At 46.4% G+C, this 101600-nt stretch overlaps 1 protein-coding gene across 1 annotated transcript; it reads right to left on the bottom strand.

The window, feature by feature from the left end:
- Positions 1–33560: 33560 nt before the first annotated feature.
- On the bottom strand, positions 33561–99501 carry Siah3 (siah E3 ubiquitin protein ligase family member 3). The gene is made up of 2 exons (XM_006991378.4): positions 99265–99501; positions 33561–37884 (listed from the first exon to the last, which is right to left on the bottom strand). The coding sequence occupies exons 1-2, from the start codon at positions 99397–99399 to the stop codon at positions 37216–37218; spliced, it is 804 nt and encodes a 267-aa protein (XP_006991440.1). The 5' UTR covers positions 99400–99501; the 3' UTR covers positions 33561–37215.
- Positions 99502–101600: the final 2099 nt, after the last annotated feature.

Below are 101600 nucleotides of genomic sequence, written 5' to 3'. Positions count from 1 at the left end.
CGAACCTTCTGGGGCAGTTGTGTGCAACAGAAATACAGTGTGAGCCACAAGCTCAAATCACAGACATGAGTGAACATTTTCTAGTCACCTTAGAAACGCAAAATGAGCTGGGCCGTGGTGGCACACACCCTTAATCCCAGCGCTCAGGAGGCAGAGGCAGGAGGATCTCTGTGAGTTTGAGGCCAGCCTGGTCTACAGAGAACCCCTGTCTTTAAAACAAAACAAAACAAGAAACAAACAAAAATCAAAAAAAGAAAGAAAAAGAAAAAAAATTAAAATGAAAATGATGAGACCAAGTTTAATAGTGTATTTTACTTTACCTATATGATTTCAACATACTGTTAATTTTTAAAGCATTAATGAGTTACAGTTGCATTTTTCAGTACCAAATCTCCATAATTCAGTGTATTTTTTACACTTAAAAGACTCTCAGTTTGGACTATGCACATATCAAGCTCTCCCAGTCACATGTGGTTAGTGGGTATCACCGATTCTGCAGCTCTGTAGCACTCCACCCAAATTCATGCTCAGCCTGCAAGTGGCACAACCTTACCTCTCCTTCCGTGACCTACTGAATAGAACATTTTTTGGAGGGTTCATCCAACTACAAGGATCTACGAGGCATACTTCTCCCTTCTGTTTTTAACACGGGAGTTGGGAAGAGTTAGGGAAAACCAGGCATGACCAGTAGGCTTTCCTTGCTCATCTGTCCTCTACTGGAACATCCCGCCAGGCAATCTCTCCTCTGCATGAAAGTCTTCCAGTCCAGTAACCTATTTTGATTGATTCCATCCTTGCTGGGTCAGGAACATTCTGTATCTCATGACCCAGAAGGGGCCAGTGCCTGGTCTAAAAAAAAAAAAAAAAAAAAAAAAAAAAAAAAAAAAAAAAAATCTGGGTGTATAAGGTAAATGCTAATAAATGGAGGTGACTGAGTAAGTGAAGGAAGCAGGAGGCAAGAGGAGAAGTTCGTGGAGAGGAAGAATTTCATCCATCCTTTACATTTGCTAATGTGGTAGATTGAATGTAATTGACCCCCATAATTTCACAGGGAGTGGCACTATTAGGAGGTGTGGTTTGTTGGAGTGTGTATAACTATGGTGGAGGAAGTGTGTCACTGTGGGGGCGGGCTTTGAGGTTTCCTTTGCTCAGTATACCACCCACTGTCTCAGTCAACTTCCTGTTGTCTGCAAGATGTAGGACTCTCAGCTATTACTCCTGTACCACATCTGCCTGCATGCTGCCATGCTCCCCACCATTATTATGATAATGGACTGAACCTCTGAAACTGTAAGCAAGCCACCCCAATGAAATCTTTTCCTCATAAGAGTTGCCATGGTCACAGTGTCTCTTCACAGCCATAGTAACACTAAGACAACTAACGTCATTTGCTTTCTTTCTGGCTGTGCATTGTTAGAGTCCTCTGAGCTCCCCTCCCCACCACTCATGGCCCCATAACCACTCAATGACTACTGTTTCACTTCAGGAACCACTGTTTCTTGGTCCTGGAAGCTCTTGGTGGTCTCAGCTATGATTCAGTGTCCATACCAGATACACAGTAAAGATCTGCAAGAACACATTTATATTAACTTTCACAAAATGATTTCTAAGCTGTTAATATTGTCAGTGACGCCATGATGGAGGGGCAGAATTGGCCCATCTGCTAGCTGCATGGCTATTACCAAAGACAGTCCATAAAGCTCCCCAAGAAGTTGTTTGGACTTGTGCTTTATACAATGCTCACAACATGTACATGTCCACTGTTGGAAAATTCGGGTATGGCAAAGCCAACAGGTAGAAGAAGATGGCTCTGACTGAAGAAGTAGTTGCCCATAGATCCCAAGAGGAGGGACAGTGCCATGCACAGCCTCCTAGGGAAGATCAGGGTCAATCAAGAGGTAGAGAGAGAGGAGAGCATGGGCCTGGGTCTTGAGTGTGTTTGCCACAAAATAGGCAAGGCAAGGCATGGTAAGTGAGCTTCCAACTGGCTAACTTCACTGATTTCAGAGGCTCTCTCTTGTCATCTGATACCTGGTCTGTGGTATTGGGGGTTGTCAGATGGTGTCTCATACTGTGGATCTCTGCTGGGACCCAGTCTCCAGACACTTCAAGAATCAGCAAATCTCCAGATATCCCAGTGCCAGAACTACAGGAAAAAAAAGGAGGGGCAGGGCTAATCTGTGCATAGCGACCCTGCTGAAGTGAAAAGGGACGTCTTGGTCTCTTGGGATTTATGGAAAACTGAGGCTTACATGGCCTTTGTTTATAAGCGTCGAAGTGGCTTTATCACATGTCTGGGGGGTGGAAGTTGAGAATACAACCCGAGCTGTATTTGGAACCCTAAGCAGTTTCCATGACATCTCCTTGAAGACCCCACAAGGACTTTCGGCATCATTAGACGCAAACAACACAGCCTTGGTGGCACAAAACTATGTACTCTGCCAAAAGATGAGAGAGCTATATGTCTACCAAGGATAAGTGTCATCATATGTACATTTGACTGCAAAAAATTAGATTTTATAAAATAAGTAACACAGATCTGTCAGAAGGGATGAAAGGGGGACAATTTTCTTCTGCTTTCACTGTCAGCTATAAAGTAGCTCACATTGCAGGGAGAGAGCAGATTGTGGGTGAGATAAGGATGTGCGATGATCAGCTGCCGCATGTCCCTGTGCAGATCCTGTGGTGGTATTGTGTTCCCCAAAATATTGTGTACTCTAATAAATTTATCTGGGGTCAGAGAACAGACAGCCACTAAATACAAAGGCTAGAAAATGGTGGCACTCACACCTTTAATCCTAGCATTCCAGAGATAGAAATCCCTCTGGATCTCTGTGAGTTCAAGGCCACATTGGAAATAGCCAAGCATGGTGACACACACCTTTAATCCCAGAAAGCCAGCCTTTAATCCCAGGGAGTGGTGGTAGAAAGCAGAAAGATATATATATAAGGCGTGAGGACCAGAAACTAGAGGCATTTGGCTGGTTAAGCATTTGGCTGGTTAAGCTTTCAGGCTATGGAGCAACACAGTTCAGCTGATATACATTCTGGATGAGGACTCAGAGGCTTCCAGTCTGAGGAAACAGGACCAGCTGAGGAACTGGTGAGGTGAGGTAGCTGTGGCTTGTTCTGTCCTTCTGACCTTCCAGTATTCACCCCAATAACCGGCCTTGGGTCTGATTTTATTAATAAGAACTTTTAAGATTCCTGCTACAAGATCCGACTCGGGGGCTCTCATGCTAAGTGCCGTGAAATGGTCCCTAGCACGTTGTGGGGAGCTGGTGGATCAGCAGGGGAAGCTTGGTGCTCTTGAAGCCTGTGGTGAGCACACCGAGCCTTGTCATAATAGATGCATTGGTGACACATTCACTAAAAGTCAAGTTCAGAGGGACCTAGTGCTCCCTGAGAAATGTGGGGGCATCAGCTGCTTGTCCTCTGGACTTTTCTATAATTCTTCAGCCTGTGGATCACTTAAAGAAAATTGAGTACTCAGGCAAAAAATGAAGCCTGTCTCAATATGCCCCACAGAACTAAGGAGCTGTGAGCAAGACACAAAGAGATCCCCTAAAATGTTGGTGTCCAGAAGGCCCTTGCATAAATTTTTCTAAATTTATCTTATTTTTTCTTTATTTCTAAGAATTTCATATAGATATACTACTAAATATCACATAGGTCCCCAATTCTCCTCTCCAACTCCCCCCATATTTCCCCTAACATGTCTCCATCTCAACTTCGTGTCTTTTTTTTTTTTTAAATAACCTATTAAGTCCAGTTAGTGATGTTCATACATATGTGAGTATATGGCCATGCACCAGCGCAATTTTATTCAGACTCTAAATCTTCAAAACATTCCAATGAGCCCTAGATTGAATAATCAAAATAAAACCACATAAAATCAATCACTGGAGTCTTTAGGACGAGATACATACATGATGATGATGATGATGATGATGATGATGTGATGGTGATGGTGATGATAGCAAAGGCAAGATTCACCAAAATTCTGGAGAATGTTTATTTCTTGGAAGTGCAAGAAACTTTCAAATGTGTTAGCAAATTCTTTCAGTCACGTGACCCAAGGGTTCTGTATGTATTAAAGAATAGTCCCTCGGGTACTTCCTGATCATGCTCCACGCGTGTACCACTGGTGGAAACACAGTGCTTTACAGTGAGGACTACCCAGCCATCTGAACGGCTAACTTTGGGATTGGAAAAATAATATTCAGAATCTCTTTTTGCTTCAAAATGTTTTGATTGTAAAAATTCTTTACGTACTCAGACTTATCAGTCTAATAACAAAAGGATGTTTATTCAATGATGGAAATAAGTGTAGCTAGTGGTAATACTATTGAGGCCGATCCAAGGCTTTCTCAGAGGCCCTGGTGAAAGGACAAAGGGGACCTAGTTATTTCTTGACCAGGGGCAGACTTGGCGGGGTCCAGTCTGGAGCTTCCGCCATTGCCTCCAAGGAGTGAAGGTTTCAGTTCCTGGAACTTGGCTTTTGCCGGGCTAGGAGACTTGGAGTTACACACCCCACGGCTGTTTTGTGCTCAGTCTCTGATACCCTCAAGAAATCCTGTGTGACATGGTTTGATTTGCTTCCTACTGACTTCACCTCATTGTGTGCTAGCTTTCTGCCGACTCCGTCCCATTCCCCACCCCCAGACAGTACATAAGATGCTGCACTTCTTAACAAGCTTGCTTGACATAGACATAGCTTGTGTAAGACCTTCGACCCTGGATTTCTATCTCCTTTATCTTCTCCTCTCCTAGCCTCCCACTAGGGACACTGTCACTGAAGACTGATCTGGTCCAGATCAACTAACAATAAGTTAGTATGAATAATTGCTGTTTATATGATGCGCAATGTGAGAAAGGCATTGGTTCAAGTTCTTTTCTTACTTTGATTTGTTTGTTCTTTTTAGTGTGCGTGTGTGCGTGCGTGTGTGTGTGTGTGCAGCAAGCGCTTCTATAACTGAGCCTCCTTCCCAGTCCCTGCCTTGTTTGATCCTCACTACTATCCCACAGAGGTAGGTAATCGTCTTGCTTCTTCACAGCTGAGAACAACTGACGTTAAGCAACTTGCCTATGTGTCCTTATGAAGCTAGTAAGTGATGGAGTTGGACTGCTACTTGTCAGTGTGGCTCCAGCACACACACTTAGGATCCCGTGCTGGTGGAAACAGGGGCGTGGTGGAAAGGCAGTGCTGTCCTTACGTGCACCTGTTACTTCTCAGTCTGCAATGATGTCTATCGGTCGTGTCTGCAGGGAGCTTTGGCGTATGGGGCATGAAAAGTCATGGACTCCAGAGTCATAGGTAGCATTTGAATTCAAGCAGGTTTGAGCAGAGCGTCTGGGTCTTCATAGGGCAGTTCTTTAGAGCTGGGTGTTATCATGGACACCAGGAATCTTTTTTAAAAATATATTTTTTTATTATTAAGAAATTTTCTATTCATTTTACATACCAACCCAAGATCCCCTCCCCTCCCTCCTCCTACCCCCGCCCCAGACACCAGAAATCTTAGGCATCTGCCACTCCTCAGAATCAGAGACCACACTGATGAAAGCGTTCTGTGGTCTCGAAACTACTGATTTCCTTGCTTGTTCCTCTCAGGATTAAAAACAGGGCTACAAAGTAAATTTGTTCAAGTGTGAGCATGTTGCAGTAAGAAAACCCCTCATAAGCCAGCGAGATGGGTATGGGTGCTTGCCACCAAGTCTGAGGACCCGAGTTCAATCCCTGGCACCCACATGATGGAAGGAGAGAACCACCTTCAGCCAGTTGTCCTCTGATCTCTAAGGCACATATGTGCCAAACATATATACACTCAGGCACACTAAATAAATAAATGTAAAAACCAAATAATTCATGAGCTCAAACCAGTACATGTCCGTATTCCACTCAAACAGGGGAGACCAGAAAGAGCTGGGACACAGCAGTGGTGACCTCTTATTTTTCAGTCTGAATGAGGATGGGGAAAAGGGTTTCAGAAAACAGTCAATGAACTAATCATTTTGGAAAAAAAATAGCTTGTTTCTCGTTGCTTGAGGAGGCTCCAGGTGACAGAGAACAGGTGGAAAAACCAGGCCTGAGCCTTGACTGTGGTTCTCAGGGGCAGTTGAGGAGAGCAGGGCAGCCGCCGGCCCTGAGGTCTTCCAGAAAGTGAACAAGGATCATTGTCAGCCAGCCTTTATTGCATCTGACTTACATACATTAGATCAGGAAGCACTCAATGGAGCTGTTCTCTTGATTTCAATGACTCCTTCATCCATTTCTTTCTCTGTATCTCTCCTCTCCTCCCCAATCTACTGAGGTCCTGGGACTGTTAACAGTGAGGCTGTTATGTTGGCAGGAGACCAGTCATTGGGAAGTGTTTATTTTCCTGTGATTTAAAAGGTTGAATGAATCCATGACGCCAAGGGATGAGGAGCAAAGATGTGTTTGCAAACATGTTGTGTTCATTTGTTGATGATGCTTTTGCAAAAGGGGGTTTCCAGGTGGTTCCTTTCTTATCTCTCAGCCATAGAGTGTTTAACCTTTGCACAGTTTCTGGTGTGTGGGGGATGGAGCTCTTCACCAGAGACTTTATGTCAAATGTGATTCTGAAGTGACCAGGAGTAGCAGCAGAGATAAAGAGATCTGCCACTTCTCCTTAGTGTGACTGATTGTGGGGAAATGCTTGTGATGGCTAATGTTATCTACTTGATGGCGTTTAGAATAAACCTCTGGGGATGTCTCTGAGGGAGTTTCTAGACCCAATCTAACTATGATCAACACCATACCACAGGTCAATATCCAGTATGGACCATGATGCAATGTGGCCTCAAGCTTCTGCCACTGTGCTTGTCCGCCATGATATACTGTACCCTGGGACTGTGAGCCAAGACAAACCTTTCTTAAGTTGCTTTTCTTGGGTATTTTGTCACAGCGGTGAGTACAATGCTGAACTGAAAATGTGGCTGATCTTGGTATGTTTTCTACAAGGAAGAAGAGGAGAAGGAATTGATTTTGGAGTCACATAGATGTGGAGTCAAATCCTACAATGTTGGACAGATCCATTTCTCCTTCCTTCATGAACTTATGGTTAACAAGTGCTCAGGAAGTTGGTCCCTTTAAGCATACATGAAATAAAGAATGCAGAGTCCTCCATGGCCTGGTCTTTCATTTTGATGATAGTAAAGTCATAGCCGCTCTGTTTGGGACACATGTGTACATGACCACCTCCTTCCCTTCAAGGAACCATAATTAACATTTCAGGATATGGGATAAACTTAGGGCTCCATAAATGCACACAGCTCACCAGAACAAAGGACTTTCAATGCAAGATAGGCCATAGTAGCCCACGGTGGGCTTCAATGTTGGAACAGCTGAATTATGTAAACTACAACTCACTGGGCTGGGCAAGTGACTCAGTGGGTTAAAGTGATTTTTTTCGAAGCCTGACAACCTGAGGTTGATCCCTGGGACCTACATAGTAGAAGAAGTCAAGCCAATACTGAAGGATGTCCTCTGACCTACACACACATACTGTGGCACTTGTACAGCCACCCCCACCCCACACACAGACACAGACAGACAGACAGACAGACACACACACACACATACACACAGATAAATAGCGTGATTTAAAAAAGAAAAAGACTTTTAAAAAACAGGGAGGGCAGAGAGTTCAACCCAAGTAAAAACTTTCATTCCATTGTTGTCGAAGAGAAACAGATATGTAAATGCTGTGTGAATATACTTGCTGCATTTTCTAGAAAAACGATTTGAGTCACATTTGTTATTAGAGTGAAAGGTGTAACAGTGACATTCGGTTGAAGCAGATACACGTGTCCTCAGTACACCAGCAAATCTCCAAGAATTAGACAGACACCAAAGTGAAAGCCCCTTAAACTCTGTTGACTGAGACCCCCTAACAAAGAGCAAATCTACTGTCCTGGTAGTCCCTCTTTTTCTCCTTGTTTACAGCTGTGAATGGGTGTCCCTCCCCTGGATAGAGAACAAAGTCTTGATATTGACATTCTATCTATCTATCTATCTATCTACCACCTATCTATATATCATCTACCTACCTATCTATCCATCTATCTATGGTCATGGTAGAGATGGCTCACATGGCTAGATACTCCTAGGATTTTCTTCCCGAAAAATCACCTGAATCAAAGTCCCTAGAGATGTCATCCAGGAGCCTAAGTTTTGACAAGTTCCAAAAGATCCTAATGTTTAAAAACCAACAACTTAGTGTTTGAAATGGTTTCTGAAGGCCATTGCCCACAGAGAGGAGCCTCATATCTTGTAAGGCTTATGAATCAGGGGTGGGTTTGTAGAACTTCTGGGAACCCAAGTAGGTGCCCAATTCCCTCAGTTTTCTACTCAATTTCCCAATAAGCCTCACAAACAAGAACATTTGCAGAGGCATCTCCTGCTTTTCTCTTTCTTTCTTGTACTTTCTGTAGGTTAACATTAAAACCTCACAGGCTGAGATCTTTCCTCTAACTAATGGTAACTCTTGACTCTCTCTGTCCTTCCTTGTGTTTAGCTATCAGAGGGCAGAGTGTGTCTACTTCACTGGGCTCTCACAGACCCTTGGAGGAGATAAGCTTGGTCAGAGTCTCCTGATCCACGCCTTATGGGTCTGCCGCCAAAGGGGAGGGGTCCTAGGTCTCGAGCTGAAAGTTAGATGTCCTTTTACCTAACTTCCTTGGTTAAAGGCTTCATCTCTTTAGGGGGAGCTGCTTGGGCTGTCAATCACCTGTAAGCTCCCAGCATCCTCCAGGAGGGCTAGCCCTAGGCTATCTCCTTAGGAGGCAGTGTCCATGCTGTTTAACTGCCCGGTGGACATATGCTCGTGGATTGTTAGCGGGTATTTCTAACTTAACAGGTCTCAGCAGTACTTCTTGTCTTCTCTCATCTATTCCAGAGCAGTCCAAAACTTTGGGGTGCCCCTTAATGCCATCCTCTCAAACACTCCATATCTAATCCACGAGTTCTCACGGCCTATCTTTGAGGCCTATCTTGAGGCTGACCACATTGCTGCATCTGTGTGAATGGTTCCCTATCCTGGCCTCCATTTCCTCTCTCCTGCCCCTCTGTAATGGCCTTATAAGTGGTCTCTTTCATCCTACTCTTCCCTCCTCTCTAGTCTGTCCCTAGTAAGGCAGACAAGGTAATTTTCTGAGAATCTGTTAGATTATGTGGTGGCTTAAAGAACAGTAACTTCATCTCCCTCTCATTTTCCAGAATAAACTTAGAACCCCAGGCCCTTTTGTGTGCTCTCTTCCATCTGCCCCAAAACACTGGTGTCTGTGTTGTTCATTCATAAAGCCAGGGACCTGTCCCAGGATGCAGCTGTGCTCAGGCTGGCACACATCTTTCCTTCAGTGGTTCTACGGGAAACTCCATTCCTTTACTTCTTCATTCATCATTTCCATCAAATTTCATCCTTCAATATTTAATTCAAACTCTACCATCACACTGGTGGGGTTTTTTTGTTTTGTTTTGGGTTTTGGGTTTTGGGTTTTTTTTTTGTTTGTTTGTTTGTTTTGTTTTGTTTTGTTTTTCGAGACAGGGCTTTTCTGTGTAGTTTTGGTGCCTGTCCTGGATCTTGCTCTGTAGACCAGGCTGGCCTTGAACTCACAGACATCCACCTGGCTCTGCCTCCCGAATGCTGGGATTAAAGGCGTGCGCCGCCGCTGCCGGTGTTTGTAATCTTCTTGCCAGCTCCAGTTTTCCCACAGCCTTTCCACATTTTACTGTTGAATACCACTTACTGTTTGTTGTTTTTTTGTTTGTTTGTTTTGTTTTGTTTTGTTTTTCTGCTGCTAGGCAGAATCAAATTGTCCATTTTGGTCATTGACGTTTCCCTAGTGCCCTTCTTCTTGTGACGCGTGGGCTGCATGCATCTCCAGGATAGCTATGAATGTGTCCCAACACATTTGAATATAACAATGTCACATCATCGTGTCAAAAGTCAGGACACCTGTGATTCAAATAACTATTGGAGAGAAGGGAGGGGGAGGGGAGTGAGGCAGAGAGGAGAGGGAGGGGTGGTCAGAGTCTTAACTATTCAAATCAATGATGTTGGAGCTGGAGAGATGGCTCAGCAGTTAACAGCACAGAGTTCAGTTCCCACCGCCACACGAAGGCTCACAATTGTCTATAATTCCAGTCGTAGGGATGCTGACACCATCTTCTAGCCTCCTCCGGCACCAGGCATGCTTGTGGTACACAGACATACATTCAGGCCAAACATCCATGCATAAAAATAAATACAAAAAAAAAAACATGAAAAGTAGAAGTTGCTAGACTTAAATCAACACAAAGCCACAGCGAGAAGAGGGAAGAAGAGCAAATGTTTGAAAATCAATACGAGAAGCATCTCAGTACACTGCGGGCTGTCGAGTGAGCTCATGCGTGGTCTGCAGAGCCTGCTTACTTTGATTGATGGTGCCCTGCCTAACCGATCCTCCATCAGTTCCTCTCTGTGTTCTCACCTGTAGGCCATATTGAATGGCGAATAGCTTCTTTCTTCTGTCAGGCTCTCAAAGTTAGGGGGCTTTAGCCACAGAATTCTGGACAGAGCAGAAGGAGACAGTCACCCAAATTTAGGTCAAGACAGCACCTAGAAGATGCTGGACCCTGGAAGTCAAGTGTTCCCAGTGAAGGAGTACCCTGGAAACCAAGGCCTTATCATGAGTACTGGGGTTGATCTGAGCCTCATGTGGAGGCTTGTATTTGTTCATTCCTGACCTAGGAGCAGCTACTGTCTCTGGTATGGAGTTAGGTACAAGAAAAATATTGGTAAGAGCTACCAGTGTAGCCTAGTGGTAGAGCATGTGCTTAGCATGCAGTAAGCCCTGAGTTCAATCTCCATTACTTTAAAACCTAAAGAAAAAAAAAAGATGCAGATTAGTTAAAGTCAATTTCTGCTTATTTTCTTTTTTTTTTTTTTTTTTGGTTTTTCGAGACAGGGTTTCTCTGTGTAGCTTTGCGCCTTTCCTGGAACTCACTTGGTAGCCTAGGCTGGCCTCGAACTCACAGAGATCCGCCTGGCTCTGCCTCCCGAGTGCTGGGATTAAAGGCGTGCGCCACCACCGCCCGGCAATTTCTGCTTATTTTCAACAGTCCTGCATGAGCATCCCACAGTGGTCTGGGTGTTACTGGGAATGAGACTGACTGTACTCAGTCCTCCTTTCAGGTGGATGAGAGGTGGGTTTGTTTTGTTGATATCTTCCAGCCTCCCAGACAGACCCATGTCGTACTGTTTGGTACTCTCATTATCTTGGGCTGAGTTTTGGAAAGGTCTCTGTTTGGTTTCAAGAGCCCAGGGTTACAAATGAGCATGACTCTTGGGTGACTTCAGTAATAGCTTTAACATGCAGTCAGAAGTCTTTTGACACATAACTACCTCATCAGAAGATAGCCTTTATGGCCTTCCTTGAATCTGAGTGTGACTTGGGATTAATGTAGTGATACTGTGTGAAACTTCAAAGGGCAGGACATTAAATGCCATGCACCTCCCACTTCTTTTGTGTGAAAACTCACTCTTGGACCCCTGAGTCATGAACATTCTGTCTGAGACAGACCTAGTAGAACGAATTCATTCTTAAGTCTTCCCAACTGAGCACCAGACTGAGAGCAGAAGCCCCTTTGGAAGCGTCTCTTCCAGGGTTAGCTGTCATGACTCCACCCCTGCCCAAGCGCTCTTACCCACCTTTGAGTCACCCCTGCAGAGACCCCAGATATCATGAATAAAGGAAGACCTCTACTCTGGTCTTTGCAAATTCCTTACCTGAAAACCTGTGGATGTAAATCGTTGTTTTATGTTGCCAAGTTTCTTGTCAATAGTTTTAGAACATTGCAAGGTGACAAAGTGAGAGAGATCCGGTTTTCTTAAAAAATAAAAGCACAAGGTTTTACAAAATGGTGTGGCCTTGGGGCCTTTCTATTATACTATGCCATTTGGGGCACGCCCCCTCAAGTTCCCAGGTTTGGAAGCACATTGCTGGTAGCTCTTGGGGTTCAAGGCCTGTGTTTCCTAGCTCAGGTGTCCTTATGAGTAAAGAGAAAGCAGTAACATTCTTGGTGTCCTGTACTGAGCCACAGAAGTGACTCTGTGTGTACCACAGGCATCTCCGTTTGTCACATGTGAGACACTTATAAATTTGCCTAGAAACCCACTAAGAAAAAAAAATACATTCCCTTTTGTAAAGCCTTAGACAGATTTGGCAACTAGCATTCTGCCGCGCTCATGCAAAAATAACCATCTTTGTCTAGTTGTGGGTTGATTTTCTTAGTTATACATGTGCTATGTATATATGTTAACTATGTGCTAACTATGTGCCTCTCCATGGTTGCCAGTTATTTAGACAGTTTTTGCAGTGAAAAGAATCACCAATTTGAAATGACTGTGGGCTGACTTCTCATTAAAATTCCATTAATGCCTTCCCTGGGGGTATTAGATATGATGCTTTAAAAACATCATTCTACTGCATTTCTACCAATGATGTTCACTATTTTAATAGCCTGGAATATTTTAATATCTCTTAAGTTAAGGCAAGAGAAAGTAATGTGGAATGACCGAACTAAGAAAAAAAACGCGACACAGTATCAGGCACTCTCCTGTCCCTTCCCCACGCTTCACTAACTGGAGATTCTATAGATACACTAGTCAGGCCCTCAGTAGATTCTGGGTAGTCTTTGGGTTCCAACGTTGTCGTTTGATTGGTAAAGGGCACCTAGGGCTGGGAATGTGTGACATGACTTTTCCTTCTTTAGTGGAGTCCTGTGGGTGGCTGGGTCTTGTAAACAGGCTGACTGGCCAACTAATTTCTGGGCCTTGTGGCCTCTTTGAACAACGGGGAGGCGGTACCTGGGGTGGTAACAGAGTCAGGCTCCACTCGTGTGTTCTGCACAGGGGAACTTCAAGCCCTACTTCTCCTGTGGACGCTACATGGCTTCCATCGCCACACACAGCCATGGCATCCCGAGACCCTGCAAATGTTAGGTGTGAACTGGCACAGAACACACAGAGAATGAAGACACATGGTGTCACCTATGCTCACACTGCCTCCTCCTGATGCTGTAGCTTAATCCCACTGTGGACAAATAAATCGGATGCCTGGATGTCCCCAAAGAGAGTCATTTAAACTTGTAAAGCCTCTATTCCAGTCCATGGGAGTCCAAGGGATTTCTGAACAAATGACCTCTCTCAACAAAGACATTACTGCTTTAACATAACAAAAAGTTTGATGACCTCAAGGCCATGTAGTAGGCCCCAATGTCCATCCTTTCAAGTCACACAGCATGTTTAGTGAAGGAAGGAACAGATGAGCGAGGGGATGTGGGACAGGCTGCTTTGTTATTCAAGTTCTTACAGAATCGTCAATGTTGACTTTCTTATGTGGTTTTCCAATTAGTGGGAGAGAAACGGCAGTCGGCTACCCTAGGGTCTCCAGGGAGATGCAGGAACATTTATATGCAACTCAGAGAAATAGAAGGAGTTATTTGAACTGCGACCCTAGCAGTTCAAAGTGATTAGGCAGAGAGCTGTGGATCTGGGATGTTAATCAAAGGAGCCCTGGAACTTAGATCACACCCTCTAAATTATGCCTGTTGCTCCTTCCATCCCTTCGAGGAGCAGGTCATTGGATCCATCTCACATGACTCAGGGCTACCAGGGACTTCTGGAATCCCTGTGTGCTCAGCACAAAATGCTTCACTGTTAGTTCAAAGAACATTTCCTTTGCTCCTGGGCTCCTCGGCCCTCCCCCGGGCTCCAGCCCACCAGGAAGCTTCCTGCCAGTCACATGATCTTAATATTGTCCAGGTATAGGGAGGGGTGTCATATAACTTCAGCAGCCTGATCAGATCAAGAAAGAAAAAGATTTCAACGTTTTCTCAAAAAATATCGCAACATGAAGTAAGTACATGTTACCCCCACTTACTTATTTATTTTTAAAAAGTCTTTTCCCACTGGAACATAAAATTATTGATAGCAGGGGCCCTGCCCACTTTGGCCAAGGCTGTTCCTCCCACTCTTTGGGAATGAGGTTTGACCTATGGTAGACAGTCAAGGCGATTTGCAGACCAACCTCGTCAGGCTTCTCCTCACAATTCAGCACACAGCCATGGACTCTCTGTTGCAGGCTCATCCATCCCTGTGTTGGAGTCTGGACACAGCATGGTGGCAGACACAGATCTGGGATGACAGGCCCCAAACCAGTTACCCCAGGAGCTTCCTGCATGGTGGGCACATCAGGTCCTGTGAAGATGATGGATACAGAGAGGGCCCTGGGTTTCCCTCACATCCTGCCCCACGCATCTTACATTTGGTGGTTGCTGAGTTCTGCACGGAAGAAACTCATGTTGAGTTTATTATCAGTGCCACTGTTTTAATTATATTTAACCAGGAATTTTTTTCTTCAACCATTGATTTCTTTCCAGGGATTGATTTCTTTCCAAATAAATTTCCTCGTTTTATATTATGCGTGAAAACTTTATATATGTTTAGGACCAAGACTATCAAAATGATTTTTAAACTTGCTGGAGGACTGGGGAAGATGTCTTAGTCTATCAAATGGTTGATGTGCAAGCATGGAAACCCAAGTTCAATTCCCAGAACCCAAGTACGAACCCGAGTGTGATGGGATCTGCTTGTAATCCCAGCTCTGGGGAGGAGGAGACAGGCAGATTCCTGGGTCTCACTGGCCAGCCAGCCTAGCCTCATCCCCAGTTGGCAAGCTCCGGGTCTCAGGGAGAGGTTTTGTCTCAAAAAAAATCAAGTGCATGGCCATCCCAAGGAATGTCAACTGAGCTTGACCTCATTCTAACTTCCACAGGCAAGTGTGTGCATCTATACCTCCTTGCACACACATGAACATGCACACAGACACACACAGTTGTTGGAGACAGAAGCAATAGCCAGGGAATCTTTACTGAGCTCATTGGATTTTTCCATGGCAGTGAAAGTGATTATAAAAAACCTAATCTGTAAATATATTTTTATGATTTTTTTCCATTCCATTTTTTTTTTGGATGTCAACCAAAGATGATTTAAACTTTACCAATGCTTTGGAATTCACTGCAGTAACAGTTTTATATTGAAAACATCATGCTAAATATAAAGTAAACTTTCTGGCTTTTTGTTGTAAATAAGATGAAAGGAAGTTACTAAAATCAAATGTGGTGGTTTGAATGACAATGCTCTACCACCCCATAGACTCATACATTTTCATGCTTAGTCCCAAACCTCCAAACTGTTAGGAAAAGATTAGAAGGTGTGGCCTTGTTGGAGGAGTTATGGCCTTGTTGGAGGAAGGGTGTCACTGGAAGTGGGCTTTGAAATTTCAAAAGCCTGTGTCAGACTGTGGTGGTTTGAAAGAAAATGGCCCCCAAAGGGAACGGCACTATTAGGAGGGTGTGTGGCCTTGTTGGAGGAAGTGTGTCACTGTGGGGATGAACTCTGAGGTCTCATATATGCTCAAGCCACATCCAGTGTCTCAGCTGACTTCCTGTTGCCTTTGGATCAATATGTAGAATTCTCTAGCACCGTGTCTGCCTGTACACCTCCATACTCCCAGCCTCCAGGCTCCCCGCCATGATGATAATAGACTAAATCTCTGAAACTATAAGCCACCGCCTCAATGAAATGTTTTCTTTTACGAGAGTTGCCACGGTCATGGTGTCTCTTCATAGGAATAGAAACCCTAAGACACAGATCGAGTGTATCTCTCTAGCTGCTTTCTGTGGATCAGGATGTAAAACTCTCAGCTCCTGCTCCAGCTCTATACCTGTTTGCTCCCCACCATGATGCACATGGACTCACCATCTGAAACTGTGGGCAAGCCTCCCCAATTAAATGCTTTCTTTTATAAAAGTTGCCTTGGTCATGGTGTCTCTTCACAGCAATAGAACAGTGACTAAGACATTAAGTCACATAATGCCGCTGGCAAGAACATGTTCAGAATCTTATATTACACCTTTTTATAAGAACAGGACACAGGCTAGAACTGCGAATAAGAACTGACCGATTAAAACTTCTGTACTATGGATCAGTTGGAATGTTAGGGGTCCAGAGGCCAATTACCTTATCTTGGACTAGTGTTAGACCCAGCCAGACATTCCTTCCCCACCCCTGTGTCAGAACTAACATCCTAGAACTATTAGATAAAAATGACTTTGGCATCCTTAACTTAGCAAACTCACCAGCTTCCACCAACCCAAACGCTAAGAACAACGTCATCAGATAACATCTTGGAGCTATAGAAAAGCCTCCCTGATCTTGCTGTACCTGCCGCTCTGATATATCCATCAATGTACTTTAAACTTGCCTTGATTTATGGCTTCCTTTGTTCTATAAAACTGTGAAACCGCTACCATGACAGAACACAGTAACCTAAATCTGTGTTCCTGGGCTGTAGTCGCTCACTCAAAATGGCCCCAGGACAAACCATCTTTTATTCCCCTTAAGATGAAAGCCATGGGTCTGTGTCGACAGAACTCATTTGTAGGTTCATCGTAACATAGAAACTCACAATCTGCACTCTAGAGATTGCAGTTACAATTAGAGGTTTACTCATTTTCAAAATAATGGCTTTAAATTCATTCTGTGTTACCACAATAAAATACTTTCAGAAAGGAAACAAGTTTGGGGCTAGAGAGACCAGCTAAGTTATTGATCAGACACAAGGACCTGAGTTTGAACCTGGGAATCTACATTCTAAAAAGCCAGACCATGTGGAGTGTGCCTGTACTCCCAGCTGTGAAGAGCAGGGAACAGGAGGATCCCTGCAACTTGCTGGCCAGCCAGTTTATCTGAACAAACTCCAGGCTTATTGACTCTGCATCAGATAAACACGGTGGAGAGAGATTGAGGAAGACAGCAGACGCCAGCCTCTGTCCAAGCACACACATGTGCATACACACAGCAAATAAGTAAACACACAAAGAGCTTTTTAAAAATTTGTGGTTCTGATACCTGCAGGCTCTAAGCAGTGCAGTGCTGGGATCCTAACATGGATTTCTGGCAGTGTTGTAAACAGGGAAAAAAAAAAAAAAAAAGGAAAAAGAAGCAGCCATATCCAGAAGGAGTCAACCATGTGGGATGGACTTGATTTCTACCAACCTGGTACGGAGGGAACTTACTCATTTGGAGAGCCCAGCAGTCCTCCTGTCCTAGGATGGTGACTCTGTGACCTAACAGGCCCCACCTCTGAAAGGTTCAAATCACAGCATCAGATAAATCTCCGATGATGTTCTGGTGTATTCATGCAGGTCAAAAATAAACACCAAGACTCCAGCTATCACAAGTATGACCAGTGCCACAGAGTGACAGGACACAGAGAAATCGCAGAAGAGGATTTTAACATGAACCTTAACCTCAGACATGTAGTATGCAAGATGGAGAACTTGAGATATAGAAGAAGAATCAAGCAGTCCAAGGTGCAATGGGGAGGTGGGATGGGACAAAGGGAAGGGTCCAAGATGCCTAGTGGTACAGACCTATAGCCACAGCACGTTTGGAACTGAGGCAGAAGGATTGCAAGATCAAGGTCAGCTGAGCTACAGAGTGATTTCAAAGCCAACTTGTACAATTTAGTGAAACACTATCTCAAAAAATAAAAAATTAACAAGTGGGCTGTGAATACAGCTCAGGCGTAAGAACATTTGCCTAATATATGTGAGGACCCAATTTCAAGTACTATGGAGGGTGGGATAACGGCTGTGTAGTTTCCATTCCTGAGAGGCAAGTACCACTATTCCAGAAGCAGGAACTCAAGAGCGAGAGGGTCAGGGGGGTGCTCCAGCGTAGCAAGAGAATGCAGGAAGGTCAGAGATGCTGAAGACAAGAGGGACCTCCTGGAGAAACCCATGAGCATCCCCAACATGGAATGTGGCACAGAATTCAATGAGTCAAATGAGAACAAAGGGGTTATGGTTTTGAAAGGGCAGAGGAAGCAGAGCTGAGCAGGCCACGGAGGGAAGACCTCAGTGGGTAGAAGCAGTAGATGCAGCAGGGCTTTCAAGTCTGGACCTCAAGGTAAAGCTCCCTTTGGCCTGTCGGTCAGGTTCCTCCTAGGCTCTTGTCAATGAGGCTTTGGAGTCATCCTTGCTCAGTCTGCATGCCTGAGTCTCAGTCAGAATCCTATGAACTCCATTTAGAGGGAGCTCCAGCCTACGCTATCTCATCTCTCTCAATATCTAGCCAATCTCCTTATTCACCAGGCCATAAAGCCAGCCTGCCTTCAGAAAAACCCTGTTAGGACAACTAATTCCCCTGCCCCGGTGTCTTCTCTTCCTAATTTTCCCGCTGCAACTCCTTCTCCAAACTGTTTCTTGGCCATAAACTACTAGTTTTCCATGAATTCTGGATTGAGCCTAGTTCTGACCTGGGGCCTTACATGTAGTAGTTTCCACGTGGATTGTGGTTTTAGCCTTTTCAACTACTGTCAGGCTTTAGTGTTCTTTATTAGTTATGAGGAGCAGGGAGTAGAAACTGGGGGCAGCTATAGTGTGAGGTGTGTGTGTGTGTGTGTGTGTGTGTGTGTGTGTGTGTGTGTGTGTTCATGTACCTACGCCTGTGTGTGGAGACATTGGTAGGGACCTAGCGGTGAGGAAGACTCATTTGACATGAGTTCCATATGCAAAGTTCGTTGACTTAAAACAAAACAAACCCAAAAAGCTCTGAAAGAGAGTTGACAGTAGCGACTCCACTCTGTGACCAGGATGCCTTCTTGTTCTGTAGGGACCACTCTGGGACCTTCTAGCTTAGGCCATGAAAAAGTATTTGCTGAGAAGGGAAGACTGTGCAACTGAACTCTGTTAGAACAATGATGTGGATGGCTGGGCTAGGCTCCACCAACAAGTGGTAGGAATAAAATTGTTCAGTCACTTAGTAGCCCTAGATGGCCTGAAACGGCTCTGTAGACCAGGCTGGCCTTGAACTCCCAGAGATCCACCTGCCTCTGCCTCTTAATGCTGTGACTAAAGGCCGGTGCCACCACATCTGTCTAGTCATCATTCTTGACACACAGACTGCGTCACCACTGTAACTGTCTCCTTGTGACCGTAAGAAGAGTCCCTAGCTTGCTCCCTAAAGGGGCATAGTGTGGTTTCTACTGGAATCTGTGATCTGTGCATTTACAATTCTAAGATCCCAAATAAAAAGCTTTATGAAAGAAAAAATCACATCAACTCAAATTCTTTCAATGACATTAAAAAAATATATGTATCTGTTTCTTAAGAAATATAAAAGGCCGTTAGCCCAGAGTCCCTGGTGTTTTATCACTGTTTCTCGAATCAAGGCATTTGTTGGCCTTTGAGGAAGCTGGGAAGTTTCTTAGAGAAGTATGTAAATGTAGCTGTGTACCCCAGGTACCCCAGGAACCAGGCCAGAGGGCTGCCTGCCCTGGCCAGAGGCTTCTCCCAAGTGGAATCTTTGGGGAGGCCAGGGGCAAATCCCAGGTTGCCATCCCTCCCCTGGCTATGGACAAAAGAAATGTGGGTTTTATTCTTTAAGTCATCAATGTAGCATCAGGATCTAAACCCCCCTGCAGGCTTGAGCTGGGAGATCAGGATGGAGACCTTCCAGGCTGGTGTCAGAACTCCCCGAGAGGGAGAGGTGGCACAACCCCTCGGCCGCCTGCTCGCTCAGCCTGCCATAGAAAAAATCCAACTGATGCCGTCTGACCTCCCCGACCTGACCTGCCGGGCTTATTGGTTTCCCTCTTCCCATCCACCGGCTTATTTAGCACAACTGAATCAAGCTGACATTTTGATAATAAACTCCAGCCTGAGCTGAGTTTTCAAATTTGGTCTCTTTTCCGTAATGCTGTTTTCATCGATTCTGAGAGCCCCTGGAACAGGGGTGACTCTTTCACAAGAATGCAGACTCCGTTGAGCATGTGGCCAAGAACACGCTGTCTCTGCACAGAGAAGGCTCGGCTGTCCCCTGTTTTCTCGACTCTGTCCACTCAGGAAGCAGAAAGAGGGCCCGAGGATGGGGCTGTGTCAAATGGAAATGTTTGGCAATTTCAGAGCTACCAAACCAGAACCTATTTTGTGTGGCGATATAGTCCTCCACGTAATATTTCCTCTTTTTCCTTCGCTTGCGTCTGTAGCCTTTTACATTACTTCGGCACTAGCAGAAAATAGGATTTCTCACCTGCAGATGGAGAAGAGAAAAGAGGCCTGCCTAAACATTAGGTAGAAATTGCTTGTCAAGTTTGATCAATTCAGAGAAAATCCAAAGCCCCTTGGAAGAGACACAGTTGATGCAGGGAGATTAGATGGGTTGTCCTTACGCAGCCATTGTGTGGCTAAATTGTCTGCATATGCAACCTGTTTGCTAAATGCACGATACATTTGCATCTAAATGGCCCATAAATAATTTGATTCTGCTCCAGAAAGTGCAACCCAGAAGCCCCCCCCCCTCCTCTTGGGCGTGGAAGTGTGTCAGCTGGTCTCTCCTCTGTTATTGCTTCTGTGGTGCTATTATCTGACAAGGCACTGGAGAAGGAGTACAGGAATCTATTAGTGAGAAGCCATCTCCATTATGAGCTGAGATTTGAGTGAGCAGGCAGAGACATCTTTCATTATGTACAGCGTTTGGCCTCCAGGTCTCAGGGCCAGACTGATAAAAGTAATAAGAAAAAAGCCGAAGCTGGTACAGGGGGGCCCATCCCCCACCCCTACGCACACAGCCACCACTCTCTCGGCAATTTTTGCTTTGCATGCTGTGGACCAGTGTGAGGTGTCAATTACCATGCCCTAGCTGCCTTCTGGGAGGACACTGACTCCCCTTCCAACACTGGGATGGGTAGTTAGAGCACACACATTCCTGCCAGGGTGATTGGATACCCCAAGGGCTTTTAGCTGCTCATTGGGCATGAGCAGGTATTAGGATCACACAGTTCACTTCCTTTACAACCACACGGCCACGTTTTAGCTGTTTGGAAGTAAGTTTCTAGCAAAAAAACAAACATTCGTGCGCATTAGACACTCTGCAAGGACTGATTAAAACTTCCGTGAGGGGCTGGAGATGGCTTAGTGGTTAAGAGATCTTGCTGCTTTTCCAGAGGGCCTGAGTACGGTTCCAGGTGGCCTGTAACTCTAGCTTCAGGAGTTCCAATGCCTTCCTCTGGCCTGTGTGGGCACCCACACACCTGTGGCACACATGCGTGTGCACACCCCCCCCACACACACACACACAGTGTAAAAAAGAAACACAGCTGTACTGACAGCAGAAAGCTAGTGTGTCGCAGGTTGGGGACCAAATCACCTCGGGCTCTTTAGCCCTCAAAATAGCCATTATCGGCACACTTCTGGGTGTGACCTGACGCCTTTGAGACTACTGGGTAAGTCTTGTTGGCCTGTATAAACAGTCACTGGCTTCCTACGACCCAGGCGAAGAGCGCAGCGATGGCATTGGTAGCGGCTCCCTCCTTCTGTCCGCACTTCTCTTGTGTCCGTCATTGTGAAGCTGGGACTTTTTATGGCCTCCTTTCACGAAATTTGCGATGCTCCATGCTTTTAAAAAGGTTCCAGGGGGATGATGTGTCTTGATTTAAGAAAGCTCAATATATTAAATCCAGTTTCACACAGAAGAAATACGGGAGGGCGGTTATTCACTTTGTGAAAGGATTCACAGTGGGATGCTGAGGGCGATAAATATTATATGTGGTACTTAGCGTGTGATTTAGTTCACTGTTTCGGGAATATGTCTGCGGGCAAAATGCTGTGTACTTACTTAAAGGGTCTTGGTGCCTTTGTCCTGGGATTATTCAGCCTTTGCTCCCCAGTTCACGGGGACACAGGGACAGTGGAGCACATGGGTGTTTATCTCCATGACAGTCTTTTTATTTTTTTTTTTCATTCTGGAACTTTGGAGTTTCATTCCTTCCTGTAGTCCCCCATTGGTTGCTTTTCTTGCCAGTGTAGACAGCACCTCTGACAGGATTTAAGGGAGGAAAGGTCGCTTTGGGCTCCCGGTTTTGGAGGATGTGGTTACCGTGGTGGCGGGAAGGTCTGGCCTCTGGGTCAGTTGCGTCCACAGTAGAGGGAGGGTGAGGAGGTGGCTCCCCACATCAGGCACATCAGGAAGCAGCGAGCTTAGGTAGCTGTAGAAGTGGATTTGACCTCCGGTGGCCCACCTCTGCTGACTAGCACACATATCCTAAAGGTTCTGTAGCCTCCCGTAACAGTGCGCCAGTTAGAGACCGAGGGTTCAAACACGGTCGCCCGTGGGGAAATGTCACACTCGGCACAGCACAGTGTGAGCCGGTCAGTCCAAACCCAGTCCCCTCTTGGTTTGGCTAGAGCTGGAAAATGTGGGCTTACATTTTCCAATTTCCCTGGCATGTCGGACTCGGGGTATTACGGGAGGGAGGACTTTTTTTTTTTTTTTTTTTTTTTTTTTTTTAATCATCAGGCATGGTGGCTGAGATAGCAGCCTCTTCTGAGGTCCCTGGAACAGAGCAGCTGGTCGACTGTCAGCTCGACTCTGCAGTGGCCAGAGAGTTTCATGACGCTTTGGCGGGGGGTGGGGGGTGGGGGTGGGGTGGGGAGCAGAGCTGGACTTTGTGAAAAGTCAAAAGAAAGCTGCTTAGAGAAAGAATAGAGAACAACAGAGGCCATGGGTGTGGCCTCCCAAGAAAAGTTCCAGACTCTTTAAAGACATTTTAAACATCGAAGTTAAGGGTTAAGGAAAGTGTGACTCTTCTGAGCCCGCCCCTTGGCAACGCCCTGCATGTAAAAGGATAAGCTCCGCCCCTTCCTCTCTTTCTTCCGCTTTCTTCCCACCAGGTGCACAGTGCACACCCCTCGCCTCTCTCTCTCTCTCTCTCTCTCTCTCTCTCTCTCTCTCTCTCTCTCTCTCTCTCTCTCTCTCTCTCTCTCTCTCTCTCTCTCTCTCTCTCTCTCTCTCTCTCTCTCTCTCTCTCTCTCTTTCCCTTTTTCTCTCTCCCCTCTCCCCCTCACCCACCACCACCACATAAAACTCTTCACTGAGCGCTGTCTGCACGGCATCCCTGTCTCTCACCCGTTGTGGGTCACCTGGGCTCTACCCGCCAGGACCTCCCATATACAATAGCATAACAGAAAGAATTATGCTCGTGGGGGAAAAAGACACACCCAAGTGTTGGTGTGGGCTTCTCACGGGAGAGGCACATCATTTCCCACGTATAGGCAGGCTTTCGGTGGCCCTCAAGACGTATCTCTTTTAATCATCATGCCTGATGATTAAAAAAAAAGTCCTCCCGTAATACCCAGCGTCCTCAAGGCATCTCAAAGGGCTGCTGAGAAATTTATTTTTTTCTTTGTCTCTTTCTTTTTGACAAGTGAGATTGTAGGGTGGCTCCAGAGGTGCCTTGGATGGAAGTATTTGGTAAAACCAGGAGCCACTACAGCTGGGTGAGGGATGTAGAAATTTTTATTATTATTTTTTTATTTTTATTTATTTATTTACTGTAAATGGGGTTTCTGGTGAGAGTCCTGAAAAATCGTAGGTTTGCAGTTGGGAAGGGAAGAAGGGCTTAAGCAAATGTTCTTATTTGAAAATACCTTCATACGAAAGGGATGCTGCCTCTGGGTAGGCGATAGGTACAATTGGTACAGCAAACACTGGCACTGTTACTGGGGTTCTTGTTTCTCAGCAGGTGAAAGACTTCAACCAGAATCCAGGTTTCCCCCTGGCCTATGTCCCTGTAATTCTCACCATCTTTTTTTCTATCCTGCCTCACCAGCCATCGTGGTATCTAGCAGAGAAAGCAATAGCCATGGTATTTCTGTTAGAGAGTTATATGCTGTAGCTGGGTGGGTTTTTTTTTTTTTTCATTCTGTTTAGTCCCTGGCAGTAACTCTCTAGTCCTATAATATCCTGTAAATATTTCCTGTGCCACCACCTCCTCTCCATCCTCCTTCTTCTTCTGCTTTGAGACAGGGCCCAGGTTGGAATTGAACTTGAAATCTTCTCCTCTCAGCTTCTTTCGTGCTAGAATCACAGGCATGCACCTGTGTACCCAGCCTTACTGTCATGTTCCGATTCAACTAGCTGGAACGGATTTTGCTGTTTGTAACCAGGAACCTTAACTAGCATATCTTCCTTTCCCTGCCTGCCCCGGGGCACACCCTTAGAATGACTGTCATCTTATGAATCTCCTTGCTCCCGACAGGCGGCCATCCCTCTCTATGCTCTCCTGTGCTCTACTGTCCTGGTTTGGGTCTCACCCCACTTGCCCAGCCAACTGTGAAGGGAGAGCTTTCCACAAAGATTACAATCCCTCCCACCGTAGGACCTTTCTACAAGAGATAAAAGCTTTTAGATTATAGTTTCATTTGTCCAGAAAATTGGGTTTTTATGGGAAGGGGTTGATTTGGTCATGTTTTATCCTTTTCTATATGTTTTGATGTGTTGACACCTGGGTCTTACAGGCCTGAGGGGCGCGCTGTCCTTCCATGATTAGATAATTACTAATCCAGAGCCCATGGCTGGTCCTTTTATCAAACTAGGACCCTGTTCTCTGCCCTGAATCACCCCCAAATCCTCTCGCCCAGGCTTTACTTCCCTCCCACCTCATTCAAGCTAGCCGACCGCATGCTTGCTCAGACACTAACTCTGCCTCCCCTGTTACTCCAGTGAACGCAACATGAAGGCACTGCCTAGGCCCCTCTCCATCCTTCCGCCTCCTGACGGACCCCGGTCTTCTCTGTGTGCCTTGGGGTGGGGCTGGGGGGGTCCTCCCCCCAAACTGAAAGTACTATGCTTTTCCCGTCAAAGCTGTGGTCTCTGTCTGATATCTTATCATTCCCAATGAAAACAAACCCTGGCTACATCTTAAAACACAGACAGCAGTGTTGTTGGAGCATGCGGCATCATTTCCCAAAGATTCCATCTCTTGCTGTAAGCTGGATTTCCCACCATACAGATGTTGTGTCTGTCTTCTCCAGGAAGTCACTCACAGGACTTCCCATCAATGGATGCCCCTCACTGTTATGACAAAGACTGGCAGTGTTAGGGACACAGGTCACCTGTCAGCAGGTTCAAGGTCCCCTTCATCAACTTAGAGCTCTTCTTCAGTGACGGGACATTCAACCATCAAGTTGCTCTTCAAGCCACACCAGTTTCTGGGCCACCGGCGGCCTCCTCTTCATTGTGTAGTGCTGCGTGATGCTGTTGGGTGGCACTTGGCCACAAATCTCTCGTATTCCTGTGTGTCTGAGTATGAGTGGCTAATCGTTCCAGAACTACCTTTGATTGTTGAAAGGAGTTTGCTTATTTATTGATATGTATGTGCTGTGTGCGTGTGTGCGTGTGGTACATTCACATGTGTACACATGTGTGTGCAGATGTGTGCACCCATACGTGCATGTGTGGAAGCCAGAAGTAGACGAAGTATATCTTTCTCTGTTGCTCTGGACCTTACCTTTCTGAGATGGGGTCTTTCACTGGGCCTCAGGTTTTGGCTGGCCTGCCCGGCTAACAAGCACCCAGGATCCACCTGTCTCTGTACCCCCAGCACTGGGGTCAAAAGTGCATGCTGCCACAACTGGCCTTTACATGGGTACTGGGGACTCAAACTCAGGTCCATGTACTTCATCCACTGAATCCTCTCTCCAGCCCCTCTAGAACTATGTTTTCAGCAATGTGTATCTAAGCCCAGTGACAATGACTCGCTCTGGATCAGATTAATTTACAAAGACAGTTGACTCCTCAGAGGGATTCGCTTATGTTCCAGAACACTCACATTTCTCTCTCTCTCTCTCTCTCTCTCTCTCTCTCTCTCTCTCTCTCTCTCTCTCTCTCTCTCTCTCTCTCTCCATGTTTGCTTATAGCCCATATATAAATAAGAGTTCTCCTAACCTCTGGGTGCTTTTTCTTTAATGCTCGGTATTGTGTGTGCACAAAGCAACACCCAGACCCTGGAGCATTACCCTACTGAATTGGGCACTCAGGGACCCTGCACCAAAATGTTACGGTTGCTGTAAACGATAAACCGTTACATTTGGGTGCATTTTCTGCTTAATTGCCAGTCTGCAGAGGTGTGCCAACCAGCCCAGCTGTGGCAATTGCTAACTGGGAACTGCTGATGGCTTTGTATGTGCGTGCTGTGTGCTGTGACCAACCTCAAAAGTTGCTGATGGCTTTGTATGTGCGTGCTGTGTCCTGTGACCAACCTCAAAGGTTGCTGATGGCTTGTATGTGCGTGCTGTGTGCTGTGACGGTTGTTGATGGCTTTGTATGTGTGTGCTGTGTGCTATGACCAACCTTGACGGTTGCTGATGGCGTGTATGTGCATGCTGTGTGCTATGATCAACCTCAAAGGTTGCTTGATTAGATGAAGGTTTCTTGGTTGCCTCAAGTACACTAAGAAATAACTGAGGGCAGGAACCACATAGTCTCTTCCCTTCTGGTCCGCCTATTTGCTACAACAGACTCAGCAATGTTTTGCTGCTCAAGCATTCCTCCTGCTCCCAAATGCTCTTCTTAGTGGACCAAGAGCATCGGAGACCACTTTCTACATTGATAGCTTCCCTCGGCTTGAATGCTTCTATTATCTGAAGCTCCAGGATTTAAAGGTACACCGGGAGCTGGGGAGATAGTCCAGTGGGCAAAAGTGCTGACTGTGCAAGCCTGACCACCTTCATCGGGACCCTGGAACCCACATAAAAGCCAGACACAGTAGCTCAAGCGTATTTTGTAATCCAAGTGCGTACAGGAACGAGGTGAGGATAGGAGACTCTCCCCAAACTCACAGGCTGGCTAGCTTGGCTTGTCAAGTGGGGAGGAGACTGTCTCTCACAAGGCAGAAAGGTGAGAACTGAGATGGGACAACTGTCCTCTGACCTCCCTGTGCACAGCATGGCATGGGTGTGTCCACACCCACACCCACACACATGCACATTCACACATCTTAAACACACACACACACACACACACACACACACACACACACACACACACATACACACACCCCAAACAAACAAATAAAGGCACGGTGGTCTTATTAAGAAGCAGAGACAAGCAGCACCCAACAGTGTTTGACTTTCTAGTTGAAGCAGGTCCGAGAGCTTACAGTCTTGCAGCCAGAGAAAAGGAGTCACCCGCTGGGCTCCCGGGAAAGGAGTGGAGTTAGCAAGAAGGACACAGATAGTGTTCCACTCTCATAATGAAGGACTTGTCTTTTCAGTATTGAGAGTCAAACCCAGGGCCTTGTTGCGCATGTTAGGTAAATGCCCTACCACGGAGCTACATCCCTGTCCTAAAAGAAGGGCTTTTATTAGACTCCTTTCTGTGTCTTCTATCCTACATTCGCCAGATTCAACAACAAAAACAAAAAACAAAACAAAAGAACAACAAAAAACATAAGACACGCAATGAAACTGGAATTTCAGGTAAACACTGAAGTGTAACTACATCCCAAATGTTGCATGAAATATGCTAAATTTATTGTTGTGTTTCTGAAATTCAGATTTAACTGGTTTTCTCTATATTGCTGAATAATCCAAGTCCCTGCCGCCTTCTAAAGATCTTTCCCCAGCTCAGCAACACCCTCAGACCGATGGCTTGTATGTGCGTGCTGAGTGCTGTGACCAACCTCAAAGGTTGCTTGATTAGATGAAGGTTTCTTGGTTGCCTCAAGTACACTAAGAAATTCCTGAGGGCGGGAACCACATGGTCTCTTCCCTTCTGGGCCTCCTATTTGCTACAACAGACTCAGCAATGTTTTGCTGCTCAAGCATTCCTCCTGCCTCCAGATGCTCTTCTTAGTGGACCAAGAGCATCGGAGACCACTTTCTACATTGATTACACCCACAGTAGGTGATGGTTTTTTTTATTCTTTTCCTTTGAGCCCCTTTTCTGAGCTGAGGGAAGGTGCAGGGCTGCTGCTCAGGGAATATAGACAGCCTTCCCATGACCTTTATTGTGTTTTCACTGTTCAAAGGAAGTCAGGTGATGAAATGGGGAATGGGTTAGCCACTGGCTGGGAAGCACTTTGAGGTCTTTGATTTCTGATTTGGCTGTGTATCATCTTTAAAATCTGTCATTCTTAGAATTACCAGTTCTGCATTCTTGGCGGCGGCTGCAACTTCCTCCCCTGAAGTTGCCAGTCGCCCAAGTCCCCCGTATGGGGAAAAATGGGCTCAACTGGCCAGAAGTTGGACTCAGGGGAGAGTAGGACTGGAACAAGAAATCTGAATGTATCTACCCTGGGTTCAACAAAAGCAGGACATAGGGAATAAAAATTTATGACTCCGTAGATACCCTGAATCCTGTTAGCCATCAGTAACCTCTTGCTTATGGTTCAGCCAGTAACTTCAAAGAACTGCCTCACCCCAGCCCCCTCGTCCAGTCCCAAGCTGCATGTAAACCTTTCCTATATGAATGTGTAGCATTTGGTGGCCGGTGATGATGTGGCCGCTGGCACTGAGTCACTGAAGGCAGGCTCGGGGAACATCTGGTTCTGGAATGTGGGTGGTTCTCGGGTTTTCCAACACTTACTCCTAGTGAGAACAAGAGGAAGACACCAGGCAGTTTAGGAACAGAGACTTGAAAACCAGTAGATCTGCCTCTTGTCCATGACAACCAATTCTGTCCTGTCCAGAAGGAGGAAATGTCTTTGGTTCTATTGGCAGTGCTGTCCTGACCAAAGTCCAAAAATACCAAAATTCCAAAGGGTGCTGGTTCAAGTTCTGTTCTTGTCTTTGTCTTTCTTCCTTTTTTAAACTTTAATGAGCACAGACATCTAGAAGCTATGGGAGACCAGATGCCCCGGAATCCATCCAAAACTCCAGTCCAGGTACCCCTTGTGGGCGGGGCAACTGAACCGAGCAACTCACCCCCTCACCTCTGCCCAATAGGGCCTTGTTAACTTCCAGCAGGCCCCTCAGCCGCAGCCCTCTCTAGGAACCCCCCTGTTCTAAAGGTACACTGTTTGCTTCCTTTCTCTTGAGCTCCTCCTGTAATAAAACTCCTTTCTGAAACTCACTCTTCCTTTGTTCACGAAATTCATTCTGTGTCTGCAAGACAAAGGCCCCAAAGTCTTTAGCCTGGTGTGACTTTGGTGGCCATTGATCTCAAGGACCTCTGCCCACTCACCTCTTATCACTCCTTTTCCAGACATAACCCTCTTCTTCTCTGGGAATCTCACAAATCAAACTATAAACTTTCATTACCCTGGGAGTCTCCTAACTTCCCTTACAATTCTGATTGTCTATGGTTTTACCTTATCTACTCTGAGCCTCTCCGGCACCTGGTGGCCCCTCTATGATCACAGCTAACCTCCTTTACAACCCTTTCAAGATAATAACTTCAAACCCCGCCAGCGTCCTTGATGTGGCCCTTATGAAGACAGTGCCCACATCCACACTTGAGTATGTCTTGGTCTCTCACAGAATGCCTCTCTTCCCATTAATTCCTGGGCTTGAATCCGTGTTAAAATTTTCTTTTAACGAAGTCCAACTCTGGTGGCTGGGGAGATGGCTCAGTAAATAACCCACTCCTTAGGTTACTGCAGGTGGGGTATGGTCTATATGTGTTAATCTTGAGATTTGTGAGAGGAAAAACCAGTTCCACAATTTTGAGTCAAATTTGAAGCAAGCTTTAATTAAATACTGGCCAGGAAGATGGACTCTGGCCAGGTCCACTCCTGGGTTCCCGGGAAAATGGCCACAAGTCATGTCTTGCAGAGGCTTTAAAAAGACAAACCACCAGGCCACTGTATTTCCCAATAGGTCCAATCAGGAGCAAGCATACATCCTGATGGATTTTCTGCCACAGACCTGTGGCCTACATCCAATCTGGGTCCAGCGTACATCCTGATGTATTTCCTGCCCACATACTTCCCACCATATCCAATCAAGCACTTCCAGTACAGTTGTGTCAAACGAACTTGGTTAGGGGAGAGAAAACATAAACAATAGCCTCCAGCATTTAACTTTGGTTCTCACTTATGCTACTATGTATCACCTTCTATGGCTGATCAAAACTACAAAGGGAGAATTAGATAAAATAGTGAAATTCATACCCATGGGTGGGCTTCCCATGCCTCTCATCAAATGTACTTAATGACTAACCAGTCAGAATGGGTTTGTGATTTAGGATGTCTGTCCAATTAGTCAAATTGCCTCCCAAAACAACTTTTGTGCAAATCTACCAAAATGAGAAATCTTCCTCTGAGCTTATTTTCTGGAACATTCTTTGTGGTTCCCTGATATGGTTATACCAGAATTACAATCCCTATTCTTCCAACTGAAGGCCATTTCCTTTGACCTCAGTGTTGGATCTAAAAGTGGAGAAATGTCCACTCCTGTCTATTAATGGAAGTTGACTTGGTACCTGGAAAGAGGCATAGAGAATGGAAGAGTCAATTACATTCTAACTGGGTGGTCGCCAAAGCTCCCAGCTTAGATACCTAATGGGTGCTTTTCCCACTGGCCCCTTTGCAGGGCAAATGCAGAGTCTCTCCTCTACCTCTAGGCTAATGGGAAGTAGTTCAGAGATTTCCTTCTCTGCTGCCTCTAGGCAAAGCTTATGTGGGGTTTAGTTCTGAGCGGTTGGAGGAAGGAGACTGATAATTTACATCACCCAGGGAAAGCCCCAGTGACAGCCCTGTTCAGGCAGCCTGGGATTTTCAGGGTAAATAACTGCATCCCCGGGGGGATTTGCTGGGAAACTTCTGCTCAGGAAGGGACAGAGATTTAAGGATGAATTTCCATCTCCACCTCCCCCAGGCAGGGATCTAAAGGATAAACCCCTTGTGCTCCGAGGAAGATTTACACAGTGGCAGTCTCTTCACTGGGGACTGTTTCTCTGTTGAACACTGGTTCATCTGTCCGTCCTGACTGATACGCTGTCACACCTCCATCAGTCCGTGCAGGCTTTCCCACACACCTCGGTCTGCTCCACCTTTCTCTGTCACAGCTCCTCCCAATGGCAAGGGCAGAGGCCTCTGTAACCCTGGATGACAGAGGACGCCAACCCCCCAGGACCCTTTGGAGCCCTGGTTATGTCTTGCTTCACCATCCGAATGCAGCCTGGGCCATCTCCAGTCATTTCTTCCCCGCCTTCCTCCTGAGTCACCCGCTGGTCTCTCCAGGGGACTTTACCTGCTTTCTTGTGCTTCTTGTGCCCCATTTTTTCTCACTGGACCCTGGCTTTGGATCTCAGAACTTGTAGGGGACAGCATTAACAATCGAGTCCTGGGCTCCACTGTGGTCCCCTGAATCAGAACTGTGGATTATGGGGCCTGGAAATTGAGTTCTCCAGGTAATTAATAGTTCAATAACCTCTAGATTCCAGGGTGCAGGTGAGACAGGCCTTTCTCCCATGGCTGACTTTTGGGAAGGCTCCCTTTCCTCCATTTAGGGGACACTTTCTCCCCAGCATTGGGTGACATTGGTGTATGCCTTTGAGGATCTGTAGAGAGACAAAACAAGTCCCTGGGCCACTGTGAGGTACAAAAGAGTCAATGACATGGCCTGAAAGGTGCCCAGCTCATGAATATTCATGTTAGCCTTCTGGTCACTTTTGATCATTCAGATCAATTCAAGGCGCAAGCTCGCTCTTTCTCTGTCTCTGTCTATCTCTGTCTCTGTCTCTGTCTCTGTCTCTGTCTCTCAGCTTTTGTGAGAGCAGGAAACAGGTTCTGGGATAAGGTGGTGGGAAGATTGAGGTTAAAATGAATTGACAGGCAATAGGATTAGAACCATGCTCGATTCTGATCTTGGGAGTAACTAACAGTGGCCTGGAATTAAAGAATTAAACCATGAAGCCTTCTTTGACAAGTGATCTGATAGACCCAGAAATAAATTTCAGAGACAGTGTTGTCAGGCAGAGGCAGGGGACAGCTGAGATAAGGGGTTCTGGGAGGCCAGGGCCAGGGGTGAAGCCCTTCTCTCTCTTTAGAATGCAGGGAGAGAGGCAGTGGTCCCCCGTCTCAGGGCAGCATGAGATGCTGAAATAGTACCGGGGACATTGGAGTTATCACAGTTTCAATTCTCCACTGGCAGCATTTTCTTCCCTCCATTCAATGATGACTTTCAATGGAGGCCCACGTGAAGGGGGAGGGAGATAATGAAACCCAGGGCAAAGATGACAGCCCGTGAATCTCTGTGTACTGCCCTCTGCCTTGTGGCTTTACATTGCTATTCCCCCATGTTGCAGGGAACAGACCAGTAATAAGAATGAGCAGATGGTGAAGGGCTCAAAGAAATGGTGTCAACTGCAGTTTAGTGGCTTTTCCACGGAGGAAGGGGTGGAGAGAAAGTAGCATTCCAGTTCACTACTGCTTCTTGTCTCTGAAGTCACTAGAAAATTCTATATATTTAACTGGAGTGAAATGTCTCTGGATGTCCATCCTCTTCCTTATCCCCATTCTCCAAACAAGGTCTTAAAAGGACAGGGGATGTTTCTGGTGCACTCAAAGTGAAATATTTTCACACAATGTTGGGGAGACCCAGGGATCCTCCTCTTTCCGTCTTCCCATTGCCAGGATTACAAGCACATACTGCATCCCCGGGCTTTTATGTGAGTGCTGGGGACAGATTCTAGTCATCATGCACACACAGTCAACATCTTATGGACTGCGTTGTCTCTCCAGCCCCTTGATTCAACAATTTACCTCAGATTATCTGCCCGTTACCAGGCACAGGACTTCCAAGGTCCTGTGACTTTTGTGACAGTGGGAACCATGCCCTCCCTGGCAGTCTCCTTGTTGGGTTATATCAAGTAAAGTAGCCAGAGCAGGAAGGAAGGTGCTGGCCTCTGTCTTTCCCATGACCCCCCCTCACCTACGCCTTCTCGGCCTCTTGATTCATAACGCACCAGGGGCTCCCTTTCCTTCCTTGGCAACACATTTTATGTGATATTCGAAACCACTACTTATGTCCTCCTCAAATGCTGGGTGTTTCCAATCTCTAGTCTCAAAGTAAAGCATTTCTTTAGAGAACATTTTGACCTATAGGTAAGGGAGAAGGAGGGAGGAGAAGCTATGAGAAAAAATGATGGAGGGGATTCCAGTTTTACAGAGCTTGGTTTTGCTTTTAGGTCAGGGTTGCCAATAGGCTGGTTTTGTGGGCCCTGGTTCCTCACGAAAGCCAACAGATAGGATTTTGCACAGCAGTACAGGCCAGGGTAGGGTGTTCTGGGCAAGAAACGCTCTTGGAAGCTACTCGGAGGCCCCAGGGTCTCTTCCGCAGTAGAGTCGCATTTCCCAGACAGCTTTCTGCTTGACTGCCATCTGTGTACCCACCAAGAACGTCTCCTTCCAAAGGCCTTTCTCCCCACCCTGTGGGCATCCGCAGGATTTTAGACTGGGCTGGGACGGTAAAGGCTTAAGAATGAACTTTCTGGTCTTATTTTGGCGTAGAGTATTTGCCAGTGGCGGCAGTGTAAATCCTTCTAGCCTAGCTGATTGCGAGCTCTCCCTGTCGGGCCCCTGGATGCTGGGTTGGGAGGGAGGTGGGCACCGGTGCAGCATTGTGAGCATGTTCCTTGCCGATGTGAGGCAAACGGCATCAGGAGCGCAGGAAATGAAAAAGGGTGAAAGAATCAGGAAGCAATGAAGTATTGTCCTTGTTTTAAATAGAATTTATTTAGTCGTAAGGTTATGTGTAAGTTAATTTTCCAATAATGGTTGTAATAACTGACCTACAAAATTCTAAAAATGGAACGATGCGGATACAAGTCAGCTATTGGGCTGGAAGAAACGGAGACAAGAGGAAGAGGAAGGGTGCATTTGGTACCGAAACACTAAAGCAGGGTTCCCATGCCGGTCAGACTTGATGACTGGAGCCTTCTGAGACTCCGGAACACACGAGTTCGTAGAGATGACATGGACGGAGGTGGGTGGAAGCCTGGCCGTGGAGCTGGCTTTGCTCTTTGCTAACTGAAGTTTCTCATCTGTCACATCACATCGCAGCAGCTTCATGTGGTGGTTTTGAGGATTATGTGGGATAATAAGTTCCAAGTACTTATCCCCCCTGGGTCATATAGGAAACTTTCAGTCAGTGGCAGCCACAGGCCTACTGTGACAGCTATCCTGATCGTTTATGAGTGTCCCCAGTGGCTGCTGGAATGTTAGAACTATCCCAGGTACAGGCTCATACGCATACTCACTGTTAGGGACAATCTTCATTGTATCGCTAAACCTCCATCTGTCATTCATTTAGGCTCAGACTCAAGGCAAGGCCTGCTTCTCTTTAAACACCTTCTGGACAAACTGCTCACAGCTGCCGGTTCAAATACAGACAGCCATGTCTCTCATGAGTGCTACTGTCTGTCTGTCTATGGATTCTATTAAAACACAAACATTCCTCAGAGAATTCCTTAAGTTGAGTGAGTGTCTTGGTATGAGGGAGGAAACCGGGTTCCAGGATCCATGAGCACGAGGCGCTGACGGTGGGCGAAGGAGGCAAAAGGACACAAGACCACAGAGACCTCCATGGGCCTCTTCCTCCCTGCCTCCCTGGGACCAGCTCGCTTCCACGATGCTAAGATGCCACTAAAAGTGGATTTCACGCCAGCCTTTCCCTCTGGATTCTCCTCATCATTCCAGGGTGAAGACCCATTCAGTTTTCAAGTCTCCAATCTCCAACTGCTGAAGCAAGACCCCGCTGAACACTAGGGGGTCGGCTTCCTATTGAGAACGTTAAGTCTGAACCAGTAGAGCTGAGTTTTACATGTGGTCTGACGTGTGACCTTGACAAGGTCATGACATGTCTCTCAACCTGCGTATTGAGGAGAGTGATGAGGATTTACTCAAGACTAAAGGAGAGAGCCTTTTGGTAGCAATAACACTCAAACACACTGCTGTTTCTCATTCCTCTCCTCTGTTTCCAATTCACCAGTATTAGCTTGCTCCTTTGTCTTCTGTTCTTCCCATGTTAGTGTGGAGAGAAAAGCCGTCTTGGGAGCACCATAGTTGGAGGAAAAGGAGACATTTCCTAACCTTTGTTCTGAAGATGTCTAGGAACCACCATTCATTCTGTGCCCGGGATCACTTACCCATAATGCAGTGTGCACTAACCACGGCCTGCAGTCCCTCGAGTTTGGCTCAGCAGCAAGGAGAAGGCAACGTTGCAGGAACTCCGAGTCCTGTAAGCACTACATGTCTTCTTCTTGAGGTGGTGTGTGTGTGTTTAGTTGGGGGCACCTGTGCGTTACAAATGACCATCAGAAGCCAGGAGAGGAACTGTGGCTTCTGACGCCTTTAGACAGCTAGGGAGGTCCCGGGTTGCAGGAAAGGAGCCACACCAGCAGGTCTCTCCTGGGCTGACACAGCAGCCTTGGGTCAGGGCCCTCTGTGGTTGGAGGCTAATGGCCTGGAGCCCACAGGACACAAGCTTCAGGATACCTCAGAGCCTCATCTTTGTGCTAATCCGTGAGTAAAGTTAGCTGTGCTCCTCAGGCCCGAGATGGATAGACGAAGCCCTAGGTCCGAGTCCCAGCGATGACTGGATGGCTGGAAAGAACTGTGTTCTCACAATTCTACAAACGTATGTTTCCAGTGTCACAACGAAAGTGGCTGGAAGATCAACCAGTTGGGGGGACGGGTAGTGTATTTTAAGATGAATTAATTTTGGTGGAGAAAAGATTGCTGATGGGCAGCAGCCAGGACAATCTGCCGGAAACTGAGTGTTTACGCGGAGGCCAGCCAGGCCCAGCTGGCGTGCCTGAGGTAAGGGAATGAGCTGGAGAAAGGCCCACACAGCCCTGTGGAGAGCTGGGCTGGTTTTGGGTGCCATGTTTTCCCCTAGCACCTGGACAGTGACCGAAAGGATGTTGTGAACACGTGGGCCCATGGGGAAGGTTTTAAGGTGTGCAACTTAGAACAGAAAGAAAGCAGAGTGAAGACACCACCACCCCCTGCCCCCCACCCCCCACCCCCATTTTCCTCCAGTACAGGAAGATCTTTCCCCAAAGGCTGATGCATTGTTCTAACAACAAAACAAGAGAGGGCAGCCTCTAGGGGGTGGGAAGATGAGGGGGGGAGGGGGAGGGGAGAGGGGGGGAGGGATGAGGCTGGAGGTGGGTAGGGAGTAAGGGTAGGGGTGGGTGGGTGTGGTGTGGGGGTGGGAGTTGGGGGCTGGGGGGTAGAGGTCGGGAGTGGAGGCTGAGGGGAGGTGGGTTCCTGAGGCTTCCTTCTGCATCTGCTGAGCTGACTCCTAAGCAGCCATGCTTATGTACTGAACAGGACGACAGAGAATGTTAGAGAGGAAGAAGAGGAAAGGGGGAGGCCTAGAGTGTGTCCGAGTCAGCTCCTCAGGCTGGAGGTGGTAGCTGCTCCTTTCTGGAGTCCCGCTGTTTGATGGTGGCTCTTATGTATAAAGCATCAAGGACAGAGTAGCTCTCTGTCTGATACAAGAAGGTATTACTCTCGTGGTGGTGGTGGGGAGTGATGGATTCATAATTTATGTATTTGAAACGTCTCGCCAAGGCAAGCACGCGCTCCCAGAGGTTAGAGGTTAATCGGATGCCTTCTTTTTTCTTGTAGCTTTTCTCCTGCCTCATACCTATCCTGCTTCTCACCCGAGGCAAAGCGATTTTCAGAAAGGCATCAAGAACATCTGGGCTTTAATGGCCAAGCCAAAGGGAATGGCATGGCCAGGGAACGAGGCCAGGAGAACTTGGAAAACAGAGGGTTTGGGATCTGACAGTTGTCCCCAGCCCTGGAACAGGTGACTGCTTCTGACACAAAGTGTGTCTCTAGGTGACTCCGCTGTGGAGGAGACGCTGTCTCTCATGCTCATGCAGCTTAGCTTTGACCCCAAGACTCCTGGGAAGGCGTCCATCACGACTGGCTGCCTCAGCCGTGACAAGTTAGGTTCTGCCTTAAACAGCCGAAAAGAAGAGGAAGGAGCTGTTTGGAAGCTGAGCCTCTGGTTAACACCAGTGCTCTGCTTCTTGGTATTTGCTCCCTTTGGGAGCCGTAGAGAAAGAGACCAGTGGTGGCAGGAAATAACTATTCTGGTAGGACCTCCCAAATGTTCTACAAAACTTGACCAACAACACAGGACAGATTTCACACCAAGATCTTGAATCACAGATGTTTACATAACATAATGCCCGTGGGCAGATGAAAACTAATACCACAAATTACCTGAGAGGAAAAAGAAAGAAAAGAAGGAAGGAAGGAAGGAAGAAGGAGGATAAGAAGGTCCTGACAGCTGGAGGTCCAAGGTGCATAGGCAGTGGGAATATCCAGCGGCTCCTGGTCTCACATCTCGGCATCCGTGGCGCCGACCTCGGTTGCGGTGATGGCGATTCCGATGGCGAGGCTGCCGTTGTCAGAGAAGAGCTGAGCCAGCGAGGTGTTGAGAACCAGGCAGTCCCCATCCGTGATGACGGAGTCCACACACTCCAGGACAGATCTCGGGGTGGCTTCCCATTTGAGCCGCCTGTGGTTTCTGTTGAGCTCCAGGCGATAGGTGAAGCAGTCGGCCTGGGTGGGGGTCCCGATCAGCATCATGGTTGCGAAGAACTGAGGGTGCCCTGCGTGCCGTTCCTGTTTCCTGAGCACCAGCAGGAAGTGGTGGCCCAGGCAAGAGTGCATGATGATCCAGTCGGCTGGCGCGGGGAGGTGCATGTCCGTGGCCAGGAAGACGATCTCGGCCCCTTGCAGGATGTCAATCCTGTGGATCTGCCGCAGGTGAGGCACCACCACCTCCAGGTGACCTTCCCACTGGCAGGAGAAGAGTGGGCATAGGCAGGCTGTCACCTGAGCGCTGTGCAGCCCTGCCTCCTGGTGGTGGAGGTGGCGCGGACGGGCATGGTGGCACAGGCGGCTGTGGTGACGGTGGTGGCGATGGTGGTGGGGAAGATGGAGAGGGTGGAAGCTACCTTGCTCTGTGGAGTTCTGAGTGATGGCCCGTCTGCCGGACACATACTGGAAAGAAAGAGAAGAGCATTAGCAGCGTGCGAGGCTTGTCTCCGGTGCCCAGTGCGGCTCTCCTGATTCCTGATGTTAGAAGTGTTAAAGGCAGACTACAGAGAAGGCATGGAATGTTTGCATGTCTGTCTGTCTGTCTGTCTGTCTGTCTGTCTCTCTCTCTCTCTCTCTCTCTCTCTCTCCCTCCCTCCTCTCTCTCTCTCTCTCTCTCTCTCTCTCTCTCTCTCTCTCTCTCTCTCTCTCTCTCCCCCTTTCTCTCTGGGATTAAGCCTGGTTGCCATCACACCCACAGGCCAGCTCTCAAACTGGCTTTGCCTGATAAATGTAACTCTCAGTTTTCATCAAAAGGCTTTTTTTTTTTTTTTTCAGACGGAGATCATTGCAGAAAATCACAACTGGTCAAAATGCGGAGAACAACTGGTCCCGGGGTGCCCAGCCCCAACAGATACATCTGCAACACGACTCCTGTACCTAAGGCTCAGGGAACATCATGGAAGAGGAGAGGAAAAGATTGTAAGATCCAGAGGACCTGGACACCTGCTGTGAGATGGTGTCCCCTGGGAATGACATGATATTGCCACAACATGGCAACCTAAACAAGACCCGAAGAGGTTCAACACCAATAGACATGCTAATATGGAGTCCCAGTATTGGACCCCAAGTGATGGCCCTTCCACCTAGTCTTTGTGGTTTCATCTTCCACCATTGCTAGCCATTTTTGTTTTTTAATTGCTGTGGTGTCACATGGAAGACAGGGGTATAATCAGAGGAGACCGGAGCAAACGGCTATGCAAATGGAGTATGGCATTATGAACTCACGGAGACCTGCGCACTCTCTGCACCCGGAGAAAGAACTAAAAATAAACGCAGCCTTAACTCTCCATTTCTCCCTGCTCCATCTTTTGATGCAAAATATGTTTCATTTAAACGATCCTGGGTGAGGGAGGTCACGGGGCTGCTGGCAGGGAGAAGGGATTTGTTTAATTGGCAAAATGCTAATCATTTTTTGGAAAATGAATCCTAATCTTCCCATCTAATACAGTGGATGTGTGAGTAATTACTTTCCTTTACTAAACTGTTAATGCAACATTAGTGATTACACTAATTAAAACTAATGGACTCTTACCACTGATAAACCCTTAGCCAGGCAGTGGATGCCGCCCTTCTATTGCCTGGGTTTAACTTCCCATTTGGAAGAGAGGTTTTGAATTAACCTTTAGAATAATGCACAAAATTGGGTTTAGAAATGTAGACTGGGTATAATTCTATCCCTAACCATTAGTGAGACTATTTCCACCGAGGGTGTAATTGAATTTTAAAACACGTTTCTTAATTTGATCAGCCACACTCCTCTGCTTGGTAATGGCTGTCCTTCTGAATCCTGGCTTCAGGAGGGGAAACCTGTCCTTGGAATTATCCGGGACCCTCTCTCCAGCTTCTGATCCCCGTGGCCAGGAGCCTCACTCAGAGGGTTGGTTTTCCTTTCCACTGGCCTCCAGGAACCGGGCCAGGCTACGTGAACAGAGAGGAGATTCTGCGAACAGCTTTCAGTGATGCACTGACGTTTGTTTGTACTAGTGAGCAAGGGTTGACTCCTGGGAGAAGGGCAGGTTCGATGTTGCCAAGGCCTTTTATCCAGACAGTGGAGGAACAATCAGGTCGAGTGGTGGAATACTGGGGGCCAGGACTGCAGGATGGGGCTTACATCAAGGCCTGATCCCAAGTAAGCAGTCAGGTCAGCCCGGAAGTGAGGATAAATGTGACTTAGTGCTTTAGTGTTTAACAGTTTTCTGTTTCTGGGAAAAAACAGTCAGAGGGAAAAGCTGAATGCTGCTTATTGGGTTTTCCTGTCTCTCCACATCTTTCTCTCAAAACCTGCAGTGACTATGAACATCACAAGCCCGGGAGGACACCGGAACACTCCACCAACGGTTAAGAAGTGAGCTAAGGCCGGGTATGGTGGCGCATGCCTTTAATTCCAGCCCTCAGGAGGCGGAGGCAAGCGGATCTCTGTGAGTTCGAGGCCAGCCTGGTCTACAAGTGAGTTCCAGGATGAGAAACCTCACAAAACAAAACAACAACAACAACAAAAAAAAAAAGTGAGCTAAGAAGTCACAATGAATCGTCGTCACTGAGACAGAGCATTCTTTCTATATAGCACATACTAGCCCCCACCCCCAAATTCAGTTCTTAGCTGAATCTCGGGGCTTAGCTGGGTGACATGTTCCTGTGGGCTGTGTGATCATGCCTGCATTCTTCTTTAAAATACTTTCTCATGGCAAGCGGGATCTAAATGCATACATTTTAACACCATGCTCCCGGGTGCTGTCAATGCTTGTTTCGGGAATTCGCACCTCAGCATGATCACCTAACGTTTTATTGGAAAAGACCATACACCAGAGATAATGAGTACAATTGCCTCAATTGGTATCTGTATTTCTGATTCACACCAGATGCTGCTAATTAACACTTATGCATGGGTTCTCATTGGGGAAATTAGTGGCTTGTCAATCAGCGTAGCAGATGCTCTGAATGGACTCTCTGTGATGTGTGAGGAGAGTCAGTCGTGAGAAGTCAGACAAACTCCCCCTTCGGCGAATGGGTCCTACAAGTTTCTTCTATAAATACTTGGTACCCAGCCTCTGAGATGGGACTTGCAGAGGCTTAAGCTTTGACTTCACTGCAGGCTGTAATTCCTGCATTTGGGAGGCTGAGGCAGGAGGATGACCATGAGTTTGAGGTCAGCCTGGGCTGTAGTGTGAGACCCTGTCTCAGAAAAAAACATTGCCAAACTACTTTTGTAAACGCTGCTCTTTATAAGCACAGATTAGTGCTATACTCAGAGAAGCTCCTAAGAGCAGGAGGGGCAGTTAATGCAGAGACTCCCAGCCTGGCACAGTGCAAAGGGTTAGTGATGGTGGAGCGCTTGGCCCTACATGGGACATCTGCATGTCTCCCTCCAAGGCTCAGGGAACAGTGCTGAAGATGGGGAAGGAAGAGTGTAAGAGCCGGAGGGCAGGGAGATAGACAGAAATACATCTTTTGGACGTGACATGACCCCTGTACTCACGGACTCACCGCAGCTGTGGTCATCCGTACAAGACCTGTACAAGACTGGTCCAGCCAACGTTTCATCATGGCTGGGGGGGGGGGGGGGGCTTGAGGTGTGTGTGTGTGTGTGGGGACTATTGGCAGTTAATGGTTGCTGGGGGAGAAAGTGCCCGTTTCCTCATTGGTGTAGCCACTGAATAGTGGCCCTTGTGACAGAAGAACAAAAACAAAACCCTAGCCATGCTCTTGGAAGCGACTCTAACAGAATGAGCGGATCACATGCAAAAGGAAGACATGGAAGGGGAAGGGAGCTTGTAGGGGAGAAGAAGGTTTCGAAGGGAGGTGAGTGAGAGAGGGCAATGAAAGTGACTGAAATCCGTTACATACATGGATGAGACTGCCAGAGAACTAACAGGAGGGAGAAAGGGAGAGGAGAGAGAGAGGAAGAGGGAGAGAGACAGAGAGAGAGACAGAGACACAGAGAGAGAGAGAGAGAGGACACACACAGAGAGAGAGAGAGAGACAGAGAGAGAGACAGAGACACACACAGAAAGACACAGAGAGAGATAGAAAGAGCGAAACAGAGGACACACACACACAGAGAGAGAGACAGAGACAGAGACAGAGAGAGACAGAGACACACAGAGAGAGAAAGACACAGAGAGAGATAGAGAGAAAGAGCGAGACAGAGGACACACACACACACACACACAGAGAGAGAGAGAGAGAGAGAGAGAGAGAGAGAGAGAGAGAGAGCCCAACTCTGCCACCAAAAAGTGAACAAAGAGAACTATTTCTGCTTGCAGTTTCTCTCCTGGTGACTAAGACCCCTGCAGTTGGGTGTGGAGGTGTTGGTGAGTCAGGATGTATCCATGCCATCAATTTACTCCATAAGAGGGTAACGGATGCTACTGCAAAAGGAAGAAAACGACAGCTTTGGTGGATAAATCTGCTTTAAACCAAGACCCAGGAGTGACACATAACTAATGTAAGAAACCCACGGAGATGACCACATAGTCACCAGTCTGTGACCTCAAAGCCTCCCAGGAGGCTGGTCCTCTTTTGAAGGAGATCCCTGGTCATGTGAGGGATCAGAAAGAAAATGGGGGTGTCACCGTGAGAACATCAGCAAAATGTACCCTTGAGTCCCTAGACTTCAGACCGCGGGGCCTTTGGCTTCTAGGTCCACTCCCTTGCTGAGCAGCATCAGTGGGTTTATCCGTGTTATCTTCTCACTAGACTCACTGTGGATGTGAGTGCAGTGCCTGGCGCACACACACGTGCTTAGCACACATTTGCAGCCCAGATGCATTTTAATCGCCTCCTCTGGGACGCGCTGGTTCACTGAGCTGTGTCAGACATGGTCTCAGCCTGATGACAGGGTTACCGCCTTGCCCCCCTGACCTGTCAAGTGGTCGGAAAGCAACTCACTTTCAACCTGCACTGAAAGCCAGTCACTGGCGACCTGCTCGCCTCAGTCCTCGGGCTGGAGTCACTGATGACAGGGGTTTTATTTAGTTTGCCCAGTGCCAGGTCCTGGGGTGGGCATAGACCAGCATTTTGCAGCTCCAGATGACTGACAGATTCCCAATGAGTATGCACTATCGGAATGAGAGAACAATCACGTGACTCATCAACTGGACCCCCTTCTTGCCCATATGCACTGGTGGCTCTCTCCTCCACCCTGGTTCCCCAGCTGCTGGAGAAACATATCCGTGTGTGTGTGTGTGTGTGTGTGTGTGTGTGTGTGTGTGTGTGTGTCCATGAATCCACAGCTGTGAGCTCATCAGGATGGAGTCCTGGAAGCTGCTCATGCTGAACCTGAGAGGAATGGGACACAGAAGCTACATTCAAGCTTGACAAGGAGGTGAGCTCCGGCCCATCTCTAGCTGTCAGGGTGGGAAGCTTTGAGGAAGGAAGGTCACGTGCCAGAGAGGCATTCCTTCTGCTTTTACCTCTTAGGGTTTACTGGAAAGCATCAGTCCTTTTCTTCTCAATTGCAAGGGACAACTAGATTGGGAAGTGCAGTCTGCTGGGTTAGCTCAGGAAATCTGTCCATCCCCTGGATAGATCTAGGCTGATTTTCTCTCACGTACCTCAACAGGATCGGTGACCTAACAAATGGCTCAAGAGCCTCCTCACACTTACCTACTATCCACACACAGGTAACTCCAGCCAAGCAAAGATTATTGTTGATCTCTAGGGCCATCCTCCCATAAGATGAGCAGCTTCCCATAAGATGGTGGCTTCAACAAGAATGGCCCCGTAGGCTCATATATGTGGAAGCTTAGTCACCAGGGAGTAGGACTATTTGAAAGGATTAGAAGGATTAAGAGGTGTGGCCTTATTGGAGGAAGAGTGTCACTAGGGGTGGGCTTTGAAGTTTCCAAAGCCCATACCAAGCCCAGAGTCTGTCCGTCCGTCTGTCCGTCCGTCTGTCCGTCTGTCTGTCCATCTGTCTGCCTGTGGATCAGGCTGTAGCTCTTGCTGCTTCTCCAGCTATGTTCCCTGCCATGATGATAATGGACTGAGCCTCTGAAACTGTAAGCAAGGCCTCAATTAAATGCTTTCTCTTATAAGAGTTGCCTTGGTCATGGTGTCTCCTCACAGCAATAGAACAGTGATTGAGATGGTAGCTAATGGGTCCACCCAGAGCCCTCCAATCTACCACATTCTATCCATATTTCCATACTCCATCCAGATGGCTGGGATGCTGGAATTCCCTCCTAATGGCTGAGACAGTTCCCTTCAGTCTATGCTATTCACAGTCCCATCAATCAGAAGGCAAATCCTTGGTCTCAAAGAGTAGCCAATGGGTGGGTGTCTGGGGGAAGGTCAGAAGAATTTGACTGTGTGAGCCAGAGTGTCTGCTCTGCTTCAGGGGAGGCCCCTCACAGTGTAGAATGAGCCAGATTTGGAAGAAAGGGGAAACAGATAGACTGTTGACTGGAATTGTGCACATAGTTTATTATGAAGGTATTAATTATTAAGTTAGAAAAATTAAACATATTTGTAGAGGCTCTCATACCTGGAGTTTTTACTTTGAAATATTTTAGGTGTGTGTGTGTGTGTGTGTGTGTGTGTGTGTGTGTGTGTGAGAGAGAGAGAGAGAGAGAGAGAGAGAGAGAGAGAGAGAGAGAGAGAGAGAGAGAGAGAGAGAGAGAAAGAGCTTTTTTGATTGTAATTTTGCCGTGAGCCCTGCAGGTGTTCAGGGCAGACCTGCAGTCAGAGCATTTGGCTGGAGAGAAGCTGCTTTCTTTCCATTTATCTCTGGCTCTGATTTTTTTATCTGTGAGACTTGGAGCATGCTAATGAGTCTTGTAGATGAGAAGATTTTTCTTAGAAGCGACTTTCTGCAGAGTTCGACTTTTGTATTGCAGCTGGAAGTGGAATCTGGGCCTACGTGAGCAGTTTAAAGGTTAAAATTTAATTACCTGGAACCCCACTAACTAAAGTCATCTGTGTGGGATGGCTTCAGGACCACGGGATGTGTCAAGCTTCACTGAGAGAGCAAGCTCAGCAGATCGGGACAGCCGGGAATTGGGAGCAGAAGTGTTGAGCCATTAACCACAGCGGCTGCTGCGGCTGACTGAGAGCCCTAACCTTAGGTAGCCTTCTAGAAACGGTTACATATGCAAGTCTAAACACGGAAAGCAGGTGTGCTGACAGATTCTGAGTGGGCGGAGGTGTGTCAAGACATCATCATGACGGAGAACTCGACAAATTCAACTTGTCCCATCCTAAGCGCCCAGCCCTCCCATCTTCTGCAGTGCTGCTGTAGATCAGCTACATTGTATCCACCCACGAGGGGTCCCTTCCTCCAGCAGGGTCTAGTCTGTTGGTTGCGTGTTCCTTCTATAAGCAATGCATTTATCCAGAGTCTTTCTTGACAGTGGCCTGAGCTCCAGAAAGGTGAGCCATGTGTCTGTCTGTCTACAAGTGGTAGTTTGTCATGGTATCCAAAAATCCCAAACTAAGACCTGGGTCTTCCTGTGTCTGTCCTTGTCCTCGGACAGGCTGGAGCATGTCTCACTGAATAGTCTAAGGGTTTTTCATCATTTATAAATGAAACCCGAACTTCCTTTCATGGTCAACAGGAACCAGCATGTCATGGCCTCCTCTCAGCTGTCTGGTCTTGAGTTCTTTTCTCTTCCATCTCACGCATTCTGCTCTGTCCACAGTGGCCTGTGCTGACTGTTGACCTTGCTGACATACACACCTGCACAGGGCCCTTGCACATACCTATGTCCTTTGACTGATACACTGTCAGAAAATCCACACTTCTGCTCTAAAGTAGCATTTGCTCTGGGGCTGTCATCCCTTAAAAGCAATGCTCAATATCTCACCCTACATCATTCCACTCCATAACGCTCAACAATACTATAAAATCATAATGCACATTAAAGTATATATCAAAAATATAGGTATTACATCTGTCTTCCTTATATCAATACAAGTTTCTTGGGGTTAGGAATTTCATTATGGACTTCTGTGTCTCTCTACCACGTTATTCGACACCTAAAAGGGCTCAATAATTTGGGACCAATCTTTCCTCAGGGTATTTGGTTGAGGGTTAGTACTATGTCAAGTATTGTTCAGAATGTTAATTTCATGTTAGATCTTTATGATCTTTATTATGACACATTTTGATGCTTTAAATGAGTACAAATGATCAGAAGTGGACCAGTTACTGCTTGAGGAGCACTGACAGAAACCTACGCCTGCGTGACTTGAGCAGGGAGTTGTCAGCCAAGAGTCTCTTCCTTGGCCTGACTGCTTTGGATTCTCTGTGGTCGCTTTGAAAGTTGACTCCAGCTGCAAGGCCCACTGCAGCCACGGCTGATGCTGAGATCATGATGCTCGCTTCAGAAAGCCTTGCTCCAGTAACACCCGTCCAGGCAACTTGCACTATTTTGAAAGATTCCACTCCAGGCAAAGCAATTCTTGGCAAACTTTAGAAGACCCTACATTTGCTACAGCTATTCTCACTCTGGCTGAGAGGGGGGCCTCCAGAGCCATTCAGCAAGAAGCCCAGAGATGGGTGTAATGTGAGGCTTGTGATTGGTGGAACTAAAGATTAGTACATACAAGGCTGTGATTGGTAGAACTGCACATGCCATACCCCTTTTCCAGCAATACAAGCCAGCTGTTTCTCAGTCTTGTTGAGTTACCCTTCATTCTGACTGTAACAGTGGGCCATGATAAAGGCTTTGTGAATTATCTTTTGTCTATTTGTGGTCTTTATCATGGATACAATAGGGTGGGCTGGATTACACACAGAGCAAACCAAACCCTAGGGTTTCTGTCCTTGGCAGTAACAGCAGCAGTGACAGCCACAGAAAAGAAGTGGCTGAGGAATTCCAGAATCACCGGGCGGTGGTGGCGCACGCCTTTAATCCCAGCACTTGGGAGGCAGAGCCGGGCGGATCTCTGTGAGTTCGAGGCCAGCCTGGTCCAAACCAGAAACACTAAGAGATGTCTGTCAGTTCCAGAGAGCTACCGAGGACTGAGGGGTTAGAAAATCAAAGCTCAGAGTCTTCACAGGAGGAAGGAACTGAAGGGTTTGAAGAGCACCAGAGGACAGAACCTATAGGAGCTACAACCACGAAGGGCAGCTTGAGTACCGAGAAAGCAAGGAACGGCCCAGACACACACACACACACACACACACACACACACACACACACACACACACGTATGCACGCACCCCATATCCCCAGTGCAGGCTTAAGTTCAAATAACCACTTTTGGCCAATTAGGCTTTCATAGAGTGTATCTTTAAAATGGGATATATATCATTTTATCAAGAGTAGATGGGAAGTCAGGGATGCTGAATAGAGAGAAAATTGAATTTTGAAGTCACACAAACATGGGTATGAACCCTGGACTCTTTAATTAGCCTCTTCATGCTTCAGTTTCTCAATGTATAAAGTGGGAATTATAAGATCTCCCAGAGCGTGGGTAAAGACTGAATAAGGTACAGAGAATGTTCGTAATACTAGAGCCCAAAGTGAGAAAGACACAGGTAGTTGATACAACATCACCATCATCAGCAAAAACTAGTTGACTGGGGTTAAGGACCCACACTTTACATAATTTCTAGAGTTTTATCTGAAGTAGACAAGATTATAAATCATGAAGGCCCTTCTAAATATTGAAAGAGTTTTGCGATGAAGGAGTATCTTGGTGATCAGGGCCAAAGGATGCCACAAAAATCACACCACGCAACAGACCTCATGCAAGAGATTTATGAGGTTGAGGGAGCACAGAATGGCTGCCTCTGAGCAGGGGATGGAAAAACAGACATTGGCAGACCAGGTCGGGATGGAGGACTTTATAGGGTGTATGGAGCATGTATATAGTGAAAATATGGCACAGTAGAAACATGCCATGATTCTGGAATGTGGGTGGTTCTTAGTTGACTAACAATCCTTTAAAGACTCCTGATAATTTCAGCTGGTATTAATATTTTCATTAGCAAAATTTTTTAACTGAATATTTCCACCTTGCCAATGAATACGGGCTACAATGCACAGAGCAAGCCTGCCTGAGTAAGTGGAATATAAATAAATGGCCATCCATAAATGATTGCCGCAGCCATCACCACCACCATAACCACCACCATCATCATCACCACCACCATCATCATCATCACCACCATCATCACCACCACCACCACCATAACCACCACCACCACCACCATCATCATCATCATGACCACCACTACCATCATCACCACCACCACCACCGCCGCCGCCATTATCATTGTGAAGCATTTGGTTAAGGCAATGATGCTTTGTGAGTTTAAGACAATCCTATGAACAGATTGAATTATAACTTATAATCTTCATCAGCAACTTCTTTCTTCCTTGAGTGTCTTTCCTTCAGGGCTCTTGGGGGTGGAGTGGGAGGAGTGTCTATGGTTCTTGTTGCTAGGTCACCGATAAATGGGACTGTCTCACAGGATTAAGAATTCAGGAGGCCCTGCCTTTCACCTTGCCATCTGCTGGGCTCATCTATTGGATGGCGTATCTGTTGCCTGTGATGCTAATAGCTAGCTGGGGAATGGGAACAAGGGCATGAGAGTCACACCTGGATCAGAACAATGGAGACCAAGAGCTTTGAGGGTGAGTTCTAGAGAGCCACAGGGTCTGGGAAACCAAGACTAGCATTGAAGAAGTCCACAGCCCTGCCTGTGGGAGTGTGTAACGTGTCCTGTGATCCTAGAGCCAGAAAGCTCCTTTCTGAGACTAAAGGGCTCAGCTCTGAAAGAAGGAAGTACCTCACTGCATACGTGGCTCCCCTCACCCCAACCTGAGGAACAGTGCAGCCTCAAACAGCTCCTGAGAGCACTCAGTATTCTTATAAGTGAGGTGGGGCAGGTGTTTTATTAAAGTCTAGATCTTTGCCAGATATGGGGTGTATATTTAATAAAAATCAGGCTTGGGGGAGGTATGAAGCAAGAAGGGAAAATTGCTGTCCTCTGGGCTTGGGAGCTTAGCTATGTATCCAGTACCAAATAATTCATTCATCTACAGTTCATCTCTGAGTTATTAAAGCTGTGGTATGTCTCTAAGGAACAAGTTTATTAGTGTTCTAGGATAATTAGTTGGTGCTACTTCAAGGCGATTTAAATTGTCCCCATGTATGCATTTCTTCCCAGAATTCATCATGGCTCCATTTCTACCTTGGTTTTTGTTCCCCTTTTCCATATTGGAGAGCATTCTCTTTCTATGAAGCTTCTAGACTCTCCAAAAGGCCTGCTCTCTCTCTCTCTCTCTCTCTCTCTCTCTCTCTCTCTCTCTCTCTCTCTCTCATTATTAAGAAGTTTTCTATTCATTTTACATATCAACCACAGATCCCCTTCTCCTCCCTCCTCCCACCCCCCATCCCCCCCCCCCCCATCCCTATCTCCTCCAAGGCGATGTCTCCCATGGGGAGTCAGCAGAGCCTGGTACATTCAGTTGAGGCAGGTCCAAGCCCCTCCTCCCTGCCCTAAGGCTGAGCAAGGTGTCCCACCATAGGCATTGGGCTCCAAAAAGTCAGCTCATGCACCAGAGACAATCCCCATCCCACTGCCTGGGGGCCCCCTAAACTAAACAACTGTCTCACCTATCCAGAGAGGCCTGGTCTCTTAATGAGAGATTAAGTCCCCAGCCTCTAGTTCAGCCTTCTCTGGACTAAAGTTCTTTATCCTGCATAACGCCTGTGGCTGGGTTCCCTGTGACCACCGGGGAGAGTGGGCTTACTTCCTTTCTCTCCTCCCCATGCCTTGGGGATCGGTAGAGGGGAGGAGGCCTCTGGAGCTCACCCTACCCCAAACCCCACACGTGTATAAATCACGTAGAATGTTCCTAGCAGTTTCACGAGCACCAGAACCCCGCTTTGACTACTCTGCCTAGTGGGCTAGACCCACAGTCCTCAGCCCCGTGCGGTGTGCACACAGATCACCTACGCAACTCGTTCACACGCAAGCGTGGCTGCAGAGCCACTGGACCGGCTCCCCGGGGAAGCTGGAGCTTTGGTCACTGGACCTTGAAGAGTGAGAGGTGCACTTCCTCTGCCTTGAGTCCTTGCATCGGACCTGGGATTCCCTACCCCCAACCCCCACAAAAATACCTGATACCCCAGTAGGAAGCAAGGAGAAGCTCCTAAATGACCTCAGCCATCACCCTCTGTCTTTGCTCTCGGTCCCACCGGACTCCGTTGTCGCCTTCACAATAGAGGTAACGGAGGCTGTACCCTGAGCTGGCTAGCTGCCTGATTTAGTAGTCAGGCTGAACCCTGCAGACAGCTGGCAGAGCAGGGCACTCACAGGGGGGCTGGGGAAGCAGAGCCTTGAGGGAATTCTTACCTGCAGAATGGAGGTACCTTAATCTTCTTCTCACGGTATTTAAATTCGTATGTTAGTAAAGAATTTAGCTTTAATTAATAAATTATCCATTTTTATAGCTGCTCATAATCTTCTACTATTTAGTTTAATGAGGTTTTTATGCGCAGGGTTCCAAAGCAGCTTCTCTCTCTCTCTCTCTCTCTCTCTCTCTCTCTCTCTCTCTCTCTCTCTCAGTTTTAAGTAATAAGACATAAACAAATGTGCTTTTTTCCAGGACCTACTGGTTTCCACAACCCTATATATAATAAATCCATCCATCCATCCATCCATCCATCCATCCATCCATCCATCCATCCGTTCACTCATCACTGTGCATTTTATGCTATGGTTTGTGAGGTGCTGAGGATAAGACGGTGAACAAAACAAGTGTGACCCCGCTCCTCTGAGCGGTCACTTTTCTCAAAAGGGAAGGAGACTGTCACCTGTACGAGAAAGGTCAGAGGGGACCCTGATCAGGTTCCGGCAGAGTAGAAGGATGTTTCAGTAGAAGGATGCGGTAGCTGGTTTTAAAGCCAACTCTCCACAAATTAGGATGACCCGAGTAGGGAGCCTCAGCTGAAAATCTGACCTGATTGCCTTAATTGATGTGGAAAGAGCCACCCCAAATCCTTTTGGTAACAGGCGAGGTGCAAAAGGGCCTGGCTGAAGGGAGATGATTTGTCTTTGGCTGGCTCGGCTGTCTGTCTTGCTGTCGAGCTGATTGACTCCGCGGCTGCTGCCTTCTTAGATCCGGTGCCTCCAGGCTTCTGCTGTCGACTGAGACCCACAGCTCTTGAGAAGCCGTCCAGGGTTTGGGCACGAGACTGGGACTGCTGAGGTGGGCCCAGTCCTGTGCTCTGAGCAGCTACAGGATCGCTGGCCTCTCCAGTGTGAGACAGCTATCTATAACCGGACTACTCCCACTGCTGAGACACCAACCTCAAGGACAGAGGCTGGGTTCTCAGACTCTCAGGTACGAGACAGCTGTTGTTGCTATTTCGGCACAAGTTGATTCAAGAAATTCTTAAAATATGTATTTGTTCTATTAGTTTTGTTCTAAAGAACCCTGACAAATACAAAGAACTTTAGTTAGTTAGTCAAAGTGGTTGTAATACACTGGATTCCTATACTATCCAGATAAAACTCAAGCTCAGTCAGTCTCAGGCAGCCAACTGGACATTGGTTACATTGTCTTGACCTCCTTACCTCGGATGTCCAAAGAAAGCAATGGCTCATATTTTAACCCACCCAATAATTCATTTGCTTTGTTTCTACACACATCTTACAACAATTCCCCAGCAACTGCTTCTACCCACTTTGATTTGGAGGTTTCTTTTTTGGACTATCTACTGAAATAAACCCTTTCAAAACTTTAAGATGTCAAAGAATATGCTTTAACCTGTCTTGAGTGCAAATTGTCCCAACCTTCCTGCCTTCTCATCTCTGAATTCTCAACCCATTGGGAGAGGAAGTTCAGAAGGGGAGCGAACAGAACCTTGCTCAGTGGGTGAGACAAGCTCTGGGACTCCTTTAAGGAGCCTTGGAAACAATTTATGTATGCATAAATTACGTGCCAAAGAGGATGATTTGAAAGACCTTGTCTTTCTCCATACCCCCGCCCCCATTCCATGGCTACCTCTAAAATTCCTCCGTGATGCTAATACTGGAGACTATTTCTGACAAAAGACAAGCTGATAATGGTACCCAAGTCTTCCCCAGAAAACAAAGAAACGGCAAGTCTTTGAGGCCATTGAGTCTGTCAATGTCCCAGCCTTGTGGCAAGCAGCCAGAATGAACCCAAGCCTCCTCAGTTTCTCGCCATTGCTAGAACTCTTCGTGCCCATGGCCCTTGGTCTCCACCACTCACTGCACATTAATCCATGTCTAAAGGTCACAAGTCCTTATGGATGGGTCTCAGAATGAAGCTTATATATCCTTGTGTGGGATGAGAAAGGGAACCAAGGCACCACAAGCAGACTCAGTGGTGGTTGATGAGGCAGGGGACGCGGCTCTGAGAAAAACAGAACAGCCATAGGGACCAAGTTCCTCCTCTGCCTTGATGAGCAAGGGGAAGTCCCTTTTTCTTTCAATCCTCAGTTTCTATGACTACAAAGTGGATATGATACTTCTCTCCTGGACAGTATGAGAAATGATGTTTTAAAGACAAAATCCACTTGTGAGGGAAGTCTGAGGTGAGTAGAGACAGGGAGGGCTGTGTCTGAATCACACACTGTTTGTCCTAAGCACATCACGGGTATCATCTCAGCCTTACATCTGGGAGGTGGAGACCATTTCTACTGACATACATGGACAAAGAATCGAGAAGGTGGGATCTGTCTGCATGGGGGCACTTCCTGTTCCCCCACACTCAGTCATCCCCATGTAGATGGTGTGCAGCTCATATTTCTTGCCGTTCCAAGCTGAGCTTTCCTTCCTAAGCTTAGCTCATTAGCTGGCAGAGGAGCCAGGGACCTGGATCGAATCCTAATGTTAAGTAAAGAGCAAGCGTAATGAGGAGGATAAATCTTCGGCAGAGAAAGGATGTGCGTAACATCCCAAAGTCAAGCCCTTCTCTAGATGGGACATACCAACAATCTCTTTTTCTACCTCAGATAACGGTGGGCTGGTGGGGAACTGTTTTTCAACTTACTGTTTCCTGATTAGGAGGTAATGCATTCCAATCTCAAGAATATTAGGAAATCCTGCATTGTACAAAGACAAGAACAGCAGACTCTCACAATGCCACCATCTTAACAGGAGTGTTATTAATGTCTTGCTGGCCACTCCCCCTGCCATGTTCTTTAACATAAATGCCGGAATATTGCACGTATATTCTTGGAAATCATTTTTCCAATCTGATGGTCGTGAAATAATGTGTTAAATATGTAAATGAAGAGTGCCATTTTAGGGGCTTCCTTGGCTTTGGAGAACCCAAGGAGAACTCACATGGATGTCATATAATTGGCTTTACTTGGACCTTGCTGAAAGAGATTGCTCCATATAGTCCATATTTATGTATTCACTCATTTGGCAACCCCCCCCCCACACACACACACATACACATATCTAGGAAAAAAAGGATTTTCATTCAGATCCTCAAAGGAGACAAGGTCTTGTCCCAGAGTCACTGTGTGAATTTCTATTTGGCTCGGTCTCAATGTCTACGTGGTCTCCGAAGCTGCTGGCTTTGTTGTGGGAAGCTGTCGGGCTTTACATGGTGCCCCTCCCCCACTTCCAATCCTGTCTTATTTGCCTCTGGGTTTAACAGTGGCATAAAACTAATTTATAGCTCTTGCCAGTAAGAACACAAATTTTCATCTTAGCCTGTCAGGCGGAAGGAAGCCCTAGTTCAAATGAGTAATTGTTGACCCATGGTACTTATTAGAGATTGTACTGGGGTCACCCCGTTTGTTGTTTTAACACAAGAAATTAAGGGTCCTGTTCTGGCAAGGGCTCCCATTGGAACTGAATTGGTAATCAGACAGAACATCTTTGTCTTTGTGGGTGACCTTTTCTGGTGCTGTGTTCACAGCAGAAAGTGGGGTGTGCCTTATTTCCACAACAATCCCATGGGAAGGGCAGACTGCCGAGGTCCACTTCTAATCTTTAGGTTTCCCCAGGACCCTGGGGAAAAATGACTGTGAACCTAAAGGCAGGCATAATTTCTCTATGCCTGTGGAGCACCTAGAATACAGTAGAAGTGTTGAGGGGGATATGGCCGTAGATGTCGCTGCTTCGGCCTTCAGAAGCTCACCAGGGCCTAGCATACATGCAGCCGTACATTGCTGTACCGTCTGATGCATGGCGCGAAGCAGGGTGGGTTCCCTTCAGAATCAAATGGCTTGGTGTTCAGGGAAGGCTTGGGTAAGAGGTGACAATAAAGTGAGTCAGGAATAGTAGGTGAGTCTGGGTGGTGGATGGGGAGCAAACTTTAGAGGTTGGTGTCTTAGTTATAGTTTCTGTTGCTGTGAAGAGACATAATGACCACGGCAGCTCTTATAAAGGAAAACATTTCACTGGGGCTGGCCTACAGGTTCAGAGGTTTAGTCCATTATCATCATCATGGCAGAAAAGCAGGGTGGCATGCAGGTAGACAGGGTGCTGGAGAAGGAGCTGAGAGTTCTATGTCTGGATTGGCAGGCAGCAAGAAGAGAAAGACGCTGGGCCTGGCTTGAGTATTTAAAACCTCAAAGCCCACCCCTACTGACACACTTCCTCCAAGACCACACCTAATCCAACAAGGCCATATGTCCCAATCGTTTCTAATAATACCACTCCCTAATGAGCCTATGGGGGGGAGGGCATTTTCATTCATACCACCATAGACTTGGGACATCTATCATGATATAGATAACCTACTGAGCATTCTATTGTAGGCCTTCATCTGATGTGGAGTATCATTTCCCTGTATGATCAGGACCAACAGGGAGCTACAGTTTGCTGCTGCTACCCCAGAGTATCATACCATATAGCCAACCCCCAAAAGACCACAGTTACAAACTCAAAGCACAAGTTCTTCCCAAGGTGTTGCTCTTGATGCATTAGTGAAGTTGAAAGACCGCAAGTTTGGGACCATCTGTTCAGAGCATTTTGAAAGCCAGAGGAAGGTAGGGAGAAAGGAGGGTGGGAAGAGATCTCTTCATACTTTTAGTTGGTCCATATGCTGAATATATGAGTGGACATATGCCCTTTTTAAAAAGATTTTTTTAAATTTTCTTTTATGTTTATGAGTATTTTGCCTGCATGCATATGTATGTGTACCATGTGCATGCCTGGTGCCATGGATCCCCTGGAACTGGAGTTACAAACAATTATGAGCTGCCATGTGGGTGCTGGGAATTGAACCCAGGTCCTCTAGAAGAACAGACAGTGCTCTTAACCACTGAGCCATTTCTTCAGCCCTGACATATGCCCATCCAATGTTGGTGACTAAAACCTACAATGGAAATGTATGTATACAGCCTTTCATGATCTGTGTACATCCTCTTGCCATCTCTCGAGTAAAGAACAGTTACCTTGAGACGTTGTTTCCGCATTACAAAGTGTTTTCATACCTGGTACTTTCTGTAATTTCTTAGGCAAGGTCAAGGACATTGATTACTGTGGTGGCCAAGCTTCATGTCTACTTGACTGGCTCTAGAGTCACCGTGGAAATGTTCTCTGGATGAATCTATGATCTTATTTTCAAAAAGACCGAACCAAAGAGGAAAAGCCTACTCTGAGTGTGAGTGGCACCATCCTCTGGACCAGGGCCTCTGAATGAAAAGGCGAAGAAAACAAGTAGAATGCCAGCATTCATTTCTTTTCTGTTTCTTGAGTGTGGGTGAAAAAGTCGCGGCTTGACTCCTGTTACCATGACTTCCTCACCACGATGGACTGAACTCTCAAACTGCGAACCAAAAGAAACCCTTCCTTGCCGCTTGACCCTGCTCCTGCCGAGTGTTTTGTGACAGCAACAAGGAAAGTTACTAATACCGTTGCTCGGGTGACGGCATGGCTACCAGACAGACTCTGTGTCCCGGGCATTGGTCTAGGCCAGCTGGCGGAGACGCAAAAGGGCAGTGAGGTGAGTTGTTTGTGGAGAAGCTATCTGTTCATGATGATTCATGACATGGGCAGCAAGAGAAGAAAATATCTTCCCTAGAAACTGTGGCATTTCTCAGGAGAATTATTACAATATCAAAAATTCAATGAATGATGAGAATTCACCGCTGCCCCCCCAGTTATTGAGTCCTAATGATGAGGGCTGAGGTATCATGGAGTGAGGCAGGGGACAGATGCTGCTGACTTAGTCTTTCTTCCGGACCTGGGGATGTAGTCTCTAGGCAGAAAAGAGGGTGGGGGAAACTTCAGGCTTGTCAGGATAGTTCTACACGAAACCGAAGAGCTCCGTTTGCTGTCACCAAGAGCCACAGCTCATTCCTTGGGACAGGCAGCTGGTAATGCTGTATTCTGAACCATAGATCAGCAGCCCTGGTGTGGTTTACAGGAGTCCCCCCAGCTGGCTCCAGATCTGCACTGCATATGTTGCTATCTTAGTATGCAGTAGGAACTTCAAGACAGCAGAATAAGAGTCTCTACTGAAGTAGCAATGGACAAAAAGGACTACTTGGCTATTGGTTGCTCTCCACAAACTGACATCAAGGCCCTATTGCTGAAGAGAACACATACACAACTCAATCTTCCTCAAGACCCAGCTATACCACTCTTGGGTATATACCCAAGGAATGCTCAATTATACCACAAGGGCACATGCTCAGCTATGTTCATAGCAGCATTATTTGTAATAGCCAGAACTTGGAAACAACCTAGATGCCCCTCACCTGAAGAATGGATTAAGAAAATGTGGTATATTTACACAATAGGACTAAAGACAACAGGACCAAAGCACATGCGAACTCCCAGAGACCGGCAGCATGCACAGGGCCTGCCCAGATCTATGCCAGATGTGGTGGTCCCAGCGCTGAGGAGAAGTGGGCACACACCCCCATCCCTAACTCAGAGGCTATCTGTGATTGATAAAAAATTGGTTCTCTCCTACGGAGCGTCACTGGGGACACAAACCACCCTTAAGGCCAGGCTCTATGCTCAGCAGTAGATGGCCACACAAAACAAACTCATTGGCATCTTTGGAGGTTTTTTGTCTCATAATGTTTTGCCAGAGATTTTTTTCTTTTAACTTTACAGCTCTTTTGGATATATATATATATATATATATATATATATATATATATATATATATATGTATTGGCTTCCCATTTTGTGTTTTTATGGGATTTCTATGTGTGCGAACCTGTGTACACCTGTGTCTGTATGTGTTTTTCCTGACTGTTCTTTGGGTCTTTTTCTTCTGTTACTTATTTGTTTTGTTCTATTCCAGTTTGTCTTTGCTTTATCTTATCATTACTCTTGAGAAGCCCATTTGTTTTCTAACAACAGAGAGGAGTGTGGATTCAGATAGGAGGGGGAGAAGTGAGGAGACTCTGGGAGGAGTTGGGGGAGGGGAAGCTGTAGCCAGAATATATTGTATGAAGACATCTATTTTCAATACAGGAATAGATGAATATATTTCTTTTCAAAGAAACAAAAGGAGAAAAGGAGAAAGAAAAGGCTGTGGTGTTGGGTGTAGAGGTGGGGACGACCTGGGAGGAGCTTGGGGAGGGGAAGTTGTGATCAGAATATATTGAATGAAAAAAAAAATTTTCAACAAGAAAAATTTGCAGTATTTTACACTTGGGAGAATGTGTACAACTAACTCCTTGTGTTTTCTAGCAGCTGTATACATTTTTTATAATTCTTTAGCAACAAGTTAATTTAGCATTGCTTGAAGAACATAAAATTTTTGTAACCTTAAAAAAAAAAAGATGCCTTCTTGGTAGCATGTAGGAAGGTATTTTTTTTTAAGGTTACAAAAAGATTAAGGACTGACTTGATCTTCTATGTAGTTTGAAAGAAGGCCTTTATTTTGAATATTCTTTCTTCAGTCACCAGTGGACACGCAGCAAGTAACTGAGTATGTCTTGATATGCCTAAGGCTGAAGTGAATGGATTTAGTTTCATTTATAAATTCATTTATTCAGTTAGCCATCAAACTTCATTGATCAGCTTCCATGTGTCAGGAATGATGATGGAACCCGGTGATAGAATGATTAATAAGACCCAGTGTCTATTCCCTAAAGGCAGCATATTGTAACGGCTGAAAACAGACCAGTACATGACATACATGATCAGTGTTATGATGGACCTAAGCCCTCCCTGCTGAAGGGTACAGAGGCAAGACAGTGATAGTTAGATCCAAAGAAGTCTCTTGGGGGAGTCGAGCAAGGCCTTGGAGGCTGAGTGGGGACTATCTCTGCACAGAACAGGTTTGGAACAGGAGGAATGGTCATTTGGGTAAACAGAAAGCCAGGATATATCCAGGACAGCAGGTTATGGTTAACTCCGCCATTCTGGGAGGTCAGAGTGCTCAAAGTCAAGGATGGCAATGAGGAAACCCAGCTAAGGAGTTGAGAGCCTGTTTTTTAAATAGGGTAGAGAGAAGCATGTCATGAACAAGTTTCTCCTGAAAACATTGCCAGATGGGTGGGGTGGGATGAGAAGGACATAAGTTAATAGTTACAAGATGTATATGTTTATCAAACTATTAATACGTATAGCCCCTTTACAGAGACATATATAGATGTACCCAAAGAAAGATTCCTAAGAAGTAAACTGCTTAGAACTTCGACAAATAGAATGTTTTTGTATATTATATTTTAAAAATAGAACCACTTTATATTTTATGTGAGTTAGTTATTATTAGTAAGCTAGTGTTTATGTACCAATATCATCATCATCATTACCTGCTACAACATGACTTAACTCTGGAACCCTCATACTGGGTGAAGAAGACAGTTACAAAAGTCTATATATTATATGATTCCCATTTGGATAAATGAAAAGAACAAGAAAGGATGTTTATCAAATCCATCCACATCTGTCCAACAATGTATCAGTCTATTGCATTGACTATTAACATTTTAGGAGTTTTGTGAGCTGATTATTAAGCATAGCCATTGTTAAAATGAAATTCTATAAATATAATTACTCCAAATATATTAGAAACACAGGGACAAAGTACATCAAACTTACTATTTTTAATTGTCTTACAAGTCTCTATCACATCTGTATCTTGTAGAAGTAATAATACATAATGTTAAGCATGCTTCCTAACTTCATGCCCTATGATATGACATTGGCAGTTTGAAATTAGCCCTGGTAGGAATATTTGAACAGAAATTTGAAGTTAGCCCTGGTAGGAATATTTGAACAGGAATTTGAAGTTAGCCCTGGTAGGAATATTTGAACAGGAATTTGAAGTTAGCCCTGGTAGGAATATTTGAACAGGAATTTGAAGTTAGCCCTGGTAGGAATATTTGAACAGGAATTTGAAGTTAGCCCTGGTAGGAATAGTTGAACAGGAATTTGAAGTTAGCCCTGGTAGGAGTACTTGCTGTGGGTTCAGATGAAGCTGCACGTTGAACATCACGGACAATAAAGGAGATGTTCCTTCCAGAGCTGAAACTGTCATCTGATTTAGCTCAGAAGTTCTTGCCATTCGGGAGTGAGTGAACTTTGCTGCTTCACTTTTATCTTATTAACATATAGGAAAGTGTCAGCCAGCATTCAAGAAGTTACATACAATGACAGAGTGACTTCCTTCCTGCACTGGAGAATCATCACAGTCCGAGTCTGTCACGTGATGGTTTGCTCACAGCTGTACGTCGGTTACGAATGCAAGAATCTGATAAAGCCAGTGAAGGTACTTGTGTGGTTTTATGGACTTTAAAATAAAATAAAAAATGCTTAATAATCCTGCCTTTATTTTATCTTCAGAAAGTAAGATGCTTGCCACACAAGCATGGAGGATCTGGGTTCAGATCTCCAGCACCCACATAAAAAGCCAGGTGCAGTGGCATATGCCTGTGATCCCAGCTCTGGGGAGTGGATCCAGGAGGCTCCTTGGCTCACTGGAGAGCAGTTTAGCCAAACTGGTAAGTTCTGGGTTCAAGGAGAGGCCATGTCTCAAACCAAGGTGGAGAGTGATTGAGGAAGATACGAATTATCAACCTCTAGCCTCCACATGCTTGCACACACACAAACTTATACACACATCACACACACACACAAATAAAGTGAAAAAAATTACCATGCATTTCATTGTCACTTGTAAATTGTGTTATATATTGTTATAGCCTCAAATATAATATATATATTATAATAAATGTGTACATGCACACACAGAGAGATACATGCATATCTGTGTAGATTCACATTCTCATACACACACACACACACACACACACACACACACTTTCCTCCAGAAGAGCCAATTAAACACCTCCCAAAGTGTTATCACAGACCTCCAAAACTTGGTCCCTCTTCTGAACAAAGTCGGGTATCTCCAACTTGGCCAAGACTAAGTTTCTACTCCTCATGGGATGGGACCCTACATGCAAATTAAACTCAGCTATAAAGGAAAGAATGTCACCTTTACTGCACAGCTCCAATTCTGAATATGCTCGGAATTTACTCCCCTTTTGCATCTGAAGGCTGAGTTGAGCAGAGACACTGTGAGGTTGATGCCACCAGTGGTGGTGTGCCCCACTGGGGGAGGGGAGGGGCTTCCAACCCTGTTGTAACAATATTGATGATCCCTGCCTGGTCCCAACTCATAAAGGAAGCTGATGTGGGTCAATGCAGCCTGAAGTGGGCGTAAATCCTGAGGCTATCCCATCTGACCTCTGACCTTCCAGCAGCTGCTGCCTGCAGGTAATTGGCTGAGCTGCTGGAGGGAAATAGGCATGTCGGGCACTCCACAGAACCGAGACCTTTAAAAACAGACTTCATAATTTTTGCTCTACACTTCAGGTTACACTGGGAACTGGTAGACTGTGAGCTGGAAATCATTACAAGCATGTTTCGTTATGTCGACAGACCCATGGACTCAGAATCTCTGGATATTGTAATAGAAGCCTCAGATAAATCATGTATGCCCACTAGAGATTGTATCTCATGGGAAAACTGTGAGGCATGCTCCCCGGCTCATGCCTGGAGTCTTCTGTTTTGCTTCTCTGAATAAGAGGATCAATGGTTTATGTTGTCTACCTCTGGACTGGACAGGACTCAAATCGAGGAACACTGAGCAGAGAAGTCCCCACGCTACTGATCAAAGAAGGCTCTGTGTTCATGCTATAAAGATGTTTACAACAAATTCTTTTTGAAAAAGCAAGGCAAGGTGCTAGGGAGCTGGCTCAGCCAGCCCATTCATTTAAGAAGCCTAGTGTGATAGAGGGCACCTGCAATTCCAGTGAGGCAGAGTCAGGTAGGTCCTGGGGGCCCCCTGGCCAGCCAGCCTAACCTACTTGTTGAGCCCCAAGCCCGTGGTGAGAGACTTGTCTCAAAAGATAAGGTGAAAGGCATTCTGAGGAAAGACACCCAAAGTTGACCTCTGACCTCTACTTGCACATGCGCACATATATAGGAACACACACACACAAAGAAACACATGGGTAATGTGAATTCTCTTATAAAACACAAACATATTACATTTAAAAATTATTAAAAGCACCAACCCCGGGTAATGGTGATTTTCTCTGGATGGAATTATAAGGAATGTGTTTCTCAAAGGTTTTTACATGTCTGTACAGAGCATGCACACTACTTTATAATTAAAAAAAAAAAAAATAGCCAGGCAGCGGTGATACATGCCTTTACATCCTAGCACTCCAGAGTCAGAGGCAGGTAGATTTCTGTGAGTTCGAGACTAGTCTGGTCTACAGAATGAGTTTCAGGACAGCTGGGGCTGTTATACAGAGAAACCTGGCCTCAGGAAAAAAGAATCTTAAATATAATGCAGTCTAGGGGGGATGAAACAAAAAAGGAACAACCCTAAGAAACTCAGAGTAAGGATGATGAGGACTGTCATTCAGCCTTGACATGGTCCTGCATTCTGCCGCAGCAAGCCGAAGGGACAGGTCACCAAGGTTAGTGACAGGTGACAGGCACTGCCAGCGTTCTAGATCTAGACCTCTCCACCTTCCCGCAGAAGATGCCAGGATCCCCAGATGCTCAACCCCCCTCCAGCTGCCAAAGGAAGTGAGAGATGCTAGGTCGACGCCATCCCTCACTCACTGACTCTGGCTGGTGTTGAAGGGACTGATGAACTGCTGGCTAGCACAGGTACCCGAGTGAGGAATCGCCCACACCGGCTGCTTACGTATATCATGGCTCTCACGTGTGTTGGGGGCTGATATAGTACCGCTGCAAACCACTCTGAATGCTTAAAACTTGAGAGTATTTTTCAAGCTCTGCCACTAGCGGCCGGCGTTTAGTGGCTCAGGCTAGTGGCATATTCTGGAATAAAAGCAAATTGTCTTCTAGAAATAGAAAGATTTTGTTATGGGGGCTAATGGAGGACTAAAAATTGAGGTCCCTCTCTGCTGGGTTTAGGGTTGGGAGCAGAGAAACAGCATACTGCCGTATGGGTGGGGCTGCCAATAATCTAACAAAATGATTAATTTGGATAAATTCAGCTGCTAAAGGTTGACTCTGTAGTGTTGCTGCTAATTAGTTAGACATTTCTGGAGCTGAAAAAGGCAAATTTCCCTTAGTTGATGGTCACCATGAACCTTTTAGTTACAGTAAAAATTGGCATTTTTTCTACAAGGGCCTAGGATGGATGTTCCAGAAATCAAACACAGAGTCTAAGCAAAACCAAGTATGTGCCGCTTGCACACCCGCATCTAAGGGTTGGCTTCTGAGGGCATATGGCTGGAGGGTTGTTCTGATGTGCTCAAGAGAGGCACAGCAAGTTAAAACCTCAGAGAACAGGCCTGAGTCCCAATGCAGCCATTCACGTGCTGTGTGGTCCAGGGATATTTATTTAACCTCTCCGAGTTTTATCTGTGAAGTATGAACAAAAAGCAGAACTCCTGCCACGGGTTAATTTCAGTAACAGAAAGAATTCCATGTAAACATAAGCACACTCCCTGGGACACGGTGGAAGTCAGGGTTGTTGCTGGTGCTGGTGATGGTAACGGCCATTGTCATGGTTCCTCTGCGAGTTCGGAGAGGCAGAACTAGAGGGAAGAGAAGAGATGAGATGCAGTGCTCTGGCCGTGGTGGGAACGTGATGAACACTTCTCAAGGGAAATGAACGTTTTCAGCCAGACTAGATTTTCACAGCTCTAGAACAATGGGGCTTTGTTGATAAGGAATGTGATGGTCTGCACTTGCAATGACCTCTAAATGAAAGCCACTGGGTGACACTTTGCAACCCAAGAAGCCATTTTCGGATGCCAGTGCTCCGAGGTCGCGGTGTAGGAAGGTGTGACTACTTGCCTTATCACTGTCTCTACGTCTCTTCCCGAATGTTCCGGCCAGTCTGCTGGAGTCTGTTGCTCTGGGCTTTGGTTTCTTTTTTTGAGCACTCTCCTCTGCTGACCTAGGGATCCAAGGTCATTTGGAGCTGGACTATTATGGGGAAGGCAGCCCCATCTTTGGTGAGCGAGAGACCCTCTGCTCTGGCCCCATGATCAGAGGGTTCAAACCTGAGTCTGTGAACCAGACACGGGGAGTAACTAAAGATAAACTGTCAGTGAGCCCTGAGCTGTGTGACCCAGAGATGTGGCCTGAGAATGGACAGGGCTGGACCAGGTTTGGTACTGTGTCCCAGGCTTTGTAGTCTCATGGGGCATTCACTCACAGCCTCTCATCCTTGCCCAAGCCCCTGGAGCGAACACAGATAAGTCCTTGAGCTGATTTTACAGATGAGAAATCACTAAGAGAAATCACATGGCTGGTTTAAGGTCCCACAACTAGGACATGACAGGCAATGGACAGATGTGACCCAATGTGTTCTTGAATATTTTCAAAAGAAATTGAAAATAATGCTTGCTTAAGAGCTTCCTCCAAAGGACTTCTAGAACAGTATGAAAGACCTCTTGTTAACCTTCACACGTGTGTGGGAGCAGGATATGACTAATGTTACAAAGGTTATAATGATCACCGTCATCATCCAGTCACTAAGCCTGGGATACAGCTTTCTTAATGCAACATTTTTATGTGATATACAGGTGCATGTATACCCATGAGCAGGCTCCTCTGTGTGTGTGTGTGTGTGTGTGTGTGTAATACAATGTGTGTGTAATGCAGATGTGTGTGTAATGCAGATGTGTGTATGTAGTATAGATATATGTAGTGCAGATGTGTATGTATACAGATATGTGTGTGTGTAGTGCAGATGTGTGTATACAGACGTGTGTAATGCAGATGTATGAATGCAGGTGTATGTGTGTAATGCAGGTGTGTGTAGTGCATATGTGTATGTACAGATGTGTGTGTGTAGTACAGATGTATGTATACAGATGTGTGTAATGCAGATGTGTGTTTTAATGCAGACATGCGTGTATACAGATGGGTGTATAGTGCAGTTGTGTGTGTGAAGTGCAGATGTGTGCGGATATGCAGATGTGTGTATAGTGCAGATGTGTGTATATACAGATGTGTGTGTGTGTGTGTGTGTGTGTGTGTGTGTGTGTGTGTTAGACACTCTTATTTCAAGACACCTTTAACAACCATGAAGAAGATATGGGCTGTAATCCCAGTATAGAAGTTCTGTAAGATTTTTCTGGTGCATCAATGACATGAAAGTCTTTGAAGATACTCTACCAAGGGGTGGGGGTGGGGAGGTAGCACATCCAGGGAAAGTTTGGGGCATCTTCACAAGCTCACGTGCAGGCGGCACATACAGGTGCTGAGTATACCCTGGGCTGGAAAGGGCAGGCCACATCTTTCCCCTAAATGGGAAGGAAGCCGGTGGTTCTGAAGCCTACTAGACCTTCAAGGTTCCCAGCAGGAAGCAGGGCATGAGGGGGTGCTTTCCCTGGCTGTCTGCACTATCCACACAGGGAGGAGACTGTGGCAGGCCCAGGGGACCACGTGAGCCACCTCAGGACTGAATCCCCACAGCGGCTGTCCACATCTCTCACTGTGATTCTTATAGAGCAGAAGGGGAGAAAGGCCGAGGGCAAGACAGGCTGCCTGGTGGCTTCAGTGGTGCAGAAGGAGAAGCCTACGGCTCAGTGTCAAAGGACCCAGGGAATGCTGTTTCTAGGGTCCTGAGTGTTGTCCCCGGTCCAGCTGCTCAGGCTACCTTGTGACCACAGCCTTCCCACGTAGCCCCACACAACTATTCACTCTTTCCTTTATCCTCTGTCTCTGTGAGTCCGAGCTGCTCCAACAGAACATCACCATCTAGGTGGCTTCAATATCATACCACGATCCTGCTCAGTTCTGGTGGCTAAAGTGTAAGATGAGGATACGGGCAGTGGGTGTCCAGGGACAACCCGTTCCTGGTGTGTGGCTGGTACATTCCCACTCTTCTCCTGTTTCATATGGCAAGAAAGGAGGGGGAAGAAGAGAGAGATGGGAACACAGAGAGAAGTAGGGAGAGCTGGGAGTGAGAAGAGAGATGCAGAAGGAGGCAGGAAGCTCGCTACACTCTCTTCTTACAGGGAAATATGATCAAGAGGGCTCCATCTTCACATCCTTACCAAAACCTAATTACTTCTGCCCGCAAAGTCCCCTATCAGCAGGGGTCTAGGATTTCAGTAGATGACTTTGAAGGAACGAAGATATTCAGTCTGTAACGCTCACGCAACTGTTCCAGGATGCTTTAGGCACAAACTCCACACAAAGCTACCGTTCAGTGTACTGGCCAGTAAACAGGCGATTATGTAGAAGTGCACGAGATGGGTGTTGGGGGCCAGGGGATGTTGGACAGGAGAAACAGCACCATCCTAGGGTATCAAGAAGATAACTGGGGTGATGAGTGAGACCCACAGAGGCAAAAATGAACAAGGAGGGCAGTTTGCAGGCCCAGATGCAGCACATGCTAAGAAGAGGTAGCTCCCTTCCTAGGCTTGGTCCTCACTCTCCCTGACTCTCATCCTTTTCTCATAGCACAACACTGCTCAGGTCTTTCCAGAATACTTGGAAGTCATGAGTTTACTGCTGTCAGAGATCCAGTATAAACAAACAAACCAACCAAATCATGGTGTGTTCTTGTGGTGAGGACTGTTTTGTATTTCTGGGGAAAGTAATGAGTACTTTTTATGTGTCCACTTGCTGAGGTCACAGTAGCAGATGTTTGGTAAAACATGAGTCCAGTTGGTTCTGTGAAAGTCGTGTTTAGATGAGGTGTATACCTGAGTCAGTGGACTTAGAGGAAAGCAGACAGAGGCAGGCCTCATCCAATCAGCTGAGGGCTTCAAAAGGAAACAGACTGAGATCCTGCAAAAAGGAGGAAATTATGCCCTAGATTGTCTCTTGACTCAAACCCTGACATCGTCCGTAGCTGCCTACCCTGAGTATTTGAACTTGCTAGTCCTCGCGAGTGCATGAGTATTTAATGCCTTACACAAATCTTTCTCTACGTGTGTGTGTGTGTGTGTGTGTGTGTGTGTGTGTGTGTGTGTGTGTATGTGTATCGTGTATATGTATACAACCATGGGAGTTAGTCAATTCCAGCTGCTACAATAAATACCTTAAACTAGTTTATAAACAGCAGACATCCTTTCTCAGCTGGCAAGTCCAAGATCAAGTCTCACACAGAGCATGGCAAGGTAGTGTCTTTCAGGGTTTTATTTATTCTTTGAAATTTTCATATATTTATGCAGTGCATTTTGATCATCTCCATCTACCATACCTCCCTCCATCGTCTCTAGCCCCCCACCCCCCACCTCCTTCTCAATTTCATGTTATAAGTTTTTGGTTAACAACCCCTTGATCCAGTTAATACTGCTCATATATGCATGGGTGTAGAGCCATCCACCGGGGTGCCCACTTCATAATACTACCATGGTGTACAGTAGGTCTCAGTTTACGAATCAGGGAGGCACCAATACCAAGACCAGAACTTTAAGTGTATGTAACAACAATATATCCATATGTCTATACAGCAGTCCTGCATCCTCAAATTTAACTACCTACAGGTGGAGCTTGGATGTAGGCCTGTGATGGTGCATCTGTCATAAACACAAACATGGGTTTTCCTACCATTATTCAACATAACAGTAACAATGATTTAAAAGGCTTTAACAATGCCTGTTTCAAATAATTCTGTGATCACAAATATTGAGGAGAATGTATATAATACACATATATGTATGTATGTATATGTATGATATATATATATATATATGTATATATTATATAGTTATATGACAGGCTTGAGTACCTGTGGACTTGGGTATGCACAGAGGCTGGAGCCAATGTCCTATACTGAGGGATGACTGTCTGTCTATCCTTGCTCACTGTCTGTTCCCTGGGGAACCCTTACTATCCCTGTGGCAGCCTAAACAACTTCAGGCTTTGAACATTTGAAATTGCTACATCTTGACCCTGAAGAAAACCCAGGCTCCCTGGCATTTCCTGAAGATGCCAGGTACTCACAGCATGATCTGAGAATTCATGGTAGGACAGCCCTGAATTCCATTCTGGCCCAGGTCTGTCTAGAGGATAGAGTCTAGACAAGTTGATGGACATCCAGAGGTTGTTTTCTTTATGTGTGACACAGTTGACAAAGGCTAGGGTGACATGGCAGAGGGCGGGATCATAAAGTATGATGATCACAGTCACGACTTGTGTCGTGCTTTCCAGGATCCAAGCCCCACATGAAACACATTCCATCTATCTTCTCATTTGTTCTCACAGCAGAGGCAGGAGCCAGGGCTCATTGTCAGTTCCATGACAGAGACAAGGAAACAGGCCCAGAGAAACTCGGCTGCCTAGCCTGGGTCCCCATAGGCAGCTGGATGGAGGACTGAAGCCTCATGGTCCAGTGGGACCTCTGTGCTTCACAGATCTGCTGGACTTTGATGAACACTATAAAGAGTTCACATCACTGTATAATTGTTGTTTCTGCTCTGTGCCACCATTCACCCAGCCTCAAGGGTCGTCCCTCTACTCCAACAGAGTACAATACTCTGCTAGGCTTTCCACCTTAGATGCCAATGGTTGGGCCACTGTCAAGACATCGATGGGAGCTTTACCCAGTAAAATATGGTAATGGTCCAGCTCAGGAAGAACAGGTGTGACAGCCACTGATTTCCACTAATATCGGCACTGGGAAACGATGTGCATCTATTTTAAAGTCCTGTTATAAATTAAGGCAGCTGTGTTATAAAAGGCCCAGGAAGGGCATTCACATGAATGTAAATGTCAGCACAACCCCGGCAACATGACAGCCTGTCCGGGACTCTGTAATTACACATCCTCCAGTAGCGTGTCTCTGCCTCGCTCTGCTCACGTTGACCTGTTTCCCTCACAGGCTGGGGGCAATGCTCACAGAGGCTACTCAGGCCCCCCTGCACTTGTGGAGCTTGTGACTGCATCTCAGTTACTCTGGGACAGCCGGGATGGCGTGATGGCTCAGAGCGTGACAACCAGCAGGAAGAAGAATGCTGTAACTAACATTGCCTACAAGTAGCAGCAATTAGCAGTGACAATGACAACTCACAGGGATGCACCGGGTCCCTCTTAGCATCCAGGTAATTATTTCATTGAACAGAGGCAGGACTCCACAGCGAACAGGAATTTCCACTAAGCTACCCAATCTGCCAGCACTTTGGTTTCTGAATTCTAGCTTCCAAGACTACAAGACAATAAAGTTTTGCTGGTCAAGTAACCTAAGCTATGGTCACGGGAAATATAATACAAGGACACTCTGGTCAACCCCCATCTCTACCCATGTACTCAACAGTGGTTTTGCAAGACTGTGGTAGATCTGAAAAGTCCCTACTGCCTAGTGCCACAGTACCTGTGGTGAGGCCACAGTGCGACATACTACTCACATATTTGGGGCAATGCTGCTGTAAGAACACCTACTATGCACCAGTTATATGGAAATATAGCACATGAAAATTGTGGGCAGTATGCAATGCTTGACAATAATAATAAATGATTATAGAACTATTTATGCATTACTAAATTTTATCACTATTTTGAGTGTCCCCTTTCCATGTAGAAACAGGTTTTTTTTTTTTTGTTGTTTTGGTTTCCATTAACAACAGCCTCATCTACATCACTTGAATGCATCAAGCAGCCACATTGTATGCCTGTCCTAGTCTGTCTAGGTCTGAGTAAGTGCATGCTATGATGTGCCAGGGATGGAATGCCAAAGGATACATCTCCCAGAACGTGTCTCTGTTGCTAAGCATGCTTGACTGTCCTAATAGCCCAATCACAATATGTGGTTGATACCTTGTATGGTGGTTTGAATGAGACTGGCCCTTGTAGGCTCATATATTTGGAATGTTTGGTCCTCGGTTAGTGGAACTGTTTGAGAAGGACTAGGAGGCATGGCCTTTTTTGGAGGAGGTGTGTTCCTGAGGGCGAGCTTTGAGTTTTCAAAAGTCCATGCCAGGCCCAGTGTCCCTCTCTCTGCTTACAACTTGCAGATCAGGTGTGAGCTCTCAGTCATGGGTCCAGTGCCATGCTTTTCTGCTTACCACCATGATGAGCATGGACTCACCCTCTGAAACTGTGAACAATCCCCCATTAAATGTTTTCTTCAATAAGTTGCCTTGTTCATGGTGTCTCCTCACAGCAACAGAACAGTAATAAAGACACCTTGTTCCCATTACATCATCAGTCTCTTAAGAGTTTGGACCATATTGCCTTCAGACCCAATGCAGTGACTGTCACATAGTATGCCGTCAATAAATGTTGATGCCATCGGAAAAGCCATCTTCACAGTGGACAACCTGGGCTAGGAAGATAGCTCAGCCACTAAAGTGTCTTGCAAGCGCAAGGAACTGAGTTAGATTCCTAGGATCCATGTAAACAGCTGGGCTGATGTGCTGGTACATACTCATAATCTCAGAACTGGGGAGGCAGAGACAGGTGAATCCCTGGGGCTCACTGGATGGCCAGCCTAGATGACTTAGCCAGTTCCAGGCCCCTGAGAAACTGAAAAACCTTTTCTCAAAAAAAAAAAAAAAAAAAAAAAAAGGAACGTGATTGGGAAAGACAGCAGGCCTCTGCACACACACATACACCTCTACCACAGAGAGTCATAACCATTGTCCTAATTAACTTCAACAAAGATTCTAATTATGAGAGAGTGTTATGCAAATGACTCTGTGGCCCTCTTAATTATAGCATCAGTGAGATGTGCCCTACCCCCGGGAAATAACTGTTATCAGTCATTGGGTTGCTGATCAATGAGGCTAGGAGAGAATAGCACTCATGAGCTTCTGCGCTCAGCAGTGGGGCAGGGAAAGAACTGGGGGCATTGGGGAGTCTTCTCCATGTGCCAAACTGATTTCTGGAGACCTTTCTTTCAATGTCACCCTTTATGGACCAGGGATGAAGGACTGGGTACCAGGAGTGACTTGACAGGGCCAGCTGTGGGTGGCACAGGGATGTCCACACCTGTGTGCTCCCTAGCCTGATCTTGTGGCATGTGTCCCTGCTGTAAGTGACAAATGTATGCCTGGTGTCCCAAAGGAATATGGCCCGTGCTCCCCATGACTTGCATAGAAACGATGCTTTCTTGAGGCACTGGGGTCTTGACTCAGACCGGTACTGTATCCCACTGCCTTCACTCAGAAGAGACGGAGACTTTCTGAGTGATCTGGGGACATTCCCTCAGTTCAGTCCAGTCTTCCCAGAGCACCTTTCCAGTGATCAGTCAGCAGTTTTATCCTGTAGTGCAGGCAGCATGTTGCCCTTTGAGAAGAGACTGAGATAAGAGGACCTGATTTGTAGCTGAACAAACTGCATTTGAATACAAGTGCTCTCTAATGGAAGCTGAGTTCTGAATCGCCACTCAAGAGTCCTCAATGCGTTGGGAAAGTGAGTTGAACTTTACCAAATACAATAGGGGGAGATTAGGGAGAAAAAAACAACACCAAAAATGGTATTAATAATGATTGCCTCTGGGAAACAGGATTGTGGGTGATTTTGAGTTTTTATATTTTTTATTTCCTAATTTTTTAAATGAACACACACATACACACACACACACACAAAAAAAAAATCAGAAAAAAGATATCTCTCTTTCAAGATGCATTCCTTTAGCATGGGCAACAGGTGTTTGAAACTGCCACCTTCTGTCCCCATGAGTTAAAGCTTTATATGTCACTTCTGTGAGGGTCTCTTGATTTCTTTTATTAAGGAGCAAGTGAGGTTCCCTGAGGTCTACTAGGAAGGTTCTCAACCTTCCTAATGCTGCGACCCTTTAATACAGTCCCTCCTGTTGCAGTGACCCCCCCCAACCATAAAATTAGTTTCATTGCTACTTCATGATGGTAATTTGGCTATCGTTATGAATCGTATAATGTAAATATCTGATATTTGACCCCTCCCCCTGTGGGGTCGTGACCCACAGGTTGAGAATCACTGCCCTAGAGGGACGCAAACAGAGATTCCTTAACCTGACTTCAACACCAATCTCCTTCTTCAATTAAGCCCTGCCCTGCTGGGAGAGATTAAAGCTGCTAGGTGTTAAGTGAGCCTCAGGCGTATGAAGAGGCGTATCCTATTCTACAGCAGTCTGGGCTTGCTCGAACGATGAAATAATTACAGTTCACGTTTGCACAGTTACTAAGCGGTGGACTCTCAGCTCCAGCTCTACGCATGTCCGAAGGCGTGTACCAAAGCGCTTGCTTGGCCCATGCCACCGCACTGACTTCTTTAGTCTGGGCCGGAGCTCCTGCCTCAGCAATTTGCGCATGTAGTCGTCAGTACAGAGAGCTGGCCCGTCCACTGTCTCAGCTAATCCCTACACTCAGTACGGGTAAGGCGAGCCTGCCCTATTTTCCTGGCAGGCAGGTCTTTTTATAGCGACTACTTTAAAACCTTAAACCTCATTCTGCCTCTGGAGTTGCTCCAATTTTCCTTTTCTTTCATGAAACCTGCAATTGATAGACCTTTCGGCTTGACGACTCTGAAAAGAAACCCTCAGCCCTTGAGAGTCTCGTCTGCTCTGACTCCCTGAGCATTTGGAACATTTTGGTCTCAGCATTTTTCTTTTTTTAAAGACACCAGAAGAGCCTTCTTGCCTCTCTGGCACTGGTATTATCCTGTCCTCTTTCTAATGCAGCTGGGCTTGGGCAGGGATTGGGACAATGTTTTTCTGGTGGCTTAATCCAGCAGGCCCTGCGGTGTGGGGAGCCGAGCTGCTGAAGCCTGGCCCACGAGCTGTGGCCTTGGGCAGCTGGCTCAGCAGCTCTTGTCTCTTCAGCAGCTCTGGGAATGTATCTTTAGTAGTCTCCACAGTGGGCCCCGACAAAGCTCAAGAATACGCTTCCCCTCCATCTCATGTTCCCGAGACTGCACCTCAGGGCCAGTTTTTACATCGCGTTACACATGCTAGGCGATTCCGACTTCCAGAGGTTTTCACGAATGTCAGTGTGAGCTTTAAACTCATGGAGTAGAAATAGGCACACCCTGCTTTTGAAGTTAATTCCTCTTCCCTCCTTTATTCTATAAGCCTTTTGTTTGACCCGGGTGCCATATCCAGGTCTCGAAAGGTGCTGGTCATGTTCCCGGTGTCACAAAGTTGATGATGGTCTGGAGTGTGTTGAGGCCGGCCACTTAGCTGCCTGCTGCTACTGTCTATAAAGTGGTGCTATTAGTAAAAGGGAGAGCAGAGAGTGACCACCGGGCTGTGGGACAAGCTCCCCTCGCCTGTCACCAGTATCCCCTCGCTCTCCTTTTCTCTAGAAGCTTGATGGCTCTGGAACCAGACTCGTCTGGTGAAAACAGAATTCCCAGGGGCTGGGGGCCCAGCTTCAGAGCTTTGCCTCTGTTTGCAGCTTCCTCCATGAAGGCAATATTCTGGCAGATTGAAAGCCACTGTCTGAAAGGACGCCATGCGCTAAACGTCTTTGGATCCCCAGACGCACACCACCTGGCACACGAAGCCCTGGAGCATGCTTAGAAACCAGTGTACCAGAATTGGAAAACCTAGGTGAAAATCCGATTCTACATTTAGTAGAGAAAGGAACGCATTCTCTTTGGGCCTTAGATTCTTCATTTGTCAAAACATAAAATAAAGAAATAGCCATCAGTCCGTCCTCTCCTCTCTCCAGGGCTGTGCTGAGAAGCCAGAGAGCAGTGTGGTATGCTAATGCACTCACACTCGAGAATGCTGACGCTGTGCAACATGACAGCATTATAGGGCTTAATACATATTTATTGATCCTCATGAGGTCTTACCTACCCATCTTTTCTTCACCCTTAAATATGAAACCAGGGGAAATAAATAAGAAATATAATTGTGCCTCACACCTTAGGACTCCCTGGGCAGCTCACATTAATAGGTCTCTTCAGCTTCCCTCTAAGTGCTAATAATTCCTGGGTGTGGTGATGGTAGCACTTTCTCCCTGAGATGAATTGGCCCCGGCTAAGAGCCAGGGCTTCTTCCCAAATCTCATTACAATCAGCCTTGATGGCAGCCAGGCTTCGGAATGTAACACAATTAGAGCTTTTAAATCATTATCTCAACTCTGGGAGTATGATGCTAATAAAAGGGAATGTGAATGATGGGAGGCAGGGATGGATGTGTGGCCCTGACGCCGGCGCCTTGTCCCGCACCCCTCATGATAGCGGGAGGATATTGATTGACCTCACAGCACATGAGCAGAGCTCTGGCTCAGCCGGGCAGTGTGCTCAGTGTTACAGTACAGGGTACAACATTGAGCTGACCCTCTTATTACTTTCGACAGTCCTACCCTGGGAACTGCCTTCTCCCAGTTCACCCTCTGCTAGAGGAACAGAACATTGGTGCCTTTCCATGGCATCTTTGTGAGCAAGGAGTTGCGTAGGAGACAGCATGTTTTATTCTGCAGTTCTTCCTCAACTTCTGAATGGGTTCCTCATCCATCCACTCACTGAGCAGCATTTTGGGTACACTTGTAATGGGTAAGGTACCAGGAGGACAGCATCTAAAGATGGCAGCCTTGTCTCACTCTACTTCCTGCTTAGCGACTGAACCAGTAGTGTTTGCCACCCTTGTTATGATGCAGGTTCTTGCCATTTACCCTCTGGGTGTTGTGGGAATCTACAGCTGCTTCCCCTCCAGACCCTCCTCGCGGCGGCTAACGCATATTCTGCCTTGGGAGTTCCGAGGTCATAGGCCAGGGTCCCTTCTCAAAGACGTTTGTATCTTTGCCCACAGGATGGCTCTGCCTACTGCTTCCGGGCCTGCTGTGCTATCCCGATTTTCTTCAAGCGCAGGTCCCACAACACTTGGAACACTCTCTCTTCTTCCTTCTGGTCCCCAACATGAGCCCCCTGCTTTTGTTTCCTGGTGCCTTCTTGACCGACCTCTGTCTCAACAGTGTTTCCTTCTAAGCCCTATATGGCTAGTGCCAGGAATATTCTTGTAATTCTGACGTGAGCTCACATCACTTTTGTTTTCTTTCTTTTCTTTTTCTCCATCTGTGTGGGGGTGCACATGCATGTGTGTGTGTGCTTGACAAATGAAAGCCATCCTTCCTTGGTGACTCTTCCAACCATTTTTTTTTCCTTTGAGGCAAGATTTCTCAGTCAAAACCAGGACTTGGGACTCAACTACTCGCGTGTCTTTTCTAAAGATAGCTTTCCTGGATGGCCCAGACCATAGAAATTTGTCTTAATTCTTTGAAAAACATTTGCCCAATAGACTTGTCTATTAACTTATTTTTTTAAAATTCTCCTTTCTGAACTGGGTCATAAACTCTATGAGAGTTTGTTTATCTCACTCACTACCATACTCCTAAAGCTTAGGAGAGGGCTGGGCACACAGTGGGCACCTGGGCACATAGTGGGTGGCAAACAATTATTTGGATGGGTGAATGGGTGAGTGAATGAATGGAAAGGGTGATGGACAGGTGGGTAGATGGACGGATGAGTGATGAATGGATGACTGAACAGATGGATACATAGATGGATGGATATATAGATCAGTAGCTAGATGGGTGTGGGGATCCAGACTCAGGCTTGCAGAGTTAGTACTCTTACCCCCTAAACTATCACCTCATCTCCCCCATTCAGTTTTGCAATAAAATAATTCTTTCATTTGATTAAGATACTATTGCTTGTCCTGTTGTTTGCAAGTGATCTTATTCCTAAGTGATATAGAATATGCAGACATTTCCAATCTAGACCTGGAATTGGTCCAGCAGTAGTTCAAAGTTCTTTGAGGGGTTTGGAGAGTTCTGGACAGAAGGGATGGACCTAGCCATCCTCAGTCCGAGTGGCTGGCTGCAGGGTACACTCATGAACCTCATAGGCTTTCAGAGACCCTTAAGCTCCCCCCTACATCTTGTTCTGATTAATTCAGTAAAAAAAGTAATCAGGGAGGCATTATGGAAACCTCCTCCAATCCTCTGCTGCTCCCATCAATAAAGCTTTTTGCTTTACCAGTATTCCCAGCCAGCAATGGCTCTTCCCTCCTTTATGCTCCAACAGTTCTTTATTGCCTCTGTGCACTGGGCAGGCTCTGTGGACATCCACAGGGCCCTGGGTTTATAACTGTCCTCCCTTGACTTACTGTGTGGCTGTCACTTGGTGAGAGTCTTAATTTTAACCAAGAAGCCCCTGCTTTGCCTCTGCATGGTGTCCCACCAATCGCACACCCAATCCAGTTTCCACTCAGAGACATTTTGCATAATTATTTTGCTGAGTTGTCCAGAGAACCAAATGGGGTACCATAAGCATAGCCTGGTACAGACTCATCTAAACCATTTCCTCTTCTTCCGCATCCCTTGCTCCCTGCCAAACTTACACAGTGGTTGGGTTAGGTGTATATCCATCTCAGTGGCTGAGGTTTGTGAGCCAAAGCCTCCTCCGGAGAAATGCCACCCAAACTCTAGGAGAGCTGACGCTATCTCCTTTTCTCCCAGTGAAGTCCAAGATGGATCCTGATCCGTCAAAGGCATGAGATAGAGGCTCTGTGAGTTTAGAAATGCTATTCTGAATGCTTTTAGGAGTCCGTACCGAGGCCAACTTCTTCTTTTGAAGTTACATGTAGGGAACAGCAGAATTTTACAACCGTATAGTAAAGACGCCACAGTCAGGACTTCGTGAGATCCAAGACCAGCGCTACCCCAGCTGGCCTAATAGAACAATCAAAGCCTCTTCCTTCTAAGAGGAATTAGAGTCGAGACATCCCTGTAAGGAATCAAATGCCAGCACCAGGACCAAGCTCCTTCTGGGGGCCCAGGGTGAGGTCCATGACAAGGTCAGGAAAGCCTGTTTCAATCAGCCCTTTTAGTGGCTGCCGGAGCTTCCCTGGGGCTGAGCTGATGATGGTAACCAGGCAGAGAGGCAGCATCTAGACCTAGCAGCTTGAACTGAATCAGTCAGAGAGAAGATAGCAGTATCGGCGTCACAGAATGGAAGAGACTCTGGGACAGAAAAGAACTACTTTTTTTTTTTCCACTTAGAAAAACTGCACCTTAAAGAAAACGACCTGCCTGTGTCCACACAGAGTGCTTTAATAAGTGAGGGCCTACACATTGAATTCAGTGGCAGCAAGCGTGGAGCGGCCACCACTCAAGCACAAGCGCCTGTCATCTCTGCGGCGCCACAAGGGAGACGCGCGGCTGGCCTAACCCACTTTGTAATCAAGTAAATGGAGGTTTCTGAGGACCCGTCACTTGCTCCAGGGCAGCTGGCTGTCAAGGCCACGCTGAGCCGACTCCAAAAACTGCCCGCGCACGAAGTGCATGAATCTCAAGTGTGTCGCTTGGAGAACTGCAGCATCTGCATGCCCCCAGAAACTGCTGTCCAGGCCCTGGGGTTGAACACTGGCTACCTTCCAGAAGGTTCTGTCATGCGGTATCTTACTTAGACCACGGGAGCCCTCTGCCTCATCGCGCCCCCCCCCCATGTATCTTCTGCACTCTTGTCCCTTACAGCAGACCAATAGGGGCTTCCTCTGAAGCTGGCTAATGCCTCTCTGACATGAATGAGGACATGGGAGCTGAACCCAGTAGCTGACCTAAGCTGTGTCTCTCTGTCCCTTTGGCGACCTCCAACATCTGCAAGACCCACACAACACTTATCTCAATATTTCGGTGTTAACAAACCAGGACAATTAAATTAAACATATCTTTTTCCTCCTGCTCTGTGGGAGGGGCATCGTAACATGTCAGAGGACCGAGTTTGGGTTGAAAATGCGCAGATTCCATACACAGAGTTCTAGAATTCGGTGAGGGAGAGTTAGCTCCATGCTGACAACTGTCCCCACTCCCGGCTCTTTTCCACATGTGATGTGCCCGTCACCTCAGCCTGTTCGTCTGAGCTCTGTCCGGTCTCTATGAAAGCAAGTCTTACTCATTGGACTGAGGGCCAGGCTTGCTGCTGGCATACATAGTTCATGCTTACAGGGGAACAGGTAGAGATGAGCAAACGATGAGTTCTGGGTACCCAAAAAGAGGGGGTTGGAGGTGCAAGAGCCGGGCAGGAATAGTCATCGTGGCTATAGGTTCCTCACCTCCAAGGTGGAGCAAGCCCCCCAGAGCTCGAGGCTCAGATAGCTCTCTTAGGAGCCTCATGCAAGGGTGCTCTACAGACATGGGGTCTTCTGTCTCAGTCAGGAGGGAATTCTCTTCATTACTACTACTATTGATAACAACAACAATAATAGCAATAACAATTGTTACTATTATTAATGACAACAACAACGATAATTTGCTTCACTGAGAGCTTGCCATACACTCACCAGACAACGGGCCATGTATGAAGAACTCATGAGTGCCAGCTTCTCAGAGCCTCCAGTTTGATGTGGAGGGGGCAGAGGCTTAGCAGTCTTGTACCATGATAGACACATACACCAGATGGTTAGGGAGAGATTCAGGCATGAGGTGACATCCAAGCAGTCCTGGAGGGTTAGAATGCACTGAAGAAGCAGGGAAGGGTATTTTGTGGGGAGAATAGACTGCACCATGCAGGTTGTATGTAGTGAGCTCAGAGCTCTGTATCAGTGAGTGGGTGTGGACTGTGAGATAGGGTACAGGAGAGGCTAGCATGTACCAGCAACACAGGTCTCACTTTCAGGGAGACACTGAGGCTTACGGCAGGATAAGGCATGTAGGAAATGACATCTGTAGACATGTGGTGCTGGGACCAATGCAGGAACAACAAGATTTGAGAGAAGAGAAGAGAACTGAGGAAGTGCCAGACATGGTAGCACACCCTGTAACCCCAGCGGTTGGATCGGTGGAGAAATGAGTATAAAGAGTTCAAGGCCAACCTCAGCTACATGGCAAGTTCAAGGTCCTCCTGGGTACATGAGACTCTGTCTATAAAGCAGTGTGTGTGTGTGTGTGTGTGTGTGTGTGTGTGTGTGTGTGTGTGTGTATGAAAGAACTAACAAAGCTCTAATTATTCATTGATTAAATAAATATATACCAAGCCCCAGTAATATGCCAGGCACTGTTCCATATTAGAGATACTGCCATGGGAAAGGCAGAAAAGGCCCCTGCTCTGACCGGGCTTCCATTCTAAGGAGAAGGCAGGGACATCAGAGGCGTAAGTAACACAAATCCAAGGTACTAGAGGCGAGTGTTATGGATGATAGGTGGTGGAAGAGAGTGGATGGGGAGACATGGTCAAGATAATGGAGAAGCTCATTGACTCGTGCATATCTGGTGATGGCATGTATTTACTGGGGGCCTGCCTTGGAAAGTGGTTCTATCATGGAGAGATGAAACAGACATCACGACATTTGTCTCACAACAGACTCAGACACCGTTTAAATACAGTCACACACCACATTGGAACATATCCATCAATAATAGATGCTTAAGGCTCTACTGATCCTGTTAGATTATAAATGGAGCTAAAAGATGTCTATGGTCTAGGATTCTCACTCTACCTTTTCTGGGCATAGATGGCTCTAAATATGCAAGTGTTGGGGATGTCCTTCTGTATGCTGTGAATGTGTTGCTCTGATTGATTGATAAATCAAGCGCTGATTGGCCAGTAGCCAGGCAGGAAGTATAGTATAGGCAGGATAAGCAGAGAGGAGAATTCTGGGAGGAGGAAGGCTGAGTCAGGAGATGCTGCCAGCCGCCGCCATGAGAAGCAAGATGTAAGGATACCGGTAAGCCATGAGCCATGTGGCAAGGTATAGATTTATAGAAATGGGTTAATTTGAGATATAAGAACTAGATAGCTACACTGGCAGCTGGGTAGCATGGCTGAGCAGTCTAAGAACTAGATAGCAAGAAGCCTGCCACGGCCATACAGTTTATAAGTAATGTAAGTCTCTGTGTGTTTACTTGGGTCTGAGCGGCTGCAGGAGCTGAGTGGACACAGAAAAACTCCAACTACATGCAAGTACTTACCAGTGTGGTATAGACCTGGAGCAATCAATACAACAGCGTGCTGTATAGATTTGTAGCCTAAGAGCAATTCACTATAACAGGTATATAAACCTAGGCTATCCCATGTAAGTTTGTTAAATACACTCTGTGATATCCACATGACTAGGAGATTGCCTATTTATACACTTCTCAGACTGTATCCTCATCATTAAGTAATGCATCATGTGTCTCACCGACCACTAAAATGTATCCTGCTAAGAAAGGTCTTTGATAGAGTATAGCCAAGGAGCCTGACCTAGACTGGTGTCTTGCAAAGGCTGCTTGGGGAGGGTTATAGAGAATTCCCAGGCCCATAGTGGGAGAAGGCAAGTAGAATTAACCATCCCAAGCAGCTGGAGGGTGAGGGGTAGTGCACTGGTGACTGGAGTCACCCATCAGGTGAGAGGCCTGCCATGCCCAGCTTTGTTCTTGCCATTCATTCTGCTCTCCCCTAACCCCTGTGTGTATGATGTGCCATGTTTATGTATGCATGCTTTGCATGTGGGTGGGCACACATGCATGTGTGTTTATGTGTCTGTGCACTGTGTACAAGTATATGGGGAAGCCAGAGGTTGATGGCAGGAGTCATCCTCAGTTGCTCACCACGTTATTAGTTGAGATAGAGTCACTTAGAGATGGAGCTTTTCAATATGGCTAGTCTTGCCAGCCAGCTTGCTCTGGGAGTCCCCTACTACCTCACCCATCTGGTATCACATGGGTTCTGGGGATCTGAAGTCTCATCCCCACACTTGCATGGCAAGCACATTAATTTCTGAGTCATCTCTGGCCATTCATTGTCGTTCTCTCTGCATCTATCTGACATAACACTTACCACCTTAACTGCTCCCAAGTGTATAATTCAGTGGAATTAGGTATGTCCACAATATGCAGCCATCGTCACTGTTCCCAGAGGATGCTCATTACTCTAGACAGGAGCCATGGCCACCCAGCAATAACACCCACTTCTACCTCCCCTTGCCATGGTTAATTACTACCTCCATGGATTTGCTTATTTTATATAACTCATACAAATGGGAATAGGCATTGTTCGCTATTTTGTTTCTAGCATATTTCACAAAGCATAGGTTTTTAATCTTTCAGATATAGGGTACATCAAAATTCCATTTTTATGGCTAAATAATGTTCCACTGTGTGTATTACTACATTTTATTGATTGATCACTGATGGGCATATAGGTCATTCCCACTTCTTAGCCATCGTGGGCAACGTTGTGCTTAATATTCATGCATAAGTATCTGTTTCAGTTTCTATTTTTAATTCTTTGAGGTATATAGCTGGAAGCAAAATTCTGGGTCATATGGTAATTCTGTGTTAATTTTTTTTGGAGGAAACTCCATCTGACTTTTTATAGCATCTGGGCCATTTTCCATTCCTTCCAGCAATACAGCACAGTTCCAAGTTCTCCAGGTTATTGGCAGCACATGTTATTTTCTGTATCCTCAGAGTACCAGCTCTAGATCCTCTCAGAACCTCTGGCCACCAAGTGTGCAGTCTCTGCAGAGTCCCCAAAGTCCTCTGCTCAGTGGGAAGAAGTCAAGGGACGCCTTCTGAGTTCCTGTCACTAATGATGGAAAGCAGAACGAGAAACAGAAGGACACTGGGTAGGAAACTGGGTCAGCTTCTGCCATTGTGACAAAAATACCTGAGGTAAACAAGTTCAAGGAAAAACAGCTTTGTTTGGGCTCGTGGGTCTAGCGGCTTCAGCGCATGTTACTCTCAGGCTGCGGTAAGGCATGAGATCATGGTGGGGACCCCACAGTGGTAGAGAGCCATTTATCTCATGGTGGACAAGCAACAGGGAGAGATGATGGAAAGAGAAGGACCAAGGACAAAAGAGAGTCTTTAAGAACATGCCCCCAGTGACCTGCTTTCTAAACTGGGCCCCATTTTCCAAGAGATTAATTCAATGACAAAGCCAGAGTCAATGACCCCATGTCTGAACTTTGCTGCCCTGGGGACTAAACATTCAAACGTTGATCTTCCGAGGACATTTCAGGTCCAAAGTGCTGTAGAACTGGAAGACTGGGGAAGAACTTGGGATCTCTCCCATTAGATGACGGTTAGAGGGACCGTTTTCCAAGGACTCTTTCAACCTCCCCATTATAGTTCTACTCATAACAGAAACATATATATTATATATATATATATATATATATATATATATATATATATATGTATGTGTGTGTGTGTGTGTATAAGCTCAAGGCAACAATGGAATGCAGAATAAATAAGCTGCTCCATTATCTTCTCCCTGCCTCTCCTTCATCTGTGATCTGCAGTACTTTCAGGTCCCTGAAGCCTGGCAAGGCAGAACCTAAGCTCAGTCCTCCCAGGCTTCCTTAGAAGAGGCCAAGTCCCTCTTGTGGCTCTCAGTGTATGGTCTAGCTGGACCTAGCAAACCAGTAAACCATCCCAAGTCTTTCTCTGTCTCTTTCTATCTCTCTCTGTGTGTGTGTGTGTGTGTGTGTGTGTGTGTGTGTGTGTGTGTGTGTATGCGTGCAAGCGCGCGCAACAGTTGATGCCAAGTGGCTTCCTACATTACTCTTCACCTCATTTTCTGAGACACAGTCTCGGACTGAACTGTGCTCAGTAACTTGCTAGGCTAACTGGCCAGCAAGCTCTGCACTCTCCCCGCCCCCCCCCCCCCCGCCCCTGCCTGGGATTCTCTAGTTTCTGCCTCCCAGTGCTGGAATTACAGGTACACATTGCTGCCCTCAGGTCCTCGCACAAGCCCAGCGAGCACCCTGCCCACAGAGCTGCCTCCTCAGCCCCCATTGCAGCTCTCTGATTTTGAGTCTTTGTTGACTACTCTAATTATTCTGCATGGTGCTCAGAGTTCTGGAAGAAGCTACAAAACCACATGCAGGTTGGTTGGAGTCCTGTTTGGAGCAAAGCACGGCAAACAGATGAAAGGACCAGACACGGTTGATGTATCTCCTTCACCCTCCCCACACTGCCCGGTGAGCTGAAGATTGCTGAGCAGTGTGCCAGGCAGATTCTCATTTCCTACCCACAACCCACCACTGGGGTTGGCAAGGTGAGTGCTGCCGTGTGACTGGATTTTGCAGGACGGGAAGATGACTGCTGAAGGTCAGTGCTTAGGAGAGCCGGGAGGGTCTGACTCCAGGCCCTAAGTGGGCTCTTCTCCCAGCAAGCAGATGACTCATTTTGGCCTTGTTGGCTTGAAGCTGCCCAGGGCCTCTGGTCAGGACTCAGCCAGGCTTTCAACAATTAATCAAGAGTTTTCCTGAGGCAGCAGCCTAAACTATTCACTAGACTTCTCAGGCTGTTCTTCCAAACAAACAAACAAACAAACAAACAAACAAACAAACAAAAAAGCTTTCTCATTTGTTGGACCAATCAATGCTGAGGTCAACCACTCCTCCCCCCACCTCCCCCCACCTCCCACAAAAACTCCTCTCCCGTTCTGTCCCATTCAGCCTAGCAAAGCCCATTTTCCCCCCCGATACTCAAATTGGAAACCTCTTTCTGTTCTCATTAGTTTGGGTTGCAGCAGTCATTACAGCCTAAACAATTAATCCCGGAATGCCAATTTCTTACTAGAATTACCCTGGCCTCAACAGCTTGTTTTCTTAGCAGTGAGGCCCAAGCAATTACTTCAGGCTTTTGTAAGCAGACCTGCTGTGCTTGGCCCTTTGCATGTGTTCATCATGGGCTGGCTTCTCGTCTCTGCACTGCGCGACTGTGAAGGCCCGCCCTGAGAAGCCTCAACTGCTCATCTGCCCCTGGCCTCGAACCTGATCATCGCCTAACACCATGTTTCCACTTCACAGCGTGCTCTGAGAGACAAGCTCACCTTGAACGGCTGCCTCGATTACCTGCTCAGGTGTGAATTTTACCCTTTCTTTCTTTTGGGGAGGGTATAGTTGGGGTGGGGGGGTCATCTGAGGATGACCTTGAGGTTGGCATCCTCCTGCCTCCACCTCCAAAGTGCTGGGATGACAGGTCTATATAAGGCTATACCTCATTTTATGTGGTCCCAGGAATTGAACCCAGGAATTTGCCCTTTCTAGGCAAGCACTCTACCAGCTGAGCCACATCCCAAGCCCCTCCGTAATCTGCTCATGTCTGCCATGTCTTGCCTTCCTCTTGTAGTCCTTAGCTTGTTTATGAATTAGACCTCCGTTTGTACCAGTTGTTTTATTTACAGTACAGCCTTGAGATACGGCCCTTGGGGGATTCATCATCCTATGAGGACACAGCCAAGGGAATGAAAGCAGGATGAAGTCTGAGCACAGTGCTTTGAAGCTCTCCGGGGACCAGAGATGCAGCCGCATGATCCTCCCTGGGGAAGGAATAACCAGGAGAGCCTTTGCTGAAGAGGAGGCATGAACTGGGTCTTGGAAAGTCCAATGTTGGTGGCAAATCTTTGGCTATGGCCCTGCTTTCTTCCACTGGATGTCCCCAGTTGCTTGGGATACTTGCCGGTGCCTGCTCTGCAGACACCACATCTGTCTATTTGGACACAACTGCAAGACTTCAGGGAATAAGGTGCCACATCTGCCATCTTGAGTCTGTGATAGGTTAGTGGTAACTGTACAGATGCCTGCTGCATGCTCCAGACATGGAGAAGAGCAGGTTCTAGAACCCCTTGGGCATGCTAACTTGCTTGTGCTCAGATTCCTCTACTCAGTCCAGGACACCCTGCCTAGGGAATGGTGCCACCTATCGTGGGCTGGGTCTTCTCACATCAGTTATTATAACTGAGACAATCCCCACAGCATGCCCATAGACCAAATCAGTGTAGACAATTCCTCACTGAGACTCTCTTCCTGGGTGATTCTAGATTGTGTCAAGTTGATAATTTAAGCTAACCATCATAGTATTGGATCTTTCCAATATATCTGTGGGTTTTTATTTTCCTAGTAAATCCCTGCTACCTCCGATAAAATGAGTTAAGCTATACAATCAGGCCCTTTCCATTTCACTCTTATTGCATTCACCCTATCATTCCACCATTTGGTGTAAATTATTTCAAACTTCAAACTTTGTTTGGTTTTGGGTTTTTGAGACAGGCTCTCCTGTGGCACTCAGGCTGGTTGCCAACTCACTATGTAACCAAAACTGGCATTGAGTTTCTGATCTTCCTGTCTCTACCTCACAAGTAGAATTAGAGTTTGCACGACCACATCAAATTTCTTTGAAACAGAGGCAGTATCTAAAATCAGTCCAACTGTAAATCCCTAGCTCTGTACATCAAGGGCACCTTGGAGGGAGGCAAAGAGCAAATGTCATCTCTGTCATTTGACAGATGGAGACACCAAGGTTGAGTGTTCAGACCCCTCTGGGAAGCAAGGAGGAGGGCTGGTAAGGCTTCACCCCTGCACTCTAAGCAAACCCCGTTTGCTAGGTATGTTCATAAGTTGGGGGTAAGACCTGCGAACTAACCTTTCTGTTCCTCATTTTTCCCGGATTATTGGAGAGCAGCATGCTGCTGGCCTGTATGCCAGTGGGAATGCTGAGCAGGGTCCAAGTGGCATTTATTTAATTGTCAGAAGCAGGTGGATCACTTTGGCTTCAGTGAAGATACCCCTTGATGTGCTCATCAGCCCTCATTACGAGGAGACCTGGGCAGGGTGTGCGTGGGGCAGGGGAGGGCAGTCTGATGTTGACCAGGCTTAGTGCCAACCTGCTTACCCTCACATCACCATCCTGAGGGGGGCGGTGACAAGCGGGCAGTCTGGGGAGTGTAAGTCTCTGGCCCAGCCTTGAGGACTTCAGTGTGTGCTGTGCCCCTTCCCATCTGTTGGTGACTTCTGCCATGCCCTGCCTTCCTGGGGTAATTTCCCTAAAGTTGCCGATGGAAACTTGTCCTTCTTCTATGGGGTCAGGGTCCTTGAGGATAGTGGCCTCCAGGCTCACTCTGTGCGTCTCCCCCAGGCTCCCTTCACATTGGTGCCCTTTCCACACAGTCCTCCCCACAACTGTCTTGTAAAGGAATAAACCAAAAAAAAAAAAAAAAAAAAAAAAAAAAAAAAAAAAAAAAAGTACAAGGCCTTAGGGGAGGGGTTTGCCTGGCGCCTAGGGAGAAGCTGAGCTGAATTAGGTAGGGGGTGGTCATTAGAACGTCCTTCCTCTTTGATTCTAGGGAAATAAATTCAGCAATAACATGGGGCTGCTGGCACTAATGAGGAAGATGTTTCAAAGGACTATCTTTCTCAGGGAGCAGGTGCTACATGACAGCCAGCTCTCTCAAAGGATCCTTTTCATTTTGCAAAAAAAAAAAAAAAAAAGATTGGTGTTTTCTGCTATCTGTTTATGCATCTTTCTGTCTGTCTGTCTATCTATCTACTTGTCTGTCTGACTGTCTATCTATCTATCTATCTATCTATCTATCTATCTATCTATCTATCTATCTATCTATCTATCATCTATCATCCATCCCCTAGAGGAAAAACAGCCTGGAGAAAACCTGCATTCCCCTTGAGAGCTGACCCCCACTGACTGTCAAGGCAGAACAAGTTGGCTCTTGACCAGACAGCCACTAATCTCAGTCTGGAGTCAGTTTAAGTTTCAAACATTTTGTCTGTCAACCAGGTAAACCATTTGGAAACAAGGTCTGGTGCACAAACTCCTTTTCTATAAGACAGTTGTGAGTTGAGTATTTTAGTGAAACTGTGGCAATGGCTTCTCTCAGGTATTTTACGGAACTTGGAATTTTTATACAGTTTGAATCGAGGGAGCTGTGCTCTTTGTAGAAGCTTCCAGACAACCTATTCTGAAAGTAGGAAAGAGAAACACACCTTAAAACAAGATTAAAAGTATGAACCATAGCCTTCTACCCATGGGATGGGTCTTTTGATAAAGTTGTCATGTCTCAACTTCCTCCTATACACATGGGGTGTGATGTCTAGCTTTATGTCAACGCAGCTAGAGTTATTTGCGAAGACAGAATCTGAATTGAGAAAATGCCCTTGCTAGATTATTCTATGAGCATGGCTGTGGGGGCATTTTTTCATTAATGATTGAGGTAGGAGGGCCCAGTCCATGTGGGTGGTGCTACCTGTGGGTTGGTGGTCCTCAGTGTATAAGAAAGCACGGGGAGCAAGCCAGTAAGCAGCACCCTCCATAGCCTCTGCATTAGTCTCTGCCTCCAGGTTCCTGCCTTGAGTTCCTGCTCCGACTTCCCTCAGTGATGGACTACAGGCTGCAAGATGAAAGAAAACCTTTCCTTCCTGAGTTGTTTTTGGTCATGGTGTTTTACCACAGCAATAGAAACCTTACCTAAGACATGAGTGATAGAGTTGGGGCTTTACTATGGGAATGTTTTTTTTCCTATATAACAAATTTAAATTATTCCACAGATCCTTTAGCCTAAGAGCATTTCATCCTTAGTGTTTTAACCAATTGCAACAGATTACACCCAAAATAATTTAATAAAATACCTAAATACTTTAATGAACACTAAAATAAATGCATAACACATTATACACCCAAACACCATAAGAGTCTACTGAAGGACATTAATAAGAATTTTTCACCTTGAGAAGCATAGTAATTTAAATTTTTTATTTATTATTGTTATTATTATTATATTTAGTGTGTGTGTGTGTGTGTGTGTGTGTGTGTGTGTGTGTGTGTGTGTGCAGGCATATGCATGCCACAGCGCAACTGTGGGTCACATGACAACTCAAGAGCCAGCTCTCTCCCTCCAATCTGTTGAGGCAGGGGCACCCTCCTCGTATCGGCCACTGTGTGTACACCAGGTTAGCTGCCAGGTGAGCTTCTGGGTTACTCTTCTGTCTCTGCCTCCACGTGGTACAGGAGTGCTGAGGTTACAGGTGCTCACCACTGCATTGGGCTTTGGAGGGTTCTCAGGATCAAACTCAGGTCATCAATCTCGTGGGACAAATGCTGGCCTGATAACCATAGCAGTTTAACCAGTGAATCAGAATCTGGAAGGCTACATATTCACTTCTATATGACCATCCTAATATCTGCAAGAAGCAGATTGATGATAGTTTTGAAACAATAGTGCAGGTCAAATTATATTCCCCTCCTAAGATGTTCATTCATGTGACAGTCCCTCCTTTGGTGATGTCTGCTTTCCAATGACAACTTATACTGAGTAGCCTATACATTAACAACTTTACAACTTTTGAACCTTCAAATAAAAAGGTTTATCAGATAATGAGTTCCTTTTTGAAAACTTTTGAGAATATTATTCACATTAACAAAAGTTTTCCCAGTTAGAATAAAATGCAGGGTTATGGCTGGTGGCAGTTCTCTACTGGATCCTCTGACTGGGGTGTGTTTACATATATATGAAATCTCAGTTGTGTCTTCCAGTTAATTAATTACAAACTGGGAACCACAAAAGAGATTTTTTTTTTAATAGGTACAAAAGGAACATCCTTATAAGAGAAGTCCCTCATAGAACTAATACAAAGAAGCAAATATTGCTTATAATGTTAATGTGGAAATAACACATGTTGACAATCTCATTCATTATGCAAAATCACACATCATGCAGCCTCTAGAAGATTCCACTTGTGGTTTGAATGAGAATGATTCCCACTGTCTCTGTCTCTGTCTCTGTCTCTGTCTCTGTCTCTGTCTCTCTCTCTCTCTCTCTCTCTCTCTCTCTCTCTTGTGTTTATGAATCAGAATGTAAACTCTCAACTGCTGCTCCAGCGCCATGCCTGCCTGCCTGCTGCCATGCTTCCTGCCATAATGGTCCTGGACTCTCCCTCTGGAACTATAGGCTCCCAATAAACTTTCTTTTATAAGTTTCCTAGGTCACAGTATCTTAGCATAGCAATAGAAAAGTAACCAAGACACCATTACATGCTCATGAATGACTGAGAAAGAAGTGCATGCCATGTATAATCATGAAAAAAGTTTTGACAGTACAGACTCCCTGAATGGATTCAGGACCCAGAAGCAGGGCTGTTCTTGATGGCACATGAGCCTTAGGGCAACAGTCACTTGCCAATCTTCTCAAAATGCTGGTTACTTCCTCCTGCTGCCGACATTCTGAGGCACTGTATCAGAGGTGGGGGCCACATTACTGCATTTGGATTCTTGGATGATCCTTAGCGATGTGGTAGAAACGCTATTTTACAGAAAGCTCTGCATTAGCATCTCCCAAAGAAAATACCACCCAAGAGTGACCAAAGAGAGTAGTACACATAACTAGCTACCCTGGCTCATCCCTTCCTTTGGAAGTCTACTTCTAGGATGCCTCTTGTCCTGGCTCCCAGCCTGTCATATAACAGAGGTCTTTGTATTGAGCAGGGATGAAGATAAGGAGTACCTTTCTACTTTTCCTAGGGAATGGGAGGGTATGTGATAGAAAATAAATGCTTGCTGTTGGTAGTATTTACACAGCCATGTCAGAGTTGGCTCTCGTCAAACAGGAATAATGACTTTCTCACCCAAACTTCTTTAAATAGACAAAAATGAGTTTTACCTTTCAGACACAAAAAATAACTTATGGTGATTATTAATATGTTTGAAAATCTGTATCACATAGGCCTACCATGAAGTGTGTTTATTTGCATAATTATAAGCAATTTTTGCTTCTTTGTATATTTCTACAAGGGAACTCTTTTATAAGGGTGTTCCTTATGTACCTACAGAAAAGTCTCCTTTATGGTTCCCAGTTTATAATTAATTATCTGGAAGACACAAGTGAGGTTTCGTGTACATACACGTAAAACACACCCCAGTCAAGAGGATCCAGTAGAGAACTGCCACCAGCCATAACGCTTATTTTTTTTCTAACTAGAAAAACTTTTGTTAATGTGAATAATATTCTCAATAGTTTTCAAAAAGGAACTCATTATCTGATAAAGCTTTTTATTTGAAGGTTCAAAAGTTGTAAAGTTGTTAATGCATAGGCTACTTAGCGTGAGTTGTCATTGGAAAGCAGACATCACCAAGGGAAGAACTGTCACATGAATGAACATCTTAGGAAAGGAATACAATTTGACCCATACTGCTGTTTCAAATCTATCATCAATCTGCTTCTTGCAGATATTAGGATGGTCATATAGAAGTGAATATGTAGCCTTCCAGATTCTGAGTCACTGGCTAAATTGCTATGCTTATCAGGCGAGTGAGATGGTTCCGGAGGTAAAGGCATTTGCCATACAAGATTGGTGACCTGAATTCGATCCTGAGAACCCTCAAAAAACCAGATGCAGTGGTGAGCATCTGTAATCCCAGCACTCCTGGGACTCCCATATGGGAGTCAGAGACAGAAGAATAATTCATAAACTCATCTGCTGGCTAGCCTGGAGTCCACAGAGTGGTAAATACAAGAGGAGTGACCCTGACTCAACACAACTCTATTCCTAAATGAAAATGCATTCTAGATACTGTTATCAATATTTGAACATATCTCACCATACAAAGTGAAAGTGAGGAGCACTTTGGGGTTGGGAATAGCTGTGATGATAAAAGGTCCTCCCAGCCTTTATTTTATCTGTAATGGTTAGCTTTAATTGTCAAATTGACAATGGCCTGAGATGAGTCTCCACTAGGAAATGTCTACATTTGGTTGGCCTCTCTATGGTGGATTGTTTTTAAATTCATTGGTGTTGGTAGATCAAGTCCGTTGTGGGCAATACCATTCCCTAGACAGGGGTTCTTGAACCATATAAAAATGAAGAAATTGAGCTCAGTACAAGCAAACAAGTGAGTAACCAAGAGGCTTGTATACACTTACTCTCTCTCTATTCTTGGATGAGATGTGACAAGCTGCCTGAGTTCCTGCTTTAATTTCCCCATGATGATTATGACTGTAACCTGGAATCATAAGCCAAACAAACTCTTTCAACCTTAAGTTGCTCTTTGTCAAGGTGTTCTATCACAGCAACATAAATGAAGTTAGAACCATCCCCCAATTATAAAATAATTACATTGATGCTTTTGAACTTCCTTAATGGACTGAGACACTGGGCAGTATCCTGAGCATAGGAAACCTCAATGCCTGCCTCTACAGTGACACACTTCCTCCAACAAGGCCACACCCACTTCAACAAAGCCACACCTCCTAGTAGTGCCACTCCCTATGAGATTATGGGGGCCAATTACATTCAAACTACCACAGTCAGGCTGGCCTGGAAATTCACTATGTAGTCCAATTTGGCTTCAAACTCATGGTAATTCTCCTGTCTCAACTTCCTCAATGTTGGAATTACAGGCATGAGTCATCACGCCTAGCAATTAACTGGTATTTGAGAAAATGCGTATTTTTCTCTAAGTGGTCTTTTGGAAAAGGTGCACCAATTGTCACTTCTAGCTGTCGTTATGTTCATAACTTGTGATTATTTTAAAATTGTCTTGTCAAGAGGGACTTAAATCACACCCAAACCCAAAGCCCAATGATTGGCTTCTCCTTCTCCCCACTTCTGCTTACTCATTCCTAACTACCAGTTCTCTACAAAATTTCCACCGAGTCTCCCGAAAATCAATAGCATGTAAGTTTTCTGAAAGGCCCCGCAATTTGCTTGAGTCTGAATGATTACAGCATTCTGCAGTTCTGTGTCTGCCAGAGTGAGGGCCTCATCTAGCAGTCTGGGGAAAGAACTGTTGTTAGGGAAAGCAGAGAATGTCTTTGAGACCCTTGCTATTTTTCAATGAAGTCGTCAATGTGGCTCACCCTGTGAGATGTTATCTCTGCACAATCCTTTTCCCATTGGCTAACCAGATCTGTGTATCAGTAAGAGGTTCCAAGCAGATGAGTGGAATAGAGGTGATACGATTTTCCTTTCAAGTTCAGAATTTCTTTTTTTTTTTTTTTAGAAAAAAACTTGTGGTGTGGCCTGTTGGGTACCTTAGATATGCACGCTAATTTTTTGATGTATTTATTTATTTTTTATGAGTGCTCTATGTGCATGTGCAACTTTATGCCAGAAGAAGGCATCAGATCCCACTATGGATGGTTGTGAGCTACCATGTGGATGCTGGGGATTGAACTCAGGTCCTTTGGAAGAGCAGCCAGTGCTCTTAACCACGGGGCCATCTCTACAGCCCAATATACACGCTAATTTTAGCATCCACTTCCATGTATCAAAAATTCAGTGGAATTTTCTCTCTTTAAGCAAGTTCAGAAACTGAAGACCTGCGTCATCTAGAATCATCATTGTGAATCTATGTTCTTGTAATTTTACACATATATCTATCTACCTATTTCTTCTATTTGGTGGGAGGAAAAGAATTTGGTATCAGTTTCTGAGCTTTCTTTTTTTTTTTTTTTTTTTTTTTTTTGGTTTTTTCGAGACAGGGTTTCTCTGTGTAGCTTTGCGCCTTTCCTGGAACTCACTTGGTAGCCCAGGCTGGCCTCAAACTCACAGAGATCCGCCTGGCTCTGCCTCCTGAGTGCTGGGATTAAAGGCGTGCGCCACCACCGCCCGGCTTCTGAGCTTTCTTAAAAGGGCTGTCAACAAAAGATTCACAACTCCTTTGGTTGATTGTTTAGAGGTTTATAAGCCCCCCCCCTTTTTTTTTTCCTTTTCAAAGCAATTCAAGGAAACCGTGGAGCACAGTGTTTGGCACTTGGAATGTGCTCAGGAAATGTAAGGTGATCAAAAACAAAACCACAAACTAAAAAGTACACGCATAGTCTCACTTGAGTTCCCCCACAACAGAACTTGAGATAAGTACTCTGAGGCAGTAGTGGACTTGAGGGTGGTTCCAGCAAACAGAGGAAAGGAACACAGTCAATGCAAGCTGCAGGTGTCTAGCTCCACCAGGAGCCTTGAGAAATAGAGAAAGCCTCCCAGAATGCCCATCAGGGACGGGGGCATCATACCCGTATTTATATACATGAGGGTGGATGACACATGCTCTTAGCTCAATACTCTACAGTGAGATAGAGTACATTTGATATTAGCCCTCAACCAGTTGCCTGGGTTGTGGGTTGGGAAGAGTGAGTCTAACGAAGCATCATATCAAGAAGTACCAAAAGTTACAGGATTCTAATCAAAGAAAGAAAATGCTTACCCACCAAGAACTCATCCATATTGGGCAAGCTCATTAACCTTTCTGTTTTGATATTCTGTAGGGTGGAGTGTGATAATAATACACCTGTTCCTAGTAACAAATGCTCAGTTCCACAGTAGAAAGTTTTTGGACATAGCCAGCCTGCCTTCAGTAAATGGTAGCCCTCTGTGACTGTCATCACCATGACTTATTGTCCTGAGTATGGCCGAGACAGTGAAAAACTACTGTGTGAGAGTTTCAGGACACGTGGCCTGGTTCAGCTTGGGCCATGTCACATGAATACCTAATTTGTGGTAAAGAAAGCTGAGCTTCTTGAGTGGCTGCTTGCCTCAGACTCTTCAGCACATCTTGGTCAAGTCCTGTGAGATACTTTGAGGAGCCATGATGTCTGGGTACACGGGCAGGGAGTGGCTGGGTTAGCTGCTCTGCCTGTTGTAAAGCCTATATTGTTGAACTGGTTTGGGTTCTGCCTCTGTGGGACCTTCTATGTAAGCTAACCTTGTCTTTCCTCTATAAACATGGCTTTTGATGACCCCTTCTGCCCACATTGTGCCCTCTCCTGCTTCATCAAGGGGGCCAGGCCTACCCCTCCCATCTTAGGCCACTCTCTGCTAGCTAGGATTCTGTTGCCCCAGGCTGGTGGAGACAGCCCAGCAGCACGGAGCACATTCTTCATCATGGACTCGTGATATAAAAATACATCAAAGGACTCAGGAATTATTAAGAGATACAGTATCTTGAAAATACACCTGGCATTCCCAGTTAGCTCACAATTCTAAATTATCCAGGAAGAACCTGTTCTACTAAAAACACAGAGCTGGTTTCTGACAGTGCTTCCATCCTGGGCTTAAAGTGAAAATATAGCCTTTGGTAACAGAACTCGATCTCTCCCACTGTTTGACCATCGGGAGTGGTGGCTGCTTGGCTTCAGTGACTTCCTGTGGACCCTCCTATGTGCCCGAGTCATGTATCATCTGCATGAGCATTTTAGATACAAGAAACTGTCGTTTCTTTGATGTCCCATGGTGGCCCAGCTGAAGAGCAAAGCCCTCCAAGATGATGCCCAACATTGCCGGCGGGCCATATTACCAGGGCCCCTTCCTGTACCAAAGCGCCTGTTCCCTCATGGGATTGGCACAGGCAGAACAACAGTCTGAATGCAGATCGTGATCAGGTGTGAACTCTGTCCCTGCGGCAGCCCCATCTGCTGTGACTTTGGACTGGCTGCATGATCATTGAGCCTAATGGTTTAGACCTAGACTTTGGACTGGAACATTGTTCTAACTCTTGAGCATGCTTTAAATCCTGTCCTTCGACAGGGAGGTCTTCCGTTGCCTTAACTTCAATGCTGTAACTTCCTGTCTTAGTCACATTTCTTGGCTGTGATGGAACACCATGACCAAAGCTGTATAGAAGGGAGGGCTTATTTGGGTCTTATCGCTCCAAAGGGTTAGCGTCCATGATGGTGGAAACAGAAGCAGCAGACGGTAGGAGCAGAAGCTGAGAGCTCACATCTCGAGCCACAAACAGGAGGCCCAGAGAGCACTCAAAATTGCTCAAGTCTTTTGAAACCTCATAGCCCACCCCAGTGACACAAGGCCACACCCCCTAATCCTCCCCAAACAAGCAACAAATGAGGACCAAGTATTCAAATGCCTGGGTTATAGGGGGCATCTTGCCCAAACCACCACACTTCGTAACGTCTAGTTTGAGGAGTTTGTTTACCCATCCAAGTTAGACACAAGAACTGGGTCATATTTACATCATGCCAAAGGTTTCAGAATGCGTGCCTCTCCCCAGCCTAGGATAAACCATGCTATACCATTCATTTTCGGGCAAGGCATTTCTGATGCACTCAATAGCAATGCCAGCAGGCATGATTACCACAGACCAGGTGCTGAGCCAAAGTGTTGTGTTTCCCCCCCACACCCCCACACTGCCATTTTATAAATGAAAAGAAATGAAGCTCACAAAGGTCAAAGATATCAATCAAGTCCAGAGGTTCCTAACCCCAAAATAATCAATGTTGCAGGAAAGGGAAATGGTAATTACCGCAATTCGATCATGGCACATTGTGTAACGTGTTGACTTATCATCCTGGACCCCCGAAATGTGCATAAACGTTGCATTTCCATGAGGAACTAGGAAGAGACACGCTCAAGGAAAACAGAATTGGAGTCCAACCTGCTCTGGCTCCAGATCCCACAATCCCCTAACACGCGGCTTCCTTCCCAGCTCTACTGTTTGTGGCTCAAGGAAGCCATAGGAAACTAGCGCAGTCTTAGGGCAGGGAACCCCTCTGTGGTCTTCTTACTCTCCCAGGCTTCGGCTGCGTACAAACTTTAACTTCCCTGCTTTGATATGCCCTCCCTCATTCCCTGAGCCGCAGAGGTGAGCCTCCATCCCCCAGGCAGCCCTCTTGTCCAGGACATTGCCTATGTGAACCGGTCACTGCACTGCCGAGGGCAAGATGACTTTTCAAGTATAAAACACCGTCTCAGACAGTTGCTCCTTATCCCGCCTCTGTTGTTAACTGCAGGAAAAGTAGTCCGTCTGAACTGGGGGCAGCTCTTCGAATCTCTCCGACCTCTCTGTGGGTTTCGGAGGAACGTGAAGCTAGGTTCCTTGTTGGTAGAGAGAGCCCAGGCAGGGGAATTTCACAGAATGGGCTCGAGGCTGCTGGGTAAATGCAGAGGGAGCGGAGGTAATCTGCTCACCTCTGCGCGGCTTCCAGCTCTAGCCTGTTCTGCAACACAATCACTAGCACACAGCTAACCAAATTACTGCCCCGGGCTTGGGGCCTCCCGTTATGTGGCTCAGGAGCCTCATTTGCAATCACCAGAAATAACCAGAAAGGCTGCGCAGCTGTTTGGGACCCTTAGTGTCATAGAATATATATATATTTGCAGAAACCAAAGGACTGAAAGAGGTTGTAGAGCCTTTGGTGTAAAAGTAGAAGAGGGTAGACCTCTGGCCTCCCCATCCCTGCCCCCGCCCCTCCCTTGCCCCCGCCCCCGCCCCGCCCTCAATTTCTCAGGCACTCACTAGTGATGAGATAGTTCCAAACAGGTAGATCTGGGGAAATGTGAGAACAGGACCCTCTGATGTGGGTAAGAACTGGGTAACCCCACATAACCAGCTCTTCAACAATCTTTTTGCAAAGCTTTGAACTGCTTTAAAGTGGGCATTCACACTGAACACTCCAAAGGCTGCCTCTCCGCCTCAGGTCTCCACTCCTTCCAACCCCTGCTGCGCTGTGTTAGCGAAGCCCCGGGGCAGTTCAGGGTTTCCACCTCACACAGCCCAGGCCGAAGCTGCGTTTGACTCTGCCAGTCTCCCATCTCTCCTTTCTCGTCTTCCTCTCCTTGCAGGACCTCCCTTCTCTCTACTCCAGCCCCATCTTCTCCTCCCCCATCAACTCCCCCCCCCCATCTCCTCCCCTTCCTACCGCTCCTCCTTTTCCCACCTCTTCCGCCACCTCTTTCCCACACCACAGCACGCACATTCATCCACACAAGCTGCTCTAAGGATGAAAGGCACAAAGACGCTGCAAGGAACGAAACTGGAACACCCCCAGTTTCAGATGCACTTGAAGTAAAACCATCATTGTCCTGTTTGTCACTGTGTGTGTGTGTGTGTGTGTGTGTGTGTGTGTGTGTGTGTGTGTGCTGTTTGTAAATCCAAGGTTAACGAGTTATAAGAAAGAAGAAGGGCAGGGACCTGGCTGAATGGAGGGGAGGAGGTCAGGTACTAACGTTCTTGGGCCCAGTGCAGAGGAGGGCACTGGGTGGCAGCATCAGACAGGGTCTTTCAGAAGTTTGCCGGAAAAGCCTTTTGCTGGCGTTTCTTTTTAACAGCGCATTTATCAAAGCTGTGGTTAAAGAGGAAGGAGGAAGTCACCCAGCTGCCTCAACTCACTGCGGGCTTGGAAAGAGCTGAGGACGGGGCTCAGGGGAGCCCACAGACCCTTCCCTGGAGAACCCTGGCTACAGGAACTGCCTGTGACTCCCTGCAAAGGACAGAGGGCAGGGCTGCCTTGGTGCCTAGGCCAATGGGAGAGGGGCCAGGAGAGAAAAGCTACTTACCTTGGGAAGGGGCTGCAGATACGAGGAGTGTGATCTGGAGGCAGCCTGGGCATGGCAGCCCCTGGAGACCGCTAGCCTGAATGCTGGCTCCCTCGAGGAGTATTTTTCATGGGGTGCAAAGGAAAACTGAGGGCCACCGTTTGGAATTCTGTTCTAGGCAAAGTGTTACAAGTACAAGCAGAGACAGACAGACACAGGGGATGGGGGGCGGGGGAGTGAGTCTCTTACCCATTTCTAGGCAGGCACTTAAACCCCAGTGTTCCAGGTCAGCCATTCCTTCTAAAGGACCCTTTTAATCAGAGTGGGCTTGTGGGTATAACAGCCTTAACCAGAGTATCTGCAGGCCCTGGAAGGCCCTGCTTTCCCCTTAGAAGGAAAGGCACCAGCTGGAAGGAATCCCAGGTCAGTGAGGCTGCTAATGAAGGTGACCTGCAGAAGCATACAGGATTTCTCTGCTCAGCTCGTGAATTATAACTCAGCCCTTACTCGCAGTCTTAAAATGCTGTTAGAGTCTCAAGAAAGCCCAGAACTCTTTCCACACAGTCTTCGCGGCTCCCTTTGTAGCTCCAGGCAGCCCAGCAAAAGGGGAGCTGTGGCCTCAATCCCTAGATCATGTCCAGCTGCTCTTACAAAGTGTGGGGAAGCACCGCAGATCAATAGCTGTTCTGGGTTAACATTGCCATAGCTTTTTTTTTTTTTTTTTTTTGCTTCCCTCCAAAAAAAGGAAGCCCCTCCCCCCATAGACCACAGCTTATTATAGCAAAGGCATATCTTATGTGGTCTATTTATGGACATGAACATTTAGGTAGAGAACTCTTTCGAGTTCGAATGCACTTCTTCGGCTAATCAGCAGGCCAGTGGTGCTTTTAGGTAGCTGTTCTTATCAATTAATTAACTAATTAATTAATTAAAACATTTGAAGAGCCTGAAGCTGTGTGCTAGCTCCAGGTTGAGAGGTGGGTCTGCTGACCTTCCGTCACCTGGTCCCTGGGTGAGCACAAGCTGATAGAGACCCCACACAGTGTGTCTGCTGGGTGGGTTCCTCTGCCCAGTGGCCCTGCTAGTTCTGTGTGCTGGGACCCGAGCGCTATGGCACACATCACACTGTGTCTACTTACAGTGAGGCTGTAATGAGCGGAGTCCCTCGGGGGACATTAATGGGAAATGAAAAGACAAACGAGCATATATATGAAAAACCGAGCCATGAAAAATCACTCCTCAAACGCACATGGCATCTATTTTTCTGTTCCTGCTTTCGTGATCTTAAGTTACCTTAAAGCTTTAAGTGACACTCTTTGAAGAGCCTATACATTACATACAGGAATGTGTGTGTGCACACGGGTGTGTGTGTGTGTGTGTGTGTGTGTGTGTGTTTAGAGAAGAGATTGTTACAAACACATTCATCATTCATTCGTCTCCCCAACATACACACATATGCACACTATCTCTTAGCAGTTTCCAAAAGCTGTGGAGGAGCCAGGACAGCTATTCCTGTGTTTATCTTGAAGATGAGAAAGGGAAGGCTCAGAAAGGTTGAGTCATTCAAAAAAATCACACAGCTGTCCAAAGCTAACTCAAGCCCTGCACCCCGACTCTGGGCCCATGGGTTGGGGGCAACAAGACTGTTGCAGTCAAGAAGCAGGTGTCATGGAAGAAAACATACAAGGATAATTTCTCCTCCCCCCACCCCCAGCAAGCTCTAAGCACCCCCTTCCCCATCATCGGGGTGCAGTCAGTGAACCACATAAATTCAAACTTTAGAACTGCTATGTCGCATGATCTTAAAGGTATTAAAATGCAAAACAGGAGCAAACAACATTTCTTGCCACAGGGAAGTAACTAATATAAGTTGACAAAATAATGGGATTGGAGTAAGGTCTCCAAAGTGGCCCTGAAATGGAATTCAAGAGTATTTTTTTAATATGGATACTATGTACTTGCTCTGTCAAGGATGATGGGAAGAGAACTCTCATTTATAAACCCAAGCTATAAAGAAAACAAAACCAAACACTGAACAGGAGGAAAGAGATGAATGGGCAGGAAGGAGGGAGAGGGCACACACGAATGCTTCAGGGAGATTCATGAATTCATCACAGCCTGGGTACCGCAGAAAGCCAGTGGCAGTCTCAGTATAGTCCAGGTCCCCTCCATCACAATGCCCCCAGGAATATGGCCTCCGAGGCTCCGACAGCTGTCAGTTTAAAGACTTCCAGGGGGAGGTGGGGGCCACTTGTAAGCACTGATCTGTAGTAAGGGGGCTGAGGACCATCCATCCGGTCATGGGAGTTTATCATCACAAGCATCACTCAACACTGACCAACCCCAATGACCAGAGTTACGGATTTGGTCTCCTGGAGACAGTCCCAGACTCTGCTGCAGACACAGCCCCTCCCCCTGTCCCTCAGTCTCCCAGTACAGTGAAGACAGGTAACCAACTGCCTACTGAGTCCTGCATTATTTTATTTTCTGACCATTTCACCTTCGGGGAGTTTAGCTGTGTCCTCCCAACATGCCCCTTACCCTGTTCCCCATCTCCCCCATATCCTTGGGCAGTTAGTTGGCTCTTCATTCATTTCCCCATCTGGACTGCGACACGTAGAGAGGTCCTTCTAGCCCTGCATCTTGGCTTAGAACATTGGCATGAAGGGATGAACACAGGGGAAGCAGCACCGAGCGAGCAGCGAGGCAGTCCCTGGCAGCGAGGCAGCCAGCTGCCTGCAGGCTCCAGGCAGCCACGGCAGCTCCAAGCTGGTTTCGTTATTACACAGTTGAAGCAAAACCCTCCTCCCGGGCTGCTGCTGCTGTCCTCCGAGAAGGCTCACATCTAGCTGGCAGGAGGCAAAGACGCTAAACTCCTCCCAGCAAAACACACACACACACACACACACACAAACACACACACACACACACACACACACACACACACACACACACACACACACACACAGAGAGTTAGACACATTTTGAGGACAAGGGCAAACTCCTGCAGAAACGGCCCCTGGCCAACAACTCCCAGGTCCTGCCTCAGAGCTCCCCAGTTCTGTAGCTACTTCCGCACAGCTAAATCCTTGTTACTGACCGGCGGTCAATTTGGGTAACTTTTCAGATCTTTTCTCTTGGGCACTGGTCCACACATGTTTGGGAGGGAGGTAAGCACACCTCTACCCGACTCCTGCTGTCGCCCTCCCTCCCGCCCCCACACCCTGCTCGGAGGACAGTGTGGGGCAAACACTGCATGCCCACTCTACTGTTGCTGGCCGGTCCAGGAAACGCCACACAGTCACCGTCAAAAGCACCACGCCACCCAGAGAGCGAGAAGGAGCCGAGGCAAGCGGCAAGCAAGCGGCGGCTCCAGACCACCGCGATCCTAGCGCCAGCAAACTATTTGCATGAGCTCCCTAATAGACGTCTCCTGAGAAAAGGCTAGAGCCCCCGGGGAGATGGCTAGAAAGCCTAAGAGGAAGTGACTCACCTTTAGGTTGTGTGTGGGGTTAACCACACAGACAAGTTGCCCAGCAGCAGAGAAAACCCGTTTCGCCTTGTAGTGCTGAAACCGGAGGTGAATGAGATCCAACACAGCCCCAAAGCACTGGGTAAAGAAAAGCATCCCAACTTTTGGGGGGTGGTTGGCACAGGAAGGCAGCGAGGGAGCTCTGAATGGAGCGCAGCGGCGGAGACACACGGCTCCAGCCCGGCTTAGCGCGCCTTCATATTCATCATCAAAATAAGACGGTTAGAATCTTGCAGCAGCGAGGCAGCCAATCAAAAGGACAGAAATGTTATCCTTGAGGTGCAGAGACAGCCAATAACAAATACCTCCCCTACTGAAACTCCCTGATGAATTGAGCCTGGCGGAGAATGTATTATTGAACATTACCATAGATCAGCACATTGCATTTATCTTGTGATTACAGCCAACCATACATAATGCTGGAGAGATAGGCTGACAAAATTGATTGCTTAATGTGTCTCCATTTATTAATTGACTTAATTTAACACGAGAGCCTTTCTTAGTGCCCTGAACACCACCACCACCACCACCCCCAAAGAAAAAAAATGTAAAATATTTAAACCCCCGAACAGGAAAGCATTGTGCTCCAACAGGCAGATGGGTTAGCCAGCTTGTGGCTCTACTCACCAGAGCTGCTGGGAGAAAATCAAATACTACAAGACACTGATTCTAGATAAGGATTTGGCAGCTGCAGAAATGTGTATCTTTCAATCTTGTGCTCCGACTCTCTGCAATTTGGATTGTAGCCCCTTGATAATCTAACTCCCCACTCTTTATGCAAAAAAAAAAAAAAATCTGACAAATGAATTTGGAATTGGGGGGGAAATGCATATATATATATATATATATATATATATATATATATATATTTCAAAATACAGTAATCACTGAACTCTTTTATTAAAGCATAAAAATGCACAGAGCCTGCTTCTAAAAATAATGAAATCCCTGATGCATGAACACACACACAGAAAAACCTACTCGGAGAAGAAAGTGGCTTGTACATCAGCGGAATAATTACAGATGCAGAGAACCTGTGCTTGTCACTCATTTGCATATTGGTGGGCAGCAAATTGCTAATTAACCAGTAGATTGTTGGAGACATTAGAGGAGAGATTAGGAACACAGGCAGCACAGCACTTGCTTGTCTGTGTGAATACCAGCAGCATATTGTTGTGTTGGAACGGGCAGAGAGGGGGCCAGTCCTCGGCTGCAACAGAGCACTGGCCACCCCATGCCCAAGGTGGGCTGTGGGGGCACCCATTGGCTCCTGAAGGAGGGCTCCTAAGCAGTATTTGGAGGACTTTGGGCTTCCTGGGAACAAACTCCTTGGTTTATTTATTCTCTGCCACAAAAGCCTGAGAATTGGGAGAACTGCGTTTTAGTTCGTAGGCTCTTTCTGCCTTGAGCGGATAGATAGAATCTACTGCTACTGTGGGAGGCTCAGCCTCCGGAAGGAGCTGCAGCCATTGGTTTGAGGCTGTGGCTCCTTCCTGGACCCTCACTGCACTGGTCCAGGACAGCGATGAACACAGCCAACACAACATGGTAAACTTGCTTGAAACAGTATCAGTTCAGAGACAAAACAAAACTCTACTGCTCCATTCACAATATAAACTCTATAGATGGCATCTGTCTCAATGGCAAAGGGCTAGATGTGTTGGGGTCACAGGACCTAGGTTGCAATAGATACAGACTGTCTATGACCCCAGGACACTCAAAGCTGTGACCCAGTCAGGCACTTAAGAACAGACTAAAACAGCGGAAAAGAGCGTGCCCGGGTTTAGAAGACCAAAGCAGAGCCCAGGTTTACTTTAACTTGATTTTAAAGCCAAATCAATATCTGAAGCAGGGGTTCGCAACCTTCCTAGTGCTGCGACCCTTTAATACAATTCCTTGTATTGTGGTGACCCCCAGCCATAGAATTATTTTCATTGCTACTTCGTAACTATAATTTTGCTACTGTTATGAATCATAAATATCTGTGTTTTCTGATGGTCTTAGGCAACCCCCGCTGTGAAAGGGTCATTTGACCCCCAAAGGGGTCACAACCCATAGGTTGAGAGCCACTGATCAAAAGCGACAAGTTGAACAGCAAATGAAATAGGATGCTAATGTTTGCACTTTAACAATAAATGCACTGGCAAAATATATGACAGTGTTTGAACCAAACAAACCTGAATCGGCGCATCCTAAAAATAGGGTGTACATTCCTAGACCCACAACCTGGGGTCTCGTTTGCTTTCTACTTTGCTGTGGTGAACACATGACCAAAAGCGACTTGAGGAGGAAAGAGC

Source organism: Peromyscus maniculatus, chromosome 9 (genome assembly GCF_049852395.1).
Source record: "Peromyscus maniculatus bairdii isolate BWxNUB_F1_BW_parent chromosome 9, HU_Pman_BW_mat_3.1, whole genome shotgun sequence".
Taxonomy (NCBI): Eukaryota; Metazoa; Chordata; class Mammalia; order Rodentia; family Cricetidae; genus Peromyscus; species Peromyscus maniculatus.
Note: the sequence above shows the minus strand (reverse complement) of the source record. Positions and strands in the feature narration are given on the sequence as shown.

What these genes read in the sequence shown, in the direction of transcription:
- Siah3 (XM_006991378.4), bottom strand. Translation starts at nt 99,399, where the DNA reads ATGCTTTTCTTTACCCAGTGCTTTGGGGCTGTGTTGGATCTCATTCAC. An exon ending in ACCCCACACACAACCTAAAG is followed by an intron (nt 37,885 to 99,264) that starts GTGAGTCACTTC and finishes CTTTCTTTCCAG; the next exon opens with TATGTGTCCGGCAGACGGGC.